This window comes from Salmo trutta, chromosome 3 (assembly GCF_901001165.1).
Source record: "Salmo trutta chromosome 3, fSalTru1.1, whole genome shotgun sequence".
NCBI lineage: Eukaryota > Metazoa > Chordata > Actinopteri > Salmoniformes > Salmonidae > Salmo > Salmo trutta.
Window position 1 is genome coordinate 10,449,445 of NC_042959.1, and position 110,574 is coordinate 10,560,018.

General features: G+C 44.3%; 7 protein-coding genes and 1 long non-coding RNA gene across 11 annotated transcripts in view; 2 read left to right on the plus strand and 6 right to left on the minus strand.

The window, feature by feature from the left end:
* LOC115168012 (ephrin-B1) overlaps positions 1 to 8,128 on the minus strand; it is a gene marked incomplete in the record, with an annotated part of 157,380 nt that extends 149,252 nt beyond the window's left edge. The window contains 1 exon segment of the mRNA XM_029722856.1: positions 7,061 to 8,128. Within this exon segment, the coding sequence (XP_029578716.1) occupies positions 7,061 to 7,179 (119 nt within the window).
* A 13,840-nt stretch (positions 8,129 to 21,968) lies between these two features.
* On the minus strand, positions 21,969 to 57,344 carry LOC115168018 (cohesin subunit SA-2). The gene is made up of 32 exons (XM_029722868.1): positions 57,133 to 57,344; positions 54,108 to 54,236; positions 53,951 to 54,029; positions 52,166 to 52,318; positions 50,964 to 51,137; positions 50,580 to 50,784; positions 50,320 to 50,471; positions 45,701 to 45,774; positions 45,452 to 45,575; positions 45,193 to 45,291; positions 44,873 to 44,952; positions 43,574 to 43,681; positions 41,197 to 41,308; positions 40,937 to 41,054; positions 40,755 to 40,858; positions 40,381 to 40,473; positions 40,204 to 40,293; positions 38,992 to 39,195; positions 37,134 to 37,204; positions 36,821 to 36,989; positions 36,564 to 36,656; positions 36,271 to 36,445; positions 35,885 to 36,024; positions 35,457 to 35,558; positions 34,847 to 34,995; positions 34,491 to 34,619; positions 33,328 to 33,554; positions 32,981 to 33,227; positions 32,683 to 32,790; positions 32,215 to 32,341; positions 25,419 to 25,496; positions 21,969 to 24,552 (listed from the first exon to the last, which is right to left on the minus strand). Exons 2-32 carry the CDS (start codon positions 54,149 to 54,151, stop codon positions 24,529 to 24,531), a joined length of 3,852 nt encoding a protein of 1,283 aa, XP_029578728.1. The 5' UTR covers positions 54,152 to 54,236; positions 57,133 to 57,344; the 3' UTR covers positions 21,969 to 24,528.
* Positions 57,345 to 57,681: 337 nt separating this feature from the next.
* Positions 57,682 to 58,697, plus strand: LOC115168026 (uncharacterized). The gene is made up of 3 exons (XR_003870610.1): positions 57,682 to 57,824; positions 58,282 to 58,354; positions 58,461 to 58,697. It is a non-coding gene; the product is annotated as an uncharacterized LOC115168026 (long non-coding RNA).
* A 5,074-nt stretch (positions 58,698 to 63,771) lies between these two features.
* On the minus strand, positions 63,772 to 70,973 carry LOC115168034 (E3 ubiquitin-protein ligase XIAP). Of its 2 annotated transcripts, none has more exons than XM_029722885.1 (8): positions 70,795 to 70,972; positions 68,713 to 68,992; positions 68,044 to 68,602; positions 67,783 to 67,882; positions 67,611 to 67,689; positions 67,440 to 67,479; positions 65,592 to 65,774; positions 63,772 to 65,089 (listed from the first exon to the last, which is right to left on the minus strand). In XM_029722885.1, the coding sequence occupies exons 2-8, from the start codon at positions 68,950 to 68,952 to the stop codon at positions 64,896 to 64,898; spliced, it is 1,395 nt and encodes a 464-aa protein (XP_029578745.1). In that variant the 5' UTR covers positions 68,953 to 68,992; positions 70,795 to 70,972; the 3' UTR covers positions 63,772 to 64,895. The 2 variants fall into 2 exon arrangements, with proteins under 2 accessions (XP_029578745.1, XP_029578753.1); XM_029722893.1 differs by having other exon boundaries at positions 64,958 to 65,089; positions 65,592 to 65,829; positions 70,795 to 70,973.
* Positions 70,974 to 75,912: 4,939 nt separating this feature from the next.
* On the minus strand, positions 75,913 to 78,216 carry LOC115168045 (26S proteasome non-ATPase regulatory subunit 10). The gene is made up of 5 exons (XM_029722906.1): positions 78,004 to 78,216; positions 77,769 to 77,867; positions 77,254 to 77,400; positions 76,828 to 76,994; positions 75,913 to 76,694 (listed from the first exon to the last, which is right to left on the minus strand). Exons 1-5 carry the CDS (start codon positions 78,118 to 78,120, stop codon positions 76,535 to 76,537), a joined length of 690 nt encoding a protein of 229 aa, XP_029578766.1. The 5' UTR covers positions 78,121 to 78,216; the 3' UTR covers positions 75,913 to 76,534.
* Positions 78,217 to 81,399: 3,183 nt separating this feature from the next.
* nxt2 (nuclear transport factor 2-like export factor 2) lies at positions 81,400 to 86,084 on the plus strand. 2 transcript variants are annotated; one of them, XM_029722950.1, is made up of 4 exons: positions 81,400 to 81,632; positions 84,042 to 84,128; positions 84,326 to 84,470; positions 84,905 to 86,084. In XM_029722950.1, exons 1-4 carry the CDS (start codon positions 81,618 to 81,620, stop codon positions 85,087 to 85,089), a joined length of 432 nt encoding a protein of 143 aa, XP_029578810.1. In that variant the 5' UTR covers positions 81,400 to 81,617; the 3' UTR covers positions 85,090 to 86,084. The 2 variants fall into 2 exon arrangements, with proteins under 2 accessions (XP_029578810.1, XP_029578803.1); XM_029722943.1 differs by having other exon boundaries at positions 81,413 to 81,632; positions 84,284 to 84,470.
* LOC115168052 (long-chain-fatty-acid--CoA ligase 4) lies at positions 85,342 to 103,249 on the minus strand. 2 transcript variants are annotated; one of them, XM_029722920.1, is made up of 14 exons: positions 103,150 to 103,249; positions 100,684 to 101,187; positions 99,941 to 100,118; positions 99,159 to 99,268; positions 98,158 to 98,296; positions 97,791 to 97,941; positions 92,481 to 92,604; positions 92,287 to 92,358; positions 91,457 to 91,596; positions 91,056 to 91,228; positions 90,558 to 90,821; positions 90,286 to 90,400; positions 89,948 to 90,105; positions 85,342 to 86,886 (listed from the first exon to the last, which is right to left on the minus strand). In XM_029722920.1, the coding sequence occupies exons 2-14, from the start codon at positions 101,035 to 101,037 to the stop codon at positions 86,729 to 86,731; spliced, it is 2,136 nt and encodes a 711-aa protein (XP_029578780.1). In that variant the 5' UTR covers positions 101,038 to 101,187; positions 103,150 to 103,249; the 3' UTR covers positions 85,342 to 86,728. The 2 variants fall into 2 exon arrangements, with proteins under 2 accessions (XP_029578780.1, XP_029578790.1); XM_029722930.1 differs by lacking the exon at positions 103,150 to 103,249 and adding an exon at positions 101,574 to 102,111.
* A 264-nt stretch (positions 103,250 to 103,513) lies between these two features.
* pin4 (protein (peptidylprolyl cis/trans isomerase) NIMA-interacting, 4 (parvulin)) lies at positions 103,514 to 105,197 on the minus strand. Its single transcript, XM_029722959.1, has 4 exons — positions 105,016 to 105,197; positions 104,776 to 104,849; positions 104,440 to 104,559; positions 103,514 to 104,011 (listed from the first exon to the last, which is right to left on the minus strand). The coding sequence occupies exons 1-4, from the start codon at positions 105,092 to 105,094 to the stop codon at positions 103,853 to 103,855; spliced, it is 432 nt and encodes a 143-aa protein (XP_029578819.1). The 5' UTR covers positions 105,095 to 105,197; the 3' UTR covers positions 103,514 to 103,852.
* Between the last annotated feature and the right edge of the window lie 5,377 nt (positions 105,198 to 110,574).

Below are 110,574 nucleotides of genomic sequence, written 5' to 3' on the forward strand. Positions count from 1 at the left end.
GTCTGTGTAGAGTATGGACTGAGTCATGCATCTGTCTGTGTAGAGTATGGACTGAGTCATGCAGGCTGTCTGTGTAGAGTATGGACTGAGTCATGCATCTGTCTGTGTAGAGTATGGACTGAGTCATGCATATTTCTGTGTGAGTGTTTGAGTGAGTGAATGTAGTGCTGGCCGGTATACCACATTTTACCATATAGTGTATTTTACTATATACTGTATTTTACTATATACCAGTATTGATGCACAGACCGATATGGGTTTTTACTTTATCTTTTGTCTTTTGCTACCAAGTTGTGGCTAAAATAAATTGTGTTAGCCGCTAATCCTAATCGCTAGCTAGTTAGCTAGCTAGCTAATAAATGTACTGAGTCAGCGCAAATGTAGCTAGCTAATACAGCCTAATACCAGTGCTGGTGCAGGCCTAAATCAGCATGTTGTTTGAGCAACAGTATCTTCTAAATCAGAGAGGAATAGACTAAGCATGAATATGTTACTAGATGAAGTGAAAACACTTAAAGTGGCACTCCAGTCTCCTTTTCACCTCATTTATCACCAGACTTACATATTGCAGCTCAATATGACTACCAGAGAATGGGGTAGCTGCAGCTCAATATGACAACCAGAGAATAGGGTAGCTGCAGCTCAATATGGCAACAGAGAATGGGGTAGCTGCAGCTCAATATGACTACCAGAGAATGGGGTAGCTGCAGCTCAATATGACTACCAGAAAATGGGGTAGCTGCAGCTCAATATGGCAACCAGAGAATGGGGTAGCTGCAGCTCAATATGACTACCAGAGAATAGGGTAGCTGCAGCTCAATATGGCAACCAGAGAATGGGGTAGCTGCAGCTCAATATGACTACCAGAGAATAGGGTAGCTGCAGCTCAATATGACTACCAGAGAATAGGGTAGCTGCAGCTCAATATGACTACCAGAGAATGGGGTAGCTGCAGCTCAATATGGCAACCAGAGAATGGGGTAGCTGCAGCTCAATATGGCAACCAGAGAATGGGGTAGCTGCAGCTCAATATGACTACCAGAGAATAGGGTAGCTGCAGCTCAATATGACTACCAGAGAATAGGGTAGCTGCAGCTCAATATGGCAACCAGAGAATGGGGTAGCTGCAGCTCAATATGACTACCAGAGAATAGGGTAGCTGCAGCTCAATATGACTACCAGAGAATAGGGTAGCTGCAGCTCAATATGGCAACCAGAGAATAGGGTAGCTGCAGCTCAATATGGCAACCAGAGAATGGGGTAGCTGCAGCTCAATATGGCAACCAGAGAATGGGGTAGCTGCAGCTCAATATGGCAACCAGAGAATAGGGTAGCTGCAGCTCAATATGGCAACCAGAGAATGGGGTAGCTGCAGCTCAATATGACTACCAGAAAATAGGGTAGCTGCAGCTCAATATGACTACCAGAGAATAGGGTAGCTGCAGCTCAATATGACTACCAGAAAATAGGGTAGCTGCAGCTCAATATGGCAACCAGAGAATGGGCGTGGAAAGGAAAGTAGTGGGCGTGTGGAAAGGAGTAGGTGTGTCAAAGCTCTCTGCTATAGGTTAGACGGTTTTGATTGAGCTGTGCTTTTTTTCTCCTGTTTCTTACCACGCAACTACCGTATACTAAGCTACCATACATCAGATTGAGCTACCATACAGTACATTGAGCTACCATACAGTACATTGAGCTACCATACAGTACATTGAGCTACCATACAGTTCATTGAGCTACCATACAGTACATTGAGCTACAATACAGTACATTGAGCTACCATACAGTACATTGAGCTACCATACAGTACATTGAGCTACCATACAGTACATTGAGCTACCATACAGTACATTGAGCTACCATACAGTACATTGAGCTACCATACCACAACAGTTTGCACTTCTGTTATGAAGCCACAGGATGAGTCTGAGTCATATTTCACTGTTATTTTTACACAACAACGATTGTACATTTTGGATTAAAAGTATTGATGATGGGTGTACTCTTGCTTCATGCGTTGTATGTGTGTGCTTAGTGTGACTGTCATCCTGATACTCGGTAGATGTTGCCGGACAGTAGCGCTTGTCAAGCAGGACGTTCATGCCCTCCCCGTTGAGTAGACTGTAGGTGCATGTATCAAGGTGACATCTAGATGGTTATCAATATTAGTTATTTCTTGTATAGGCTGCTATCCTACTTGAAATAAAAGGATGGGAGGGAAAAAAATGACCACATTAGCGTCCTCCTGAGTACCACCGTCAGGTGTCAGGTCGGCAGTCCTGTCCATACAACACAGGTGCACTAGGGGCCTTCTTACCGACTCGTGTTGCAGCCCAATCCGCCACGCAAAATGGTCTTGAGTGGCAACAAATCTGCACAATAGCTGATTCGCTTTCCATACACCCACTCCTTTCCATACACCCACTCCTTTCCATACACCCACTCCTTTCCATACACCCACTCCTTTCCATACCCCCACTCCTTTCCATACCCCCACTCCTTTCCATACACCCACTCCTTTCCATACACCCACTCCTTTCCATACACCCACTCCTTTCCATACACCCACTCCTTTCCATACACCCACTCCTTTCCATACACCCACTCCTTTCCATACCCCCACTCCTTTCCATACACCCACTCCTTTCCATACCCCCACTCCTTTCCATACACCCACTCCTTTCCATACCCCCACTCCTTTCCATACCCCCACTCCTTTCCATACCCCCACTCCTTTCCATACACCCACTCCTTTCTATACACCCACTCCTTTCCATACCCCCACTCCTTTCCATACACCCACTCCTTTCTATACACCCACTCCTTTCCATACCCCCACTCCTTTCCATACCCCCACTCCTTTCCATACACCCACTCCTTTCCATACCCCCACTCCTTTCCATACCCCCACTCGCCCGTACTCGTCTCCATATTGGGTTGCTTTTCAACAGGAAAAGTACAAAAATCACTAGAGGACGTCTTTAATGTAGGCAAAGATATAATCTTTGCCTACATTAAAGACGTCCTCTAGTGATTTTTGTACTTTTCCTGTTGAAAAGCAACCCAATATGGAGACGAGTAGGGTCCCACTCCCCTGGGAAACACTGACCAACACTTTGGTTCTTACCCTGTCACAATAACGCCTCAATAGAGATTAGTAGGCTATTCTAATTCCTAATTCTATGAACGCCTCCCTGGCTTCTTCATTCGTTGTCATGTTAAACAACACTGTATTCAAAGTGGCCACTATTGCCCACTGGGCACAGACTGGTTGAGTCAATGTTGTTTCCACGTCATTTTAATGAACTTATGTTGAACCAACATGGAATAGATGTTGAATTGACGTCTGTACCCGGTGGGTACATTCTAACTATAAAATTAGAATAATCATTCAATTTCCATGATTCCAACAGTTCACCCAATTGTTTTGATCTAAATCTCAAGTCAAATCGCGATTGCAATATTTGGTTAAAAATAACGCCTAGATTTTTTGCCCATATCGTGCAGCCCTGTGTGCCAGTGTGTAAATGATCTCAAATGAAATCAATTTCTGGTTGAAGTTGAATTGAACAGTATAAACCAATCAGAATGGAGAAAGACCCATTGAAATCACTTAGAATGTATGTGTTGCCACCCTAGGGTCAAAAACATAAAATACTGTAAATAAATATTGTGATATGATATTCTGGCCATATCGCCCAGTCCTAAGGGAACGTACCGTAGGTTGTAATCTCATCGATCAACATCTCAACCATTACCACGCTGAAATGACATCTCTCTCACTCCATTGTAGAGCACTGAAGCCCACCCTGAAGTACTGAGATGTTTAATCCCAATGGAATCGGATGTATAAATAAAGGATTTTATTTAAAAGCATTAGCTCACGGTCACCTAACACACACAACATAGGAAACCCTATTCCCTCCATAGGGCTCTGGTCAAAAGTAGTGTACTATAGAGGGAATAGGGTGCCATTTGGGATGAATCAATATACCGAACAAAAATATAAACACAACATGTGAAGTGTTGGTCCCATGTTTCATGAGCTGAAATAAAAGATTCTGGAATTTTTCCATAAGCACAAAAAGCATATTTCTTTCAAATGTTGTGCACAAATTTGTTTAAATCCCTGTTAGTGAGCATTTCACTTTTGCCAAGATAATCTATCCACCTGATAGGTGTGGCATATCAAGAAGCTGATTAAACAGCATGATCATTACACAGGTGCACCTTGTGCTGGGGACAATAAAAGGCCAATGTGTGCAATGTCACACAACACAATGCCACAAATGTCTCAAGCTTTGAAGCATGCAACTGGCATGCTGACTGCAGGAATGTCCACTAGAGTTGTTGCCAGAGAATTGAATGTTAATTTCTCTACCATCAGCCGCCTCCAATGTCATTGTAAAGAATTTGGCAGTATGCCCAATCGGCCTCACAACTGAAGACCACGTATCACCATGCCAGCCTAGGACCTCCACATCCGGCTTCTTCACCTGTGGGATCGTCTGAGACCAGCCACCTGGACAGCTGATGAAACTGAGGAATATTTCTGTCTGTAATAAAGGCCTTTTGTGGGGAAAACCCCATTCTGATTGGCTGGACCTGGCTCCCAAGTGGCCTCCCAGTCATATGAAATCCATAGATTAAGTCCTAATTTATTTATTTAAATTGACTAATTTCCTTATATGAACTGTAACAGTTTCCTGCTGCGCATCAGCTTGGCAATGATCACCCGAGCATTCAGCATACTCTGTCCATTCTCCATATTTATTCTATTAGCTGTAATCTATGGAGGTCAGAGGAGGGAAGACGGGAGAGGGGAGGGGAGGGAGAGGATGGGAAAGAAGTAGAACAGAGGGGTAAGGAACATCAGGAGATTTGTTCTTCTGCTCTTGCCACTGACATATGGACCCTAGAGGTCAGACAGAGTAGAGGTCAGTCGGTGACACTGACCCCATAACAAAGACCAGACTTCACTGATCAGTTGACATTGGTGGTCACAGAAATGCACACTGTTGTGCTGGTACATTGCCAATCACATTTAGTTAGGCCTAATTTATCATTCTGAATGTCATGAGTCTGCAGTTAAATCATGAACCTGGGATATTAACAATTAATACCTTGTGCCTTTACCAAACGCAGCAGAAATTGATTTCCATAAACGGGCCATGTGATGTGGGTGTAGAGAGAGAGACTCAGTCTAGTGAGAGTGATACATGGTACCAGAACACATTATTTTACTGCCAGTAGCCTCGATAAGGCTCTCTGAAACTATAATTAGGAAAGTGTGTGTGCTTGCAGCCCCAGCATGCTGCTCAGCGCGTGCACAGGCACGGCTTTCTCTCTCGCCAGGGAATGTTCAGAGTTCGAGACTAACTGGAGAGATGTTTTATTTCCTTGAGTGAGTTGAGCTAGCTGGGAGCTAGCCTACAGTACACCTAGACACACTTGGATCCGTTCGCCGGTGGCTTTTCTTCTCAGTCCACCATGAGGTGGGGTGTTACAGAGGAAAATACTGCACACATTGGGTCTCTGTTATAGCTTAATTCAAGGGTCTTCAACTTTTCCTTGCCCAGGGACCCCCTCCCTGGCAAAACGGCGACCCAGGGTCCACCATCATACGTTAGCAATTGTTTTTCATTAACGTCTTGACTTATCATCGGGTGCGGCAGGTAGCCTAGTGGTTAGAGCGTTGGACTAGTAACCGAAAGGTTGCTAGATCGAATCCCCGACCTGACAAGGTACAAATCTGTCGTTCTGACCCTTTCAGAATGAAATAGCAAAGATAAGTAATTGCAATTTTAAAACGAATAGATTTGGTGGATCGTTTTTCATTATTTTGACCTCCCCATTATTTCATTTGAAGAGGAAGTGTAAACTCTAAACATAGCCTATTAGCTAGAAAGGTAACTTGCTAAATGCAGCTGTTTATCTGGTTAAACAAAGGTTAGGGTTACCTGCTGCACTGGTAGCCTATTTTCGGGTGCTTTTTCAGAACCAATATCAGATACGCCAGTGAGTGTAATGTGCTCAACATTAGGAGTTGAGAAGTAAAGTTGACATCATTAGAAAGAAGATATTCTCCTATTTTCAACTGCCCGGTATATCATTCAAAATTCGTTTATTATGTTGTTGCTAGCGATTTTCATTTAAAAACAAAATGAAATAAAAATGTATTTTTTCCACTTTAGAATTGTTCAAGAAAAATACATGGACCCCCTGTAGTGGCCCTGGCTGAATACCACTTGCTTTTGCTTAAAGCTATAATCCTTGGTTGTTACATCAATGTTTGGGATTTATAAACAGGGATGGAATTTATGTTTTTTGGGGCACTCGCCAGCTGGGCTAGTAGACTGCAATTTTTACTAGCCCGGGTCCTAAATATGTGCCATGTAATATTTGAAACGACAAAATGTCACTAGCCAGGCTGGCATATTATCTTAATTTACATGCCTGCTTAAAAATGAATGATTACCTATATACCCATTAATTCTTGAAGAATATAACTTATAAAAGCCTGATGAGCGTACCGCATCAGAACAGAAAATATAGCGTAAGTTTGATTTACTCCAATATTTGAAAACAAAGTAAACATAAACAAACACTGTATAGACTCGAAACATGGTTAAAACTATAATGTTGATATAATGAATGTCCTTGAATCCATAGCTCTGTCTATTAATTTGATAGTGGTTACATTTCTTACATTTCTCCCTCAGCGTTTTACCAAAACAGAGTTCGCTTTGCTATTGTTTTCGATTAAGGATTCTAGCTTTAAGGAATGTGCCAAATACACAATGCTATCCAGATAATATTGTTCTGACTTCTGATAGTATTTCTGACACGTAGACTAGGTTTACATTCACCTCCAATCTCAAGACACAACTTTGGGTAGGAAGTGTTGCCTACGTGCCAATGCGCATCATGGGTGCCAACTTGTTGTGTCATCATCATTGGAAAAGAGTGAATTTGAATACAGTTGTTAAGTTCGCTTTCTCCACACACACAGCGAATTTGCCAAACTTGACACTCTATTGAGTTTAAATATGACACTTACTTGGCATTCTGAGTGCTCCACATGATAGTTTCCAGTAATTTGGCGTCAGAAGGTAACGTCGACCTAAATACGAAGATAAAGATCCAGAGGTAACACTTCAAGCACGCGACCCCTGTCATTCTCACAACCGGGAGATAGAGCGAGCCGAGGAGAGAGTCCGACCGGCCGTGCGCGTGGCAGGGGAGCAGCCGCTATCTATCGCTTTCTTCTGTGGCTCGTGTGTGTGTTAGTCGGGTGCATGTGAGGTCGGTGTTAGATACATGTCCCTCTGTCCAGTATGTCTTCCGATCCTCGTTTAGACCTGTCTTTGGTTGAACCGTCCGCAAAGCGCGCGTGTCAACAGCCGTTGGTTCTTAATTCCGGTTTTGAGAGGTCCAGGGAGGGATGAAAGCCGATGTGATCCGTTGTTGACCTGTAGCTGAGAAACCGGGGAAGTTCCTTCTTTTCGTCTTTGTCCCTAATGTCACACCGACTCGGTTCCTCGTTAGATCAGGTAGCCTATGCCGAGGTCTCTTTGCAGCCCGGGCTATTATTGCGGTCAGAAGGGAAGCCTAACGGCAGATGTCTTTGTCAGATGAATATTATCACCCAGCAAAGCTCTCTCTCTCTACCAGTCGCTGTATTGCATAGAACAGATGACAACAGCATCATTTAGAGCTCCATCAGCAGCACCCCGACATAACACACTTTAACCGTCTCTTCACCTCATTCCTCCATTCTCCTCTCTTCCCTGGAGCGGAGAAACTGCGGTGAGTTAATGTAGTAAATATTTCCTTTCCTTTCATCCGCTGCGCTCTCCCTCTCCTCTTCTCTATTCGTCCTAGAACATTTTAGAGGTCCGATTGAGCTGGATCTGTATTCCTGCACGCACTGGCCGGATGCCTCCATGCAGCGGTAGACCGGGCAGTAGCTATGTCCTGTTTGTCCCTGAGTCTAGAGTTATTTATCGTGCAGTAGGCTAGTAGACGAAGTACGCACAGTTAGAAGAGGTCTAGTGTACCAAGGGTCAGGACTTGCTCTCTTCCTCTGTCTCTCTCGTTCACTGCGTGGAGCCCAACGTCCCCGGGTTTGAGTCTCTCCTCGAGCTAAACAGTTGTACGGTAACCTGACGCCCGGTTGCGAAAGGGACAGCCCACCATGTCAGCCGCCGCAACCAATCAGATAGCTCGGTCCGAACTCCGGCAGCGGTGTGTGTGTTGGTCCGGTCCATTACCCAAGTCCATTGCTCTGATAGCCATGTAAAACTTTCCCCCCTTAATAATTATACTGCTTGTGTGAACATCGCAAAGGACACTACTGCTAATGCAATGACTGGCCCATTAGAAATCACATAGGAAACACCTACACCTACAATTATTTTTACATCTTCAGGCTATTTCAAGCATGTTTTATACAAAACGAGTGGTGTGAAATCTCCCCTGAATCTCATCACAGTGTCAGACAATGAACTTCATGGGAACCTATTGTCAATACAGAATAGGGCAGGGTTTCTCAACTGGCAGCTCACACAGCGAATTTGGCCCCTGGGTGATTTTCTTTGGCCCCCCATGTTGTCTGAGAAAAAATAAATCTCATCCAAAGTATTCCCACGCATAATAGAGAGATATACACCCCTTCAAATTAGTGGATTTGGCTATTTCAGCCACACCCTTTGCTGAGAAGTGTATAAAATTGAGCACACAGCCATGCAATCTCCATATACATTGGCAAGAGCTCAGTGACTTTCAACGTGGCACCGTCATAGGATGCAGCACTTCCAACAAGTCAGTTTGTCAAATTTCTGCCCTGGTCAACTGTAAGTGCTGTTATTGTGAAGTGGAAACATCTAGGAGCAACAACGGCTCAGCCACAAAGTGGTAGGCCACACAAGCTCACAGAATGGACTGCCGATTGCTGAAGCACATAGCGCTTAAAAATAGTCTGTCCTCGGTTGCAACACTCACTATCGAGATTCTAAACTGCCTCTGGAAGCAAAGTCAGCACACGTCTGGAGCTTCATGAAATGGGTTTCCATGGCCGAGCAGCCGCACACAAGCCGAAGATCACCATGTGCAATGCCAAGCGTCGGCTGCAGTGATGTAAAGCTTGCTGCCATTGGACTCTGAAGCAGTGGAAACGCGTTCTCTGGAGTGATGTATCACGCTTCACCATCTGGCAGTCTAGCAAACAAATCTGCCTGAATGCATAGTGCCAACTGTAAAGTTTGGTGGAGGAGGAATAATGGTCTGGGGCTGTTTGTCATGGTTCGGGCTGGACCCCTTAGTTCCCGTGAAAGCAATTCTTAACGCTACAGCATGCAATTACATTCTTGACGATTCTGTGCTTCCAACTTTGTGGCAACAGTTTGGGGAAGGATCTTTCCTGTTTCAGCATGACAATGCCCCAGTGCACAAAGCGAGGTCCATAAAGAAATTGTTTGTCAAGATCTGTGTGGAAGAACTTGACTGGCCTGCACAGAGCCCTGACCTCAACCCCATCGAACACCTTTAGGAGGAATTGGAACGCAGACTGTGTGCAAGGCCTAATCACCCAACATCAGTGCCCGACCTCACTAATGCTCTTGTAGCTGAATGGAAGCAAGTCCCTGCAGCAATGTTCCAACATCTAGTGGAAAGCCTTCCCAGAAGAGTGGAGGCTGTTATAGCAGCAAAGGGGTGGACCAACTTCATATTAACGCCCATGATCTTGGAATGAGATGTTCGACAAGCAGGAGTCCACATACTTTTGGTCATGTAGTGTATGTGATCGTATATAAATGTAACCAAGGTTTGAAATTATGATTTTTATTTTGTCAAATATATCTGTTTGGGCTTCTTGCGGTCAATATGCAAATGATTTGTAAATGTGTTCGGCCTTCTGACCAACCCCTCAAGAAAATAAATTGTCCTGTGGCTGAATGTAGTTTATGATCCATGCAATAGGGGCTGTCCATTGGTGTAGAGGAAGAAATGCTACACACTTAATGATCGTGTCTGTATCTGCGCCGGCTTTTTGTCTGTCTGTGTGTCACTTGTGTGTCTTCACTATAGTTTTGAGCCCCTGCATTTGTATAATCAACGTTGCCCCCTAATGGTTGAGGAGAGAGATCAATTGATAGATCACCTGGAGAAAACAGACTAACATAATTGCATTAGAAAGATAGCTGGAATTTGCAGTTACATAATATGTTTGGGGAATTAGTCATTGTATACTGAGTCCATAGATTTGTATTGTAGGTCTTCTACAGAAGGGCAAATCAAATTCACAGCAGGGCTGTAACAAAAGCCTACACCTCTAGCTCTCCAAGAGGACAGTTGACCACTGGATGTGTCCCAAATGCCACTCTGTTGTTCCTAATTCCCTATGGGCTCCGGTCAAATGTAGTGCTCTATAAAGGGAATAGACTGAAATTTGGGACACAGGCCTGTGGTCCAGTTCTAAATGAATGGTGCTACACCCGAGACTGAGGTCTGTGGTTCTCTATCACATATTTACACTCAGCAAACACTGAAACAATGACCTCATCACTGCGAGACGTAGCCAAGGCATGAAGTCAGCAGTACCACAGTAAATAAACCCAAAGATATTCTCGTTAATTGCTTTGTCTATTCCTCTCTGATAAAACCTATCCCATCTGTCACTGGCCAGTTTCAGAGGCCTGTGTAGGTTTATAGAAGGTTTTTGTCTTACGGGTAACGATGCACTGTGCTGCTCGTTGCATCGTTGCTAGTGATTGTATTTATTTGTGCTACATAAGATGTGTTGAAGAAAGTTGTTTCCTAATCATAATTCTCCTCAGCACTGGAGTAGACAGATCGCTTCAAGCAGTTCAAGAGGTGCAGACAAAAATGACCTTAACATCAGAAAAAGTAGCCAGAGACACTCGCTCAAATTTAAAAACTCTTGGTTAGAAACTCTTACTACTTGGTTAAGACATGCCGTTTAGACAATAACGGCCTTCATCAGACAGACAATGAGCGGAGCCTCTCGGCATGTGGAGGGTCAAATGGTTAACCCCTCATTATCTAGAGGAGAGAATTATGGGTAGGATGTGGCCTACTTGTGACTCGCCCCTTCTAGTTGCAATCAATACCACACACACATTAACAACTGGAGAGGAACACACACACACATACACACACGCACGCACGCACGCACGCACACACACACACACACACACACACACACACACACACACACACAGTTGTTATCCTGGGGTTATGAGGCTCTGAAATTGTTGTTACAGTGATTCATGAAGCTTTGATTTCACAACAGTCACAATAAAAGTCAAATAAAACCACTTCCTGTTTAGAAGTCTGATTACTGCCCAGACGTCGTCCTCTCTCACAGCCTCACTCATAATTGCTACGGGAGGTATTCTTCTGATTTCACTGAGTCACAGTTACTATATTATCACCCCCCAAAAGTAACCGATTCATAATTGCTGTAGGAAATGATTCAGACAGCCTCCTCTTTGATCTCACATCTATGTGTTTTACACAAACTAATGTTCCTCCTTTATTGGCTTCATGGCCTGAAGGACTGTTTCCATTCTAGAGGAAGAATCTCTCACTCAGGATACTGTCTGTCTGTCGTTAGGTCCCTCAGGATACTGTCTGTCGTTAGGTCCCTCAGGATACTGTCTGTCGTTAGGTCCCTCAGGATACTGTCTGTCGTTAGGTCCCTCAGGCTGTCTGCCTGTCGTTAGGCCCCTCAGGCTGTCTGCCTGTCGTTAGGCCCCTCAGGCTGTCTGTCTGTCGTTAGGTCCCTCAGGATACTGTCTGTCATTAGGCCCATCAGGCTGTCTGTCTGTCGTTAGGTCCCTCAGGATACTGTCTGTCGTTAGGTCCCTCAGGATACTGTCTGTCGTTAGGTCCCTCAGGCTGTCTGTCTGTCGTTAGGTCCCTCAGGCTGTCTGCCTGTCGTTAGGTCCCTCAGGCTGTCTGTCTGTCGTTAGGTCACTCAGGATACTGTCTGTCGTTAGGTCCCTCAGGATACTGTCTGTCGTTAGGTGCCTCAGGATACTGTCTGTCGTTAGGTGCCTCAGGATACTGTCTGTCGTTAGGTCCCTCAGGATACTGTCTGTCGTTAGGTTACTCAGGATACTGTCTGTCGTTAGGCCCCTCAGGCTGTCTGTCTGTCGTTAGGTTACTCAGGATACTGTCTGTCGTTAGGTCCCTCAGGCTGTCTGTCTGTCGTTAGGTCCCTCAGGATACTGTCTGTCGTTAGGTCCCTCAGGATACTGTCTGTCGTTAGGTCCCTCAGGATACTGTCTGTCGTTAGGTCCCTCAGGATACTGCCTGTCGTTAGGTCCCTCAGGCTGTCTGTCTGTCGTTAGGTTACTCAGGATACTGTCTGTTGTTAGGTCCCTCAGGATACTGTCTGTCGTTAGGCCCTTCAGGCTGTCTGTCTGTCGTTAGGTCCCTCAGGATACTGTCTGTCGTTAGGTCCCTCAGGATACTGCCTGTCGTTAGGTCCCTCAGGATACTGCCTGTCGTTAGGTCCCTCAGGCTGTCTGCCTGTCGTTAGGTCCCTCAGGCTGTCTGCCTGTCGTTAGGTCCCTCAGGATACTGCCTGTCGTTAGGTCCCTCAGGCTGTCTGTCTGTCGTTAGGTCCCTCAGGATACTGTCTGTCGTTAGGTTACTCAGGATACTGTCTGTCGTTAGGTCCCTCAGGATACTGTCTGTCGTTAGGTCCCTCAGGATACTGTCTGTCGTTAGGTTACTCAGGATACTGTCTGTCGTTAGGTCCCTCAGGCTGTCTGCCTGTCGTTAGGTCCCTCAGGATACTGTCTGTTGTTAGGTCCCTCAGGATACTGTCTGTCGTTAGGTCCCTCAGGCTGTCTGCCTGTCGTTAGGTCCCTCAGGATACTGTCTGTCGTTAGGTCCCTCAGGATACTGTCTGTCGTTAGGTCCCTCAGGATACTGTCTGTCGTTAGGTCCCTCAGGATACTGCCTGTCGTTAGGTCCCTCAGGCTGTCTGTCTGTCGTTAGGTCCCTCAGGCTGTCTGTCTGTCGTTAGGTCCCTCAGGATACTGTCTGTCGTTAGGTCCCTCAGGCTGTCTGTCTGTCGTTAGGTCCCTCAGGATACTGTCTGTCGTTAGGTCCCTCAGGATACTGTCTGTCGTTAGGTCCCTCAGGCTGTCTGTCTGTCGTTAGGTCCCTCAGGATACTGCCTGTCGTTAGGTCCCTCAGGATACTGTCTGTCGTTAGGTTACTCAGGCTGTCTGTCTGTCGTTAGGTCCCTCAGGCTGTCTGCCTGTCGTTAGGTCCCTCAGGATACTGCCTGTCGTTAGGTCCCTCAGGCTGTCTGTCTGTCGTTAGGTCCCTCAGGATACTGTCTGTCGTTAGGTTACTCAGGCTGTCTGCCTGTCGTTAGGTCCCTCAGGCTGTCTGCCTGTCGTTAGGTCCCTCAGGCTGTCTGTCTGTCGTTAGGTCCCTCAGGCTGTCTGTCTGTCGTTAGGTCACACTCAGATTTTAGACTGGAGTTAGTGAGAGAGAGAGAGAGATATTTAGGGGGATGCAACAGGGTTGGAGAGAGAGAGGGAGGGGTTTCAGCGGAAGACAGAGGGCTTTGGGAGGGACAAAAGTGTGTGTGTGTGTGTATGTGTGTGTGTGTGTGTGTGTGTGTGAGAGAGAGACAGAGCAGTATCATAGATGTCTGAACCCACTTGCTCCCATCAGCTGTCAGGTCACAGTCCTGAGTCCCTGGATTAACGTGTCACTGTCACTGCCTGTCTCAATGACGTCACTCCGGGACAGAACACACACACACACACACCCAGGGACTAACTATAAATGTGAGGTTTTAATAAGAAGCAGAGGTTTCAGGGGCTCTCTCAGCTTCAAAGCACACACCCTCTCTCCTCTCTCCTCCCCCTCTCTCTCTGTCTCTCTCTCTCTGTCTGTCTCTCTCTCTCCTCCCCCCTCTCTCTGTCTTTCTCCCCCCCTCCCTCCCTCCCTCCCTCCCTCCCCTCTCTCTCTCCTCTCCCTCTCTCTCTGTCTCTCTCTCTCTGTCTCTCTCTCTCCTCCCCCCTCTCTCTGTCTTTCTCCCCCCCTCCCTCCCTCCCTCCCTCCCCCCTCTCCATCTGCTGGATTTCTCTGGTCCATCTACACGCATCACCTCTAAAAACACCACAGAATGGCCTTGTGCTTCTCTACCAGGGGTATAGCTTGGTGCTTCTCTACCAGGAGTATAGCTTGGTGCGCCTATACCAGGAGTATAGCTTGGTGCGTCTATACCAGGAGTATAGCTTTGTGCTTCTCTACCAGGAGCATAGCTTGGTGCGTCTATACCAGGAGTTTAGCTTGGTGCGTCTATACCAGGAGTATAGCTTTGTGCTTCTCTACCAGGAGTATAGCTCGGTGCGTCTATACCAGGAGTATAGCTTGGTGTGTCTATACCAGGGTGTATAGCTTGGTGTGTCTATACCAGGGTGTATAGCTTGGTGCGTCTATACCAGGTGAATAGCTTGGTGCGTCTATACCAGGAGTATAGCTTGGTGCGTCTATACCAGGAGTATAGCTTGGTGCGTCTATACCAGGTGAATAGCTTGGTGCGTCTATACCAGGAGTATAGCTTGGTGTGTCTATACCAGGTGAATAGCTTGGTGCGTCTATACCAGGAGTATAGCTTGGTGCGTCTATACCAGGAGTATAGCTTGGTGAATAGCTTGGTGCGTCTATACCAGGAGTATAGCTTGGTGCGTCTATACCAGGGGTATAGCTTGGTGCGTCTATACCAGGAGTATAGCTTGGTGCGTCTATACCAGGAGTATAGCTTGGTGAATAGCTTGGTGCGTCTATATCAGGAGTATAGCTTGGTGCGTCTATACCAGGAGTATAGCTTGGTGCGTCTATATCAGGAGTATAGCTTGGTGCATCTATACCAGGAGTATAGCTTGGTGAATAACTTGGTGCGTCTATACCAGGAGTATAGCTTGGTGCGTCTATACCAGGAGTATAGCTTGGTGCGTCTATACCAGGAGTATAGCTTGGTGAATAGCTTGGTGCGTCTATACCAGGGGTATAGCTTGGTGCGTCTTTACCAGGAGTATAGCTTGGTGCGTCTATACCAGGAGTATAGCTTGGTGCGTCTATACCAGGAGTAGTTACCAGGTGTAACTACGCCATTCAATCCTGGACAGATTTGTTTGGTGGAAAATTCTCAATTTGGGTAAAAACACACTCCAGGCCACTCTGAATATCTAAAACTAGATAGACAGTATGTAAATTATAATGGACATATTTAACTAGATAGACAGTATGTAAATTATAATGGGGGAATCAGTTTTGAAATAACTGCCCTTTTTTGGCGCGCAAATTGATTTTGTCAAACAAATTGGAAAACAAAAATTCTGTGTGGATCTCCATTGAATTTTGAAATCCCGATTTGGCCCTCAAGCCCAATGGTTTGCCCACCCCTGCTCTACACAAAGAAGCAGTTTTCTGAGAGCAACCTCTGACCCTCCTTTCCTCCTCCTCTCCTCTGTGTGTGTGTGTGTGTGTGTGGGGGGGGTGACCTTAGTTCCAGCCCTGACCTCTACCTCTGTTCCTCACCTCTCCTGGACTTAAAAACCTCATCTTGGCCTGTTGTGGTGACAGGATCCATTCACACACTAGTCTCTCTGTCAACCTTACACAAGGACAAGAGTGGCTCGTGCCAGTTTCACTCATTTACCAACTACAACGTCTAACACTCGTTCAGTCAGTCGTTCACCACACCTTCCTTCTCTGTAGCACTCCGTCACTTACAGGGGAAAATGACAGGCAATCAAGAGTGGGCTGAACACACCACAGGGTTCCCACAGCACAATATAGAACAGACATAGCGTGGAATCCCTGACCTCTTCCTGCTTGTCTTCATACTCTGTAAAACCACCTCTCTTTCTCTAATGAACAGAAATGCATTGATTCTTAGATTTAACATCCCCGTCACGTTTAACATCGATCCTCTGATCCACAAAGTTTTTATTTTCTAATCCGATAGATGTTTTTTTGCTTGTTACATTTAAAAAAAAAATGTTATTAAATGACTCTATAGGGTACTTTCCATACCTGTCGGTCTGCCAGTCTGTCTGTGTGAGGCCAGAGGAGACTAGTGAATGAATATTCTCTTATCTCTGCCCTGACATCCCCAGCGAGATTACAACTGATTACTTCATTAATGATTTAACCAGGGAATTAGAATCCTATGGATTTAACGCTTTGAGGTGCAGCCTACAGACAAAATGTTAAAGGCTTTGTTTTAACACTAACAGATTCTAATCGATGATATTACATAACGATACACATTGAACAGTTATTTACGGAATAGAACAGCGATGGGAGTAACTGACAGGCAGGTCTAAATCAGCCCTTACTGAGACCAGTTCTCAAACCTCCTGCTTTAGGTTCCAACATGCGTTAAAGTCCACTGGCCAGTGCGGCTTCAGATTGCTGGTCTGAAGGGTTGCATCCCAAATGGCACCCTAGTTTTTATATATTTCCTATGGGCCTTGGTCAAAAGTATTGCACTAAATAGGGAACAGGGTGCCATTTGGTATGGAGAGGGGGCCCTTAGGTTATCAGGAGTAAATATTAGCCATATCTCTGGCCTCTGCAGCTGGAGGAACTGCCGGGCTGAGATTTAACCTCTCAGCCCTGACCCTGTCAACACCTACTAGAGCAGGGCAATGAGAGATTCTAGATGTACACACACTGGAGCAGGGGAGTGAGAGATTCTAGACGTACACACACTAGAGCAGGGCAATGAGAGATTCTAGATGTACACACACTAGAGCAGGGGAGTGAGAGATTCTAGACGTACACACACTAGAGCAGGGGAGTGAGAGATTCTAGACATACACACACTAGAGCAGGGGAGTGAGAGATTATAGACGTACACACACTAGAGCAGGGCAGTGAGGGAGATTCTAGATGTACACACACTAGAGCAGGGGAGTGAGAGATTCTAGACGTACACACACTAGAGCAGGGCAATGAGAGATTCTAGATGTACACACACTAGAGCAGGGGAGTGAGAGATTCTAGACGTACACACACTAGAGCAGGGGAGTGAGAGATTCTAGACATACACACACTAGAGCAGGGGAGTGAGAGATTATAGACGTACACACACTAGAGCAGGGCAGTGAGGGAGATTCTAGATGTACACACACTAGAGCAGGGGAGTGAGAGATTCTAGACGTACACACACTAGAGCAGGGCAGTGAGAGAGATTCTAGACGTACACTCTAGAGCAGGGGAGTGAGAGATCTAGACGTACACTCTAGAGCAGGGGAGTGAGAGATCTAGACGTACACTCTAGAGCAGGGGAGTGAGAGATCTAGACGTACACTCTAGAGCAGGGCAGTGAGAGATCTAGACGTACACTCTAAAGCAGGGGAGTGAGAGATCTAGACGTACACTCTAGAGCAGGGGAGTGAGAGATCTAGACGTACACTCTAGAGCAGGGGAGTGAGAGATCTAGACGTACACTCTAGAGCAGGGGAGTGAGAGATCTAGACGTACACTCTAGAGCAGGGGAGTGAGAGATCTAGACGTACACTCTAGAGCAGGGCAGTGAGATGGCGCCGAAGAGGATGGCTGACGTTTTACATGCTCCTGACCAATTGTGCTATTTAAAAAAAAAAATAATAATTTGCATTGTTTGTAACTTATTTTGTGTATAATGTTGCTGCTACCTTCTCGTAGGACCAAAAATTACTTCTGGACATCAGAACAGCGATTACTCACCACGAACTGGAAGAAGCTTTTTCCCTTTAACAAGTCCGACGAGATTACATTACTAAAATCAGTTTGACCAAATTTGTACCAGCATGTCACATGCAACCAGAGGAAAAAAAACTCTAGAGCACCTTTACTCCACACACAGAGATGCATACAAAACTCTCCACCGCCCTCCATTTGGCAAATCTGACCATAATTCTATCCTCCTGATTCATGCTTACAAGCAAAAACTAAAGCAGGAAGCACCAGCGACTCGCTCAATAACAAAGTGGTCAGATGACGCGGATGCTATGCTACAGGACTGTTTTGCTAGCACAGACTGGAATATGTTCCAGGATTCATCCAATGGCATTGAGAAGTATACCACCTCAGTCATCGGCTTCATCAATAAGTGCATCGACAACGTCGTCCTCACAGTGACCGTACGTACATATCCCTACCAGAAGCCATGGATTACATGCAACATCCGCATCAAGCTAAAGGCAAGAGCTGACGCTTTCAAGGAGCGGGACACTAATCAACAAACCATCAAACAAGCAAAGCATCAATACAGGATTAAGATTGAATCCTACTACACCGGCTCTGGCGCTCATCGGATGTGGCAGGGCTTGAAAACTATTACGGACAACAAAGGGAAACCCAGACGCGAGCTGCCCAGTGACGCGAGCCTACCAGACGAGCTAAATGCCTTTCATGCTCGCTTTGAGGCAAGCAACACTGAAGCATGAATGAGAGCACCAGCTGTTCTGGATGACTGTGTGATAATGCTCTCGGTAGCCGATGTGAGCAAGACCTTTAAACAGGTCAACATTCACAAAGCCGCGGGGCCAGATGGATTACCAGGACGTGTACTCAAAGCATGCGCAGACTAACTGGCAAGTGTCTTCACTAACATTTTCAACCTCTCCCTGACCAAGTCTGTAATACCTACATGTTTCAGGCAGACCACCATAGTCCCTGTGCCCAAGGAAGTGAAGGTAACCCGCCTAAATGATTACCTCCCCGGTAGCCAGTAGCCATGAAGTGCTTTGAAAGGCTGGTCATGGCTCACATCAACAGCATCCTCCCGGATACCCTAGACCCACTCCAATTCGCATACTGCCCCAACAGATCCACAGATGACGCAATCTCAATCGCACTCCACATTGCCCTTTCCCAGCTGGACAAAAGGAACACCTACATGAGAATGCCGTTCATTGACTACAGCTCAGCGTTCAACACCATAGTGCCCACGAAGCTCATAACTAAGCTAAGGACCCTGGGACTGAACACCTCCCTCTGCAACTCGTTCCTGGACTTCCTGACGGGCTAACCCCTGGTGGTAAGAGTAGGCAACAACACATCTGCGACGCTGATCCTCAACACTGAGGCCCCTCAGGGGTGTGGACTTAGTCCCCTCCTGTGCTCCCTATTCACCCACGACTGCGTGGCCAAACACGACTCCAACACCATCATTAAGTTTGCTGACGACACAACAGTGGTAGGTCTGATCACCGACAACGATGAGACAGCCTATAGGGAGGTCAGAGACCTGGCAGTGTGGTGCCAGACAAAGGAGCTGATAGTGGACTACAGGAAAAGACGGGCCGAACAGGCCCCCATTAACTTCAACGAGGCTGTAGTGGAGCAGATCGAGAGCTTCAAGTTCCTTGGTGTCCACATCAACAACAAACTATCATGGTCCAAACACACCAATACAGTTGTGAAGAGGGCACGACAAAACCTTTTCCCCCTCAGGAGACTGAGAAGATTTGGCATGGGTCCCCAGATCCTCAAAAGGTTCTACAGCTGCACCATCGAGAGCATCCTGACCGGTTGCATCACCGCATGGTATGGCAACTGCTTGGCATCTGACCGTAAGGCGCTACAGAGGGTAGTGTGTACGGCCCAGTACATCACTGGGGCCAAGCCTCCTGCCATCCAGGACCTATATAATAGGCGGTGTCAGGGGAAAGCACATAAAATTGTCAGAGACTCCAGTCCCCCAAGTCATACTGTTTTCTCTGCTACCGCACGGCAAGCAGTACCGGAGCATCAAGTCTAGGACTAAAAGGCTCCTTAACAGCGTCTACCCCCAAGCCATAAGACTGCTGAACAATTAATCAAACGGCTATCGGACTATTACATTGACCCCCCCCCATTTGTTTTGTACACTGCTGCTACTCTGTTTATAATCTATGCAGTCACTTCACCCCTACCTACACATACAAATTACCTCAACTAACCCGTACCCCCGCACACTGACTCAGTACCGGTACCCCCTGTATATAGCCTCGTTATGTTATTGTGTTACTTTTTAGTTTATTTGGTAAATATTTTCTTAACTCTTCTTGAACTGCACTGTTGGGTAGGGTCTTCACTTGTTGTATTCGGCGCATGTGACAAATAAAGTTTGATTTGAGACAGATTCTGGACGTATACACACTATAGCAGGGCAGTGAGAGATTCTAGACATACACACACCAGAGCAGGGCACTGACAGGGATCATGGACACACGTTTGAGTAAGTTCAGAGCTGAGAAAGGAACCTTTTTAGTTTCCCTACACAGCGGTACTTTGTCGTTCTGAAAGGAGGGATGACGAGAGAGAAGTCTGATGTGAGGAGGATAGACCTCTCCAGATCTTTCAGACAAGTAGCGTATTGAATGAAACCCTTCCCTTCACATCCCTCTATTCCGCTCATCTCTTCACCTCTTTCCTTCTCTGCACCATTCACCAGATCACAGGCAGCAGCCGTAGTGAATGGTGCTGAATGGATCCCTTCCCTTCATCCCTCTTATTCACCCCTTCCCTCGTTCCCTGCACTATTCTAACGAGCAGCCATTGATTGGAGGTTCTCTTTAGCGCTGTGTTTAACATAGAGGCCTCCACAGTCTTTCATCTACTGCCAGAATCTCCTATAAACAGCTATGGACTCCATCTCTCCCTCCTTCTCTAGACAGACAAACTGATTGCTACCAGCATGGGGGAACTGTGCCCTGCATAACTTGTAACAGTAGGTAGAAGATAAACAATGTAGAAAGAAGATGGGAGTGATATACGGAATGATACACTAGTTAGAATATCAAAAGTGGAATGGAAGTTGTTCTTTGATTGTCTATTGTTGAATGGATAGTCTGTTAACAGTGGCTACGCACTCAATATATACACACTCTACACAGGCTGCTCAGCCCATTAACAGTAAGACACCAGCTACATACACTGAACACAGGCTGCTCAGCCCATTAACATTAAGACACCAGCTACATACACTGAACACAGGCTGCTCAACCCATTAACAGTAAGACACCAGCTATATACACTGAACACAGGCTGCTCAGCCCATTAACATTAAGACACCAGCTACATACACTGAACACAGGCTGCTCAGCCCATTAACATTAAGACACCAGCTATATACACTGAACACAGGCTGCTCAGCCCATTAACATTAAGACACCAGCTATATACACTGAACACAGGCTGCTCAACCCATTAACAGTAAGACACCAGCTATATACACTGAACACAGGCTGCTCAGCCCATTAACATTAAGACACCAGCTATATACACTGAACACAGGCTGCTCAGCCCATTAACATTAAGACACCAGCTATATACACTGAACACAGGCTGCTCAGCCCATTAACATTAAGATACCAGCTATATACATTTACATTTTAGTCATTTAGCAGACGCTCTTATCCAGAGCGACTTACAGTAGTTATATACACTGAACACAGGCTGCTCAACCCATTAACATTAAGACACCAGCTATATACACTGAACACAGGCTGCTCAACCCATTAACATACCAGCTATATACACTGAACACAGGCTGCTCAGCCCATTAACATTAAGTGTATAAAGCTGTTATCTTAAAGGCAAAGCAGCTGTGACAGTGTTGTAACAGGGCCACCCTTCCAAACTTCATCTTGTTGACTCATGAGAAGAACAGAACGTGAGAAGCCTGCACTTCAAAGGCTACTCTGACTGACACTTGATATGCAACAAGAAAACCCAAACATGTTGGTGTCTGGGATTTATGTGCGTATATAGTTGATGGGGCCCTGGCCAGTAGTGTAGAGAATAGGGTGTTTCATTTCTAAGGAAACATCACCCCCTTGTGGCAATGAGTAGCTGTGGTTAAATAAACTAAAAATGGTTTCATTTCAAACAATGTGAACTGATTAAATAAATAAAAAATCACAGCACTCATGTTGAGTTGGTTTACTTTTATTCCAAAAGTGACTGTCTCCAGACAAGTAAAAATCTGACTGTGAGCGACAATAGGATGGGGAACAAACAATACCACAGAAGAGTGTGTGTATGTACGTACGCACGCACGCACGCACGCACGTGAAAAGATTAACACACACAAATGGCCAAAAAGGAAAAACACAAAATGAAAATAAAGCTTGATGTTTGTTTTATATACAGGAAGGTTCAAATAAAGGAATTATACCAATGTAGTGGTAGTAAGTGACAAAACAAAAGCCACAGTCATTTTTACTCCAAAATATTTACTTACATAAAATAATAATTAGGTAAAACACACACAGGCTGTTTGTATCTACTTCATCGACCTCACATCTGGACCATCTCGAATGTTCTCTGTCGTCATAACAACCCCAATAATCACCTTTCATGGCTACCTCTGACATGGAAGAAAGTTGTGAGAGAAAACAAAATGTAGGCCCTTTCCAGAAACAACCCCAAGCACCCTAGTGTCACGAGGCCCAACCAAATCTCATCTACATAATCTTTCCGGGGCTACCTCAAGCCTAACCCCTAGGTGCTAGTGTAGATCTATAGTAATTTGATGGGTATAAGCAATACGATAGTAGCTTCACCATTTACCTCTGATAGACTAGTTGGGATGAAGCCAAATTGCTTATACCTTACCTATTCCTATCAGATATACACAGGTGCCTTAGAGAGTCTAGGTATATAGGCATAGAATGACTAGAATGGGAAAAAGTGCCCCTTAGTATTACTAGAATGAAATTGATATTGTCTATTTCTATGGGGCTGGGGCAGTTTCTGGACAGGGCAGTTGATTTCCTTCCACTATAGCATGTTTAAGGCTCAGGCATGGAATGATTACAAAGTAGATAGATTTACCTCAGTAGACAAAACATTTCATTAAAACTTATGGACGACATAATAGTTCATGTCACATTTAAGCTTTGTCTAGCTGCCAGAGTGCTGCTACTGTTGAAAAGTGTCCCAAATGGCACCCTATTCCCTATATAGTGCACTACTTATGACCAAGGCCCATTGGGAATATAGGGCCTGGTGAGGGCACTAGGGAATAGGGTACCATTTGGGATGAAAACCATCTCAACCTTTCTATAGGACTATAATGATGACTGGTTTTTAGTTACACAGTTTTATATTGTTTCTCAACAGGTCATTATTATTACTCATGGATGTTGAAAACCTTAAAGCTGAAATTTCACAAGCCAGATTTATTTTCTCATAATGAGTCTCATCCAAACTAATTTACATGTAGGAAAAACGGTAGAAACCCCAAGACATTAAGAAAAAAAAGGAATACAAATGTAAAAATCTTCCGCCACCTGACTACCCATGCTTTTCATTTGAAACAGTTTTACACATTTCTGAAACATTAACTTTTTAGGTTGAACATTTTAATTAAAAAAAAAAGCACAGTTATAAAATCAGCACCGATTCATATATAACTTTATTTAAAATTTAGAGATAGCTATTTCAACACTAAATATGCTGGATTTTCTGGAGATGGAGAAATGTATTTTCTGTGTATTAACATGCTGCTTGCTTGTCTCAGTCAGCACAGTGGTGGAACTACCAGAGAGAAAATCACCTCGCTGTCCGTTGGGAGAGAAAACTCTTTGGGTAAGCTTCAGGACTGTGACAGCCTAGTTCCTTGTTAAAACACTTTTCGCTGCATACCAAATGGCACCCTATTCCCTATATAGTGCACTACTTTTGAGATGCATCCTGGGCCTCTTCACAGGAACTACTGGGGTCCTCAGTCAGACTGTATCCAACAACCACAGAATGGAAACGGTACCCACACATTTAGATGTGACGAAGAGACCTTACGGTCCAAACGTTGCAAGAAACTATACTGAAGCATGGTGTTATTTCTACTTGTTTCGTATGAAGGAATCTGCTCTTGGAAAATGGTTGGATGTGTGTTTCTACATCCACGACTCATACAGCTGATCTATTCAACAGGTCACCAACTGAACCACCAGCAGTCATCATCACAACCACAGAACCAACAGATTCTGACAGTCCAAAATGGAGGAAAGGAAAAGTAAACAACTGAAAATAGCATAAAGACCATGTCCATCCACTACTACTACAGCACAGCTAGCTAGCCACCTTTCCTACTAACAAACTGTTTATAAATTACTAGACCACACCGGGTTACTGACTATACTAGCATAGAGACAGGGTTAGAAGACATTTAAAAATCTCATTCCATCTCCATTTGGAAGAAAAATAAAACATTCTAGAATAATGGAACTTTCTTCAGACTAAATGTCGAGGATTCATTTAGGTTTGAAACTGGTTTGCCACTAACTGAAAGGGGAAAAGCTTACCCAAGGATTATAAAAGTATTTTGTTTTCATTCAGTCCCCTCTGAGCAAGCAACACTGTGTGTGTGTGTGTGTGTGTGTGTGTGTGTGTTAGACCATGGAGTATAAACCAGAGAAGACTTCAGATCCGCATCTTAACTTCTCCATAAATACAAAATGCCTCTCCTCTTCGTCTACAAATACCAGTTTAAAACATGGACACTCCAAGGACCTGCAGAGACAAAAGTGATCATTACACATCTGTAAAAGCACTTAGCAACAACATGTCGGTCTTACGTATTACTATAGTGAGGCTAAACCAACCTCCCAGATCTCATCTCGACTATTGGAAGTCTGGAGAACTTCAGTATTGGATTGTGTTTTAACGTAGCGCTGGCAGTCAAAGCTTGTGTTTGATTAGCTCGGAGTAAAATTGTGTTTCCCCTAAAGAGGCATTTCCTTGATTTAGCTTATTGTTTTCCTACTGTGCTGGACAAAGTTTCAGTAGCCTATGAGGAGTTAGTTTGTATGTTATGCATACTAGCTTGTTGCATCACTAGACCACTGTACTCCACCCCTTTTAATCTTCTTCCTGAGGAGAACTTCCCCAGGCTTTCCAACAGAAAAAGCAGACACACTGGGTGCCAGCTGGAATTGTCAATGTAATGCATCTCAATAGGAAAATGATGATTGTACACGATATAGAAACCTAATAATCTACAAAATGACTTTGTAATTTCAATGAAGTGTATTCAGAACGTCTTAGCTTTTATAATAAATTAAATGTCATTACAAATTTACATTAGTTTCTTTTAGTTGTATTCTTTTTTTATTCAGCAGCTTTTTTACCAGATTTTTACCTTGTCAGCTCGGGGATTCGATCTTGCAACCTTTTGGTTACTAGTCCAACGCTCTAACCACTAGGCTACCCTGCTGCCCCAATAAAATAGAAAAACTCTTATTTTCTGGTGCTCCTAAATTTAAGTTGAGAGCACCAGTACAACCAATGAAAATGTTTCATTTAGAGCACGGTGTATGTATAAGGAAGAGTATTACTATAAAGTAATAATGGTTGAGTAGAAGAGAAGAGTTACTTACAGACTCGTCCATGATAGAACCAGGGTCAAAGTAGTCTGGTTTCAGCTCTGATCTCTCTCTCCTGTTCTTAGAGGGGGGCTGGAGAAAGGAGAGAGAAACAAATATGAAATGATTTCAATTCTGCTTATATGAGCTGATTGTGATAATTACACACTGAACAAAAAAAATATAACGCAACATGCAACAATTTTAAAGATTTTACTGAGTAACAGTTCATATATGGAAATCTGTCAATTGAAATACATTAATTAGGCCCTAATCTATAGATTTCACATGACTGGGAAAACATATGAATTTGTTGGTCACAGACACTAAAAAAAAGGTAGGGACGTTAATCAGAAAACTATTCAGTATCTGGTGTGACCACCATTTGCCTCATGCAGTGTGATATCTTCACATAGAGTTGAACAGGCTGTTGATTGTGAGCGTTGGAATGTGGTCCCACTAACGGCTGTGCGAAGTTGCTGAATATTGGCGGGAACTGGAACACTGTCATGCACGTTGATCCCAGAGCATCCCAAATATGCTCAATTGATGTCATGTCTGGTGAGTATGCAGGCCATGGAAGAACTGGGACATTTCTAGCTTCAAGGAATGGTGTACAGATCCTTTCAAAACATGAGGTGATGGATGAATGGCATAACAATTGGCCTCAGGATCTAGTCACGGTACAGTGCATTCGGAACGTGTTCAGACTTCACTTTTTTCCACATTTGGTTGCGTTACAGCCTTATTCTATTTAAAAAAATGTTTATCAATCTACCCCATGATGACAAATCAAAAACTGCTTAGAAATTTTACCAAATGTATATAAAAAAAAAAAAAAAAAAGTATGACATTTAAATAAGTTTTCAGGCCCTCCTGTTTCCATTGATCATCCGTTCAGATGTTTCTACAACTTGACTGGAGTCCATCTGTGGTAAATCCAATTGATTGGACATGATTTGGAAAGACACACCTGTCTATATAAGGTTCCATTTTTTTTTTTTATCATAATTTTTTTATGTTGGTAGTTTTACCCCCTTTTTTGTGATATCCAATTGCGATCGCTGCAACTCCCCAATGGGCTTGGGAGAGGCGTCCTCCGAAACATGACCCGCCAAGCCGCGCCACTTCTTCGGTTAACCCGGAAGCCAGCTGCACCAACCTGTCGGAGGAAACACCTTTCAACTGACGACCCAAGTCAGCTTACAGGCGCCCGGCCCGCCACAAGGAGTTGCTAGAATTCAATGAGCCAAGGAAAGCCCCCCGGCCAAACCCTCCCCTAACCCGGACGACGCTGGGCCAATTGCGAGCCCTATGGGACTCCCGGTCATGGCCAGCTGTGACACAGCCTGGGATCGAAACCCAGGCTGTAGTGACGCCTCAACACTGCAATGCAGTACCTTAGACAGATAAGGTCCCACAGTTGACAGTGCATATCAGTGCAAAAACCAAGAAACTGATGTTCACTGACAGAGCTCCAGAGTTTCTCTGTGGAGATGGGAGAAACTTCCAGAAGGACAACCATCTCTGCGGGACTACAACAATCAGGCCTTTATGGTAGAGTGGCCAGACGGAAGCCACTCCTCAGTAAAGGGTACATGACAGCCCGCTTGGAGTTTACCAAAAGACACAAAGAAACAAGATTCTCTGGTCTGATGAAACCAAGATTCAACCCTTTAGCATGAATGCCAAGCATCACGTCTGGAGGAAACCTGGCACCATCCCTACCATGAAGGATGGTGGTTGCAGGATCATGCTGTGGGGATGTTTTTCAGTGGCAGGGACTGGGAGACTAGTCAGGATCGAGGGAAAGATGAGCGGAGCAAAGTACAGAGAGATCCTTGATGAAAACCTGCTCCAGAGCGCTCAGGACCTTAGACTGTGGGGAAGGTCCACCTTCCAACAGGACAACAACCCTAAGCACACAGCCAAGACAACACGAGTGGCTTCAGGACAAGTCTCTGAATGTCCTTGAGTGGCCCAGCCAAAGCCCGGACTTGACCTGATGAAACATCTCTTGAGAGACCTGAAAATAGCTGTGCAGGGAGAAACTCCCCAAATACAGGTGTGCCGAGCTTGTAGCGTCATACCCAAGACGACTCAAGGCTGTAATCACTGCCAAAGGTACTTCAACAAAGTACTGAGTGAAGGGTCTGAATACTTCCGTTAAATGCGATATTTATTTTTATTTTTAATACATTTGCCAACATTCCTAAAAACCTGTTTATGCTTTGTCATTATGGGGTATTGTGTGTAGATTGATAAGGGAAATGTAAAAAAAAAAAAAAACTATTTTAGAATAAGTAACAAAATATGAAGGGGTCTGAATACTTTCTGAATGCACTGCATCTCTGTGCATTCAAATTGCCATCGATAAATTGCATTTGTGTTTGTGGTCTGTAGCTTATGCCTGCCCATACCATAACCTCACCACCACGGGGCACTCTGTTCACAACGTTGACATCAGTAAACTGCTCGCCCACACGACACCATACACGCTGTCTGCCATCTGCACATTTGAAACCAGGATTCATCCGTGAAGAGCACCCTTCTCGTCTCCAGTGTGCCAGTGGACATGGAAGGTGAGCATTTGCCCATTGAAGTTGGTTACGACTTCCAAATTCTCTATAGCTGGGTGTACACTACACAATTTCATTCCCGATTTAGCTGTTCCAGACACGTTTTCGAGATCAGAGACAAAAAAAAACATTGTGTTGCCCACTCCGGGGGGCGCGGCCCACACAGACGCTCGTTTAATGTGAGCAGGTTAGAGACGCAATCCGAGGGCTATCGATCTCGACTTTGAGCTGTGCCAGACGTCCCAATATTTTCAAATGTTTTGATTTTATCGGCACAAAATCTTCCATGCTCTTGTAGTGTGAGATGTGCAACGGAAATGAGCAATAGCCAATAAGAGATCGCCAGAGAAGAACCCAGTGAGATGACGCTGCTTCACATCACCCAGAATGTGTAGACTCTCGAAGGAGCCATGACTACTACTAAACTCAGCAAAAAAAAAGAAACGTCTCTTTTTCAGGACCCTGTCTTTCAAAGATAATTTGTAAAAATCTTCAGAGATCTTCATTGTAAAGGGTTTAAACACTGTTCCCCATGCTTGTTCAATGAACCATAAGCAATTAATGAACATGCCCCTGTGGAATGGTTGTTAAGACACTAACAGCTTACAGACGGTAGGCAATTAAGGTCACAGTTATGAAAACTTAGGACATTAAAGAGGCCTTTCTACTGACTCTGTCCCTGCTCATCTGCGTGAATGTGCCTTAGGCATGCTGCAAGGAGGCATGAGGACTACAGATGTGGCCAGGGCAATAAATTGCAATGTCCGTACTGTGAGACGCCTAAGACAGCGCTATAGGGAGATAGGACGGACAGCTGATCGTCCTCGCAGTGGCAGACCACGTGTAACAACACCTGCACAGGATCGGTACATCCGAACATCACACCTGCGGGACAGGTACAGGATAGCAACAACAACTGCCCAAGTTACGCCAGGAATGCACAATCCCTCAATCAGTGCTCAGACGAGGTCGACCGATTAATCGGAATGGCCGATTTCAAGTTTTCATAACAATCGGAAATCGGTATTTTTTAGACCTTTATTTAACTAGGCAAGTCCGTTAAGAACACATTCTTATTTTCAATGACGGCCTAGGAACGGTGGGTTAACTGCCTTGTTCAGGGGCAGAACGACAGATTTTTACCTTGTCAGCTCGGGGATTCAATCTTGCGGTTACTAGTCCAACGCTCTAACCACCTGCCTTACATTGCACTCCACGAGGAGCCTGCCTGTTACGCGAATGCAGTAAGAAGCCAAGGTAAGTTGCTAACTAAAATTAAACTTAAAATCAATCAATCATAATCACTAGTTAACTACACATAGTTGATGATATTACTAGTTTATCTAGCCTGTCCTGCGTTGCATATAATCGCTTAGGTACACGTTGCTCCAACCATAAACATCAATGCCTTTCTTAAAATCAATACAGAACTATATATTTTTAAACCTGCATATTTAGTTAATATTGCCTGCTAACATTAATTTATTTTAACTTGGGAAAATGTGTCACTTCTCTTGCAAACAGAGTCAGGGTATATGCAGCAGTTTGGGCCATTGCTTGGCTCGTTGCGAACAAATTTGCCAGAATTTTACGTAATTATGACATAACATTGAAGGTTGTGCAATCTAACAGGAATGTTTAGACTTAGGGATGCCATCCGTTAGATAAAATACGGAACAGTTCCGTATTTCAATGACAGGAAAAACGTTTTGTTTTCGAGATGATAGTTTCCGGATTCGACCACATTAATGACCTAAGGCTCGTGTTTCTGTGTGTTATGTAATAATGAAGTCTATGATTTGATAGAGCAGTCTGACTGAGCGGTGGTAGGCAGCAGGAGGCTTGTAAGCGTTCATTCAAACAGCACTTTTGTGCGTTTGCCAGCAGCCCTTCGCAATGCATTGCGCTGTTTGTGACTTCAAGCCTGTCAACTCCCAAGATTAGGCTGGTGTAACCGATGTGAAATGGCTAGCTAGTTAGCCGGGTGCGCGCTAATAGCGTTTCAAACGTCACTCGCTGAGACTTGGAGTAGCTGTTCCCCTTGCTCTGCATGGGTAACGCTGCTTCGAGGGTGGCTGTTGTCGATGTGTTCCTGGTTCGAGCCCAGGTAGGAGCGAGGAGAGTGACGGAAGCTATACTGTTACACTGGCAATACTAAAGTGCCTATTAGAACATCCAATAGTCAAAGGTATATGAAATACAAATCGTATAGAGAAATAGTCCTATAATAACTACAACCTAAAACTTCTTAACTGGGAATATTGAAGATTCATGTTAAAAGGAACCACCAGCTTTCATATGTTCCCATGTTCTGAGCAAGGCACTTAAACGTTAGCTTTCTTACATGGCACATATTGCACTTTCTTTCTTCTCCAACACTTTGTTTTTGCATTATTTAAACCAAATTGAACATGTCTCATTATTTATTTGAAGCTAAATTGATTTTATTGATGTATTATATTAAGTTAAAATAAGTGTTCATTCAGTATTGTTGTAATTGTCATTACTACAAATAAATACATTTTATTTTTATTATTATATATATTTTTTAATGTATTTATTTATTTACCTATTTATTAAATCGGCATTTGCTTCTTTGGCCCTCCAATAATTGGTATCGGCGTTGAAAAATCATAATCGGTTGACCTCTAGCTCAGACTAGCAATAGGCTGAGAGAGGCAGGACTGAGGGCTTGTAGGCCTGTTGTCCTGGACTGAGGGCTTGTAGACCTGTTGTAAGGCAGGTCCTCACCAGACATCACCGGCAACAACGTCGCCTATGGGCACAAACCCACCGTCACTGGACCAGACAGGACTGGCAAAAAGTGCTCTTCACTGATGAGTCGCGGTTTTGTCTCACCAGCGGTGATGGTCGGATTCACGTTTAGCGGTGTGTCACAGCATCATCGGACTGAGCTTGTTGTCATTGCAGGCAATCTCAACGCTGTGCATTACAGGGAAGACATCCTCCTCCCTCATGTGGTACCCTTCCTGCAGGCTCATCCTGACATGACCCTCCAGCATGACAATGCCACCAGTTATACTGCTCGTTCTGTGTATGATTTCCTGCAAGACAGGAATGTCAGTGTTCTGCCATGGCCAGCGAAGAGCCCGGATCTCAATCCCATGGAGCATGTCTGGGACCTGTTGGATCGGAGGGTGAGGGCTAGGGCCATTCCCCTCAGAAATGTCTAGGAACTTGCAGGTGCTTTGGTGGAAGACTGGGGTAACATTTCACAGCAAGAACTGGCAAATCTGGTGCAGTCCATGAGGAGGAGATGCACTGCAGTACTTAATGCAGCTGGTGGCCACACCAGATACTGACGTTACTTTTGATTTTGACCCCCCCTTTGTTCAGGGATACATTATTCCATTTATGTTAGTCACATGTCTGTGAAACTTGTTCAGTTTATGTCTCAGTTGTTGAATCTTATGTTCGTACAAATATTTACACATGTTAAGTTTGATGAAAATAAAACGCAGTTGACAGTGAGAGGACGTTTCTTTTTTTTGCTGCGTTTAGTATGCGTTTGTACTTGCCTTTAAATCAGAGCCAAAGTGTCAAACTGTTACAGCTCTGAAGTTCACAAGCAATGTTATTCAATTCAACTCATTATGGCAAGCATGAATGTCTGACTGAAAATGTTTGAGGTTGCTTTGAGCCAGATTGTTGTAACTACTTTACATCTACATCACATCATGTTTTTGGCGAGACAGCGTGCTATGGAGAATCCTCACGACCAAGTGAAGAATCCTGCAGTGTGTGACCTACCGTCCGTGCCACATCGTTCAGTGTGCGCACCACTACGTCGGCAAGACAACGACAAACTGGGGAGATTAATGTGAGCGGTTTAGCGATGTTAGGATTTTTAAAGTCGTGTTGTGTACACCCGGATTAAAACGACGTTTGAGGTAGCTTATTGTAGAGAAATGAACATTAGATTCTCTGGCAACAGCTCTGATGGACATTCCTGCAGTCAGCATGCCAACTGCACACTCCTTCAACTTGAGACAGCTGAGGCATTGTAGAAAATTACCAGAACATTTCTGGGATCTTTTATTTTAGCTCATGAAACCAGCATTTTACATGTTGCGTTTATAATTTTTAAATATTGTTTTTTTCAGGATATTTCGGGTTTCTTGACAGAGATCTTTGTGGATCACCACATAATTCGCTGTAAAAGGTTTTATAAACCAAATGCCATATTTGTAGTAAAAGGTCAAAGGTCTCACCAGGTCGATGTCCATGGTGTCAAAGTCCATGCCCTCGTTGAGGTCTTCCATACGACCCTCTGACGACATCATCACATCCTCTACGATCGGCTCCTCATCCTCCTCCATCAGCCCTGTACCACGCCGACTACACACACACACACACACCATAATTAGTACAAACTACCATCAATATAGAGTAGCTGTACATCAACAAATGGTTAGTCCACAAAGAGATATGTAAAGGAAGTAGCTCTTACATGGCCTGTTGCAGGTTGGTCCTGAGCTCAGGGTTAGGGAGGGATGTGTGTGTGTGTGTGTGTGTGTGTTCTTACATGGCCTGTTACAGGTTGGTTCTGAGCTCAGGGTTAGGGAGGGATGTGTGTGTGTGTGTGTGTGTGTGTGTGTGTGTGTGTGTGTGTTCTTACATGGCCTGTTACAGGTTGGTTCTGAGCTCAGGGTTAGGGAGGGATGGTTGTGTGTTCTTACATGGCCTGTTGCAGGTTGGTTCTGAGCTTGGCGTAGTTCATGGCTCTCTCCTGCTGCTGACGAACCTCCTCCTGCTGCCTCTGAGCCAGCATCCACGTCACCTGGGTACTACAAACACAGACAATAAGTTAAATAACCACACTGGTGGTTCAGGTAGCTATACGTCGAGAGAGAGAGAGAAGGAGAAAGAGGGAGAGAGAGAGAAGGAGAAAGAGGGAGAGAGAGAAGGAAAAAGAGGGAGAGAGAGAGAAGGAAAAAGAGAAAGAAGGAAAAAGAGAGAGGAGAAAGAGAATCTTACTTGTAGTCGATGGGTGTCTGGTGGAGTTGTGGGGTTTGCGGGAGTGTGTGAGGGTGCTGCTGGGAGTCTGAAGGGAGGGCATACACTCCCATGTAGCTGTCGTCTCTCCCCCGTTTGGCCTCCTCCCTCATGTCCCCTGGTCCTCTCATCATGGTAGAGGTGAGGTGGGGGGAGGGCATCATCACGGGAGTCTGCATGCTCTGGTGCTGCCACGACATATCTGTACTGCTGCTACTGCTGTCCTCAGCTAGAGAGAACACACACAGTTAAACACACACACACCCACCACTCTAACAAGGCCATGTAGTGACTACAGTCTGACTTCCAGACCCTGGTGCTGTAGCTACCTTCAGGGAGTTTCCTCTTGGCTGCAGCGACGGTAGCAGTGGGAGTAGCAGCCTTGGTCTTCTTGGATCTGACCGACGACCCTCTGGAGGAGTAGCCGGAGACGACAGACATGGTGTCATCGTCCCCGCCAGCCTGCAGGGAGTTCCTGTAGGAGATGAGCGGTAGCCAGCAGTCGTCTCTCTGGAGGGCCATCTGGAAGGTCATGAACCTCTCCAGATACATGTGACTACAGGGGAGAGAGGAGAGATGTTACACACACTGAACAAAAACATAAAACGCAACATATAAAGTGTTCGTCCCAGGTTTCATGAGCTGAAATAAAAGATCCCAGAACAAAAAGCTTATTTCTCTCAAATTTGTTTACATCCCTGTTAGTGAGCATTTCTCTTTTTCCAAGATAATCCATCCACCTGACAGGTGTGGCATATCAAGAAGCTGATTAAACAGCATGATCATTACACAGGTGCGCCTTGTGCTTGGGACAATAGACTACTAAAACGTGCAGTTTTGTCACAGCACAATGCCACAGATATCTCAAGTTGAGGGAGCATGTAATTGGCATGCTGACTGCAGGAATGTCCACTAGAGCTGTTGCCAGAGAATTTAATTTCTCAAACATAAGCACCCCCAATGTTATTTTCAAGAATTTGGCAGTACATCCAACCGGCCTCACAACAGCAGACCACGTGTAACCACGCCAACCCAGGACATCCATATGCCTCTTCTTCACCTGTGGGATCGTCTGAGACCAGCCACCTAGACAGCTGATGAAACTGAGGAATATTTCTGTCTGTAATAAAGCTTTTTTGAGGGGAAAAACTCATTCTGACCGGCTGGGCCTGGCTCCCAAGTGGCTTCCCAGTCATGTGAAATCCATAGATTAGGGCCTCATTTATTTAAATTGACTGATTTCCTTATATGAACTGTAACTCTGAAATTGTTGTGTTTATATTTTTGTTCTGTATACATACACACAACTAAACAAAGTCATCTGGAAGGTCCTTATGGTCATGTGTCTGGGAGGGGACAGTCCCCTTATCCTGCCTCGTGACATATCATGAGTCATCACTTACACAGACATCAGTTACCACACACACACACACACACACACACACACACACACACACACGTCTGATTAGGAGAGGCAGAGGCGTGTACTCACACAGTCCTCTTGTCCTGCCTCATTAGTTTGGAGGAAAACTCTGAGAGGATGTCTAGGAAGGCCAGGTGAAGAGGAGGGTTGCCCTCTCCCTGGGGACTGGGCTCCTTAAATGCAAACTCTATACCATCCCTGAGGGGGGGGGAGAAGGAGACAATTTTAGTTCAGAAAATGGGAGGTATCTAACAGCATATGTAGATACATACATTAACTAGTCCTATGTACAGCTCACAGTCATCATATGCTAATCATGTTCAGTAATTCTAATCATATTAAAAAGCTGAAGTATTTCTTATCTGCTGGTTATATCAGTCTTGTGTACAATAAAGCTACGGAGAAAGAGATCAGAGGAGACTGACTTGTGCAGCATGGCGATAGCGTCTCGTGTTTTGACCTGGTCCAGACCGAAGGTGAGAGAGAAACGTCTGGCCAGCTCCTTGATCCCACAGAACGCTGAGGACGAGCGGTCAAAACCTGTCCCCAACTCTGACAACATCTCATGGAATAACTGGAGGAGACGGCAAGACAGGGAAGAGAGGGCAAGACAGGGAAGAGAGGGCAAGACAGGCAAGAGAGGGCAAGACAGGCAAGAGAGGGCAAGACAGGCAAGAGAGGGCAAGACAGGCAAGAGAGGGCAAGACAGGCAAGAGAGGGCAAGACAGGCAAGAGAGGGCAAGACAGGCAAGAGAGGGCAAGACAGGCAAGAGAGGGCAAGACAGGCAAGAGAGGGCAAGACAGGCAAGAGAGGGCAAGACAGGCAAGAGAGGGCAAGACAGGCAAGAGAGGGCAAGACAGGGAAGAGAGGGCAAGACAGGGAAGAGAGGGCAAGACAGGGAAGGGTGAATAAATGTGTGGAATAAAGACATGGTTATTTCAATCTGATTGGTTCCACAAAGGCTGGCCTGCAGTCTGGAGATCAGGAGATCTAGCTTGACTAAAACAGTGTGTGTGTGTGTGTGTGTAACCCACCTGTTGTAGACTGAGGATGAGTGTCTTGGCACATTGGATCTTGTCTATCTGTCTGGTCTTAGACATGGTCTCCTTGATGATGTCACCGTAGTCATTATAATACTAGAGAGAGGAAGACGGTTCAGCCACAAGTCAGAGTCTCTTACAGGAAATAAAACAGGACTTCAGGTCATTTGCAACCAAGCAGTAGATGGGATGTCCCCGGTAATGATCTGGTGTTTAATGAGTGTCGTAGGCAAGGAGAAGTGATAACCATATAATCTATGGAATGGGCGTCCCTATTCCAGTCAACCATGGGATACCGTGTGGACTGACAACCATTGCGAGTGTACCCATGAGTTTAACAGTCAAATTGCCAGGGTTAGAGGTCCTTTCTAAAGATTCTATTTCTCTGGTCGTAACTGTGTCAAGCGTTTCTCCATTCTCACCCTCATGTACTGCTTAAAGATGTCAGCGCCAGTGTTCATCTCTACTACATTATAGATGATAAGTTTACAGTAGGCTGCCAGGAGGTTACGTCTCTTGTGAAGAGCTTCTATCTTCGCTGCCTCGTCATCCTGCTGGCCATCTGTAGATCCAACATAACAGATAAATAGTTAGACAGCCAGTCACAGAGCTCTTATCTAGAGCTTCCACCTGGCTGACCATTTAAAAAGGTAGAGCCTGGTACACATCACAGAACCAGACAGTAATGTTTAGCAGGGTCTCGTTTGGCCATCACTAACCAACAAGAGCTATTTTCAAGTGAAAATAAGCAACCTGCTAGAAAAGACTATAGCGGTGTGTGTGTGTGTGTGTAGTGGTGTGTGTGTACCTGTGCTGCAGTTGTCATCGTCCTGGTCTATAAAGACATGGTGCAGTATGAAGGACAGTAGTTCTGTCTGTAGCGAGTCATCAGGACTGTAGACCAGCGGCTCCAGCTGCTCTCTGCCTCCTGAGACCATCTGATGACTAAAGACCAGCAACACATCACACAGGATGGTGAACGCCTGGGGAGAGAGAGATGGACTGTTGGTTATCAGTGGTCTTCCTCATCTCAATAGGGTGGCACGGGGATTCTGAGCATTTCAAATCACTAGGATGTGAACAGCTGCTACAGGACAGTACCTGTTCCTTAACGGTTGTGTTGACGTTGGTGAGGTAACGTTGACACATCAGACAGAACATCCTCATCTGTTTCCTCAGGCTCACCAGCTCCTCCTACAAAACAATCTTACGTGATCAACACACATCATCCGAGGGAACATCCCTCAAAAGACTTGCTGTATAAACCTTCACTGCCTCCCCAATGCCATTTTCCTAGCTACCAGATAACACACAAATGAATGAGAAGGTTCTGAGCTGCCAGCCAGTTGGCTGCATACCTTTCTGTGGCTGCCCTCTGAGACCTTGGCCAGGTGCCACAGGACAACGTAGTGGGTACACTGTAGAGCATGGACCACTATCTGCTCTGGCATGTCACCGTTCTCAATGCCCGTGTTGAGCAACTTGAAGTTACTGCTGAACAGATCCCACTGGGACAGGTCATGGGCACTGGGGGAAGAGAGTTAAGAACGTCAGGAGAGAGAGACAGAGAGGAGGGAGAGAGAGGCAGACAGGAGGGAGAGAGAGACAGACAGGAGGGAGAGAGAGAGAGAGAGAGAGAGAAAGAGAGAGGATAGAGAGAGTTTTCTTTACTTGTGGAATGCTGTGATTCTCTTGAGAGTAGACAGGACCTGGTAGGCATCATCATCATCAGGCTCCTCACCCTGAACACAGAGACAGACCAGTATCATTATCAACCACACACACACAGAGACAGACCAGTATCATTATCAACCACACACACACAGAGACAGACCAGTATCATTATCAACCACACACACAGAGACAGACCAGTATCATTATCAACCACACACACAGAGACAGACCAGTATCATTATCAACCACACACACAGAGACAGACCAGTATCATTATCAACCACACACACAGAGACAGACCAGTATCATTATCAACCACACACACACACAGACCAGTATCATTATCAACCACACACACACACAGACCAGTATCATTATCAACCACACACACACACAGACCAGTATCATTATCAACCACACACACAGAGACAGACCAGTATCATTATCAACCACACACACACAGAGACAGACCAGTATCATTATCAACCACACACAGAGACAGACCAGTGTCATTATCAACCACAGAGACAGACCAGTGTCATTATCAACCACACACACAGAGACAGACCAGTATCATTATCAACCACACACACAGAGACAGACCAGTATCATTATCAACCACAGAGACAGACCAGTGTCATTATCAACCACACACACACAGACAGACCAGTGTCATTATCAACCACACACACACAGACAGACCAGTATCATTATCAACCACACACAGAGACAGACCAGTATCATTATCAACCACACACAGAGACAGACCAGTGTCATTATCAACCACACACAGAGACAGACCAGTATCATTATCAACCACACACAGAGACAGACCAGTATCATTATCAACCACAGAGACAGACCAGTATCATTATCAACCACACACACACACACACACACACAGACCAGTATCATTATCAACCACACACACACAGACAGACCAGTATCATTATCAACCACAGAGACAGACCAGTATCATTATCAACCACACACACACACACACACACACAGACCAATATCATTATCAACCACACAGAGACAGACCAGTATCATTATCAACCACACACAGAGACAGACCAGTATCATTATCAACCACACACAGAGACAGACCAGTATCATTATCAACCACACACAGAGACAGACCAGTATCATTATCAACCACACACAGAGACAGACCAGTATCATTATCAACCACACACAGAGACAGACCAGTATCATTATCAACCACACAGAGACAGACCAGTATCATTATCAACCACACACACACACAGACCAGTATCATTATCAACCACACACACACACAGACCAGTATCATTATCAACCACATACACAGACAGACCAGTATCATTATCAACCACACACAGAGACAGACCAGTATCATTATCAACCACACACAGAGACAGACCAGTATCATTATCAACCACACACAGAGACAGACCAGTATCATTATCAACCACACACACACACACACACACACACACAGACCAGTATCATTATCAACCACACACAGAGACAGACCAGTATCATTATCAACCACACACACACACAGACCAGTATCATTATCAACCACACACACAGAGACAGACCAGTATCATTATCAACCACACAGAGACAGACCAGTATCAACTACACACAGAGACAGACCAGTATCAACTACACACAAACTGGTCCACTCCCCCTAATTGATGTAAAAGGAATAGACTGGTGGTAGAAAGTCCCTCTCTGGCCCAAACAGCTTTCTCACCCTCTGAGCGCTCTCCTCCAATCCCCTCTCACCCCTTGTAGGAAGTCCTTTAACAGTCTGTTGATTGTCCACCGGTTCATTCTCCCATCCCCTCATCACTCCCCCTCTCACCTCTTGTAAGAAGTCTTCCAGCAGTCTGTTGAATTTGTCCACCATTTCATCCAGAAGCTGTGACCTGGCGATGTCCACTCTGTTAAAGATGGTGAACTCGTCGTTGCAGAGAGCGTGGTAGGTCTTCGAGCACACCTCCAGCACCTCTATGTCTGTGTGCTTCTCCACGATCTCCCTGATCTGACGCAGCAACGCCTCCAAGTGCTAGAAGAAGAGGGAGGGAGTCAGGAAATATGTTTTACAGACGTCTTGCAGTGTTATGTATTTCATATTTCACAGCTGTCATTGTGCTTTGAATCAGGTCAGCGTAGGGCCGGGGGTTAGAGTTTGAATTAGACTACAGCGTAGGGTCGGGGGTTAGAGTTTGAATTAGACTGCAGCGTAGGGCCGGGGGTTAGAGTTTGAATTAGACTACAGCGTAGGGTCGGGGGTTAGAGTTTGAATTAGACTACAGCGTAGGGTCGGGGGTTAGAGTTTGAATTAGACTACAGCGTAGGGTCGGGGGTTAGAGTTTGAATTAGACTACAGCGTAGGGTCGGGGGTTAGAGTTTGAATTAGACTACAGCGTAGGGTCGGGGGTTAGAGTTTGAATTAGACTACAGCGTAGAGCCGGGGGTTAGAGTTTGAATTAGACTGCAGCGTACGGTCGGGGGTTAGAGTTTGAATTAGACTGCAGCGTAGGGTCGGGGGTTAGAGTTTGAATTAGACTGCAGCGTAGGGTCGGGGGTTAGAGTTTGAATTAGACTACAGCGTAGGGTCGGGGGTTAGAGTTTGAATTAGACTACAGCGTAGGGTCGGGGGTTACAGTTTGAATTAGACTGCAGCGTAGGGTCGGGGGTTAGAGTTTGAATTAGACTACAGCGTAGGGTCGGGGGTTAGAGTTTGAATTAGACTGCAGCGTAGGGTCGGGGGTTAGAGTTTGAATTAGACTACAGCGTAGGGTCGGGGGTTAGAGTGAATTAGACTACAGCGTAGGGTCGGGGGTTAGAGTTTGAATTAGACTACAGCGTAGGGTCGGGGGTTAGAGTTTGAATTAGACTGCAGCGTAGGGTCGGGGGTTAGAGTTTGAATTAGACTGCAGCGTAGGGTCGGGGGTTAGAGTTTGAATTAGACTACAGCGTAGGGTCGGGGGTTAGAGTTTGAATTAGACTACAGCGTAGGGTCGGGGGTTAGAGTTTGAATTAGACTACAGTGTAGGGTCGGGGGTTAGACCTTCTCTAGTCGTCCTGTGGTGTAGATATCCAGGTCAAAGAACTGAGGGAGCTGCAGCAGGTTGGTCACCTTCTCTGTATCTATGGAGTACTGAAACAAAGAGAGGCAGCACACTCACACACAGTACTGCATGCAGGGGACACACGTTTATTAGAGGGTGAAGGTGTAGTGTCCTACCTTGGCCAGCAGAGGGGGTAATGTCACAGCAAACAGCTCTGTCATTCTGGTCCTGTCATCAAGCTGGGTCTTCTTCTCCTTCGCTGTCATCACCTGGCGGGAGAACAAACACCATTGTAAATACAACCCATGTTTATTTATTTTCCCTTTTGTACTTAAACTGTTTGCACATAATAAAACTTTACCTAGCCATGACATTTGAAATGTCTTTATTCTTTTGAAACTCATGAGTGTGATGTTTACTGTCCATTTCGTATTGTTTATTATCCATTTCGCTTGCTTTGGCAATATAAACATACCTTTCCCATGCCAATGAAGCCCATTGACTTGAGAGACAGAGAGAGTTCCCTTTTCTGGCCAGTCTAGTGTCTTACCCTCTTCCCAGTTCCGCGGCCTACGGGTGGGTGGCACTCTGCAGCCTGGCGTACCGTACACAGCATTATCTCTATGAGAGCCGTCTCCTGTCTGTCTGTCAGGGCTACACACACCAGATATATTAGAGACAAGGTATAGAAGTTATGGGTCAGAGGTCAAGTATAGAGGTCAGAGGTCATACCTTCCTCCCCTGGCACAGGGTCGTCCAGTAGCAGGCTGGTCATACACTCCCAGTCCTTCAGTAGGTCTGCTCCACTCTCCCACAGAGAGTCCACCAGGTACGCAGCATGCTCATGAAGCTGGAATACACACGGGAGAGATAAGCAGGGGAAAGGTATTTCTCACAGTGAGTCTTGTAAGTAATCAGCATGTTTTCATGGAGGTAGAGACAGGGTTAGAGACAGGGTCAGAGACTGTGTGTGTGTGTGTGTGTGTGTGTACCTCGCTCTCCAGGAAGAAGAAAACAGTAGTTTTGATGAGGTTGGCGTTGGGGCTTTGTCTTCCTCTCCTCTTGGGGGCGCCCTCCTCTTCCGGCTCCCGTGTACTGAAGAGTCTGGAGAGCAGAGTCACGAGTATTAGATTTAGAAAACTATATCAAATTACCCTAAATATACAAAAGTATGTGGACACCCCTTCAAATTAGTGGATTTTGGCCATTTTAGCCACACCCGTTGCTGACAGGTGTATAAAATCGAGCACACCGCCATGCAATCTCCATAGACAAACATTAGCAGTAGAATGGCCTTACTGAAGAGCTCAGTGACTTTCAACGTGGCACCGTCAACAAGTCAGTTCATGAAATTTCTAGCCCTGCTAGAGCTGCCCCGGTCAACTTTAAGTGCTGTTATTGTGAAGTGGAAACTTCTAGGAACAACAACGGCTCAGCAGCGAAGTGGTAGGCTACACAAGCTCACAGAACGGGACTGCTGAGTACTGAAGCGCGTAAAAATCTGTCCTTGTTTGCAACACTCACTACTGAGTTCCAAACGGCCTCTGAAAGCAACTTCAGCACAAGAAGTGTTCATCAGGAGCTTCATGAAATGGGTTTCCATGGCCGAGCAGCCGCACACAAGCCTAAGATCATCATGCACAATGCCAAGCATATAGATGGTTGTAAAAGATGGGGAGAGGTCCGTCCGTAATAAAGAGATGCTCTGCAGACTCTAGTTTTGCCTTATCTTGATTATTGTCCAGTCGTATGGTCTAGTGCTACAAGGAAAGACCTAAAACTGTAGCTGGCCCAGAACAGAGCAGCACATCTTGCATTGTAATCAGAGGGCTGATATAAATACTATCATGCCAGTCTCTCTTGGTTAAGAGTTGAAGAGAGACTGACTCCATCACTTCTTTTTATAAGAAACAATGTGTGGAAAAGACCTAATTGTTTGCATAGTCAACTTACACACAGCTCTGGACACACACACCCTTACTACACCATACATGCCACCAGGGGTCTTTTCACAGTCCCCAGGTGCAGAACAAATTCAACAAAGTGTACAGTATTATATAGAGCCATTATTGCATGGAACTCCGTTCCATCTCATATTGCTCAAATGAACATCAAACCTGGTTTCAAACAACAGATAAAGCAACACCTCACGGCACAACGCTGCTCCCCTATTTGACCTAGATAGTTTCTGTATTGACATGTAGGCCTTTAAAAATAAAGTAATTGATGTAGTTCTGTCCTTGTCTATTCATGTTCTGTATTATGTCATGTTTCATGTGGACCCCAGGAAGAGAAGCTGCTGCTTTGCAACAGCTAATGGGGATCCTAATAAAATACCAAAGCGTTCGCTGGAGTGATGTAAAGCTCGCCACCATTGGACTCCGTAGCAGTGGAAACGCGTTCTCTGGAGCGATGAATCACACTTCACCATCTGGCAGTCCGACAAACTAATCTGGGTTTGGCGGTTGCCATGAGAACGTTACCTGCCCTAATGCATAGTGCCAACTGTAACGTTTGGCGGCGGAATAATGGTCTGCGGCTAGGCCCCTTAGGGTTCAGGCTAGGCCCCTTAGCTCCAGTGAAAGGAATTCTTAACGCTACAGCATACAATGACATTCTAGACGATTCTGTCCTTCCAACTTTGTGGCAACAATTTGGGGAAGGCCCTTTCCTGTTTCAGCATGACAATGCCCCAGTGCACAAAGCGAGGTCCACTCTGGTTTGTCGAGATCTGTGTGGAAGAACTTGACTGGCCTACAGAGCCCCTGACCTCAACCCCATCGAACACTTTTGGGATGAATTGAAACGACCTCACCAATGCTCTTGTGGTTGCATGGAAGCAAGACCCCACGGCAATGTTCCAACATCTAGGGGAAAACCTTCCCAGAAGAGTGGAGGCTGTTATAGCAGCAAAGGGGGGGGGGGGGGGGGGGGGAACGACGACTCCATATTAATGCCCATGATTTTGGAATGAGATGTTTGACGAGCAGGTGTCCACATACTTTTGGTCATGTAGTGTATATAAACCTCACTTATAGGCACTAGCCCAGCCTAAATAAAACAGACAAGGAATGTGTCCGCGCCAGAAAACCATACCCCAGATCTACCGACCTCAAGTTCCTACTCTCTCCTTCTCACACCCCTTTCTCCTCCTGCCTGCCCCGCTCTCTCTCTAACCCATCCACCTTCCTCTCTTCAGCTCTGCTCCCTCTCTCTCTCTCTCTCTCTCTTGCGGTTCCAGGGAAGAAACCAGACATGGGGTTTTAGCATCACATTTGATTGATTGATAGGACTTAAGAGAAAATAAATACATGATAGAAGAATGTGTGACAACAGATTAAATAAAAAATTAAATAAAACAAATCCTACTTCTTGAAGAGGAACTCCCCGGCTGCTATGGCGACCGGTCGGTGGGCGGAGTAGACCAGGTGATAGACGCTCTCACAGTCCTCCGGGCTCAGTACTTCATCTGTACTACTGTAATACACATACAATCCCCCAGGCTCAGTACCTCATCTGTACTACTGTAATACACATACAATCCCCCCGGGCTCAGTACCTCATCTGTACTACTGTAATACACATACAATCCCCCGGGCTCAGTACCTCATCTGTACTACTGTAATACACATACAATCCCCCCGGGCTCAGTACCTCATCTGTACTACTGTAATACACATACAATCCTCCGGGCTCAGTACCTCATCTGTACTACTGTAATACACATACAATCCTCCGGGCTCAGTACCTCATCTGTACTACTGTAATACACATACAATCCCCCCGGGCTCAGTACCTCATCTGTACTACTGTAATACACATACAATCCTCCGGGCTCAGTACCTCATCTGTACTACTGTAATACACATACAATCCCCCCGGGCTCAGTACCTCATCTGTACTACTGTAATACACATACAATCCCCCCGGGCTCAGTACCTCATCTGTACTACTGTAATACACATACAATCCCCCCGGGCTCAGTACCTCATCTGTACTACTGTAATACACATACAATCCCCCCGGGCTCAGTACCTCATCTGTACTACTGTAATACACATACAATCCTCCGGGCTCAGTACCTCATCTGTACTACTGTAATACACATACAATCCTCCGGGCTCAGTACCTCATCTGTACTACTGTAATACACATACAATCCCCCCGGGCTCAGTACCTCATCTGTACTACTGTAATACACATACAATCCTCCGGGCTCAGTACCTCATCTGTACTACTGTAATACACATACAATCCCCCCGGGCTCAGTACCTCATCTGTACTACTGTAATACACATACAATCCCCCCGGGCTCAGTACCTCATCTGTACTACTGTAATACACATACAATCCCCCGGGCTCAGTACCTCATCTGTACTACTGTAATACACATACAATCCCCCCGGGCTCAGTACCTCATCTGTACTACTGTAATACACATACCATACAATCCCCCAGGCTCAGTACCTCATCTGTACTACACATACCATACAATCCCCCGGGCTCAGTACCTCATCTGTACTACACATACCATACAATCCCCCGGGCTCAGTACCTCATCTGTACTACACATACCATACAATCCCCCGGGCTCAGTACCTCATCTGTACTACTGTAATACACACACAGTACAGATTAAACACAGATAGCTGAACTGTAGCAACTTACTGTAGTACCAGAGTGAGCAGTTTTATTGCTTGTACTGCGACATCATACTCCTTGTCCAAAGTCATGGAGACAATGCGGTCCTGTGAAGAGAAGAAATTACAAAGATTTCAGATACTCAAAATCAACAGGGCATAGTAGTGGTTCAGCCAGGAAATACCTCAACTCAAAACCGCTGGGGCCACCCATATGAAAACTCATCAATGTACTACTAGTAAGTCGTTTTGGATAAAATAGTCTGCTAAATGGCATTTGTTATGAAAATTGAGCCTTGAGGTAACTAGTTGTAGTGTATTGATGTGTCCACCAGGTGGCGCTCTGACCTTGAAGCGGCTGGTGAACAGCTCCAGTCTGGTGTTCAGTTCTCTGTTGTAGTAGAGACCCTGCAGCGCTGTCAAACATTTCAGACGCACCTCGCCTTGCTACACACACACACACACACACACACACACACACACACACACACGTTGGAATTACACACACTTCTAACACACACATACAAACTCATTAGAATTGCACAAACTCCTAACTCAAACACAACACCTTGCTGACAAGCGCGCACACACACACACTCTCCCTCACCTTGTCGTGCATGGTCCAGCCTACGTATTTCAGGTAGCTGTCGTTGAGGAAGGCGTCACTGTACAGCTTCATCCACATTCCAATCTCCTCTATAGTGATGGCTCTGATCTCTGCTATGGCATCACTGTAACAACACACAACCTTCATCATCCTCATCATACCCTCTATACAAAGGGATAATGTATCTCAAATGAAATCCATCCTATTTATGATCATTACTATGATGGGGACAATGGACAGGCCACATACCGATATCGGTGTACAAACACACCCTTGAATATAGCATTCATCATGTTTTCAATTTCGTCCTGATTTTCTTGAAGCTGAAATTAGAACAAGAAATCAGTAAGATAACATTTTTATCAGGGTTCATCAGGCTGAACTTAAACCAAGAAAATCAAGATAACCAAACATTACAGAGAGATAGCTAGTATAGTTATGAAGGCACTGAGGAGTATAATTACACAGTGGTTCATGTTGTTCTGGTGGGGTTGTATTAGTAGGAGGAGACAGCAGTGGTTCATGTTGTTCTGGTGGGGTTGTATTAGTAGGAGGAGACAGCAGTGGTTCATGTTGTTCTGGTGGGGTTGTATTAGTAGGAGGAGACAGCAGTGGTTCATGTTGTTCTGGTGGGGTTGTATTAGTAGGAGGAGACAGCAGTGGTTCATGTTGTTCTGGTGGGGTTGTATTAGTAGGAGGAGACAGCAGTGGTTCATGTTGTTCTGGTGGGGTTGTATTAGTAGGAGACAGCAGTGGTTCATGTTGTTCTGGTGGGGTTGTATTAGTAGGAGGAGACAGCAGTGGTTCATGTTGTTCTGGTGGGGTTGTATTAGTAGGAGGAGACAGCAGTGGTTCATGTTGTTCTGGTGGGGTTGTATTAGTAGGAGGAGACAGCAGTGGTTCATGTTGTTCTGGTGGGGTTGTATTAGTAGGAGGAGACAGCAGTGGTTCATGTTGTTCTGGTGGGGTTGTATTAGTAGGAGACAGCAGTGGTTCATGTTGTTCTGGTGGGGTTGTATTAGTAGGAGACAGCAGTGGTTCATGTTGTTCTGGTGGGGTTGTATTAGTAGGAGGAGACAGCAGTGGTTCATGTTGTTCTGGTGGGGTTGTATTAGTAGGAGGAGACAGCAGTGGTTCATGTTGTTCTGGTGGGGTTGTATTAGTAGGAGACAGCAGTGGTTCATGTTGTTCTGGTGGGGTTGTATTAGTAGGAGGAGACAGCAGTGGTTCATGTTGTTCTGGTGGGGTTGTATTAGTAGGAGGAGACAGCAGTGGTTCATGTTGTTCTGGTGGGGTTGTATTAGTAGGAGGAGACAGCAGTGGTTCATGTTGTTCTGGTGGGGTCGTATTAGTAGGAGGAGACAGCAGTGGTTCATGTTGTTCTGGTGGGGTTGTATTAGTAGGAGGAGACAGCAGTGGTTCATGTTGTTCTGGTGGGGTTGTATTAGTAGGAGGAGACAGCAGTGGTTCATGTTGTTCTGGTGGGGTTGTATTAGTAGGAGGAGACAGCAGTGGTTCATGTTCTGGTGGGGTTGTATTAGTAGGAGGAGACAGCAGTGGTTCATGTTGTTCTGGTGGGGTTGTATTAGTAGGAGACAGCAGTGGTTCATGTTGTTCTGGTGGGGTTGTATTAGTAGGAGACAGCAGTGGTTCATGTTGTTCTGGTGGGGTTGTATTAGTAGGAGACAGCAGTGGTTCATGTTGTTCTGGTGGGGTTGTATTAGTAGGAGGAGACAGCAGTGGTTCATGTTGTTCTGGTGGGGTTGTATTAGTAGGAGGAGACAGCAGTGGTTCATGTTGTTCTGGTGGGGTTGTATTAGTAGGAGGAGACAGCAGTGGTTCATGTTGTTCTGGTGGGGTTGTATTAGTAGGAGGAGACAGCAGTGGTTCATGTTGTTCTGGTGGGGTTGTATTAGTAGGAGGAGACAGCAGTGGTTCATGTTGTTCTGGTGGGGTTGTATTAGTAGGAGGAGACAGCAGTGGTTCATGTTGTTCTGGTGGGGTTGTATTAGTAGGAGGAGACAGCAGTGGTTCATGTTGTTCTGGTGGGGTTGTATTAGTAGGAGGAGACAGCAGTGGTTCATGTTGTTCTGGTGGGGTTGTATTAGTAGGAGGAGACAGCAGTGGTTCATGTTGTTCTGGTGGGGTTGTATTTGTAGGAGGAGACAGCAGTGGTTCATGTTGTTCTGGTGGGGTTGTATTAGTAGGAGGAGACAGCAGTGGTTCATGTTGTTCTGGTGGGGTTGTATTAGTAGGAGACAGCAGTGGTTCATGTTGTTCTGGTGGGGTTGTATTAGTAGGAGGAGACAGCAGTGGTTCATGTTGTTCTGGTGGGGTTGTATTAGTAGGAGGAGACAGCAGTGGTTCATGTTGTTCTGGTGGGGTTGTATTAGTAGGAGGAGACAGCAGTGGTTCATGTTGTTCTGGTGGGGTCGTATTAGTAGGAGGAGACAGCAGTGGTTCATGTTGTTCTGGTGGGGTTGTATTAGTAGGAGGAGACAGCAGTGGTTCATGTTGTTCTGGTGGGGTTGTATTAGTAGGAGGAGACAGCAGTGGTTCATGTTGTTCTGGTGGGGTTGTATTAGTAGGAGGAGACAGCAGTGGTTCATGTTGTTCTGGTGGGGTTGTATTAGTAGGAGGAGACAGCAGTGGTTCATGTTGTTCTGGTGGGGTTGTATTAGTAGGAGGAGACAGCAGTGGTTCATGTTGTTCTGGTGGGGTTGTATTAGTAGGAGGAGACAGCAGTGGTTCATGTTGTTCTGGTGAGGTTGTATTAGTAGGAGACAGCAGTGGTTCATGTTGTTCTGGTGGGGTTGTATTAGTAGGAGGAGACAGCAGTGGTTCATGTTGTTCTGGTGGGGTTGTATTAGTAGGAGGAGACAGCAGTGGTTCATGTTGTTCTGGTGGGGTTGTATTAGTAGGAGGAGACAGCAGTGGTTCATGTTGTTCTGGTGGGGTTGTATTAGTAGGAGGAGACAGCAGTGGTTCATGTTGTTCTGGTGGGGTTGTATTAGTAGGAGGAGACAGCAGTGGTTCATGTTGTTCTGGTGGGGTTGTATTAGTAGGAGGAGACAGCAGTGGTTCATGTTGTTCTGGTGGGGTTGTATTAGTAGGAGGAGACAGCAGTGGTTCATGTTGTTCTGGTGGGGTTGTATTAGTAGGAGGAGACAGCAGTGGTTCATGTTGTTCTGGTGGGGTTGTATTAGTAGGAGGAGACAGCAGTGGTTCATGTTGTTCTGGTGGGGTTGTATTAGTAGGAGGAGACAGCAGTGGTTCATGTTGTTCTGGTGGGGTCGTATTAGTAGGAGGAGACAGCAGTGGTTCATGTTGTTCTGGTGGGGTTGTATTAGTAGGAGGAGACAGCAGTGGTTCATGTTCTGGTGGGGTTGTATTAGTAGGAGGAGACAGCAGTGGTTCATGTTCTGGTGGGGTTGTATTAGTAGGAGGAGACAGCAGTGGTTCATGTTGTTCTGTTGGGGTTGTATTAGTAGGAGGAGACAGCAGTGGTTCATGTTGTTCTGGTGGGGTTGTATTAGTAGGAGGAGACAGCAGTGGTTCATGTTGTTCTGGTGGGGTCGTATTAGTAGGAGGAGACAGCAGTGGTTCATGTTGTTCTGGTGGGGTCGTATTAGTAGGAGGAGACAGCAGTGGTTCATGTTGTGGTGGGGTTGTATTAGTAGGAGGAGACAGCAGTGGTTCATGTTGTGGTGGGGTTGTATTAGTAGGAGACAGCAGTGGTTCATGTTGTTCTGGTGGGGTTGTATTAGTAGGAGGAGACAGCAGTGGTTCATGTTGTTCTGGTGGGGTTGTATTAGTAGGAGACAGCAGTGGTTCATGTTGTGGTGGGGTTGTATTAGGAGGAGACAGCAGTGGTTCATGTTGTTCTGGTGGGGTTGTATTAGTAGGAGGAGACAGCAGTGGTTCATGTTGTTCTGGTGGGGTTGTATTAGTAGGAGGAGACAGCAGTGGTTCATGTTGTTCTGGTGGGGTTGTATTAGTAGGAGACAGCAGTGGTTCATGTTGTTCTGGTGGGGTTGTATTAGTAGGAGGAGACAGCAGTGGTTCATGTTGTTCTGGTGGGGTTGTATTAGTAGGAGACAGCAGTGGTTCATGTTCTGGTGGGGTTGTATTAGTAGGAGGAGACAGCAGTGGTTCATGTTCTGGTGAGGTTGTATTAGTAGGAGGAGACAGCAGTGGTTCATGTTCTGGTGAGGTTGTATTAGTAGGAGGAGACAGCAGTGGTTCATGTTCTGGTGGGGTTGTATTAGTAGGAGGAGACAGCAGTGGTTCATGTTCTGGTGAGGTTGTATTAGTAGGAGGAGACAGCAGTGGTTCATGTTGTTCTGGTGGGGTTGTATTAGTAGGAGGAGACAGCAGTGGTTCATGTTCTGGTGGGGTCGTAGTAGAATGATCGGGCAGATGGAAGCCCAGTGGGACATAGTGTTATGTAAACTAGGACACAGCCATTGATGCCAGCTCAACCACAGGGCCTAGTAGAACCCTTTAACTCTCCCTGTCTGACTGCAGGCTAACTGACTGGTTAAGCTCCTACAGCATGTCTTCAAGCATCCTCATCTCTAAATGTAATACATCATCTGATTGGAAAACAACTCTCACGAAGCTCCTGCACCTGGGTAACTTGTCTGTGAAGAGAGGGTGTTTTAGAAAGCACATTCTGAGAAGCAGCGAGAGCAGACAACCCTAAGGAAAACGTGAGCCAAACTAACCTTAAACCAAAGGCCCAAGAAGCCTTACCCAGTTCCCCAACACCAACCCAGGAGGAGCCTAACTCTGACCTCTAACCCAGGAGGAGCCTAACCCTGACCCCTAACCCAGGAGGAGCCTAACTCTGACCTCATCCCTCTCACCTCTTTGCGTTTCTGCAGCAGTAGCTCCAGCCGGTCGTTGGCTCTCTTGGCGACATTCTTGTTTCTCTCTGTCTCGTACTGCCGCTGTGTGTTGTCCATGTTGATGCTCAGGTTCAGAGCTACATTCACCAGGGCTGTCATCAGTTTCATGGCTATATACACACACACACAGTTAATCAGCGTACCCGTGTGCCCAGGGAAGACAGAAATAACCGACTAACACAGAGAGACATATCCCCTCACCTCACCCACTCTATTACCTGCCAGTGTACTGGTGTGCCTGAAGGCTCGGACCTGTGAGTCCGACAGTCCGGTGAGGAGCGATATGACCGTGTCCATGAGGTACTCATCATAGATGATGCTGTACTGACACTGTCTCACCAAGACAGCAATGAACTCACAGAAACTGCCCTTAAACTTCTTCCACAGTGGACCTGCCATGGTCAGAGGATAGTCTCCGCTGTCCTATAGAGGGGGAGGAGGAGGAGAGAGAAGGTTTATGGGAGTTATGGCTTCACTATTGCATGCAACTCAAAGGGTAATGACATCTAAAACTGAACCAATCAAATGGTACATTTCAGGTGACCGACTAAACTTTAACCCAGAGTGATGCACCTACCACATCTCACACACACAAAACCTACCTCGTCAAACTCCTCTGTCATCCTCCTGATGATCTCAGAGTTCTGCATGTTTCGGAACATCTCTCCACTGACCACTCCTTTACAGCCAGAACACTGGATGAAGAAGTTGATCAGGTCTAGCAGAGCCATGTCCCTGTCGTTTTTATACGCCTCAATCCAGTCATCCACCACAGACTGCAGCCAGGACAAACAGCAGCAGAGTTAAACAATAAATACAACTAACATACAGTCACTGTGTTTCAACTCTAAAAAAGCTGTTCTGGTCATTAGATAATCAAGAAGTGTTGATAATCAAATAAACTATTGGCCTGTTAAAAGCAAGCCACTTCTGTGTGTAGGCTCACAGATACACTATGTGTTTCACACACTGTAAATGTTACAAACACTATATATACACAAAAGTATGTGGACACCCCTTCAAATGAGTGGATTAGGCCATTTCAGCCACACTCGTTACTGACAGGTGTATATAAAAAAAAATCTAAAAATATATATTAAAAATCAGGCACACAGACACGTAATCTCCATAGACAAAGATTGACCATATCCATAGCCTTACTGAAGAGCGCAGTGACTTTCAATGTGGCACCGTCATAGGATGCCACCTTTCCAACACGTCAGCGCGTCAAATTTCTGCCCTGCTAAAGCTGCCCCGGTCAACTGTTATTGTGAAGTGGAAATGTCTAGGACCAACAACGCTGCGAAGAGGTAGGCCACACAAGCTCACTGAACGGGATCGCCAAGTGCTGAAGCATGTAAAAATCACCTGTCCTTGGTTGCAAGACTCACTACCGAGTTCCAAACTGCCTCTGGAAGCAACATCAGCACAAAAACTGTTTGTCGAGAGATTCATGAAATGGGTTTCCATGGCCGAGCAGCCGCATACAAGCCTAAGATCACCCTGGGCAATGCCAAGCGTCAGCTGGAGTGGTGTAAAGCTCACCGCCATGGGAACAATGAATTGCGAGCCAACCCTAACCGCCCAACATCAGTGCCCGACCTCACTAATGCTTGTGGCTGAATGGAAGCAAGTCCCCGCAGCAATGTTCCTACATCTAGTGGAAAGCCTTCCCAGAAGAGTGTAGGCTGTTATAGCAGCAAAGGGGGACCAACTCCATATCAATGCCTAAGATTTTGGAATGAGATGTTCGACGAGCAGCTGTCCACATACTTTTGGTCAAGTAGCGTATACACACACACACCTGCATGGCGCTTTTGCCCATCTTGACAACCTCGAACAGCATCAGGTTCTCCATGCCATTCTCCTGGTAGTGGCCGTTCATCCTCCCTGCACCCCCCACTCCCTTCCCTCCTTTACCCTTCTCGCCTGCCGCCTTCTTCCCCTTCTTCCCCCCCTGGGATGGAGGAAGTGGTGGAGAGAAAGAGAGTTGAGAAAAGTCAATAAAGGTGTAAACAGCATAATACTTACTAATATTACGTGGTGTGTATACAGTAGCTTGAGGATGAAGTGAATATTACGTGGTGTGTATACAGTAGCTTGAGGATGAAGTGAATATTACGTGGTGTGTATACAGTAGCTTGAGGATGAAGTGAATATTACGTGGTGTGTATACAGTAGCTTGAGGATGAAGTGAATATTACGTGGTGTGTATACAGTAGCTTGAGGATGAAGTGAATATTACGTGGTGTGTATACAGTAGCTTGAGGATGAAGTGAATATTACGTGGTGTGTATACAGTAGCTTGAGGATGAAGTGAATATTCCGTGGTGTGCATTGATGGGTTGCATGTTTTGTCAGAATATTGTTTTGAACGTTCATTTTGGACTGATGCCCGACTGAGCACTCAACTTAATGCATCATCAAAGAGCACTGATGAAGATTTCATAAAAAATGCATTACATTGGCTTGGAAATACAATGACATTCCAAGGGGGGGGGGGTCAAATAATGAGTAGGAAAATCTTTTGATGATACCAGATTGACTTTAGATGCAGTATAACGTTAGCTAGCTAGCTAACATTGAGGGGAGGCCATCAGATTTCAGATCGCTAACGTTAGCATTGCTAGCCATTTTTGGCAAACTTTTCTAGCTAATAACAACATTGCCATCTCTTTAAAGTAAATTTGACGACATGATAATGCTGGAAAAGTTGTTTCCTACTAATTATTTGACTACTTTACCAATGTCATGGTATTTCCAGGCACTATAGTGTAGTGTAATTTAGAATAAACAGTAGTTAGCCTCCATCCAGAATGACTGGGGTTATCACCACTTTAGGACACCGCCGATAGAGGACAGCTTGTGAACATTCATAACAATGGCATGACCAAGACAGAGGCGCAACCTATGAATAGAGTGAGGAAGAGGTCCTAATATTATGTTGAGGTGTATAGAGAGGGGAAGGGGTCCTAATATTATGTTGAGGTGTATAGAGAGAGGAAGGGGTCCTAATATTATGTTGAGGTGTATAGAGAGAGGAAGGGGTCCTAATATTATGTTGAGGTGTAGAGAGAGAGGAAGAGGTCCTAATATTATGTTGAGGTGTATAGAGAGGGGAAGGGGTCCTAATATTATGTTGAGGTGTATAGAGAGAGGAAGGGGTCCTAATATATTATGTTGAGGTGTATAGAGAGAGGAAGAGGTCCTAATATTATGTTGAGGTGTATAGAGAGAGGAAGGGGTCCTAATATTATGTTGAGGTGTATAGAGAGAGGAAGAGGTCCTAAAATTATGTTGAGGTGTATAGAGAGGAAGAGGTTCTAATATTATGGAACCTTGAGTAAGGTTACTCTTAGTCGTGGTATATTGGCGATGTAACAAAAAACCCCGGAGGTGCCTTATTGCTATTATAAACTGGTTACCAACGTAATTAGAGCAGTAAAAATAAATGTTTTGTCATACCCGTGGTACACGGTCAGCATTCAGGGCTCAAACCACCCAGTTTATAATATGTAGTATATAACATGGGGAAGAGGTTATAATATGCTGTGGTGTAGAGCTTGAGGAAGACGAGGCCTGGTCGTACCTTTCCTTTGGTTGGGTTGATACTGACATCAGGAGCCTCAGAGAAGTCTGTGTCTGAGGAGAAACGGGTGTCCGAATCCCTGGCAAAAACACACACACACATTAGAAACAGTCTGCTGAATGCCGGGTGACTGACACACACGGAAGTAGCCACTTACTGAGGATAGTGGAACTCTGACGGTAACTCTGGTGCTGCTATCATTTCTCTATCATGTCTGACCCAACTCAAATTAGAACAGACCTCAGATCCTCAGTGTCCACAAGGCAGTGGAACGGTAGCATAGGACCTGGAGGAGAAAACAGAAGGGGAAGAGAATGCATGGGTATTGGAGTTACATTCAGAGAAGACAGCATCCTGACTGGTTGCATCACTGCCTGGTATGGCAACTGCTCGGCCTCCAACCGCAAGGCACTACAGAGGGTTGTGCGAACGGCCCAGTACATCACTAGGACCAAGCTTCCTGCCATCCACGACCTCTATACCAGGTGGTGTCAGAGAGCGGAAGGCCCAAAAAATTGTCGAAGACTCCAGCCACCCTAGTCATAGACTGTTGTCTCTGCTACCACACGGCAAGCGGAAGCGGAGCGCCAAATCTAGGTCCAAGAGGCTTCTAAACAGCTTCTACCCCCAGGCCATAAGACTCCTGAACATCTAGTGAAATGGCTACCCAGACTATTTGCATTGCCACCCCCCCTCTTTACACCACTGCTACTCTCTGTTGTCATCATCTATGCAGTCACTTTAATATCTCTACCTACATGTACATACTACCTAAACTAACCAGTGCCCCCGCACATTGACACTGTGTCAGTACCCCCCTGTATATAGTCTCGATACTGTTATTTTATGGATGCTCTTTAATTACCTGTTGCTTTTATCTCTTATTCTTATCAGTATTTTTTTTTTTTTACTGCATTGTTGGTTAGGGTGCTCGTAAGTAAGCATTTCACCTGTTGTATTCGGCACATGTGACTAATACAATTTAATTTGAGAGGAGTTGTATGATAACCTGCTGCTGAACTTCTACAACATACACATTGCATCCCCTGAACAGGCCTCAGTATCAGCCAGTGGCTCTTCACACAGACCAAAAAACGAAAATACTGCTTTCACATGGTAACACGGGGCGGGCTCTATCCCTCCTGTCACGCTCAGCTGTGAGCCGATTGGCTATCTCACTCCTTGGTTTACAGGAAACATCACCCCAGGGCTGGACATTGGAACGGCCCCCCATGACCATATAAAGGAGAGTTCAATACATCCTCCGTTAGAGATCCTAACCAATCAGAACAAAGTATTAACACTAGTGGACATATTACAAAACAAACAGCAGGGAGCAGAGTGGGATACTCAACCAAATTACGACATTAAAAATAAATATTATCTAATAGTTTTCATTTTTATATATAAAAATGAATCAACAATATTGTTAATACTAGCATGTCGTCAGGACTGGATTTGGGCTACAGGAGGCCAAAATGAGCCTAGCAGCGACCCTATCCTGGGTGTGTCTTAATTACGATCGGGACATACTGTACTATGGATTACAGTAGGAGGTGTGTCAATCAGCTAATGAATTGTAAGGACCAACGAGGAATCAATTGCATTTGACTGTACAATAAAATTGCTCGTGTCTGCTTTTTTGCAGGTCGTAAAAAGCTTTTTGGGGGGAGAAGTGGGGCATCTTTACCCTCATCAACCAGTGAGATGTAAGGAATGGGAAATAGATGGATTCAAATCTCAACTTTAAAATGACAGATAGCTGAATACTTTATCCCATGGTCTTGAATTAGAACGCGTGACTTCCAATACACATTCGACAATTCCAATGGACATTCGACTTATTTCATGTTATCTAATTGCCCAATGCCACTCTTGCAAGCTAAATTCATACATAATGTGTTTGACATTGGCTCAGCTACAACTGTATTGCCAAGCAATAAAACAGCATCAGCAAGCAACATCCTGTGTTTCTTATTGCACAAGCGGAGACACTCGCGAGACAGTATTCGCTCTGGCTGGTTGACTAGAGAGGAAGCCTTGAAGATGGGGACTGAAAAAGTGGCGCCAAACCCGGGTGCCTGGGCAACACAAAGCACGTTAAAACTATATTAGCGATAGCTAACAACGTCGAAATAACCGACGGAGAGCATCCTGAACAAGGCTAGCTACCGTTGGCTAGGTAGTATGACAGCCGCTCTCTTGGGCTTGCTCAGTGACGGCCACTGTCCAGAATTGACACCAATATTATGTCGAGAGGTTGCCCGGACTGGCTTGCCAAGGAGCTAGCCAGCCAACGAAGCTAGCTAGCTAGCTTAACATCATCAGCTGTCATCAAAACGTCACCCTTTACGTACATGAAAATAACAACTTGCCTTCTATGGCTAACATTAAACCAAGAGTTAAAATTGTATCCTTCAAGTAACGGTAGTACCCACTTTTCTGTAAACCAACTAGTTACAGTTCAAACAGGGCAAAAACACTCGGGAAAATCTCAATTTTGACTGGATAGCTAACTAACTAACGTTAGCTTAGCATAGCTGCAGCTTAGCTACCATTCTCCATCTTGTTATGTTAGCTAGCTAGTTTCCTGGCTAGTTAGCTAATTAGCCATGGTAACATTAGCTATCCTAGCCCGTTACCTGCAATCGAACGGAGTTCGGATAGCCAGCCATATTATCAATAAAACGGTTGATATTTAGCTAGCTAGCTAATACGGAGTGGCCCTCAAAGTTCATGTAAATATCTAAATTAGCTTGTTTATACAACACACTTGTTGTGGAGCAACAATACAACCATTTAGTTACATAAAAACACCTCGTCCCTACGTCCTCCATCTTGCCTCGGGAGTTCCGATACGTTACCTACCTAACGTTAACTCCCCAACAGAACAACATTTATTGGATGTAAACAAACAGTTTGTTATATATTAGCTTACCTAACTTGCTAGATACGTTTCAGTGAAATGGGTCTACTTTCGGGTATGTGTAACACAGATTCACGATAAACTAGACAAAAAAAAAAGTAGCTTACAGCGCCAGCGGCTAGCTTACGACTTTCCGTAGCTAGCAGCCTCCGCACTTCTAGCCTATGTTAGCTAGCTAGCATAAGAAGCTAGCTACCAACAAAATTGCTACAAACCAACTAACTTCGAGATTCCACTCCGCCATTTTATAACTTACCCCGTTATTCAATTTGTTTCCAAACGAGACACTACTTTGTTGAGTCGTTGTCTGTTATTGTATTGATATTACCACGATTTCCGCAAATGAGTTTGAAACTGGCGGTCAGAGGCGGTTTTGGACGCTCTCTCACCCCGCCACTTGCTCCGTAGTAGGGTTTGTTGTTTCGACGATGAGGGGGAAGGAAAACTCTTGGTGCACAGCTGCCCCCTAGCGGCCAGATGAAATACTTCCGATTCCCCGTGACCGTAAGTGATCTGACATCTAGCGGTTATTTACAAGCTGTGCAGCTGCCAGCTACCAGCAAGTACGTGACAGATGGGGGTTGGATGGCCCTACTGCTGAGTTCCTAAACCTAAAGGCGCAACATCGTAAGACTTCCGGATACGCTTGCAAAGACCAAACCGACCAGGCCAGGGTTTGGGGTTTGATACAGGGGTCATGTCCCCACCACATTCTGAAATTGACTTTTTGCCCCCCCACAGTTTTATCATTGCAATGTGATACAAAAAAATACGGCAATGGTGTACTTTAGGACCATGCGGACGCCTCCGAGCGGTCGGGTAGGCTGTTTGGAGTGGTCAGCAGGCTGTATTTAGGATGAAACAGACACCACTGAGTTGGCTGACAGGCTGTGTGAAGGCAAAGCTTCTGGAAGGCTGGCTGGACCAGCACAGGAGAGTTGAGCTTAGGTCAGTCTGTATGTGTTGCGCTCATTCACCGAGTTGTAAAAGCAAGCAGAGCAGAAACTGGCTGCTCATTAGTTTACTGATTTAGCTGTCAAGGTAACTGCTGTTTAACTTAACATACATTTTTTAAACTATTGTTTATTTGCAGCGCTGAGCTAGTATTGTAACTGCCATGTAATGTTAGCTAATGTTTCATTCCCTCATAACTGAGGTAAATATATAAGCTACACTAGCTAGTAGCTAGTGTAGCTAGCTCTAGTTATCTGTCAGATAGTAATAATCGCCACCTCATATCGCTATCTAACTGCTGTTGTTTGTATGGAAATGTTTTGTAGCCTTTGTTTTGTCCCGTTTCAGAAGTAAATTAACTTGGCTAGCTTTCTCCAGTTGGTCTACTGTTAGAGAGAGCTGGCCAAAAGTTGGCTAACTTTAGCTATTATTTTTGCCTCAATCACACTAGACCTGAATCAAACGATGAAACCAGATGGCCAAATGATTGAAGACTGATATTCTGACGTTCTTTTCATTGCAGCGTGAGTTTTATTAGTATTTATTATTAATGTTATTTATCTGTCAGTTTCCCTAGCTAATTCCCTACTTTTCACACTGGCACAGTAATAAACAGCTCTAACATTACAGGCTTCACTGTCATGGTGCACAGTAGAGGTCTGCGCAGAACTGATTTCTTCATCCTGCTCCCACCACACCCGCTGGCTTTCGGTCTGACTCCTACCAGCTACTGCAAGAACTGGTCCCAAAAACAACCGAAGTCCCGCAATATCATTTTTTACATGCTGTTTAGACCAGGCACAAAGATGCATCCGTGTGTTGATTTTGTACATCCACACCAGACGCAATCCAGACACGCAGGTTGAAATATCAAAACAAACTCTGTCCCAACTATATTAATTTGGGGACAGGTCGAAACAAATTCAACATTCATGGACATTTAGCTAGCTAGCTTGCTGTTGCTAGCTAATTTGTCCTGGGATATTTACATTGGGTTGTTATTTTACCTGAAATGCACAAGGTCCTTTTTTTCTGGATCTTTTTAGAATTTGGACCCATTTTGAGTCACACAAAATAGTGTGTTCTCTACTCAGACATTTAATCCACAGATAAAAGGGGAATCTAATAGTTTCTAGTAAAATCTCCTCCTTCAGTAGTTGTAGTAGTAGCAAAGATTTTTATAACTAAACCAAGATAGACCACAGCCTGTTGTTTTAAATGGGAACAAATGAGTCATAGTGGGCAGAACAAGCAAGGAGGTGGGCAGAGCCAAGCACAAGCTAGCGAGATCCTATTGGCGCATTCTAGCATACATTTGCATATTTCAGTTAGGGAACGCCTACTCTGTGAAGTGTGTGTGTGCAATAACTCAATTCTCCTTAGCACGGCTCCTAAACAACCCAATTTTTTAAAACTTTGGCAAAGGGTAAAGTCTACAAAACTTAGTCCACTCTGTTCATAACAGATTCTAGTTTTGGGAACAGAAAACGCTATTGAGATGAAATGTTTAATCGATGACAAAATTAGCAGAATGTTGGCCAAAATCCATCTCTTTCCATCTTCTCCCCACTGCAGGCCACTGGGCTTCCTCTCACTACCAAATATGGTAGTGAGTGGAAATGCCAAATGGATGCTTCACATTAATACATCCGGGGAGTGAAATATCTGTCTCATTGTTCTATCAGTGGAGGTAGTTTTTCTCTTCTTCTGTGGACTTTATATGTCAGTTGGCAACCAACTTTAAGTTGCATTACCACCACCAACTAGATTGGAGTGTGGACCTCAAGTTCTATTTTAGCGCCTGCCTACGCAGACGGTCTTTGACACGCTCGAGCAGTTTAGATGAAACGATTGAATAACATGTATGTGTACATTTATTTTGCAACACTCCCATTGTGGTGGGGTCACAGCATGCTGACCACACCACTCTCGTTACGTGTGTGAGTGTTGCAAAATAAAGGTACACATACATGTTTTTCAATCATTTCATCCAAACTGCTCGCTCAAGTCAATGAGCGTCTGCGTAGTCAGTGAAACTGAGTTACATGCACTCAGAAATGTCATTCCTCAAATAAAGGTGTAAAACACAAAATGAGACATATTTGCATATAGTCTTGTGAAGGCTGGCTGAATTCTGTCAAAGAGTTCTTTTATCTCATCATGTCTACAGATACTCCCTTCTCCCTGTTTTTGTTTGCTTGAAAATGTTGATACTGGAGAATGTTATCTGAAGAAACTGTAACCAAGCATTTATAGCGGCTAAGTAATGGATTGCCATTAATTGGAAGGTTGGTTATCCTTCCACAGTGTCAACTTATGTATCATTAGATTTAATTTGTTACAAGATTAAGGGTAACTGGGGACACTTTCATAAGGTCTGGATGCCTTATATGGAATACAGTAGGATTAAAGGACTCTGTATTGAAAACATGGCCACGTCAGGGGAAATACCTATTTAGGCAATACCTAGCTGCTGGGCTGCTCAGTCCTGGCCCTGGGGGTCTGCCGTCCTGTGGGTTGTCACTCTGGCCTGGGCCTAACACACCTAAAACCAATAATGAATGTTTCACTAAGATCCTAAAGCTGAGTAGGGTGTATTGGGTTGGGGCGCTGCAGGGTGGTGGACCCCTAGGGACAAGACGGGGTGTAAAAAAGTAAAAAGACCTCTACAGTACTATTAGTCCTATGAGATTAATTATATGGAGGATTGCTGTTTCTGTGTTTTAATGTATATTTGAGGTGTATGTGTGTTTTTTTGTTTGTAAACCATTTCCTTGGGAATTAAAACAAAGGTGTGAACTGGGAAGGAAATTGTGTTGGGAGAGAGTTGAGTTATTAACTAGACTGGTGGGGGTTGGGCGTGCAGGCAGCTCGGGCTGGCTGGTCGGTCTGGCTGAAATTTGATATAGAGGATGTCTTAATAGAGATAATCAAAAGTCTGTATTTTTTCAAGAATCGTTAATTTTTTAGGCTATTGGTTAAAGGTGCAACACAATATTTATTTTTGTAATTATCTTTGATCTAGTTTAGTCTTATTAATCACTTAAACATATTTAATAATGAGCTCTTACCTAGCTTGATGACTGTGGGAATTTTTGCTTACTTTTTGTTCTACATAGAGATGGCATATTGGATTGTGTAAAAATTCAGGAAATAAACTTTAGATGCCCCAAAAAATTCTGGGGGAGGACCCTCAGAACCCACACCAGGTTATGTCCCCTCCACTTCTAAAACCAAAGTGGCACCCTTGGTTTGAGAAGTCAATGAGAGAAGTGAACAATTCTTCCTTAGTTGTTCATTTTCTCGAAATCTAACGACACAACCTAGATTTGAGCCAATGTCTTCAGTAGTTGAACATGTTATTACTCCAACCTCGTGAAAGTGACAAACTGACACGTTTTCATTTTCGTAAAAAAAAAGTTAAATCGAAGGAATGCCTTTGATTTGACGGCCTGCACTTACGCAGTTCGGCTCGAGACGACCGTTAGACCCAATGACGGGTTTTTTTGTGCGTGAGTTTAGCTTACCAATGTCGCCATGACATCACCTATACGTACGGATTTCTATTGGAGAAGCAGTTTCTGCCTATCTTCATACTGTACTATCTTTGGCCCTGCAGTCAATGGAGTGGCCACATCTCAATACTAAGTGAATCTCAGTTGCATTTCCTTGACTCCCCATGTCCTCTCTTCTCACCTCAAAATCCATTGGAGAAGGTCAGAGGGGAGGACATGTGGAATCAAGGAAATGTAATTGAGATTATCCCATTGTGGGAGGAATAATCTTCCTCCTTCCTTCCTTTCTTTTCTCCTTTATTAGAACTGTTTCAGATTCTGAAGACACATATAGTGTAAGACAGTGTTTCTCAACCCTGGTCCTTGAGTACATCCAACAGTACACAGTTTCGTTGTAGCCCTTGACAAACACACCTCGTTAAACTCAATGAGGGCTTGATGATAAATTGAATCAGATGTGCTTGTCCAGGGTTACAATAAAAATGTGTACTGTTGGGGGTAATCGAGGACTTGGGTTGGGAAACACTGGTGTAAGAAATGGGAGAGACCTATTTTGGGACTTTCACCTATCTGTTTCTTTTATAGAAGTGGGGATGAAGGAAAGCAGACAAGGTGAGGAAGTCATTTTAGACGATTGACATGTACCCGAAGAGTGTAGTCACTAATCTAGATACCAGTATCTCTGCCTGGTGTTCAAGAAGATCACAACCGGCCGTGATTGGGAGTCCCATAGGGCAGCGCACAATTGGCCCACCCTGTTAGGGTTTGACCTGGGTAGGCTGCCATTGTAAATAAGAATTTGTTCTTAACTGACTTGCCTAGTTAAATAAAGGTTAAATAAATAAAAAAGTAGTGTTAGTAATGTTAGTAGCCTTAGTAATGTTAGCAGTGTTAGTAGCATTAGTAATGTTAACAGTGTTAGTAGCATTAGTAATGTTAACAGTGTTAGTAGCATTAGTAATGTTAAGTGTTAGTAGCATTAATAATGTTAACAGTGTTAGTAGCATTAGTAATGTTAACAGTGTTAGTAGCATTAGTAATGTTAACAGTGTTAGTAGCATTAGTAATGTTAACAGTGTTAGTAATGTTAACAGTGTTAGTAGCGTTAGTAGTGTTAGTGTAACAGTGTAGGTTCCGTCCCTCTCTTCGCCCCAACCCGGGCTCGAACCAGGGACCCTTGCACACCCACGAAGCATCGTTACCCATCACGCCACAAAAGCCGCGGCCCTTGCAACGCAAGGGGAAACCCTACTTCAAGTCTCAGAGCGAGTGACGTCACTGATTGAAATGCTATTAGCGCGCACCACTGCTAACTAACTAGCCATTTCACATCGGTTACATTAGTAATGTTAACAGTGTTAGTAGCATTAGTAATGTTAAGTGTTAGTAATGTTAGTAGCGTTAGTAGTGTTAGTAATGTTAACAGTGTTAGTAGCATTAGTAATGTTAGCAGTGTTAGTAATGTTAGTAGTGTTAGTAATGTTAGCCGTGTTAGTAGCATTAGTAATGTTAGCAGTGTTAGTAATGTTAGTAGCGTTAGTAGTGTTAGTAATGTTAGCAGTGTTAGTAGCATTAGTAATGTTAGCAGTGTTAGTAATGTTAGTAGCGTTAGTAGTGTTAGTAATGTTAGCAGTGTTAGTAGCATTAGTAATGTTAACAGTGTTAATAGCATTAGTAATGTTAGCAGTGTTAGTAATGTTAGTAGCGTTTGTATCATTGTTAGCAGTGTTAGTATTGTTAGCAGTTAGTATTGTTAGCAGTGTTAATGTTCGCAGTGTTAGTAATGTTAGTAGCGTTAGTGTCATTGTTAGCAGTGTTAGTAATGTTAGCAGTGTTAGTAGCGTTAGTAATGTTAAGTGTTAATAGCATTAGTAATGTTAGCAGTGTTAGTAATGTTAGTAGCGTTTGTGTCATTGTTAGCAGTGTTAGTATTGTTAGCAGTTAGTATTGTTAGCAGTGTTAATGTTCGCAGTGTTAGTAATGTTAGTAGCATTAGTGTCATTGTTAGCAGTGTTAGTAATGTTAGCAGTGTTAGTAGCGTTAGCAGTGTTAGTAACGTTAGTAATGCTAGCAGTGTTAGTAACGTTAGTAACGTTAATGTTAGCAGTGTTAGTAATGTTAGTAGCGTTAGTGTCATTGTTAGCAGTGTTAGTAATGCTAGCAGTGTTAGTAATGCTAGCAGTGTTAGTAGCATTAGTAATGTTAGCAGCGTTAGCAATATTAGCAGTGCTAGCAGTGTTAGCAGCGTTAGTAATGTTAGTAGCGTTAGTAATAGCAGCGTTAGTGTTAGCAGCATTAACGTTAGTAGTGTTAGCAGCGTTAGTAATAGCAGCGTTAGTAGCATTAGTAATATTTCTAGCGTTAGTAATAGCAGCGTAAGTAGCGTTAGTAATGTTAGCAGCATACATGAAAGTACAGATATTTTTAAAAACATGATTTATTTTCCACTTTTGGTCAAACAGGAGTTGCACTGAAGTGCAAAGGAAAGATTAATTTCAGAATAACATGATTTAAAGAGGTACAATATTTTGATGTGATCACCACAACTAAATCACATAATGAAGTGGATATCAGTTATGCCATTATACCTAAATAATGGAAATTGATCCAAGTATACAATTCATCCATTTATTCACAGAGCACACATAATGAATCATACAAGTGAAAGCATACTAGTTGGCCTAAGGAACCTAAGTTTGGGAACCCTCAGGACTTCCATTTCAGAAACCTGTAATTTGCAAACTAACGAGAAACGCATGATTTGCAAACCAATAAGGAAAGCCCAGTCAACAACTTCATAATATTAAGAGAAATGACAAAAACATGGAAATGGCATAATAGTCTGAATAAAGAAAATATACACACAATAAGTAAATTAAACTATTTGAAAAAGGCACAGTTGATAACTGCAATGGTAGATCATGGTCCTGTACAGCAGAAGTATCATAACTGTGGGTAGATGGAGTACAGCCATGGACAAAAAGTTGCATGTTTGACTCACGTCGAGACAACAGTATCATTTTAGCTAACCCTATCCCTTTTCTTAACCTTTACCTTGTTTTCCTAACCTGCGTAAAGTCCCTTCTGTCTGTAGCTGTACTCCATCTAGTCTCAACCTTAGTTTCTCATCTTGGTTCGAAGATTCAGAGGCCCATTGCCTCTTGAGTATTGTATCAGTGAGCGAACACTACATCACATAACAAGGAAGTGTCTGTCATTATCTTTAAAACAATAATTGAAAAATAAAATCACCACACCTCTCATGATTCTCTTGTTCATATTTACAGTGGTCCTCCTCAAATATAATATATCTTTATGTACATTTGTAGTAGGAAAGCATGTGTTAATAAAATAATTGAGAAGGTAAAGCAGCATTGCCATTTAAAAAAAAGAGTCTCATCCTCTTGGGCCCACATTCATTAAGCATCTCATATTAGGTGCTGATCTAGGATCACTTTTGCCTTTTAAAACATAACGAGTAAGAGACAGGACCTGGTCCTAGGTCAGCACTCCTGCTCTGAGACGACAATCCCTGACACCAGGTTGCATGTTAGGAGATGTAGGTCTTGATCTTCTGTGTAATGGCTCTACAGCAGATGGGACACTTGTCAAGGGCCTGGGAACACTCCTTGCAGACGACCAGGTGCCCACAGGGGATGAAGACGATGCAGATGTCTCTGTCCATACACACTTTGCACTGTTTCTCCCTCTGCAGCTTCCGTAGCTTCTCAAGGGGATCCTCGTCTGAAATAGGGGAGAAACAGCAGTTGGTAACCGAGCACAATGAAGTAGTTAGAACACTGACCAACACAGCTCGATTATGTTTTGGGGGCAGCAGGTAGCCTAGTGGTTAGAGCATTGGGCCAGTAACCGAAAGGTTGCTAGATCGAATCCCCGAGCAGACAAGGTAAAAATCTATCTTTTTGCCCCTGAACAAGGCAGTTAACCCACTGTTCCTAGGCCGTCATCGTAAATAAGAATTTGTTCTTAACTGACTTGCCTAAATGAAGGTTAAATATTATTATTTGTTTTATTGTTCCTTCTATAGCCAAGCCTCATGTAGGCCTACAGTGTGAATAGCATTGTTACTGGATAAACTAGGTCAAATTGCAAAATCCTGTGGAATAAATTCAGGAATTTGACTTATACTGTAAATAAACCTCAATAACAGTTTTAATAGAACAGTGCCCTGATAAAATGATACTAGCAAGCAATGCTAAGAGTTTCCCCCTTATGAGACACATACCATGGTTCTCTGCTGTCCCTGCGTCGCTGTCAGGGTCTCTGTTAAAGCAGTCCTGCAGCAGAGTTTCCAGGGTGGAGTAGCCTGTCCCATCCCTGCATATCCTCTCCTGTATAGTCCTCTCTACCAAGGCAGGCTCCAGACCCATCTCCACCGCCTTCTGGGCATTGGCTGACTGCAGCACCTCTGTAGAGAGAGGGAGGAGACTGAGCATGTACTAGTAGGTGATGGAAATAGCACCCTGTGAGAGAGAGAGATATAAGTACCAGTCAAACGTTAGGACACACTAACTCATTCAAGGGTTTTTCTTTATTTTTGCTATTTTCTACATTGTAGAATAATAGTGAATACATCAAAACTATGAAATAACATATGGAATCATGTGGTAACCAAAAAAATAAATAAATACATTTAAAAAAAAAAAAGTGTTAAACAAATATTTTATACTTGAGATTCTTGAAAGAAGCCACCCTTTGCCTTGATGACAGCTTTGCACACTCTTGGCATTCTCTCAACCAGCTTCATGAGGTAGTCACCCGGAATGCATTTCAATTAACAGGTGTGCCTTGTTAAAAGTTAATTTGTGGAATTTCTTTCCTTCTTCATGCGTTTGAGCCAATCAGTTGTGTTGTGACAAGGTAGGGGTGGTATACAGAAGAGCGCCCTATTTGGTAAAAGACCAAGTCCATATTATGGCAAGAACAGCTCAAATAAGCAAAGAGAAACGACAGTCCATCATTACTTTAAGATATGAAGGTCAGTCAATCCGGAACATTTCAAGAACTTTGAAGGTTTCTTCAAGTGCAGTCGCAAAAGCCATGAAGCACTATGATGAAACTGGCTCTCATGAGGACCGCCACAGGAAAGGAAGACCTAGTGTTACCTCAGAAATTGCAGCCTAAATAAATGCTTCACAGAGTTCAAGTAACAGACACATCGACAGTTCAGAGGAGACTGCATGAATCAGGCCTTCATGGTCGAATTGCTGCAAAGAAACCACTACTAAAGGACACCAATAATAAGAAGACTTGCTTTGGCCAAGAAGCATGAGGAATGGACATTAGACCGGTGGAAATCTGTCCAAATTTGTTCCAACTGACGTGTCTTTGTGAGACGCAGAGTAGGTGAACTGATGACCGCATGTGTGGTTCCCACCATGACGCATAGAGTAGGAGGTGTGATGGTGCTTTGCTGATGACACTGTTGGTGATTCATTTAGAATTCAAGGCACACTTAACCAGCCTGGCTACCACAGCATTCTGCAGCAATACACCATCTCATCTGATTTGCGCTTAGTGGGACTATCATTTGTTTTTTAAACAGGACAATGACCCAAAACACACCTCCAGGCTGTGTAAGGGCTATTTGACCAATCACTCAACCTCAACCCAATTGAGATGGTTTGAGATGAGTTGGACCGCCGAGTGAAGGAAAAGCAGCCAACAAGTGCTCAGCATGTGGGAAGTCCTTCAAGACTGTTGGAAGAGCATTCCAGGTGAAGCTGGTTGAGAGAATGCCAAGATTGTGCAAAGCTGTCATCAAGGCAAAGGGTGGCTACTTTCAAGAATCTCAAATATATTTTAATTTGTTTAATACTTTTTTGGTTACTACATGATTCCATATGTGTTATTTCATAGTTTTGATGTCTTCACTATTATTTTACAATGTAGAAAATAGTAAAAGTGAAGAAAAACCCTTGAATGAGTAGGTGTCCAAACTTTTGACAGGTACTGTATATATAATCTAACAATACCTTTAGCTAAAGTTCCAAAACTCTAATGAATAAAAAAAAAAGTGAAAGGGGAACAACTTTACAAAAATGTTTATGTTACATCAAAAAAATGGTTTTACCTGTCTCATGACTTGAACATCCATTTAGGTGACTTGAAGCCTGGGAAATCAATAGAAGGAAGGAATTTGATATGGTAGGAGTCATGCAAGGATGGGTGCAGTTTAATATGTTTGACCACAAGTTTAGGGGTTAGAGGTCAGGGTTAGGAGGATGAAGTCTTGGAGACCTACAGCATTGTTCCAGCCTGAACCTTGTAGCTGAACGCTGCTGACAAACTCCTGTCCTTTCTCTGCCAGTAGAAAACTGCACCTGGATTAAAACATGACACGCAATGTTAGTGACAGGGAAAAGAAGCATGCATATGGTTGTTTACTTTCTACTTGTGAGTGTGTGTGTTTTTACCCAGGATAGTGTTTGGCGTGCTCCTCCCAGGGATCCTCGTCCTGCTGCCAGCCCTTCAGACCTCCACCACAGCGGAAACAGCCCACATGGTCTGGTGTACCTGCACCAACACACACACACGTTAGGATATATACCCGGTCCTTTCTATATCAACTCCTCCCTGGCCCTTTTACCGTAGCAAGTAATGGTAAGCATAAATTGTATTTGTTAATGACTTTTCTCACAGCCAAAGCTCTAGTCTACCCCGCTCCCAGGTCTCACCTGTGTTGTAGAAGCCTGCTCTGGCCAGCCTCTCGTGGTCAATAGGGTGCTGGATACCCGCAAAGCTGCCTAGCCTCTCCTCAAAGCTCTGCATGGGTACCTGAGGACCCGGGCGTGGCCTGGTCTCCACCTCCCTCCCCCCCTGAGAGGGGAGGTTCCCCACATCATGCCCCAGGATGAAGAAGCAGTAGGGGTAGTGTTTGGAGTGCTCTCCCCACGCAGTGTCCCCGGCCTCCCAGCCTTTCAGCATCCTTCCACAGCAGAAGCACTGCACCTGGTCTCCCTCCCCCAGATAGAAGAGCCCCGCCTGGGCCAGCTCTCTAGGTCGGACCGGGGATGTGGAGGGCCACGGGCCGAAGGTGTTGAACCGGGAGTCTTCGCTGGCCATGTGCGGGGCCATGGGGTAGGTGGTATCGTCTACCACTTCTCCCGTCCTCAGGCGGAACTCCATGTCCTCAGCGTCTTCGTTGTAGGAGGTTTCATTGGTCATCATGGCACCTTGAAGAGAGTTAACCCTGGATCGATGGGTGCAGCTCAGGAACTTACAGGTGGGGGAGACCTGAAACATTGCAACAGTAGTATGATAATTTGGCAGAAACAAGAGATAATGAAATAAAAATATACAAAAAAAAGTTTTGCGCATCATCGTCATCCCCCTTTCATCCTCACCTCCACGTGCCTCTCCACGGGTGCGTCACCTCCACACCAGTTCTCTACAGTCTTGTGGCAGCTGAAGCAGCGCACCTTGTCGGCCTGTCCCGTGAAGTAGAACCCAGCGCGGGCCAGCCTCTCCGCTGACACCTGCTGGGCCAGGAGGGAACCCCGGAACGAGTCCAGCCGCATGTCCATCATGGACCAGTCTATTGCATGGTCCGACTCCATATCACTGTCTCTCCCGGGGCCTGACATCACGACACAGGGCTGGGCTGGGTTGCCTAGAATGAATGAGCTGAAAAAAATATATATAAAGTCATTTCCGGAGGCGCTAGTGAACAAGCTATCAGGAATCTGGACAGACACCATGTAAATGCAGAAGTTTGACAAGAGACAGCATTGTATTTCCTAGAGTACCACTAGATGGCAATATGCACATTGCTATGGTCACATGAAGGCGTGGCTGTTACGTGTGAGGGGTGGAAAGGCAAGAACAGGCTCTGGAATATGTTCTCACACTACCAGGCCGCCCTGCTCACCACAGGAATACATAGACCATAACACACACAAATACACAAAGTGAGCACACAACGACACACACAGCCAAATGTAACGAACACTATTATTTTAAGTGAGCACTGGCCTCAGTTTTCCATTCGTCCCTATGATCAACAACGCTCAGCATTTCGTAGGAAAGGAGTTGCATAACGCTTACTTTGTGAAGTGAATCAATCAGCCCTCTTTGAGTAGTGTGTTGCAACACAATCAATACCCAGCCTTATCAATGTTGGGCTACTGTAGGCTAGGCATTATGCTACTTTCACACCACACATCCCCACCAACAGGGAGGATCAGGAACCGTTGTCAGAACAATCAGGTATTTCACCGCAGGCTGTATTCACCAATCAAACCATGATCCAATCCCATCACTGTTCCTGCTATCAACAGTAATGCAATCAATTACATACAGTACATCGTTGCCATGCCTTGTGTTAGGATAGATAAGTTGGCTAAAGCAGCAACAGACAGCCACCCAGGCTACCAAACATAGAACGATCATTCCTATGGAATAGAAATTGGCTACTGTCTATGCTACCAATCAACCAACCAATATTGGCCATGCTGGTTTTAATCTTTTGTATACCTGCCATCTCCATCGCAGCAAGCAAGGCAAGCTTCAGACTTAAACATTCAGTTAGACTGGAGGTTGTCATGGTTTCTCAGGCAGCACTCTCACACTAACATGAACCTGCCATATTGCTGTGAAAACAGATGAGTAAATATGTGGTGATGTCCTAGGAAAATGTGCTGTACCCACTCATCCCATGCTCTCCCTGACAGCTCCAAAAGGCATCATGTTCATGCCTTCATCATAAACAGGGACCTGAGCGTAACATATTCTTCACTATGAACTGGCTAGCTTTTCATGATTGTATAACTATAACTACAGTTCAGTACTTTTATATGTGGCCCATCTGTTACTGATCAGAGCTAAACTGAACCTTAATCTCAATGCACAGGAAGGATAGATATGATGGATGGATGTGGCGCCACTTGGTTGAACGACAGCAATAGGCTGATCATACATGTGCAAAGTGCATGCCAAGGGGTCTGGTTGACCTTTTCCGCACACTAGCGCCGTGCCATTGGTTCAAACTCCAATCTCACTCACTGTTCCCTCTCAATCGCAACAGTCAGATGGACACATTGAGGGGGTGGGTGTCACGTACATTCTGGAAAGTTCACAGGCTCTTGTTTGTGTCTATAGTCAGACAAAAGCGCCAAACATAAATATAGGTTGACGCGCATCGCAATGTGCTGCCGATTGTCCTGTTTGACAGTTGAGTATTCTGCTGGGCATGGATGCGCACTGTCAGGGATTAGCCCTCTTCCAATGATATTTAGGACATAGTTAAATAAAACAAAAACAACATTGTCTAATAACGAAAACAAACAAAGCCAACGTTAAAATGTCTATAATGGACTTTGATCAGTCGATATTGAACTGTTTCGCCATAGACAGTAACGTAGCACGACCGACGAGCTGTCAACCGTAACAGTTGAAAATGCATGCAAAGACATACCCAATACACATACCTTGGAAAAGCTTGGATGTCACCTAGTGCCTCTGAGGTATTGGATGCTGCCCGTCTCCTTTCCAAATAAGATAGATCGCTATTTAACCATGGTTTGGGGAAGTCAGTTCAGCGTCGGTGTTGTTCTGCGCACCAGTAAAGGGGCAGCCCACCTGACCACCATTGTGGAAATAGATTGTTTATGACGTAGGAAGAAAAGGGGGGAAGTATGGGGAATTCGTGCTAGTTTTGCTGCGTTCAAGTTCAAATCAGAACTAGGAAACTCTGACATATTTGACTTGCTAAATGGTTGAACGGAGCACGTGTATAACTACAACCAAATTTATAACTACAACCAAACGTAACTGTCAAACTTATTCCACAGAGGACAGTGTGTCTGCGGGGTTTCGCTCCTCCCTTGTACTTGATTGATGAATAACGGCCACTAATTAGCAAGGAACTCCCCACACCTGGTTGTCTAGGGCTTAATTGAAATGAAAAACCTGCAGACACTGGGCCCTCCATGGAATGAGTTTGACACCTCTAAGTAGGCAAGTTCTAGTTCCGACTAGTACTTGAACGCGGCATTTCCATTACATTGGGGTCGAAACCCACCACTGCGACCTGTATGCTCTTGTTGGCTGGCCCTCACTACATATCGTCACCAAACCCACTGGCTCCAGGTCATCTATAAGTCTTTGCTAGGTAAAGCCCCGCCTTATCTCAGCTCACTGGTCACCATAGCAACAGCCACCCGTAGCACCGCTCCAGCAGGTATATTGCACTGGTCATCCCCAAAGCCAACACTTCCTTTGACTGCCTTTCCTTCCAGTTCTCTGCTGCCAATAACTGGAGTCTTATATCTCCCTCTCTAACTTTAAGCATCAGCTGTCAGAGCAGCTTACCGATCACTGTACCTGTACACAGCCAATCTGTAAATAGCCCACCTGACTACCTCATCCCCATATTATTACTTACCCTCTTTCTCTTTTGCACCCCAGTATCTCTACTTGCACATCATCATCTGCACATGTATCATTCCAGTGTTAATGCTAAATTGTAATTATTTCGCCTCTATGGCCTATTTATTGCCTACCTCCCTACTCTTCTACATTTGCACACACTGTACATAGATTTTTCTATTTTTCTTTTCTTTTGTGTTATTGACTGTACGTTTGTTTATGTGTAACTCCGTGTTGTTGTTTTTGTCGCACTGCTTTGCTTTATCTTGGCCAGGTCGCAGTTGTAAATGAGAACTTGTTCTCAACTGGCCTACCTGGTTAAATAAAGGTGAAATAAATAAAATAAAAAATTATAAATGAGAAATGAGTAATAGGCTGTTTTGATGAAAGTGGATGTATGGACAGGGATGTAGGCTATACCAGAGAGGAAGAGGCGAAGCGAGAGGGTTTACTCCAACCAAAACCTGTCCACGAAAATAATGCCACGAAGTGAGGAACTTTTGTATGAAGATCAATGAGTGTCGAATTTGATCAACAAAAAAATGTAATTGCTAATTTGCTAGGTGAGGCTTATTTGATAGAATATACGTTTCGTAATGGCTAGGTTGTTATTTTTACATTTACATTTTAGTCATTTAGCAGACGCTCTTATCCAGAGCGACTTACAGTATATGACTGCACAGTTATAAGTGGACGCACGTGGCGTCTCGGGAAACTTTGAAAACAAAAAAATATATATATATTATTGGAGTTGTGCTTGTTGTTCACACCTATTTGCCCTCTCATTGACTAGAATGGTCACACCTCGCCACCCTTCCATGTTTGAGGACATGTATTTCCATTGTTAGAGCAGTCACTCGACCATCTTGTCAACATAATAGATACTTTGACTATACATTGACTTTCAATAAGGGAGGCAAAAGGGCCAGGGCTGCTTTTTATTTTATATGCTCAATACAATTATCCACCATTTGTTTCTCCCAAGTCTACACACACAGAGCGAGAGAGAGATTTTGTAAACCCTGACCGAAACAAAAGTGATATGGGAAGAATATGGGCATTTCTGTGGTTTTAAAGTTGAAACGGCACATATCCTTCTTTCTAAACCACCCCAGACTTTCTGGGAAGTTTACACATTAGGCCTATGTGACATCGGAAATGTGATGCTGTCATTTATTTCCATATTTGGAGTTGTTCATTAATCCAAACATCCTTCTACCCAAAATGTATTTTTGTGTCCGATTCAATGAACTCAAATAGCCTTTAATAATTATTATTATTTATTACATTTCTACAGTGATTTTCATAGAATCTCAAAGCTCTTCAAGAGCAAAAAACAAACAAGCTGTCACATCCTGACCATAGAAAGGTGTTATTTTCTATGGTAGAGTAGGTCAGGGCGTGACAGTTTTTTTTCTATGTTTTCTATTTCTATGTTTAGGTTCTAGTTTTGTATTTCTATGTTGGGGTTTTATTTGGGATGATCTCCAATTAGAGGCAGCTGGTCCTCGTTGTCTCTAATTGGAGATCATACTTAAGTAGGGGTTTTTCCACCTGGGTTTTGTGGGTGATTAATTTTGAGTTGTGTATGTGTTCATCACTGCGTCACGTTTTTGTTCTTCTTCATTCAATGTATTTATGTATTGCATAGTTTCAAATAAAATGTGGAACGACACACACGCTGCACTTTGGTCCTCTTCTCCTTTCGACAACCGTGACACAAGCAATATTTCATGACAGGTCAACCAATAGAGGCCAGGTCTTTGAAAGCTGCATCCTCAGAAGAGCGGGTCAGTTCATTTATGGCTTGAGTGGAGACAGCTGGTCAGAGGACGGTAGATGATGGAGTCTGCTGATGATCTTGTAGAGGGCAAGTCTGGGAACCAGCCTGAATCTTATACAGCGCTCGACTTGGACTGAAATAAGTGCCGGTACTCATTTTGGGTGTCGGTACTGTTTACAGTTTAGGTGCAGGAGCTCAACAATACGTTTGAGCTAATATTCTACAAGAGGAACAGGAGCTCAAGCAGTAGAACATTTGAGGTGCAGTTATTCAGCTCCTGCCCAAGAAAGCACAGCTCTTATAGCCACTGTACTTCTCCTCTTCCACTCTGTATCAGCCACTTGGGTGATGCCTCAGCAGCTCTGTGTGCCAGAAAACTGATACCTAGTCAGTTGTACAACTGAATGCCTTCAACTGAAATGTGTCTTCCGCATTTAAACCTCTTAAGGATCTGAACCTTTTTTTAATCTTCGCCTAAAATAACATACCCAAATCTAACTGCCTGTAGCTCAGGACCTGAAGCAAGGATATGCATATTCTTCATACCATTTAATCAAGCTTATTGTTTTCCTTTTCAATTTTGGAAATAAGTTTAGGTGACAAGCTGATGGGTCAGAACCTCTGCTCAAATATCGGCTATATTATAACGCACCTTAGAATTTGTAAATGTGCGCCAGAAGCGCACTCAGACCTGAGACCTATCCAATAGGCCCGAAGATGCGCCTCAAGCAGCAGATCCTTCTGCAGTTGATGTGGAACAGGAGATCCAACAGCGGGCCTCAATGTGTACCATACATCCGCGACATCAGACAGCTGCAAGTTGAGAGCTTCAAGTTCCTTGGTGTCCACATCACCAACAAACTAACATGGTCCAAGCACACCAAGACAGTCGTGAAGAGGGCACGACAAAACCTATTCCCCCTCAGAAGACTGAACAAATTTGGCATGGGTCCTCAGATCCTCAAAAGGTTCTACAGCTGCACCATTGAGAGCATCCTGACTGGTTGCATCACTGCCTGGTATGGCAACTGCTCGGCCTCTGACCCCAAGGCACTACAGAGGGTAGTGTGTACGGCACAGTACATCACTGGGACCAAGCTTCCTGCCAACTATACCAGGCAGTGTCAGAGGAAGGCCCTAAAAATTGTCAAAGACTCCAGCCACCCCAGTCATAGACTGTTCTCTCTGCTACCGCATGGCAAGCGGTACCGGAGCGCCAAGTCTAGGTCCAAGAGGCTTCTAAACAGCTTCTACCCCCAAGCCATAAGACTCCTGAACATCTACTCAAATGGCTACCTGGACTATTTGAACGCCCCCCCCCTTCTCGCTGCTGCTTCTCTCTGTTATCTATGCATAGTCACTTTAATAACTCTACCTACATGTACATACCGGTGCCCCCTGTATATAGCCTCGCTATTGTTATTTTACTGCTGCTCTTTAATTATTTGTTACTTTTATTTCTTAAATTAACTGCACTGTTGGTTAGGGCTTGTAAGTAAGCATTTCACTGCAAGGTCTACACCTGTTGTATTCGGTGCATGTGACAAATAACATTTGATTTGATTCTACCTTTGTAGGTGAAACCGAGATTCCCGAGGGTCTGATCACCGGTGACATCTCCACGGCAACGGGCGTCTCGCACAGCAGGCACACCTGGAGCGTCATTCACGCAGGAGGTCAGAGAGGATGCGTCCCCTGGAATTACAAACTACTGTTCCACTGTAGCGGTGTCTCCTCACTGCAGCCTTCAGGGGAAATATTTGAAGAGTGGTGTGGCAGTTTAATGGAGAACTATGGGAAATGTTCAATAGTGGTGAACATTCAAAGCTGGAGGTCGCCAAGGAAAGGCAACAGTTGTAACTCGGGTTTCGCGGGGTATGTTCGACACCTGCCTGAGGCCTCGGAGGATCTCATGCCCATGACCTGCTGCCTGGCAGTGGCGCGCACCCACGCGCACAAGCTTCTTCAAATCCCATTCCAGTGCGCACACCTGAGCCCTGATATGGTTTCCGACCAATGACCGGCCCTCTACGACTGAGGCACTCTACATAAATACATCTTTTGGAACGAGCTATTGGAGGGAACTCTGAAGATGAGCAAGAGGAAATGAGAGGAAGCCTTGTCTCGAGTTAGGATGAATGAGAATCATTACCTAAATGACAAACAGTGACAAGGGGTTAATTGAGACTATATAAAACAGATGCACATTACATTGATAATGTACAGTAGTAATTGAGGAGGAGCAGGAACCGTGCTTGAACCAATAACCTTGCAGTATGGGGTGAGTGCACTATCCTGTGCCATAAAGGTTCAGACCTCTTGGCAGAGACCATAGCACTAACCTCACATACTTTTACCAAAAAAAGTCCCTTAGCCAAACACTGACACGTTCAGATTCACAACCAAAATAGGAATTTAATGTAACTTGTTACAGATGATCAATTTAATTGGAATCAAATGAATGCAATGAACTTACTACCAAATCACATTACACATCCAGACAGTGAAACATGTTTTAAATAGGCCTGAATATTAACATATGTAGTTGAGGTGATTAATTTAATCAAGTTGTTAAGACACCAACTTATTACATCTTTTTTTTTTTTAAAGCAAGGTTTAAGAAGCTGAATTTCTAGAACAGTTTCAAACTTCATACAACATAGGTTCCTCTGGAAAGTAGCTGTAGGGTATTATCATGGTCAGTTCTGAGATACATCCAGTCCAGTCAGAAAAGCTCTTTCCTCCAACAAAAATGCTGCCATACAGACTGCATCTCAATAGTTCAGTGGCCTCCTTTCACTCTCACTCATCTACACTGATCTGGAACTGGACTGGTGGAAGCAACCCTCCCCCCGGACTGGAATATAGAGGATAGGTCAAAGCAATATGGAAGAGTTTATCCTGTTTCCTCAAATCAGTGCAGATGAAGGTGAGATGAGAAAGGATGGAGAGATGAAAAGCCCATTTAGACCACGTCGACTGGATCTTCTCGCTGCTTCAGTGTGTAGTCAGATGGATCAGACGTTTCCTCCTACGATCCTCCGCAGCAGAGTGGCCAGACCTCCTTTAGAGATCTGTAATGGCGTCTTCTCCTCCTTGTTCTCTATGTAGATGCTGGCTCCGTTCTCCACCAGGAGTTTAGCTGCCTCCACACGCTCCTCGTCACACGCCAGGTGGCTGGGGGAGACAAATATTTAGCATGGTGGAAAAAGTGTAGAAAACAGCATTATCAAAACACAGACAAACATTAAGCACAGTAAAACACACAGCATCTAGAACACAACTTCAATACACACACTCCAGTGCTTACAGTGCAGTGTTTCCCTCCGAGTCCTGTATGTTGGTAGAAGCGTGCTGTTGAAGCAGCAGCTGGATCAGACGGCAGTTGCCCTTGCTTGAAGCTCTGTGTAGGGGAGTAGACTCCAGTTTATCTGTGACATTAGGGTTCGCTCCACTCTCCAGCAACAGGAGGGCGATCTGTGAAGAAGACCAACCATTTGCATTATCAATCAACATAACGTTATACCGTTCTTATTTTCTGCTTTAACAGCTGCAGAACTATTGTAGCAAAGCCAGGGGAACATAGTTGGTTCTGGCAGGGATTGAACTAGCAACAGTCAATCCCTAGACGGAGCTAATGGCCCCTGTGCCAACTAACTAACCCACTTGGTATTGAGTAAATCAGATTACTTCAGAACAGTATCTGTCTAACATTGTGGACCCAGTGTTGGTGTACCTCATATCTGTCCTTGGAGGCAGCATAGTGCAGAGGGGTGCAGCCGTTCTGGTTGACTGAGTTCAGCTGGGCTCCTTTGTTTATCAGTGACTTCACTATCTCCTCCCTGCCTGCAGATGCTGCGATGTGGAGGGGAGTCCAACTGACCTGGGGACAAGGACAAGCGATGAGACATCACTCTCAGATGGACAGTAACAACTTCTTCTTCTAGGATAGTAATGTAGTGATAGAGGGAGTAACTGAGCAGGCATGAACCAGAGGCTCAGTGGTTAGAGTAAGTGTGTCTCCTGTAACATACAGGTCCAGTGTCTCCAGACCTCTTGGCAGAGGCCGTAGAAATAGATGTGTGTTGGGGAAACTACTACCACCTGTTCATCTGTACTAATACACTATAGTGATATTCAATAGATCAAACATCTACAGTACTTACGAGATCAATTTAAGATAAAATGATTGCAACACAGCAAGTCAATATAATTGTACAATGTTGCAGACAATGACTTTTCAATATTTACATCATCTTGTGGGTTGACTTCCACCCCCAAATCCAACAGAAACTCAACGATCTTGACGTGTCCAGCCGAGCAGGCCCAGTGGAGAGCGGTCCTTTGGTCCTGGGAAAGAGCACCGGCGACCAGATTAATAAGGAGGGGGACATGTGGATGTATTAACAAATGTACCTAGCTAATTGACTGACTGCTGCCTGAAGCAGATAGCTCTGGTAATGTATTTCAAGTGATGATCATTTACCTGGTCCGTTTTGCAAGCGAGCGATTTATCCGTTAAAATACATTTCTTTAATTTGTCAAATTCACCAGTGAAGGCTAAATTACAGACTTCCACATTTGAAACAGTTTGCTCCATCATGAAAGATAGCTAGCTCAACTCACTAAGCGGTAAATTGGACTGAAATAAACATCAACATGACTCAGGAAATTTACCTAGGTTCTATTTCCGGTGTAAATGCGCGTAATTTGAGCTTTCAGAATAAAAGCTCCCAGCAGCATGGCGGGAATTTTGCTCCATTATTGGTAGAGGGATTGTTAATTATTTAAAGGAAACGTCACAGCTGTATCAAGTAAAGAAAAAGCAAATGTCCTAGGTGGTGCATTTACAGTGGTTCATAGATGTGAGGAGGAGACGGGGAAAATTTAAATGAGTATGGAGTGTCCGGAGAAGCTATGGATGCAGAGTTCTTTATGTTTGAGATGACAAGGGCGTTGGAGGGCTGCAGCAAGACAACTCCTGGAGAAGATAGTGTGTGTTCTGTGATGTTTAAGCACGCACCAGACAGTGTGTTGGAAGCAGTGTTAGGGTTGTATTTTTATTTTTTAATTATTTAACTAGGCAAGTCAGTTAAGAACAAATTCTTATTTTCAATGACGGCCTAGGAACAGTGGGTTAACTGCCTTATTCAGGGGCAGAACGACAGATTTTTACCTTGTCAGCTCAGGGATTTGATCTTGCAACCTTTCGGTTACTAGTCCAACGCTCTAACCACTAGGCTACCTGCCGCCCCAAAAGGTGGTGTGGAGGACTGGGGGGATTCCTGCTGGGTGGACACGTGCGGTTGTGTTACCGTTTGTAAAACCAGGTAAAGATCCTGCTAGGGCGGGCAGTTATAGGCCTATCGCTCTGACATCCAACATGTGTTCATTTATGGAAAAAATGATAGTGAGTAGAATGATGTACCTCTTGGAAGTCAGGGGTTTGATGAGCGTAGTCAGAGTGGGTTCAGGAGAGGGAGGTCTGCCATGGATTTCCTGGTTACAGTTAGTACAGAGATAACCAAAGCCCTGACAATAAAAGAGGTGATGAGTGTTGTGTATTTTGACATTGAGAAAGCTTAAGATGCCATGTGTAAGGAAGGGTTGTTGATCAAATTGAGTGCATTGGGGGACGTCTGTATAACTGGATCATGGACTTCCTGTTCGATCGAGCCATAAGGGTGGACTCAGAACTGTCAATGGAGTATAAAGTGGACAATGGTATTCAGAAAAGTGTGGTTAGTCCGGTGTTGTTCACCCTGATGACAGATTACATATTTAAGGAGGTGGGACAGGAAGTGGGTGTGGCCTTGTAATCCGATGTTCTGGCTGTATGGAAGAGAGGTGGAGATGTCAAACATGTGATGAGGAAGATGCAAGAAGCTGTTGGAGTTGTGGAAGATTGGTCTAACATAGGGGCTTAGGATGTCTGTGGCCAAGTCCTGCTTTATGGTGTATTCTAGGAGGAAGATTACAGATGTTGGGCTGCAAATATACGGTCAGGATATAGGTAGGATGTCTGAGTTTAAGTATATAGGTATGTGGTTTGATAAGAGGCTTACGTGGAAGAGACATGTTGAGCATATTGAAATGAAGTGTAGGAAGGTGCTGAACCTCATGAAGGCAGTGGCAGGATATGATCGGGGGTCAGATAGACAAACACTGTTGTATATGTACCAGGCATTGATCAGCTCATCTTTGAATTATGGGTGTTTTGTATATGGATCGGCAGTCAAAACAGTACTACAGCGCCTGGATAGATACAGTCAAGGGCCCTGAGATTGTGTGTGGGTGTCTTCAGGATGACACCTGTTGAGGCATTGCAGGTGGATAGTGGGGAACTGCCACTGAGAATAAGGTGGGACTAACTTGGCTTAGTGTACTGGGCGAGGTTGAAATGGAGTTCAGAAGGACATCCTGTTATCATGGCAACTGGGGAATGCTGGGAGTGAGGAGTGGGGTTAAGCAGAGGGCGTACAGGTGGACTATTGGGCAGAAGATGGTTGAATATGGACTGGGGGAGAGGGAGAGAGGATCAGCAATAGCATTGGGGAAGTTCCTCTGTTGCTTTTTCCGAAACCAAGTGTAGACGTGGACATGATTGAGGGCAGGAGAGAATGGGGTGAGGACGTGAGAGATATATAGATACTATATATATTTAGTTTTTTAAGGATATATACAGATGGTTGAACGGATCCAGTCAGTGGAAGAGTGGGGGCAGGGGTGTATATCCCAGATTTCAATGTTAGAACATGTAAGTGGTTAACTGATTATGTGTCAGTGTGTGCGGCCGAGTTGATGGCCATGATTATAGGTTTGAGATGGGTGAAGGAGGTGAAACCACTCAGAGCGGTGATCTGTTCCGATTTGGCTGCAGTGTTGAGTAGTGATCTGAGTGGGGGTAGATATTCAGGTCCTTGATCCAGGAAAAAAGGCTTGATTTTTGGCAAAGGAAGTGGGATGCTAGCAGTAAGGGGAGGGAATTATATTGCGTGCACCGATCAGTCATGAAAGAAGTGGGGAATATTGGAAGTAGGAGAGAGGAAGTTGTGTGTAGTAGATTATGGTTTGGGCACACAGATTCGAAAGCTAGGTTGTGGATGATAGGGAGACATGAAACAGGGCTCTGTGATGAGTGGAGCATGTGAACTGTATGAAGTAGATAGGGAGACATGAAACAGGTCTGTGTGATGAGTGGAGCATGTGAACTGTATGAAGTAGATAGGGAGACATGAAACAGGTCTGTGTGATGAGTGGAGCATGTGAACTGTATGAAGTAGATAGGGAGACATGAAACAGGGCTCTGTGATGAGTGGAGCATGTGAACTGTATGAAGTAGATAGGGAGACATGAAACAGGTCTGTGTGATGAGTGGAGCATGTGAACTGTATGAAGTAGATAGGGAGACATGAAACAGGTCTGTGTGATGAGTGGAGCATGTGAACTGTATGAAGTAGATAGGGAGACATGAAACAGGTCTGTGTGATGAGTGGAGCATGTGAACTGTATGAAGTAGATAGGGAGACATGAAACAGGTCTGTGTGATGAGTGGAGCATGTAAACTGTATGAAGTAGATAGGGAGACATGAAACAGGTCTGTGTGATGAGTGGAGCATGTAAACTGTATGAAGTAGATAGGGAGAGATTCTGTGAAAGGGTTTGAAAGGCTGCACTGGGTTTGGGTGTTGTAGTGGAAGGAGGGAAGTGGATTTCAGGGCTCTATTTCACTTTCTTAAAGGAACAGGACTTATGAAGCAAATTTAATGAAGGTTGGCTGTGACTGGCCTGACACTCCAGTACAGTAGGTGGCGCTGTATACACCTTAAACGTTGGATGCGATCTGCCAACCCAATCCCAAAGAAGAACCCCCCTTAGCAAAAGTAACGTTTACCGCAAATGACTTTTATTTTGATGAAACATTATCTATGACCAGGGGAAGTAATTACATCACACGCTCGTCGACCCCAAAATATTTTGAGTCACACACATTTTCATAAACATCGTGCTTTTGAAGTTGAATGCTGTGGTATTTTGATATCCCTTAAATGTAGAAATTGCCTTTTGACGACGAGGAAAGACAACAAAAAGTCTACAGCGATGGCTGCAACAGTTGTAAGTTTATCTTCTAGCTATCTAACTACAATAAGCTAACCTCGTGTTCTTTATTGTCGTTACGGTTTTAGTCGTTGGGTTATATATTTGTAGACGCATAGCTACACTACAAACCCTACATGTGAACAGCGGTGTACTGTTCACAAAAGCCACTGGGTCAGCCAACGAGATTGGACAGTGAAACTGGGTTTGAACCAATGATTTATATATACACCATTGGTTAGAACCAGCAACACTGTCAGTTATGATATACTTTATTGTCCCTGAGGGGTAATTTACATTTTAGTCATTAAGCAGACGCTGTTATCCAGAGCGACTTACAGTAGTGAATGCATACATTTCATTTTTTTTTTTTTACCGTACTGGTCCCCCGTGGGAATCGAACCCACAACCCTGGCGTTGCAAACACCATGCTCTACCAACTGAGCCACACGGGACCACATAATAGAGTGCTGCTGCTTCCACATAAATTCATAGAATCAATTGATACAGCGTACACCCCCATCCCTCCCCACCACACAAAAAGTAAATAAATTCATGCCAGGCAAGGCTGCAGTTTCACATTGTGAAGGCCTACAGGCACTGGAACGGCCACCTACCTACAGGCCTTCATCATGGTGAACTGCCACCCACCTACCTACAGGCCTTCATGGTGAACTGCCACCCACCTACCTACAGGCCTTCATCATGGTGAACTGCCACCCACCTACCTACAGGCCTTCATGGTGAACTGCCACCCACCTACCTACAGGCCTTCATCATGGTGAACTGCCACCCACCTACCTACAGGCCTTCAACATGGTGAACTGCTACCCACCTACCTACAGGCCTTCAACATGGTGAACTGCCACCCACCTACCTACAGGCCTTCATGGTGAACTGCCACCCACCTACCTACAGGCCTTCATCATGGTGAACTGCCACCCACCTACCTACAGGCCTTCATGGTGAACTGCCACCCACCTACCTACAGGCCTTCATCATGGTGAACTGCCACCCACCTACCTACAGGCCTTCAACATGGTGAACTGCTACCCACCTACCTACAGGCCTTCAACATGGTGAACTGCCACCCACCTACCTACAGGCCTTCATCATGGTGAACTGCCACCCACCTACCTACAGGCCTTCATCATGGTGAACTGCCACCCACCTACCTACAGGCCTTCATCATGGTGAACTGCCACCCACCTACCTACAGGCCTTCATCATGGTGAACTGCCACCCACCTACCTACAGGCCTTCATCATGGTGAACTGCCACCCACCTACCTACAGGCCTTCATCATGGTGAACTGCCACCTACCTACAGGCCTTCATGGTGAACTGCCACCCACCTACCTACAGGCCTTCATCATGTTGAACTGCCACCCACCTACCTACAGGCCTTCATCATGGTGAACTGCCACCCACCTACCTACAGGCCTTCATCATGGTGAACTGCCACCTACCTACAGGCCTTCATCATGAACTGCCACCTAACTACAGGCCTTCATCATGAACTGCCACCTAACTACAGGCCTTCATCATGGTGAACTGCCACCCACCTACCTACAGGCCTTCATCATGGTGAACTGCCACCTACCTACAGGCCTTCATCATGAACTGCCACCTAACTACAGGCCTTCATCATGAACTGCCACCTAACTACAGGCCTTCATCATGAACTGCCACCTAACTACAGGCCTTCATCATGAACTGCCACCTAACTACAGGCCTTCATCATGGTGAACTGCCACCCACCTACCTACAGGCCTTCATCATGGTGAACTGCCACCCACCTACCTACAGGCCTTCATCATGGTGAACTGCCACCCACCTACCTACAGGCCTTCATCATGGTGAACTGCCACCCACCTACCTACAGGCCTTTATCATGGTGAACTGCCACCTAACTACAGGCCTTCATCATGGTGAACTGCCACCTAACTACAGGCCTTCATCATGAACTGCCACCTAGTGACAGCCTTACAGCGCAAGCGCACTATTACCACCTGTGCCATCATTTTAATTAGACCTGAGGATGACTGGTCTCCCTGTAACCCAGGGGTGGGCAACCATCAAGTCATTTCAAAATTCAGCGGAGAGTCAAAATCAATTTGTGGGCCAAAAAAAGTCCCATTATAATTTACGTACTGTCTATCTAGTTTTAGACATTCAAGAGTGTCCTGGAGTTTTTTTTTTACCCCCCCAGATTGAATGGGCTCGCTGGCTGTACGTTGCCCTCCCTTGCTGTAACACAGCGGCAGGATCGCTGTGGTCTGACTCCGATTCTATTGGAGTAAAGGATTTCTAGAATTACATTTTATCATCTGACTATTCCCCCCCCCAAGAAAATCTAAGGCATATCTCTATATTGACCAAGTTATCAATGGCTGTCATTCAATCACACCTCTTGTCCCTTCTCTAGGATTTCAGGACCCACGTTGATGCGTCATGCAGGTATTCAGAGGAGTTTACCAACATATATTATGACTGCATGGACAAGAAAAGAAGGGTAGGTACTGATTCATTTGGGCTGTGTGAATGCACTGAACCATACTGGTTACACAGGTACAAACACCTCCCTTGGTATCCCTACTTTGGAAAACACTTTGTGGGTTCCTTAAAAATCTGTAGATAGCCAACTCCCTACTGTTTATCTTTCCCCAGAACTTGATGCGGCTCAACTCCCTACTGTTTATCTTTCCCCAGAACTTGATGCGGCTCTACCTGGACAAAGCGACCCTGGTTTGGAACGGGAATGCTGTGTCAGGGCAGGCTGCTCTCGGAGAGTTCTTTGAGTCACTTCCCTCCAGCGAGTTCAGTATCCAGACTCTGGACTGTCAGCCAGTGCACGGTGAGATTCTTTCCCACAATTAGACTTTTCAAAACTGGGATTTATTCAGTTACAATGTAAACAATGATTGACTCATTGCATTATACATTCAATTAAAACATGGGGAAAATGTTTTAATGGAGGTAAATATAGACCCATAAAATATAGAAAGTTACAACATTGACGCTAAAGAGCATGTACTTCTCTATATATCACTTAGAAATACTTCTGATTTATCCAGCATTTGGCAATTAGACTAATCCTGTTTTTTGATAAGCTTGGATTCATTGAGATGGTAAAAATTTACCTTGCTGCCTAAAAATGTATAATACTGACATTTGCAACCCAAAATATATAGTAGTCCAACTTTTGCCTCGTTCCACCATCCTGAAAACACAATGTGATCTTGCGTGAGCAGGTTTGTGGAAAGAGGCCAATACCATTTTCCCATACAGAACAGGCAACCCAGGGCCAGACCACGCTGCTGGTGGTGACGGCAGGACAGGTGAAGTTTGACGGTCAAAAGCAGCGCTACTTCAATCAGAACTTCCTCCTCACAGCCCAGTCCTCACCCACCAGTGACCAGCCTGTCTGGAAGATTGCCAGTGACTGTTTCCGCTTCCAGGACTGGAGTAGCTGAGGGCTACTTTAATCTGCTTTCAGGGTCGTATTCATTTGGGCACACAATAGCAAAACACATTTCAACGGGCTACAATGACAAGTTTGTTTGGTGACGAGTACAACCCTGCTTTAAGATTAAAAAAAAAAAGTATTCCAGTTATGTACCGTCTTATAGTTGGTAAATCTGCTACAGCCCACTTTCTTCAAAGTTATTGTATGTTAATGAAGGTACTCTTGTAATAAAAAAAATAAAGACTTAGGCACAAATTAGTCAAATACAAAACATTTTTATTCACCACAATGTCCTCTAAAGCATGTGACCCCCAGAACTGAATAAGTAACCATTTTTCACACAGTAGTTAGAGAAAGAAATTGACTCCTAAATGTTAATTAGGCCTTTTTGTTATGAGGATACTAATATTTTCACATTGCTTTGAGTATTCAGGTAAAAATATCAATTGCTATTGCCCATGCAGTCTATCCTCCTGGCCAAATCTATTAAATAGCTGCTATTTTAAGTTTCCTGAGTGACGTTTGGTGCGACAAAAGCAAAACAATACAACATTTTTGGGGAAAAAAACGAATTGTTAAAGTCAATGCTTATTTAGTCTTAAAATATACCTTGGCTTTTCTAAAGCAATGGATGGCTAACATGCTTCTAAATAAATATAACCAAACTTGAACAGACACTGGGAAGTGAGAGCAGGGAAAGGCACAGTAATGTCAATACTGCCATCTTACCACTAGAGGGCAGTAGAACTGTCTCAACTACATAACATGACAAATAGATGGACTGAGGAACAAAGTATTTACAGAACACACAGCGAGAAATACATCCGTTACAAAACGGGTATAAAGAGCTTAGGCTGGAATGGCAGGTAAGCGTTGACTGTTTCCCTTTCCTCAATGTTCCATTTGTTTGTCGGTGAAAGTAGTGGACTTTTCTATAAACACATTTCTATAAATGCTGGATCAGCTTCAAGTTTGATTTCCCAATAAATAATTTACCATCTACAGTTCAGACTCAGTGTCTTCTAATGACAACAATTAAGGGCAGAACTGGACGTGCTTGAGTGCAATGTTTTTTTACAAGTACATTATTAGCACAAATAACTGTCTAATAGGGATATTCTTTACACACACACACTAAGAACAGTAGCCTGGGTATCGAACAGTTTGTTGAACAACACTACAGCTGCATCCCAAATTACACCCTATTCCCTTTACAGTGCACTACTTTTGACCAGAGCACATAGGACTCTGGTCAGAAGTAGTGTACGACATAGGGAATAGGGTGCCACAAGACAACAAAGTAAGCTGAAGCAGAAACATGACTGGCACCGACTGAGGCTACATAAACTAACAGCAGAATGTTGGCGACTTTGGCTTAGGTCAGGAGTAGCCAACCCTACTCCTGAACAGCTACACAGTGTGGATGCTTTTGCTCCAGCCCTACTCTAACACCAAATTCAACTAATTGGCTGCTTGTAACCAAGACCTTGATTAGCTGAAATCAAATGTTACAGCAGGGCTGAGCAAAGGACTGCACACCCTGCATCTCTCAAGGCTTGCACCCCAAATGGAACCCTATTCCCTATATAGTGCACTACTTTTGACCAGAGGCCTATGGGCATTAGGTGAAGTTGTAGGTCATTACATTATGGTCTCCCATACATCCTCTCTATGTGCTGGAGATAGTGGTTCTTTAACTCTTTTCTCTTCAGCTTGAAGGCATCAGTCACCAGTCCTGTCTCAGGGGTCCAGGGCTCTGGGCTGAGGTGGACCTTGACTGGGATCTCAAACCTCTGGAGTTTAACTAGGAGGGAGAAGGAAGGTGAGGTAAAGAGAGTGAAAGGTCATTACAAAATCTGTTTTCCATTAACTTGTCCATTTATTTTTTGTCAACATTTTTGAAGTTTGCATAGAAACTTGTTGCAACAATTGTCTGCCATGATGCATTTCCCTTGAATGTCACACCTATAAAAATGTGGTTAAAGTGTTTCAATGATCCTATTAGGCAAATTGACATTCATAAAGTGGCAACATCCTGTGTAGAGCCCCCACAAAACCTAGCGGTCAAACAGTGAAATGGTTCCAAGCCTTCATTTTTCCCAAAGGGGATTTTTAGAAACACTTAAAATAAGGGCTGTGTTTTGTGTAGACTTACAGTTATCAAAACGCTCTCTCGGACAAGGTGACTATCTATATTCTTTATGATAGCCACATTAGCATTACAATTTTGAGGGGATAAATACAGGCTACTATATTAAGTCACCTTGTCCTAGAGAGATTCAGTTTTCAAAATGTCCTCCCAGGGTAAGCCTACACGAAACACAGCCCTTGTTTTAATTGTTTCTAAAATCCCATGTGGAAAAACGATTGGAACCATTTCCCTGTTTGACCGCTAGGTTTTATGGGTATTATGACTCATACTGTGGTACTCGATGCCCTGCCCACCTATCTTTAACATCTCAGGGACCCTGGAAAAAAAAAAAAATCAGCATGGCTAGAATGCAAGAATTGACTAATATTTGCCATATTCTAATACAGTAATTCTCATGTGCCTACTTACACCGTGGCTATAACTTGCACTCACGCAGGCCTAGCTGGTCTGAAACAATTTGATGGTGAAACTTGAAATTGCAATGTGAAGCAATTCAGGCATTCTTGAAAGTCAAGAAACACATTGTTGAATAAATTGATTTTTCAAGCAGTAGGCATTTAGAATGAAATAAGTTGTGCTTTAAACGGTCAGTGCCGTTTAAGATGAGGGAGGACACTCATGAGCATGGCCTTATTTCTATTACAGCATATTGGATGACTCATTCATATTCCATTCACCCAGTTCAATGTAACATTGATAGGTTTAGGGTACATGACTCTTATTTTCCCTATACCCTGCACACAGGTCAAGATACATTTGAGGCAACAGTGACATTCAATATCACATTGCACACTCTTGCCTGCATCTAGCTGATCTAGGATGTAATCATTAGTCCAACAGTTGCAAACGAGAGTTATTGGACAAATTCAGGTCATGTTTATCCCCGTTTTGTTACGTTTGCTTCCCTTTATGAAAAGTCTTAACATAATCCGTGGAATGAATACACCCTTGATCACTCAAATGCAGTTCACTTTCATAGCAGCCATGTTATATTCCTTCTATGTGCTCCTCTCCTCCTTCACTTGAGGACTTCAATGCAGAGCAGCTGTATGTGACCAGGCGGAAAAAAAAACATTCCAAGCCAAACCGCTACACACAACCTACATCGTTGTCACCATAGTATTGTTGACAATGTGCATGCTGCTGAAGTGGCATTGGAGGGCCAGTAGGAGGCACCCTTTCCTCTGGTAAAAAGTAATTATATCCCAATGCACCAGGGCAGCGATTGGGGGCATTTCCCTGTGTAGTGTGCTGTCTTTCGGAAGGGACTTTAACCGGGTGTCCCGACTCTCTGTTGTCACTAAAGATGCCATGGCATTTATCGTAAGAGGAATAGGGGTGTTAACCCTGCTGTCCTGACTGAATTCCCAATCTGGCCCTCATACCATCAGTCATCTTATCTTCCCCAGCTTCCAATTGGTTCATTCATCCCCCTCTGCCCTGTAACTATTCCCCAGGTCATTGCTGTATATTAAAACATTTTTTTAGCTAAAGTAACAGTCAGCTAATAGAGCTAACACGTTAGTAAACCCACTACAATCATGCGTAAGTGTACAGTCAGTAAGCGGTTGCACCGGCGGGCCCCATTGGCAATAGATTTAGTAATACCAAAGCTTACCTTGACTTGGAAGATTCCCAGTGTTGTGTTGGATAGTCATAGACAGCTAGCAAACATATCATCCCTCTGTTTGAGCAGTGTGTTTCAGTAGGCTAAACTAGCTAGCTGCATTTTTAAAAATCTTTATTTAACTAGACAAGTCAGTTAAGAACAAATTCTTATTTTCAATGAAGGCCTAGGAACAGTGGGTTAACTGCCTTGTTCAGGGGCAGAACGACAGATTTTGTACCTTGTCAGCTTGGGGATTCTATCTTGCAACCTTTCGGTTACTAGTCAAATGCTCTAACCACTAGGCTAGAGCTAGCTAAGTAAGTGAAAGAAGCTTATGCTTTCAGTACTAGATTCATTCTCTGATCCTTTGATTGGGTGGACAACATGTCAGTTCATGCTGCCAGTGCTCTGATAACTTCCGGAGGATGTCCTCCAGCCTGTCATAATTAATGTGTAAGTCTATGGAATGGGGAGAGAACCATGAGACTCCTAGGTTTTGTATTGAAGTCAATGTACCCAGAGGAGGGCAGAAGCTAGCTGTCCACCAGCTACACCATGGTGCTACCCTACAGAGTGCTGTTGATGCTACTGTATACCTTCATTGCCAAATGTGTGTGTTAATCAATTGTTTGGTGACGTGATTATATTTAGTATAGTTTTATCTAAAGGATAACTAAATGTTTTACAATTTTCATTTTTATGAAATTCACTGAGGATGGTCCTCCCCTTCCTCCACTGAGCAGCCTCGACTGGCATATTATCCTGCCATCATAATTTATTAGAAAAAGTTTCATTTGTCGCAATAAAACAAGTTCGACAATAAAAAAAAATCTGCCTGTAAAACATAATCTATTAGTTCTTTAGAAAATGTATCCACGTTTGCCATTTCCATTATACACCGCAATCATTTTTTGACATTGTCGCATGAACCTAGGTCGATGGAAACCTGCCCAGTGAGACGAAAGCAACCCGAACATCTAAATCTAATGGACATCAGGGTTGTGTTCACTAGACCAAACATAAGAAAACAGACTGAAACCTTTCCCAATAAGAAACCCTTGTTTATGTTGCCAAACGGTATGAATAAGACCCAGGGGTTCTTACTTGAAGTGGCCACCTCTTTGATCTCCTTCAGCACCTCCTTCTCCATGGCAGGGTGAGTGCACACCTCCTCCCAGCTCCCCTCCACTCCCCTCTGTCTAGCCAGCTCAGTCAACATCTTCTGGTTGGGTACCACAACACTGATCACATAGTTCTGCTCACTGCAGGGGTTAGAGGTATGAATGGATCCAATGTCAGAGTTCATGGGTTAGAAGCACCCCTATAGACTGAGAACTGGAGTTACATGTTGCCAGTAAGCACAGATCTAAGACCAGTTCACACTCTGCAAATGTAAACCACAACCACTAGAGGCTGAGAGGTAAAACTGGGCTAGGGCTCACCTGTTAGCGTAAGCACAGATGTTGTCGATGAGGGAGCAGTTCTTCAGAGCAGCTTCTACTTTCCCCAGAGAGACGTATTCCCCAGCCTGGAGCTTCACTAGGTCCTTCTTACGGTCTAACGAACAATAACACACACACACGCCACAATGCAAGATATTGCTTTAAATTAATTTACAGATGCTTTTCATTTTTTTATATTTGGCCACTAGATTAGAATGTATATGCCTATGATGGACAATGAGAAAATCCTCCAACGCACACCCATTACACACCCACTATCTGCAGACATCCGTCAGGGTGGATCTCTCCTATGTCTCCTGTACAGAACCACCTCTGACCCTTCTCGTCCACAAAGTAGTCCTGGCCGTTACTCTCGTTCCTATAGTAACCCATAGTGATGTTAGGCCCTCCAATCAGAATCTCCCCTCGGGGGTGAGGTTTGTCCTGATTGGTGTAGCCTCCCTCCAGCCAGTCCCTGAGTCGGATCTCACAGCAGATGACAGGAGCTCCAACTCTACCTGTGCTGTTGTCTGCCACTGGACAGGGGGAATAGAGGAAACACAACCTTTAGTTATGCAGTTAAAGCAAAGGCTTTCCATACTACCCGCCCTCCTCACTCCATACCCTCCCGGGGCGCCGAAGACGTGGATGTTGATTAAGGCAGCCCCCTGCACCTCTCTGATTCAGAGGGGTTGGGTTAAATGCAGAAGACACATTTCAGTTGAATACATCCAGTTGGACAACTGACTAGGTATCCCCATTTCCCTTACCCTCGGTGATGGTGCCAGCTCCACAGGTTTCGGTCAGTCCGTACCCCTGGCCCACAGGACAGCAGAAACATATGTTCATAAACCTCTGTGTGGCGGAGGAAAGCGGAGCACCTCCAGACAACATCAGCCTCACCCTGCCGCCCAGCAACTTGCGCACCTTACTGAACAGCAGCCTAGACACACAAAACTGTAAACACACACTAATACACTAACACTAATTTAAAGTACTTCTGTTTAATGTATGATTCCCTATCTGGATACATGCGTTGTTATTCTAGGTGATTTACACTGAATCATTTAACATGCAAATAATACTTATTCTCTAGGTTAATGTGATGGTCAGAAAACACATTTTACTACTACTACATATCACATGTTAGCAAGGTATAAAGTGTTGTTACACGTTGCAGAGAGGAGCATCGTAACCCCTCTTGACCTGCTCCAGTTTGTAGTTGTATCCCAGGTTGAACAGCGTCCTCTGAATGTAACTCATCTCCCCAACCTTACTCATCACATTCTTATTGATGCGGTCCAGGATTTCCTGTTCAAACAAACAAACAACCGGTGCAGTAGACCACAGAGCAATACGTGTTGTCTTATCAGTACAGTAGACCACAGAGCAATACGTGTTGTCTTATCAGTACAGTAGACCACAGAGCAATACGTGTTGTCTTATCGGTACAGTAGACCAGACAGATGTGTTATGTGACAAAATGACCAGATTGTTATAATACTGTTATAATACTGTTTATGCATCATAAGGGTTGATGAGCACCCTCTCATCTGTGTCTTTGGTTTGAGTTGGGCCTGTGGGGTTTGAGCTGACAATTGATTGACTTGGTGATAGAACCAACAGCTGGCATTCCATAGACAGGATGTGGAGTGGTTGTAACTGGGAGAGGAGTAGAACAAAGGCCACAATGGTTCTTAGACATCCTGGCATCTGAGAAATTAGGCCAGGGTCGGGAGTTAAGATAACACCAGGTGCAGATAAAGACAAGATGAGCCCAGGGTGGCTTATGATGCCCCTTGATCTTCATGACTAAGTATTTTAGTAATCCTATATAAGATGTCTTTTTTCATTATTAGTTAGGCTCTCAGCCTAACAGTCAAGACTGTTGGGCTGACGGTTTCATTATTGCAATAATTAAATCGCTATTAAAAAAAGATGATTGTTCAAAGAAATGACCAAGTCTCTCTCAGTACTGAATTTCCACGACAGTTGTCTTACCGGTACAGCAGCCATTAGAGTTGGTTTCAGCACAGAGCTGTCTCCTCTACTTCCTCTCTTTATCTTAGTGGACTGGAGAGAGAGAGGGGAGAGGACATCAACATAGGACTGGATGAAGAGGCTTTAAATATCTTCAGTGACAGTATGCAGACAGAATAACAGGGGATCCACTGATTAAATCATGCGTTCATTACCTGGTCAGAGAGTGTCTGAGGGGAGGAGTATCCGATGGGACAGCCGTACGCCATGCAAGAGATTTCTGCTGTCATTTCCAAAACATGGGCCAGAGGCAGGTAGGCTATGTAGGTGTCTTTAGGCCTGAGGGAGAACATGGTTAGCATTAGGGTCAGAGGTTTAAGGGCAGGTAGGCTATTTAGGAGTCTTTTGGACCGAGAACAGATACATTATAATACTGCATGGGGTCAGGGTTTAGAGTAAGGTTTTTAGAGAGCAGGTATGTGAAGTTAGGTCAGGGGCAAAGAACAGGGTTAGGAATACAGTTAGAGCAGGGGTTCTCAAAGTGGGGTCTGCGGACAGGTATATGGTACCAGTCAAACGTTAGGACACACCAACTCATTCAAGGGTTTTTCTTTATTGTTACCATTTTCTACATTGTAGAATAATAGTGAAGACATCAAAACTATGAAATAACATATGGAATCATGTATTAACCAGAAGGAAAAAAAGTTTTAGACAAATCAAAATATATTTTATATTTTTGAAAGTAGCCACCCTTTGCCTTGACAGCTTTGCACAATCTTGGCATTCATTTTATTTTATTTAACCAGGTAGGCTAGTTGAGAACAAGTTCTCATTTGCAACTGCGACCTGGCCAAGAAAGCATAGCAATTCGACGCATACAACAGTTACACATTGTTACGTTCCCCAGTTTCTGTGTTGTGGTTTGTGTATTTTCATGTATGCATTTCAGGAAATGGCTTCCTGAAATTCTCTCCAAGCAGCTGATTGGTCGGCCCCCATTGCTGATTGGAGAGCTGACCCCGCCCCCTCATCAGGACGCAGCTGTCTCCAATTACCAACTCCTTCTGAAGCTATATAAGCCAGTGTTCTGTTCCTCAGAAGGCAGAGGATTGCTGAGAGAGAAGGCTGATGGATATTACTAACAGACATGAGAGTGTCCTGTGTTGATTGTTAAATTCTGTGTTAAGAGTTTTGTTAAGTATTGTGTAGCCTCTGATTTGAGGTATGCGTGTGCCAATAGAATTGTGTTTTTGATTATTGGAATTGTTACTTACCGTAATATTAAGCGCACCTGAATATAAGCCGCACCCACTGAATTAAAAACAAATATTATTTTGAACATAAATAAGCCGCACATGTCTATAAACCGCAGGTGCCTACCGGTACATTGAAACAAATGAACTTTACACAGGCTTTAACGAAACACGGCTTGTAACAAAAAATAAAATAGCAGTAAGCTTTAGTTGTCTTTTTGCACTGAGTCAATTCTTCACACTGCCGATTCCAACATCTTATCATCGACTCATTAAGACCAAGCTCCCGTGCAGCAGCTCTATTTCCTTTTCCAACAGCCAGATCAATCGCCTTCAACTTGAAAGCTGCATCATATGCATTTCTCCGTGTCTTTGCCATGATGAGGGTGACAAAATGACTACCGTAATCAGAATGATGGGAAGTTTGAGAGAGCTCGATTTAATCTAAACAGTAAACAAAAAAGTTTTGACCTTAACCCGTTCAGCAATTTCATTGGTCTAATGAAAGCTTCATGCCGCCAAAAAAACTGAGTACCTCACAGAATGTGTTTTTTTGGAGAAAATAAATTGAAAGCTGGAAAAATCCATATTAGCCGCGTCATTGTTTAAGCCGCGAGGTTCAAAGCCTGGGAAAAAAGTTGCGGCTTATAGTCCGGAATTTACGGTACGTGTGTTATTCTGTTTCCTTTGTTCCCAGGGGGGAAGGGGAAGGCACCTAGGGAGTGCTTAGGCAAGAGGCCCACGGGCATACATAACCCTTAGTAGTTTACTGTCTATGCACACTAGGAAAGACCTGGGCGGACCATCCCCTGTGTTTTGGTTAGTGCACCAGGTGGTGCTAGTTAGGTAAGTAGTGGGTAGGCAGGTAAGGTAGGACAGGGGGCTTGGATATTTACTTTCTTTGGTTCCGTCCAGCCCCTTTTCTCCAAAATTACCGTGCAACGGAATAAATTCCCTGTAAACGGTAATTCTCTGCCTTTTGTCATCCTTACTCACACCTACAGTCCATACCTCTTTCACACCACGGAGAGTTGAGTTGTAGCAGGGTGTTGCGTTCCCTCTTACTACAGGCGTGTGTAACACACATGGAATAAACAAAACATAGTCAATACAGTAGAAAACAAAAAGTCTATATACAGTGAGTGCAAATGAGGTGAGATAAGGGAGTTATTAAACACTGGAATGGTAGATGTGCAGAAGATGAATGTGCAAGTAGAGATAGATACTGGGGTGCAAAGGAGCAAGATAAATAAATACAGTATGGGGATGAGGTAGATAGCCCATCTATGTACAGGTGCAGTGATCTGTGAGCTGCTCTGACAGCTGGTGCTTAAAGCTAGTGAGGGAGATGAGTCTCCAGCTAAAATAATAATAATATTAATAATAATGTTTTGCAGTTCGTTCCAGTCATTGGCAGCAGAGAACTGGAAGGAAAGGCAGCCAAAAGAGGAATTGGTTTTGGGGGTTACCAGTGAAATATACCTGCTGTAGTGCGTGCTGCTATGGTGACCAGTGAACTGAGATAAGGCGGGGCTTTACCTAGCAAAGACTTGTAGATGACCTGGAGCCAGTGGGTTTGGTGACAAGTATGAAGCGAGGGCCAGCCAACGAGAGCGTACAGGTCGCAGTGGTGGGTAGTATATGGGGCTTTGGGGACAAAACGGATGGCACTGTGATAGCAAATTGGATGCAGTCTGAGTAGAGTGTTGGAGGCTATTTTTTAAATGACATCGCCGAAGTCGAGGATCAGTAGGATAGTCAGTTTTACGAGGGTGTTTGGCAGCATGCGTGAAGGATGCTTTGTTGCAAAATAGGAAGCCAATTCTAGATTGGAGATGCTTAATGTGGGTCTGGAAAGAGAGTTTATAGTCTAACCAGACACCTAGGTATTTGTAGTTGTCCACATATTCTAGGTCAAAACCGTCCAGAGTAGTGATGCTGGACGGGTGGGGAGGTGCAGGCAGCGATCAGTTGAAGAGCATGTATTTAGTTTTACTTGCATTTAAGAGCAGTTGCAGGCCACGGAAGGAGAGTTGAATGGCATTGAAGCTCGTCTGGAGGGTAGTTAACACAGTGTCCAAAGAAGGGCCAGAAGTATATAGAATGTTGTCGTCTGCGTAGAGGTGGATCAGAGATTCACCAGCAGCAAGAGCGACATTGATGTATACAGAGAATAGTCAGCCCGAGAATTGAACCCTGTGGCACCCCCATAGAGACTGCCAGAGGTCCGGACCACAGACCCGCCGATTTAACACACTGAACTATCAGAGAAGTAGTTGGTGAACCAGGCGATGCAGTCATTTGAGAAACCAAGGCTGTTGAGTCTGCCGATAAGAATATTCAACACTGTTGATGACAACGATGCAGTTGTCACTTTGCTTCTTAATATATATCTACTAGCATTCTATAATTACACTAGCTTGTTTCTTACATCTGCAAACAGCTAGTTTGTCTATTCTTAGCAAGTTGTTCCTAAATCTTGTTAGCCGCTAATGCTAATCGCTAGCTAGCTAATAAAATGTACTGAGTAAGAGCAAGCGTAATTAGCTTTACAGCCTGATAATACCAGTGATTGTGTAGACCTAAATCAGCATGTTTGTGCAACAGTGTCTTCTAAATTGAAGAGGTAAACGCAAAGCAAGAATTTGTTAGCTACATGAAGTAGCTAAGAGAAAACATTAGGTGTTTCCTAGGGGACCCTATAGACACATTAGTTCCTACCGTCACAATAACTGCTCCCTGGCATTTTCATTCGTTGTCATATTAAAAGTGCCAGTATTATATTCTAACTATATAATTACAATAGAAATTCTATTCCCATGATTCCAACAGTTAACCCAAGTGTTTTGCTCTAAATCGCAAGTCCAATTGCAACATTTGGTTAAAAATAAGGCCCAGATTACTTGCCCATATCGTGCAGCCCTACATGGCAGCAAGGAAATGATCTCAAATGCAGAAATTGAAAATTATTACTTTTTTGGGGTTGAAGTTGAACAGTATAAGACAATCAGAATGGAGAAAGACCCATTGAAATCACTTAGAATATATGTTTTCCCACCCTAGGGTCATGCACTAATCAAAAAACAAATGTAGAAATTGTATTATTAAAAAACATAAAAGTCATACCGGCAATTTTTTTCAAAACACTATGATATAATATTTTGGTCATATCGCCCAGCCCTAAGTGGGACTACCATTTGTTTTTCAACAGGACAATGACCCAACACACCTCCAGACTGTGTAAGAGCTATTTGACCAAGGAGAGTGATGAGTGCTGCATCAGATGACCTGGCCTCCACAATCAACCGACCTCAACTCAATTGAGATGGTTTGGGATGAGTTGGACCGCAAAGTGAAGGAAAAGCAGCCAAAAGGTGCTCAGCATATGTGGGAACTCCTTCAAGACTGTTGGAAAAGCATTCCAGGTGAAGCTGGTTGAGAATGCCAAAGCAAAGCTGTCATCAAGGCAAAGGGTGGCTATTTGAAGAACCTCAAATATTTCAATTTTTTAAACACTTTTTTGGTTACATGATTCCATGTGTTATTTCATAGTTTTGATGTATTCATTATTATTGTAGAAAAGTTAGAAAATGTTAAATAAAGGAAAATCCTTGAACGAGAACATGTGTCCAAACTTTTGACAAGTACATTTTTTTGTTGTTGAAATGAACAATGAATTTTGTCTCAGGGATCCGTGGAATAAGTTAAGAGTGTGTAATACAATAATATTCATCTAGAATGTATGTTCTTAACCCTGGGCTACATGGGCCTAGGAGGCTCACAGGGATATTGGTATCCACAGTACTCCACCAATTAAATATTTTCAAATCAATACTTGTATTTCCTCCATAAGTGCAGTGCAATTTAAAAAAAACTGCAAAGTTCTCTGCCTCATGAAAAAATGTGTAGAATTGCAGGATATTAGCTTTAAAGCTGCAACAACAAAAATAATCTCTGTCCCATGACAAAATCTTTAGAATTAGAGGAATTTCGCTTGAAAACTGCTAAATGTTCTCTCCAATTCCAAGAGGCGTTCCTTCCCAGGGCCCGATACGTGGTTCGTTCGGCCATGCACTGCCGATATCATAGTAAAACTCCTTGTATGCTATTTTTTATCTCACTCGAGTTGTGTTGTGATTATGAGGGGGTCCCTGATATGCCATCAAAAAAAAGTTTGAGAACCCCCGAGTTATGGGTTAAGGGGGTGCCTCGGGAGGCAGAGAGCCTATTCTCCCCCCTGTAAAACTACTAAACCCAACTGTCACTCACCCCAGGCCAGGGATGCGTTCACACTGTCCGGTCATTCCAGCGGTGAGGTTGCTGTGGACGACCATGACTCCTTTGGGTCTGTCTGTAGAACCACTGGTGTACATCACTACAGCCAGGTCTGATGGCTGAGGACTCACCACCGGCTTAGCCACTGTAACAGAGACATTGGTTGGTTTAACAGGTCTCACTTCACTGTAACAGATACAGCCATTGGTTCAACAGCTCTTACACACCCGATTTGGTTAAATAAGATATTGATAATTAGTTGAATCAAGTGCTTTAGTGCTGGTATGGACCAAAACCATGCTCTAACATTACTTGTGTCATTTTCATAGCGTTTCTCATGCAGTACTCTGGTGTTACTCACAGTTGTCAGGCTGTGACCCCAGCTCCTGTACTGATGCCATGCTGTGGATGGTGAGACCAGGTGGGTATCCCTCTGTACTGACCCTCCTCTGGTCTACAGAGATGATGTGTTTCAGCTTGGGGACCTGAGAGAGAACACCCTATGAAGAATAGAGGGAGGAGAAAAGTTCATTTAGCTAGTAGAAATGCATCCCTGTCTGTGACCCCACTCTTCAAGGGCGTCTCTGGGGAAGTTCGGATATGTAAAAAACCTACTTCCAATTCAGACACGTGACTTAGCTACAGTTGGCAAATAGTCTCAGACAATTGCAACACATATGTAAGACTAAAAATTGAGGCTAGTTGACACATACGTTTACTACGGAGTGTACAAACATTAGCAACACCTTCCTAATGTTGAGTTGCATGCTCCCTTTTGCCCTCAGAACAGCCTCAATTCAGCCGGACATGGACTCTACAAGGTGTTGAAAGCGTTACACAGGGATGTTGGCCCATGTTGACTCCACTGCTTCCTGGAGTTGTGTCTGGTTGGCTGGATGTCCTTTGGGTGGTGGACCATTCTTGATTCACACAACAGTTTCTCGTGTGTAAAACCCAGCAGCATTGCAGTTCTTTACACAAACCGGTGTGCCTGACACCTACTACCATACCCTTTTCAAAGGCACTTAAATATTTTGTCTTGTCCATTCACCCTCTGAATGGCACATACACAATCCATGTCTCAAGGCTTAAAAATCCTTCTTTAACCTGTCTCCTCCCCTTCATCTACACTGATTGAAGAGGATTTAACAGGTGACATCAATAAGGGATCATAGCTTTCACCTGGATTCACCTGGTCAGTCTATGTCATGGAAAACGACATGTTTTGTTAACTCAGTGTATATTCTGTCCATTTGGTCAAACCCTCAACTCTACTGTACCACCATGTTTCAACCCAAATGAGCCGTTCTAGAGTTCTATGTTCTAGGGTTCTATGTTCTAGCTCAGGTGGTTCTAGCTCACCTTCAGTTTGGTCTCCAGTAGTTCTGTGCTGGTGATGAGGTGTGTGACTCCCGTCTCTTTCAGTCCAAACGCCACCGCCTCCTCTCCCAGTGTCGCATAGAACGTCACCACTGTGTAAACACAGAGCAATGTCAATGCACTTTGGACATTGTGTTAGGGTCATTTTCTACCTCTTATTCTTGCACAATACTTCCTGGACTGATTGGGAATTAGGCACATTCTTGAATGATGTACATCCTAATTCTGTTAATTGGGTACATGACAGGGTACTGAACTGACAGGGTACTGAACTGACAGGGGACTGAACTGACAGGGGACTGAACTGACAGGGGACTGAACTGACAGGGGACTGAACTGACAGGGGACTGAACTGACAGGGTACTGAACTGACAGGGTACTGAACTGACAGGGTACTGAACTGACAGGGTACTGAACTGACAGGGTACTCTGAATTTGTTATGTGCTGACCTGAACAAAATGTATTCCCATGTTAGTGTACAAAAGGCATTCTAATATAATACAATGTACCTCTATTTAAAGAGGTCTTTATATGTTATAGATATCCCAACACCAGGCCAACATGACTATGATTAATCAAACTTTCTGGAAAGAAAGCCCTGTTGTTGTTTAGTTGGCTACATCTGGTCATGTTGAGCCTTCCATCTCCTCCCAGAACACACCCTATTCCTTATGTAGTGCACTACTTCAGGTAAAAAGTAGTGCACTACATAGGTAGGGAATAGAGTGCCATTTGGGAAAAAGCCCCAGGGTACAGTACTCACATGGGAAGTTGTATCTGAAGCAGGCCTGAGCAGAGATCATCCACTCAGCTCTCGTCTCACAGAAGATGGCAACCATACTCTTAGGCTGCTGGCCCAGTGCTGCCAACCCACTGCCCAAGTAACTCACTACAGAGTCTACCTGCTGGTAGGACAGCCAGCAGTACTCCCCCAGAATCAGCTGCAAGAGAGGAGACAATGTCACCTGTTCGTCGATTTTAATTTTTGTAATTTGGCAGGCGCTCTTCTCCTATTTGAATACAGGAAGAGTGTGCCTCCTTGTTTATTTTAGGCCAGCTAGAGCTGGGTGAAGATAATGTGTAGCGAAGAGGCAGCTTTATGTAGACATATGTAGCTTCATTTGAACTGAGCACAACAATAGGCATTTGTGGCACTGTGCAGCACTGCCGGGCGTATGGCATTAACACGTGTGTAGCATTAACGCCTCGTTCAAATGCTAGTCGGAACTAAGAAACTGACATTTCTAACTGGTTGTAGTTATACACGTGCCACGTTCAACCAGTTAGCACATCGGAAAATTTCAGAGTTTCGACTAGCGCGTAAACGCGGCATTACGACAGCCATATGTAGCATTACGACAGGCGTATGTAGCATTACGACCTTTACATTTTAGTAATTTAGCAGATGCTCTTATCCAGAGCAACTTACAGGAGCACTATGGCAGGCGTAGGTAGCACTATGACAGGCGTACGTAGCACTATGACAGGCGTATGCATGTAGGTTACCTTCTTAAAGACCTTTCCGCTGGGCTGGGGCTCATTCTCCTCACTCAGTACCTCTCTTGTCCCTAGACAGTCAGAGTCCCCAAAGCGCTGTACGGCTTGCTGGAACAGTTTGTCCAGCGTGTCTTTCCCAGGGAAGTCTTCTGTGGCCAAGCTCTGGAAGCGGTCTACACAGCGGTACGGCCCCTCGGAGTGGCCGGAGGTGGAGCGAGCCTTGACCCGTGTGGCCTGGGTTCTCTTCTCCCCAGCCCTGGTGAGGTAGTACCAGGGCAGAAAGGACAGGAGGGAGTAGAGCCACACCACGAGGTGGAGGGGCAAGAGGAGCAGGGAGTGGAGCTCTGATTGGTGGAGACCCATATTAGGGGGGGGGGGGGGGGGGGGTTAAATGTCAGGTAAAACCGGAGAGGAGATGAGCCTTATCGATGCCGAGGATCCAGAGACAAGTAAGGGCTTAATTTAGGCTGATGCCGTCTGGTTCCAAGTCCACCCAATCCAAACAGAGTAAGCCTAATGTTGGAACACAAAATAAAAGGTATTAATATATGTGAGGAAAATGGGTAAGTAAAAACAAACAGAGCAGTGATGGTCAGGTTGGATCTATCAATAACATCATTAGGTTAGGATTCTCTTGTCTACTTGTTCTAGACCACTTGTCATTTTGACAAGGGGGTTTCTACACCGAATGGTAGTTTACTACTACAGTATGTCACATGCCGGAGGCTTCATTAAAAAGGGAATGGATTCCCATTCAACATCATATTTTCCTGAACCCCTTACTCTAACTCTAACCCTTAAGCCTAAAATAGCCTTTTTATAAGTGACAACCGGCTAAATGTTCTCACTTCTCTGATTTTTGGTTGATTTACGGTTTTGCACTGACTTTTGGTACTCACAAGTATGGTCAAATGTGTATAGACACACACGGCACCTCTCTCCCAGTGCTGGCTCTTGCTCCCTAGGTTAGCTGTCCTATGTGAAGACAGGGTGCAGCCAGAGTGTGGAAATGAACTTTGCCTTCACTCCTCCAATGCCCGAATTACCTCTCCCTGTGAAGAACAACCAACTACTGTGCTCTGGGTCCTCATATAGGCTACTCCGGCTGTGTCTTATTAACTAGCTTCCTTTCCTTGAGTCCTCTCCATGATCACTGATCTGGCAGAGTAGGGCAGGACAGGTGGTAGCAAAGCGGTGGGAACACACCCAGTATACTCTCCTGAAGGAGATGAGGAGAAGAAGCCACGATACAGTGTTGAGACCCAGCCCCAGTAGCCAGTTGACTCACTGACCAATGTCCACAGCTCAGCCAACTGAAGATGGAGCCAGTCTCGACCAATGATATCTTCCCAGCTCACCCCACGATGAGCTGATCAGGGTCAGAGTACTGGGGTACTCCTGGTCACGCTGACTGCTCTTTAAGCCATCATAACTGGCATAAACATCAAACCTGGATAGCATCCTTTGACTGGACTATACACTGACAAGTGGACTGGAGAGACACAGACACAGAACTGAAGTCACAGTGTTGTTGCCATACACAGAAGTCATGATCTAAATGTGGACAAGATGATTTTCTTTCATCTTATGAATCCAGGCTAGGCATGAGACTAGGCGATCTATTTATATGGGTCGTGATTATATCATGTGACGCAGCCATCATACAGCAGCAGGCAACGGGTGGGTATAATTTGTGGAATCTGTTCCAAAAACTTAATAAAGAACAATTTTGACAACGCATACAAAGTAGCATGATGACCTAGCTAACTAGCTGCCGAATAGGCATCAACTCACCGCGTAGCTTATTCTTAATGTTTGTCATTAGGCTACCAGAGTGAGGACAGACATTTTTCAGGAATAAACGTGGTGAGTGAAAAACGTAATTAAAATAAGCCCACTCCCTACCCGGCATCTTATTCTGTTGCTATACAACTTTGTATGCGTTGCTTGTTGGCAACCTTATGTTTATGTTACAGTTTCCTGTTGGAACGTTCCACAAAGTATACCCACCCACAAACATCATTTGGTTAAAAAAAAAAGTTGCCACCTGATTGCAGTCAAATTTGCACATCAACAGAGAACACAACTTTGCTCTACACTCAGGTGCAATTCAACGCTGCTTTCTGCGAGTAGGCCAGGCTGTCGGTAAACCGAAAACATAAACGACTGAAAGTGACACTGCTTAGTGTTCTTCAAATTCCCAAATTTGACAGACAGCCCAGAGGGCCACACGCATTACAAGAACTAGTTTCAGTTCACTGACGTTACAAGTAAACATATTTTGATCTTCAAAATAGACATTTACGTGCTTTCATTTTAGCAGTCGACTATGTTAGAGATGAATGCAGACAGATATTTATATTGACCATTTAAATTAGCCTTAATTATCTACATACGGATTACATTGTAAATAAGATTACAGCAGCCAGCTAGCAATTGACACCCATTTACCTGGCAAGCTCACAACATTCTTACCTTCAGCAGCCAAACCCGATCAGTCGATCTCTCTTGCCGGAACGAACTGACCGAAAGTTACCTTTTGTGATCTCCGCCAGAAAGGGAACCCGGAAACAATACGTCATCTGATTCCATATTTCTGGGCCAATGAGCTGTCGAAGCGGGATTCTTACTTTTAGGTTCTTTAAATTGGTTTCATTATTGAATTTATCCAACTTTAGGTTATTCAATTACTTGGAATGTAAGTGGTATACCGTTGGTTGCATGATTGAAAAGCGAGGTAATGTCAAACATTGATTGTATCAGGTTCGTCTTGAAAGCAGTGTACAACTTTGTATCCGAAGTACATTTCTGCAACAAACTCAATGGGCATTCATTCACATACATTTTACAATGTTTGTTTAATTGACCACCAGTGTAAAAATTACACAACTTTTTATTAGCTACAGACAGGAGTACATACATCTTAATAGCCTGTGTCTCTTTACAGAGCATTTAATTGTTAGCTTTTGTTGTGCCATTACCAGGACATGAAAAACATTATGCAAGAAAAAAAAACTTATTTTTTTTGGATTGTGCTATCTCCTCTGAGAGAAAGCAGTGTCCCAATGTCAACGTGAAGAGCAGTGGATCTTTCCTTCGGTCATTCTTCTTCTTCGATGGGTTTTAACGGCGGTTGGCATCCAATGTTAATGGTGCATTACCGCCACCAGCCTTCGGGTCATTTCTTCCCTTCCACCATGATGATGTGGTAGCCAAACTTGGTCTTGACGGGGGGGTCTGTGTAAATGGGTTTGTCCATGGTGCTGTTGGGTAGGGCGAAGGCAGCGTCCTGGAAGGGTCCGGTCATAGACCCTCTTATCATCCAGCCCAGATCACCCTGTCACAACCAGGATAACACTACAGTCAATATTGCCACAGTCACACAAAGGCTAAAACATAAAAGTCAGACACTGTTGCAACATTTTTGCAATGGAAACAATTCACTCCAAAATGGGAAATTGGTATCTATTGGACAGATTCAGGTATGTCACTCCCATTTCATTGCTTTTACGTCTGTCTGGTTCCCAGAGTAAACGGTTTCCGTTGCAAAAAGTTTTGCAACAGACCAAAATGTTCCACAACAGTCTGCAACTAATGAATATTCCCCCCAGTTCTCTCACCCAAACAACAATATTGAAAAACTGTAGACAGCAAGACAGAGGATGCCATCCAGTGGACCTTTTAGGTACTAGCAGACAGCACCCTATACATGATAAACCAATAGGTTCATGTATGTTCGTTGGTGCAGGGGAACTGCTCTCTTACCCCTTGTCTGGCTTTGTCTTCACTGTACTGTGAAGCCACTTCACTGAAGCGAACCCCAGCCTTCAGTTTCTCCATCGCCTCCATACATTTACCATGTTTTTCACACAGGATATGTCTGACCTGGGGAATACGTTAAAACAGCATAGTCAGTCAATTTAGCTAGCTGTCTATACTTACATAAGAACACACACACACACACACACACACACACACACACACACACACACACACACACACACACACACACACACACACACACACACACACACACACACACAGTGTAGCTAAAGACTATATGGTGTAGCATTGCATAGAGTAGCTAACATAGCTAGCCACCTTAACAGAAGTGCCTCCTTTAATCGTCTTCTCTTCCTTTTTTTCTTTGTCTCCACCCCCTGCAGCAGCTCCACCTGAATGATAACATAATAACATGACTTACATGGAGATATCTAACGTTTCCTAGCTGCTAACTCATTTCCACTGAACTGCACACAGGCTGTGTTGTACAGTTGGCTAGCTAGTTAGCATGTTTCTCAATCCAACATGCTTTGTCGATTTAGTGAAGAATAAACAGACCTTTGCCTCCCTTGGCACCTTTCCCTGTCTCCTTGCCACCTTTCCCTGCCTCCTTGCCACCTTTCCCCTTAGGTGGCATTCTTGAAAATACCCTTTACTGAAAATGAATTGGACAACTGGAAAGAGAACTGCCAGCTACCACAAGGCAAGCTTGTCTTCTTCTTCGGTGGGGTTTATCAGCAGTTGACATCTAACGATATGGTGCATTACCTCCACCTACTGTACTGGAGTGTGGGCCAGAGACACGGATATGCTCAATCCTACCTTGCCAGCCCGGTTGCTCTTAAAAAATATACAATATTTTAGACTATATCTAATGACGGAAAGTCTGCTCAATCCAAGATTACAACCAAATGACTACAGCATTACCACAAAAATAGAGGAGGCAGGTGGCAGCGGGAGGAGGTAGGGAACTGGTCTGTCTGCAAAATATATAGGATCAAAACTCGCAGAGGAATACAATTAGCGTAAAGAGGAAAGAATAAATAGTAAAGTATGCTTCAGTGGGTCTCACTGGGTGAGAGACTGTTAGATGACTAATGTGATGTAGATGTTGAGCGGCTTCACTGCAAGTTTTAATATTCAATATATATATCTTTTTTTTTACAAATAAGGAAAAAGTATGTTCTACTCAATATACTCTGTAAACTCATTTCCTGTATCCCCTTCTCCCTCATACCAGATCTCAGCCTCTCTTTTTCCCTCTGATACTGCCCACACTGTAGCAATACATGCTCCACTGTCTCTCTTTCCTGGCAACAATCATACTTTCCTGTTGGATGCTTTCCTATCACATTTAAGGTCTTATTCAACCGGATGTGTCCCACCCTTAATCTTGTAAAATAGCCTCCTCTCTTCTGTCCCTTCCTGCCATCCTCCCCGACTTTCCTCTGTACTTGAAATAAATGCATGCCCTTAGCATCTCTATTCCACTGCTCCTGCCATCTCTGCACCATCAGTGTCCATATCAGGCTTTTTGCCTCTGCCTTGCTCATTGAAACTACAACATCAACATCCCCACTACTAAGTGCTTGTTTAGCCAGTACATTAACTGCCTCATTCCCCTCCACCCCAACATGGGCTGGGACCCAAGTAAATCTCTGTAACCCATCTGTCTAATCCTGCCATGGGTTTGCAACACCTCATAATGCAGGTCTCTGCTACATGACCTAAAGGACTGGAGACTCATCAACACTGCACATGAATCAGATCAAATAACTACTCTGTCTGACTTGACTTCCTCCACCAACTGCAAGGCCAACAGTATGGCCATCAGCTCCGCCATATATACAGCCAGATGATCTGTAATACATTTCCTGACTGCCACCCCACATTCCTGAACTACAAATGCTGACCCAGTACGTCCTTGGATCTTTTGAACCATCTGTGTAAATGGCCACAAAATCCTGATACACAGTATCCAGACATCTATTAAACAAATCAGATGGATCAACACCCTCCGTATCTTTCTGTAGTCTCTCCAACACTTCTAGGTCAACTACTGGAGGCGGGAGTAGCCATGGTGGATTTACAGGAATAGCTACCGTTGGACTAAACTCCCTTCCGCACAGTGCCATCTCCTTCGCCTGGGTATTACCCACCCACCCAAAGCTTGCGTTCTGTCTTCACTCATGTTCCCAGCATGCCTGCAAAATTCCTTTTGCAGGATGAGACCCAATGTCCCTGTATGTTGACACAATAATTATTTGCCAGCTGCTGTCTCCTAATCTGCAATGGCATCTTCACCTGTAGTGCAGCCACTGGGGAGGTCAGAAATGCCCCACTACATATTCTGAGTCCTTGACCCTGTATGACATCTAGCCATTCCAATGAGGTGCGGGGTGCTGAAACAATCAATCAATCAATCAATCAATCAATCAATCAATCAATCAATCAATCAATCAATCAAATGTATTTATAAAGTCCTTTTTACATCAGCCAATGTCAAAGCGCTATACAGAAACCCAGCCTAAAACCCCAAACAGCAAGCAATGCAGATGTAGAAGCACGGTGGCTAGGAAAAACTCCCTAGAAAGGCCAGAACCTAGGAAGAAACCTAGAGAGGAACCAGGCTATGAGGGGTGGCCAGTCCTCTTCTGGCTGTGCCTGGAGATTATACCAGTATATGGCCAAGATGTTCAAACCTTCATAGATGACCAGCAGGGTCAAATAATAATCTCAGTGGTTGTAGAGGGTGCAACAGGTCAGCACCTCAGGAGTAAATGTCAGTTGGCTTTTCATAGCCGATCATTCAGAGTTAGAGACAGCAGGTGCGGTAGAGAGAGAGAGCCAAAAACAGCAGGTCCAGGACAAGGTAGCACGTCCGGTGAACAGGTCAGGGTTCCATAGCCTCAGGCAGAACCGTTGAAAATGGAGCAGCAGCACGACCAGGTGGACTGGGGACAGCAAGGAGTCATCCGGCCAGGTAGTCCCGAGGCATGGTCCTAGGGCTCAGGTCCTAGAGAGGCTAGCATTGGAGTAATATGATTATTTTTTTTTGGTTCTAGTCAAGATTCTAGCAGCCGTATTTAGCACTAACTGAAGTTAATTTAGTGCTTTATCCGGGTAGCCGGAAAGTAGAGCATTGCAGTAGTCTAATCTAGAAGTAACAAAAGCATGGATACATTTTTCTGCATCATTTTTGGACAGAAAGTTTCTGATTTTTGCAATGTTATGTAGATGGAAAAAAGCTGTCCTTGAAACAGTCTTGATATGTTCGTCAAAAGAGAGATCAGGGTCCAAACTAACACCAAGGTCCTTTACAGTTTTATTTGAGACAACTGTACAACCATCAAGATTAATTGTCAGATCCAACAGAAGATCTCTTTGTTTCTTGGGACCTAGAATTAGCATCTCTGTTTTGTCCGAGTTTAAAAGTTTTTAAAAAATGCTGCCATCCACTTCCTTATGTCTGAAACACAGGCTTCCAGGGAGGACAATTTTGGGGCTTCACCATGTTTCATTGAAATGTACAGCTGTGTATCATCCACATAGAAGTGAAAGTTAACATTATGTTTCCGAATGACATCACCAAGAGGTAAAATATGTAGTGAAAACAATAGAGGTCCTAAAAAGGAACCTTGAGGAACACCGAAATGTACAGTTGATTTGTCAGAGGACAAACCATCCACCAAGACAAACTGATATCTTTCCAGATAAGATCTAAACCAGGCCAGAACTTGTCCGTGTAGACCAATTTGGGTTTCCAATCTCTCCAAAAGAATGTGGTGATCGATGGTATCAAAAGCAGCACTAAGGTCTAGGATAGAGGTCGACCGATTAATTGGCATGGCCGATTAATTAGGGACGATTTCAAGTTTTCATAAAAATTGGTAAATCGGCCTTTTTGGATGCTGATTATGGCCGATTACATTGCAGTCCATGAGGAAACTGCGTGGCAGGCTGACCACCTGTGTTGGGGAAAAATCCCTTTGGTAATTTTACATGTTGGAGAGTCTCCAGTCACCTGGTGATTTTCCAGTACCTGTACTATTTCCTTTGAAGTAGGAAGAAGAAGGTTAACTTCTCAGGGCTAAGTGGGACGCCAGCGTCCCACCTGCGGGACACAGCCAGTGAAATATCAGGGCGGCAAATTCAAAAACAACAAAATGTCATAATTCAACTTTCTCAAACATACAACTATTTTACACCATTTTAAAGATACACTTCTCCTTGATGTAACCACATTGTCCGATTTTAAAAAGGCTTTACAGTGAAAGCAAAGCATTAGATTATGTCAGGAGAGTACATAGACAAAAATAATCAAACAGCCATTTTCCAAACAAGGACATGTGTCAATAAAACCCAAAACACAGCGAAATGAAGCACTAACCTTTGACGATCTTCATCAGATAACACTCCTAGGACATTATGTTACAATACATGTATGTTTTGTTCGATAAAGTTCATATTTATATCCAAAAAAAGCATTTTACATTGGCGCGTGGTATTCAGAAAATGTATTCCCACCAAAACGTTTGGTGAATGTGCACATCAATTTACAAAAATACTCATCATAAACGTTGACAAAATACATAACAATTATTTAAAGAATTATAGATAGACTACCCCTTTATGCAACCGCTGTGTCAGATTTTAAAATAGCTTTACGGAGAAAGCACACCAGTAGAAATTCTAGGGGCTAGGCATCCCCAATGCAAAGAAGAAATAACAAAAACATCTATGAAATGGGAGAAACGGACACGGAAAATGAGTACCAAATGGCCAGCGGAGGGAACATTGGATGTCTCAGTGTGTGAGGAGATGGAAACCCTGATAAAAAAACACAAAACAAATGACACAGGAAAGAAAAGAAAAAAGAAAAGAGAAAGAGAACAAAGTGATGAAAATGTTTAAAGAAGAAGGATTGCTGAAGAGCATAAAAACAGCAAGAGAAACACTGAAAAAGGATGACGAAAAAACAAGTACAGAAAAAGTGGAGTGGGTTACCGACCCTCCACCGTCCACCAATGTACAATTCCCGATGGTAACAAGGATGATGGAAATAATGGGAGAAGTAGAGTGCAGAGAGAGATGTTTCCCTCACACGTTCTTTAGAGAGAAGAAAGAACTTGGAAAAGATCATGGAGACTGAGCGCGGTGCAGGAAGAAATCTGGAGAAGATTAACTGTTATTAAAGATTAAGTAAGGCTTTGGCAAAAAATAATCACAGGAAGAAGATATAATAGCTGAAATGGAAGCAAGAAGCAAGAGAACGACTGAAGAAATAAGAGAGTTAGAAAGACGCCTATTTGAAAAAAGGAAGAAAAGGAAAGGAGAGAACAGACATGTAGGGAACAAGAGGGGGAAAGTGAAGAAGGTACAGCCTGTTTTAGAGAAATGATGTATGGCACAGAAGGAGAGCAAGGAAGGCTACGGAATAGGAGGAAGATGAAGGAACCTGAAAGGTATAGTGCACAATGTCCAATTTTGATCAAATGGACGCAAGGGCACTATGTACCATGGGGCTCACAGGACCTGGAAGGATTGGTTGCCCGTCTTCCGGATCTTCATGATGGAGCTGGAAAATGGATTAGAACATTTGAAGACAAACTATGGGGAAACTACTGGCTGTGGGGGATCTGCAGGCATTGTTGGCGAGAGTAGTGGGAAAGGCAAAAATGGAGGATGTATTGCAGTCCAGCGACCTTGATGAGGCAGTGGAGAATACACTGGGAGATGGAAGAGTCTTTGACTCACATCGTCCAGCCATCTGGCAGGCTCTTAGAATGGAATACCCGGCAAGGATTGACCCGAAATCACTGAAAGGGGAAGCACTGGGGGACACAGAAAACCCTGCTGCTGGACACAGAAAACCCTGCTACGTATCTCCACGAATGAGATCTAAAAGGAGACCCACTGATGACAACTCTGTTCTGGAATTCAGTGGTAGAAGCCATGCCCCAGTCAGTAAAGAGCAGTCTGGAGGATGTGGTGGGACTGACTTCAAAGTCACACAAAGAATTCTGTGACCATGTGATTCATGCAGTGGATAAATACAGAAAGGATGAACAGAGACTTATAGAACAAGGAAAAGACATTCAAGGAAAACTGACCCAG

What these genes read in the sequence shown, in the direction of transcription:
- LOC115168018 (XM_029722868.1), bottom strand. Translation starts at nt 54,151, where the DNA reads ATGATAGCAGCACCAGAGTTACCGTCAGAGTTCCACTATCCTCA. An exon ending in GCCGCGGAACTGGGAAGAGG is followed by an intron (nt 40,474 to 40,754) that starts GTAAGACACTAG and finishes TTCTCCCGCCAG; the next exon opens with GTGATGACAGCGAAGGAGAA. An exon ending in GTTCTATCATGGACGAGTCT is followed by an intron (nt 24,553 to 25,418) that starts GTAAGTAACTCT and finishes TTGTCTCTGCAG; the next exon opens with GTCCTTGGAGTGTCCATGTT.
- LOC115168034 (XM_029722885.1), bottom strand. Translation starts at nt 68,952, where the DNA reads ATGTCAGGCCCCGGGAGAGACAGTGATATGGAGTCGGACCATGCAATA. An exon ending in CCGTGGAGAGGCACGTGGAG is followed by an intron (nt 68,603 to 68,712) that starts GTGAGGATGAAA and finishes GCAATGTTTCAG; the next exon opens with GTCTCCCCCACCTGTAAGTT. An exon ending in GTTCAGGCTGGAACAATGCT is followed by an intron (nt 67,480 to 67,610) that starts GTAGGTCTCCAA and finishes TTGATTTCCCAG; the next exon opens with GCTTCAAGTCACCTAAATGG.
- LOC115168045 (XM_029722906.1), bottom strand. Translation starts at nt 78,120, where the DNA reads ATGATGGAGCAAACTGTTTCAAATGTGGAAGTCTGTAATTTAGCCTTC. An exon ending in AAGTCAACCCACAAGATGAT is followed by an intron (nt 77,401 to 77,768) that starts GTAAATATTGAA and finishes CCTTGTCCCCAG; the next exon opens with GTCAGTTGGACTCCCCTCCA. An exon ending in CCTCCAAGGACAGATATGAG is followed by an intron (nt 76,995 to 77,253) that starts GTACACCAACAC and finishes TCTTCTTCACAG; the next exon opens with ATCGCCCTCCTGTTGCTGGA.
- nxt2 (XM_029722943.1), top strand. An exon ending in GCATGGACAAGAAAAGAAGG is followed by an intron (nt 84,129 to 84,283) that starts GTAGGTACTGAT and finishes ATCTTTCCCCAG; the next exon opens with AACTTGATGCGGCTCAACTC. An exon ending in GGACTGTCAGCCAGTGCACG is followed by an intron (nt 84,471 to 84,904) that starts GTGAGATTCTTT and finishes TTTCCCATACAG; the next exon opens with AACAGGCAACCCAGGGCCAG.
- LOC115168052 (XM_029722920.1), bottom strand. Translation starts at nt 101,037, where the DNA reads ATGGGTCTCCACCAATCAGAGCTCCACTCCCTGCTCCTCTTGCCCCTC. An exon ending in GAACGCATCCCTGGCCTGGG is followed by an intron (nt 92,605 to 97,790) that starts GTGAGTGACAGT and finishes GTTCTCCCTCAG; the next exon opens with GCCTAAAGACACCTACATAG. An exon ending in CAAAGAGGTGGCCACTTCAA is followed by an intron (nt 86,887 to 89,947) that starts GTAAGAACCCCT and finishes TCTCCCTCCTAG; the next exon opens with TTAAACTCCAGAGGTTTGAG.
- pin4 (XM_029722959.1), bottom strand. Translation starts at nt 105,094, where the DNA reads ATGCCACCTAAGGGGAAAGGTGGCAAGGAGGCAGGGAAAGGTGGCAAG. An exon ending in AAGGAGGCACTTCTGTTAAG is followed by an intron (nt 104,560 to 104,775) that starts GTGGCTAGCTAT and finishes CGTATTCCCCAG; the next exon opens with GTCAGACATATCCTGTGTGA. An exon ending in AAGACAAAGCCAGACAAGGG is followed by an intron (nt 104,012 to 104,439) that starts GTAAGAGAGCAG and finishes TGGTTGTGACAG; the next exon opens with GGTGATCTGGGCTGGATGAT.